Source organism: Chlamydotis macqueenii, chromosome 1 (genome assembly GCF_036417535.1).
Source record: "Chlamydotis macqueenii isolate bChlMac1 chromosome 1, bChlMac1.mat, whole genome shotgun sequence".
In the NCBI taxonomy this organism is placed as follows: Eukaryota; Metazoa; Chordata; class Aves; order Otidiformes; family Otididae; genus Chlamydotis; species Chlamydotis macqueenii.
In genome coordinates, this window is record NC_141556.1 from 122,635,812 (window position 1) to 122,779,990 (window position 144,179).

General features: G+C 42.9%; 2 protein-coding genes across 3 annotated transcripts; one reads left to right on the forward strand and one right to left on the reverse strand.

Moving 5' to 3' along the window:
* Nucleotides 1-28,431: 28,431 nt before the first annotated feature.
* MAOB (monoamine oxidase B) lies at nt 28,432-87,336 on the forward strand. Of its 2 annotated transcripts, XR_015261058.1 has the most exons (17): nt 28,432-28,505; nt 48,125-48,219; nt 49,150-49,287; nt 65,546-65,650; nt 66,387-66,478; nt 69,168-69,309; nt 70,615-70,764; nt 71,426-71,585; nt 73,014-73,110; nt 73,894-73,947; nt 78,364-78,421; nt 79,418-79,515; nt 80,612-80,723; nt 82,383-82,445; nt 82,862-83,022; nt 85,814-86,005; nt 86,518-87,336. XR_015261058.1 is itself a non-coding variant. In XM_086766330.1 (16 exons), exons 1-15 carry the CDS (start codon nt 28,460-28,462, stop codon nt 83,015-83,017), a joined length of 1,566 nt encoding a protein of 521 aa, XP_086622456.1. In that variant the 5' UTR covers nt 28,432-28,459; the 3' UTR covers nt 83,018-83,022; nt 85,814-87,336. The 2 variants fall into 2 exon arrangements, 1 of the variants encoding a protein (XP_086622456.1); XM_086766330.1 differs by having other exon boundaries at nt 85,814-87,336.
* A 9,407-nt stretch (nt 87,337-96,743) lies between these two features.
* Nucleotides 96,744-137,892, reverse strand: LOC104483270 (amine oxidase [flavin-containing] A). The gene is made up of 15 exons (XM_086766345.1): nt 137,765-137,892; nt 125,205-125,299; nt 122,504-122,641; nt 115,083-115,187; nt 113,698-113,789; nt 110,524-110,665; nt 107,539-107,688; nt 106,069-106,228; nt 104,765-104,861; nt 103,143-103,196; nt 102,162-102,219; nt 101,632-101,729; nt 100,036-100,147; nt 98,571-98,633; nt 96,744-98,102 (listed from the first exon to the last, which is right to left on the reverse strand). The coding sequence occupies exons 1-15, from the start codon at nt 137,808-137,810 to the stop codon at nt 97,947-97,949; spliced, it is 1,566 nt and encodes a 521-aa protein (XP_086622471.1). The 5' UTR covers nt 137,811-137,892; the 3' UTR covers nt 96,744-97,946.
* Nucleotides 137,893-144,179: the final 6,287 nt, after the last annotated feature.

The following is a 144,179-nucleotide window of genomic DNA, read 5'->3' on the forward strand; positions in this document are numbered from 1 at the left end:
TATATCCAGTCAGGCAGCAATATGTCTGTAATGTTCACACAAACCTGTGTAAAACATTTTTTTGATAGAAGTCATGAAGGTGTCAGGAGTATCGTTGCAGTGTAAGGATTCAGAGACTGGGCAGTTTCTACCCCTCGGCAGCACCCACATGTGTGGTCCCGCAGTTATTCTCTAGGACAGGCTGGAGAGCCTTCCCTGCACAGCAATGTCTGGTGGGGCCCCGTGGTACAGAGGTGAAGTCCTATCCAAGCCCAGCGTTCGGTCCCTGTGTGCAGCACCATTCAGTCTGCAGTAAATGCCACACGCAGCAGCTCAGGGGACGCACACTGGCATTGCAGGGGCTCCCGGAGGTCTGCCAAGGAGGGCAGCCATCCTGTGGTCTACACAGGAGTTACTGTGGCTGCTCGGGCAAAGCCAGATTCATTTGCCACCACCTCCTTATGGCGAGTATGTATGGGAGGTGAAGGCAGGCAGCTGACAGACTCTGGCCTTGTAAGCCAAATCCTGGAGCTGGATGGCTGTCAGTCAGAAGTGGAGGACAACAGGGGACAAGTACACCTGCAGACACTGGTTAGAGAGATTTGTTGTACATGGGAATGACTGTCTCTGTCTTCCAGAGATGACTTGGGCATGGCCAGTTTTCAACAACACATTGCTGTGGGCAAACAAGAGGGTGGATCGAACTGTTAGAAGCTGATGGGCTCAGATTGAAATGTCAAAACCGGGACTGACGAGCCCAAGTGAGCTCATTAGACACCACTCATTGTTTCAGCGCTGTCAGTCATTCTTTTCACATCTGATGCATGGTCTGAACATCAAAGGGCGAGTGATGGGAGTGTGAGCCGGGCATTATCACCAGACTACTTTATATGAAAGATCATATGTGCGTCCCTTTTCCAGCCTCTTTCAACCTCCAGAGTCTAAAAATCCCATTATCTAAAACAGCATCACCCCCTACTGTTAATTATATATAGAAAATTCCAGTCCTTATCCGAAACATCAGCAATACCTTTGATAACCAAATAGCTATACAGCAAAATATGCGTGACCTCTAAGCGTCAGTATAGAGACTGCTACACACAAGCAATGCTATGCACTTATCTAAGGAATGGGGAATGTTTTAAGGGTAACTACTATATCCAGCGTCACCCCCTGCCCCGGGTTGCGCTGCCACTGGCCTCCTCTGTCAGTGCAAAACGGGATGCTGAGGGGGCCATGACACAAAATTTGGGTGACGATTTGCAGTGCTCCTACACAGCTGCAAGCAGCTCTGCTGGCTGGATGGGATGTGGCAGAGCAGCATAGACCCCCATCGCAGTCCTCTGGTAAGGAGGGAGGAGGGGTTTGAACAGAGACCATGTCTGAGCCAATTTAGAAAAAAAAAGATAATATTTATAGTGAGAGAAGACCTTGGAGGGTATTTATTTCCACATCCCCTCGCTATCACACTGCCAGAGATATAATTGCTCAAATCGATCTCACAGAAGATGTTCGTGTTTCAACAAAAGCTTTTTTCCCCCCTCTCACACCCCACATTCCTTCCACTTTTGCTCGGTTTCTCTAATGAAATAATCGCCTTGAGATCACAAAGGCCATTGTCAGCCATAAATGTTGAGGTGAATTCAACATTATCTAATTTAACTGTTGAGTCGAATAAACGCATGGAAGGAATGTAACAGTAATTATGAATGACAAGACAAAACATACTTGTAAATAGCTAGAACTGGATATTAAACAATGAATCAAACTTTAAAATTCTCCTTTTGGCTTTGTCAGGCAATCTTCATGTTAACATTTTAGAAAAGGAGGAGCTATTCTTCAAAACCAAATGCCCTGAATTTGGTTATAAATCCACATTTTGATTCTTTTTTATCAGTATTTTAGTCAACTAAATGCTGAACGAAGCACACAAATGTGTTAAAATTCAGGAGGTGTACTGAAGCAAAAGAAAATGAGACTTCAGGTAAAAACTACAGGATGAGAAAGAGTCTAAATGGAGCTTGGAGATTAAATGGCTTCCTGATTTCTTAGCCTGATACCACTGTGGATACTTAGGCTCTGTTTTTCAAGTCAGACTACCTTGTAAGTGCTTCTTAAATTGAACAACAGGGAGGGCAATGTCTAGTAGTCCAGATAATGTTGTGGGGCTTTTTATCTGCTAAAGCATCCTCTTGCTGAGACTCCAATGAGAAAGCTTTCTCCTTTTTTCCCCTCACTGCACCTCACCTTTCCGGCACCGCCTTCCCTCACAGAAAGGCTGGTTCAGCTGTGGCCATCCTGTGGCTTGCTTAAGATGAGATGTGACACAGACTTTTGACTGTCACCACCCTATGCCCTCTTTTCTCTTGATTAAGTTTGAGTCCAGCTTGGCTGACTTTGTAAAGCCACCCATCCCAGCAGTGGTGGTGTTACATTTCAGCTGGAGGTGTTGCACTTGTGGAGACAAGAGGGAAACACTAGACCTTTGCTAGTGCCCTTTGCTTGTAAGAAAAACCACTGCATTTTGTGCCTACCAAAAATAATTGTGATTTGCCAGAGTAAAAGAGCTCATGACCTAGCAAATTTTAATTATTCTGCACCCAGCTACAGTGGGTCTGTTAAGTGCTTAAAGCTGTGTAGATACAAAAATGGTTTGCTGGTTCAAGCCTTATATGAACCATTAAACCGTAGAACTCACTGCTTTCTTGGAGACATCTCCACTGACTTCTGACTTCTTTTACACCTCACCTTGCCCTCTGAGCTTGGAGAACTTCTACCAGACAATTGATCCTGAGCCTGGCTCTCTCCCTGTAGCCTTTATCAGAGCTTTTGTAAGCCACTGTCACAGTGCTCATGGCAATAATGGAGAGGTGAATTCCAGTGACATCCATGGTGCACCACAGCCTGTGCTGGGCCTCCACATAAGCCTTAGCTGAGACCTGTTCATCAAGTCCTTGGAGATCTACCATGAAGCCCTGAAAATCAAACAGGAATGTGTAGATTGCAGATAGAATATTTTTGTGAAAGAGGAGAAAAATAAAAAATGAGCGGTTACTGTCTTATAGGAATAGTCCGATGCTCTGTGGCTTTGTGTGTCTCGCCTCAGTTCATAGGATCTGGTATGAGAAAAGAGGTGCTCCTGAGCTCCCTTCTGTTGGTGAGTGGTTTTTCAGTGCCTAGTCCTACATCTTTAAAGACAGTGGTTTCTTACTGAATTTGTCTGAAATGGGATAAAACCCTCTAGGAAACACAGTTCTACTTAGCAAGGAATTTTTCCTCTAACTTGGGCAATAAGTCTTTTTGAAAAATCCAAATGCCATTAGAAAGGTCAGGGAGGGTGTGTCTTACTTTCTTTGACTCTGTAGTTATTTAAAATACAAGGGCTGTGGAGAAAGAAAAGAAGATGATACGCAGGGTAAAAGTGACTGACAACCTTCTAAGGCAGATTACGTTATAGCTGCCAGGTATTGAGATAGATACTTTTCCAAAGTGCAGCAGGCTGTGTTGGAAAGTCGCAGCCCAATAAGTTTGCTGTGTTGCACACGTACAAATAAGCTGGTTGAAAATTCAAATAATAAGTCTATCCTTTTTATTTTGCAAGCAAGGGGTCACAATCTTTGTTTGCAGTTCAAAAGAGAGAAGACAGGTAAACACTTATCTGAAAACTATGTTAGCAGGCAGGCTAACGCACTGAAAATGATCCTTGGTGGTTCTATGATATGAAGAAGACTCTTTTGGTACATCAAGATACAAATCATAGAATCATAGAATAGTTTGGCCTGGAAGGGACCTTAAAGATTGTCTAGTTCCAACTTCCCTGTCATGGGCAGGGACACCTTCCGCTAGACCAGGTTGCTCAAAGACCCATCCAATCTGACCTTGAACACTTCCAGGGATGGGGCATCCACAGCTTCTCTGGACAAACTGTGCCAGTGCCTCACCACCCTCACAGGAAAGAATTTCTTTCTTATGTCTACTCTAAAGCTACTCTCTTTTAGTTTAAAACCATTATCCCTTGTCCTTTCACAACAGGCCCTGCTAAAAAGCCTGTCCTTATCTTTCTTACAAGCCCCCTTTAAGTATTTAAAGGCCACAGTAAGGTCTCCCCAGAGCCTTCTCTTCTCCTGGCTGAACAGCCCCAATTCTCTCAGCCTGTCTTCGTAGAAGAGGTGCTCCAGCCCTCTGATCTTCTTCATGGCCTCCTCTGAACTCGCTCCAACAGGTCCATGTCCTTATGCTGGGGGCTCCAGAGCTGGATGCAGTACTCCAGGTGGGGTCTCACCAGAGTGGAGTAGAGGGGCAGAATCACCTCCCTCGACCTGCTGGCCATGCTGCTTTTGATGCAGCCCAGGATGCAGTTGGCTTTTTGGGCTTCAGGTGCACATTGCTGGCTCACGTTGAGTTTCTCATCAACCAACACCACCAAGTCCTTCTCCTCAGGGCTCCTCTTGATTCCACTGATTGCCCTGATCCATGTGCAGGACCTTGAACTTGGCCTGGCTGAATTTCATGAGGTCCTCACAGGCCCACTTTTTCAACCTGTCGATTCACTGCGATGGACTGAGGTTTCCCTTCCCCAGTAATGTAACTTTAAAACCCACTTCACCAGCCTGGCAAGCCTATGATCAGAGATTATAGATCGGACTTCACTATCAGAGTGATCAGAGTTCACTAATATGAACAGGTAATCTTGTTTGGCCTGCACCAAGAATGCATATTTCAAAATGTTTTGTTTTGCCATTTTTTTTTAATCGATCATTTGGGAAAAATCTAGGAGTCAAAAATATATATGAAAAGACAAAAGGACATCTATCATTTGTCCAAGTCAGAATTAATACTTCCTTTAGATGCTGACCAATAGTACAGCCCATTAAAACACAATTTTAAACACAGTTAATCACATTCCCAATCAATCTACATATATTTATTTCATCTTTTTCTAGGAAGAATTAAAGAGCTAATCCTGAGTCAGAGCTGTTTTCATTCGGATGCACAATTGCTATTCCAAGCTCTACGCAGATCTCAAGGCTTCATAACGTGGAAACTAATGGAGGTTAGCAATGATGTTGTGCAGTGTAGACAATCACTGTATGATGTAGACAACCACTGTAGAAAAAAGTGATTTTGCTGCTCCCCAGTGATTAATATGGGGAGCAGCAGTAAGTGATGTGCCAGGATTCATCTCCCCCAGCTCCCTACCCTAAGCACTAGAGACTTTGTTTTGCTGGGTCAGCTTCTCACTCCAAAGTGATTGATGCTCAGGAGGAGGGGTGGAAAGGCCTCTCCCCTGACAGCATCAGTCCCCAGCTCTGTAACAGTCAGAAGTCAAATCCCCCGTTTGAGTGGAGGAAGGTCCGGAATCAGTCTCCACTGTCTCAGGTGAGCATGCAGCCGTGCGGGATCTGTGCAAAAGGGAGGTGGTGCAGCCATGGAGGTGGCTGCCACTAAATGCAATGCAGTCTGAGGGAGCTAAGCATGCTCTGATCATTGTCAGAAAAAATTAGGCTGTTTGTTGGATTTGAGTTTTCTCTATGCCAAATGACTACGCGGATGCAAGTTCCCAGGTAGTGTCTGTAAGAAAGGCAGGAATAATCTCTGCTGGTCACAGAGGCTTCTGCCTGAAACTCTGAGGCTGAAAATGTCCCAGGCAGGTGTCTGAGTGTATGAGAAATTAGATTTGCAGAATTCACGCAAATAGTATTGAAAAGTCATCAAATCGATTTCAAGTATCGAAATGACATGATGACTGCCTGCTTTGCTCTTTGACGATGAAACAAATGTGCTTTTGCAGAAGTCAAACATTCACAAGGGCAATCAGCCCCACACCTTTTTTAAGGAGCAGTTTGGTACTATTAGAAGTAAGAACTTCTGATCTTTTTGTTATATTCCTGTGTATATGTATAGGTACATACATGCACAAACCAAGGTTTTATTTCACAGACATCTCCCTTCAGCCTCACAGCCTTCCACCACTCCCTGAGAGCCTGGTAGCTGGAGAGGAGCAAAGACCTCTCCTAGACCCTTTCCACTGCCCTTGGAAAGCAGCTATGTTCCACTACCGGTTGCAAGATGGACAAAATTTAGCAAGCAGATGGTCTGAATCACTCATCATTCTTCTGAAGTGAGACATCACAGCAGGCGTCTAAATCCACCGAAGTCCCTGAGCTGACTGCTGAAATACAGCCCTCTGTGGTCACATCAGGGGTTACTTGCTGGAGCCAAATAAGTATTCCAGACATAACGTTCTGCTGCTCCTTGTATAAAAGGGATCAAGCTGGTCCCACATGAAGCTACATGTCTACATTTAGTCTTTTCATCTGTACTTTTCAAGGGTGTCTTATTTTCTAAATTGCAGATCTTCATAACTCTTGTTTTGATCCCTTTAGGGTGTTGACAAAGAGAATTATGGGCACTTCAACAAAATTGTTGTATGGTGTTTAGAAATTGTGCCATTTCTCATCCCTGGAATTACATTTTAAAATGTAGTTCTTTTCTACAGGCTGTAACTGCGGGAAAAATACATCAGAAGATGAAATTCAGCAGCGGGGAACTAAGACACCGTATTCTATACTTTGATGACATGACAGTAAGGGATTTTCTTCAGCTAAAGAGATCCCGTAATTAATACTTAATTGAATAAATGCGAAATGAATTCTGAGTGGGATTTTTCAAAGGTGCTCAGCATTGACTTAACTCAACTTTTATTCACACCAAAGGAGAGCAATCAGTAACTTCAGTGAGAACAAACCCCGGCCAGCACCGGGAAGTCTCCTGCCTGAGGGTGATGGAGGAGGCAAGGAGGGAAGAGAGGGGAAGGATCCAGTCCAGCGGTGCACCTGCTCAGAATATTGGCAGTCCTCAGCAGCAGAGGTTCACATGTCAGCTGCCCGTAACTGAGGAAAAGTCAGAGTTATGCTAATTATCTTCATCCTTTTTGCCTGCCCTGCTCCTCCTCACCCAGCCGGCACCTCTAACACATTGTGCAAACAACTGTGCTGCTGGGATCCCACTGCTCCTGTCAGACTCATCTCCACGTTGTCACATACAGAGCTTGTCCAAACATTCCCAGTAACTGGGAATGAGATGCTGGAAGAAGAAACCTGTGACCTGCTACAGCAAGACTGTGCAGGCTTAAAACCTATTCTAACTTTTTACGTGCTATTTACGCTCAAATATTGCCACTCCAGGGACTAAAGTTACTGCTGCCTCATATATTTCATTCCCTTTGATGTGCAAGAGAGTCCCTACACTGGGAGAACCCATCCCTGTGCTTCCTAATTTCTCCCATGTTGTTTCTTTGTTTATGTTTGCTGCTCCCTTTAAGGCCTTCAGTAACAAGGAGCCAGCAGTCCACCTCTCTTCTGCTGTACTCTCCAGTGTGGAGACAGTCTCAGGGGGAAATACAGGCATCAGCCTCCTCTGTATTGAAGACTTCTTTTCTCTTTTGCATCTTGTTTCAAAGATTGAATGATGTGTTAATTCTGGCTTTTCATCTGGAGTCCGGGACACCGGGACTATCCAGTTGGTGACTCGGTGTTGGAAACTCTCTAATTACTGCTTTGTGATTTTTTTTCCCTTAAACTGAAAGGATAGATGCAGGTGCATGTGTATGTATATGTGCACACATACATACATGCACGCACAGAGACAGAGACAGGGAGGCTGAGACTGTTTACTCCAGGCTGGGAAAAGCTGTGCTTTCTAGCCTCGACTCTCATAATCACAGCTTTGTGGGAAATGATTTATGTTACAGTCTTTCAATGAGATATAAAAAAAGAGAAACATATAGAGACACATACAAATCTATTTTTATATGTTCATAAATACATTTTTATGCATTTAAACCTAACCATACCACTGCTGTCAGACAAAATAACTGCACAAATGACCTTGAACTCAATAAAATAAGAAGTTACAGACACAGAATGATGCTAGGTCAGCCGCACACCTGACTGCCGTGGAGGCAAAGGGGGTTACTGGTTGCTCCCACGTTTTGCTGAGTAACCTACGCTTTTCCCGGGAGGGGGAGCACAGCGTGAGGCTCTGGCGCGATGAAATCCCGGCGCATCCCTCCTCCTCCTCCTCCCTTCCTGGGAGAGAGCTGGGGCCGGGGCTGAGCCTTTAGGTGGAGCTCACGCAGCGCTGCTGGATGCTGCCGACCTGGCCCGGCCCTGCCAGGAGAGAGCCGGGGAAAAAAAAAAAAAAAAAAAAAAAAAAAAAAAGAGGAAAAAACAGAGGAAAAGGAAAAAGAGGAAAGCAGAGCTGGCACTCCTGATTTTCACGGCTTGGGTTCACAGGAAGGTTCCTCACAAGCTGAAAAAACTGTAGAGGACGTAAGGCTGCTAGCATATCCACCTTGGCTAGGCTATGTTACCGGGGATGGAGGTGTTTGTGTGCACCTGGCTACCATTGCAGGATGAGTATGGCATGAGAGACTCTTCGTGTAGGTCCCTACGGCCAGGGAAGCTCCATCTGGGTCTACCTCGCATCCCAGTCTAAAAGGATCCCATGGACCTTTGGCTCCAGAGTGAGATGTAGCGTGGCCCAGGAGCACAGGACAGCAGATGCATCTGGCACATTTTGCTGCATGGCAGCAGAAGGCTGTGTTGGGTTATGGGACGGGGAGAGCAGCGCGGAGGCTCTGTGATTGGGAGGAGGGCCATCGCACAAGCAAAGGGCAGTGGAAAGCATGAAGAAGCAAGTTTCTGCGCAACTTTTGTGCTCTGCAAGGGGAATTTGGCAGGCTTGCATCTACTGAAAAGTATGTGATTCCCAGTTCCTCCCATCCCTGCTGTGAGATCTGACAGGCTGGAAAGCAGGCAGAAGTAAGTGGAAGAAAGCTTTCTGCTAGCAGCAAACCCCAAATTAGTGGGCTGCAATTAGGTCACATGTGAGGGCTTGCAATTTTGTCTAACAAAGCCAGACTTATAAAAGCTTTATTTCACACTGTGTGATACCAGGCATCAAAAGCAGGGCCTGTGTCAGATCAAGAGGATGAAGAATGTAAATGTCCTGGATAGCATCAAGGGATAGCTCTGGATAGCATCAAGGGATAACTCTAGACAGCAGAAGGGGACAGGAAGGGTCCTTAAACCTGCACAACATGAAAAGGCAAAATCACTGCACTCTACTTTTCTTACTACACCTGAAGCTGCCAGTAATATCACACTATGCTCATGGAAAAGCCTGACATAACCCTAAATCTTTCCCACCATGTTTTTATACTCCCAAGCCTCTGGGGTTGCGCAGGTGTTTGGGACAGCAAAATTTTACAAAAGCAACTTTACACTGAGGGTGTCCTGCTGCCTGCTGTGGGGTGGGGAGGATCTTGCATGGGTATCAAAGAGACATCAGGAGGTGCCAAATGCCCTGTTGAAGCCCTGGCAGTGAATGGAAAAGTTAGATTTATAACATCTGCTCCTAGCTTGCTGCCCCAGGGCTGAACTAAAAGTTTGGTGGTTAGAGTGAGCCTGGGCTGTGGGGTCAGCGTGCAGGCGACCTCTCCAGAGACTGCAGCTGGAGTGGTGACGTGTTTTAGCAACAGAGTTGCTCCAACACTCTTGTTATTTCATGACATTTCATGAAATACCATGACTATGAGCTCTTGCCCCTTCTTGCACTCAACATAAGTGGACATGAGGTCTGCTCAGAGACAAACAAGGTTGACATTGTCAGTCTACAACAACTTCATCCCGGAGTCTGTCTTACAGCATCCATGTTTATGCAGCTGGGGCAACTAAAGAGGAGGTGAAGTTCAGCTATTCAGTTAGCAGCCAAGGCTTCTGAAAAGCAGATTTTGTCATTCACCTTCAGCTTCATACTTAGATGATATTTAAGTCTTTACAGCTGAGAGTCAGTGACAGGTAGAAGAGGAGATGTAAAGAGAAGCCTCCAAGGAAGAACTGTCTGCAACCATGCTATAGACAAACGGGAGTTCAGAAGCCCAAAAGGTATTTTGAAAAAAAAACCAAACCAAGAAACAAAGTATAAATCCAAACCAGATAGGCTTTGTAATTTTGCAGCCCACAGGGCCACTCTTCTTTCTTACTTTAGTGCCCGCTTATTTCAGTTGGATTCTCACAAATTCCTGGTATTTTTGTCTACTCGTGCAAGAAAAAAAACCCCGATGGTGATGAATATCTGTCAAATAGCAAATTGTTCAGAGGGCTGTCTTCCAAACAAAACTTCATCAGTTGAAACTAGATCTATACCAAAAAATCTTCCCCATTTTGTGATCTCTCATACCAATATCCAAACCTCCCTCTCATGTATGTGATAAGGATTTCTGAAGGAAATAAAGTAATAAGGGAAACAAATTTTAACAGTGTTGCTGGTGTATGCTTCTCTTTCTGTTATTACTTTATTTTCCTCCCCAGTCCCCTGTTCTTTTCCACAGGATAAAGCCCAATTACTATAAATGTAAGTCACATTAGTAATTTAGGATGATCTCATAGGTCAGGGTTAGGAAGACTCGGTATCACTTTCACATGACAGATCACTGCCTACTACTGTAAGTAGTTACTCACATCAGCAATAACAAATTCCAGTGTTGCAGCATTAGTCCTGTTTGCACTGTAAGTATTACCTTTTGTGCTGGTTCTCTTCTGCACTCTAAAAATGTGCACTAAAACATGACTAGAATATACTGAATACAGCATTTTATCCTCTGTGTTAGACAGAACTTAGCAGGCAGGATGCGGCTCACTGATCAAGGCACCCAGAATCAGGCCCACGTCTAACTTCCCGCTGCAGTCGGTGGAGATCCAGTTGAGACAACTGAGTCTGACGTGAACTCGCCTGAGCAGACATTAGCGTATACCTCTGGGTGAGCTGAGTAGTCTTCTAGACTGAATGGACTGTCCTGACTAGAAGCCCATGGATTGTAACAGGAGGTTAGATACCTATTGCATAGGTAGACATGTCCTCTCCAGTCTCAATCAGCAAGCTGAATCAACCTGCTGTTTCTTTTCTCAAAAAAAGAGAGCAGTTCCTTACTATTATTTAGTACCTTTACTATCATTTGTATTGCAGAAAGTCACAGGTACAGATCATATACTGTGCACACAAAAAAAGAAAGACAATCTTAACTCGAAGAACCCAGATCTAGATCTTCACATACAGCAGATGTGGACATCAATAGGAGTCACTCTGGTGCTCTTAAAATAGTTTCTCTAGTGATATTCTCATAAATAAAATGAGGAAATGTGGTATGGATGGAACTAATGGGAGATAACATCGGTTTGGGCCCTTCATATTCTCACTGATGACCGAGATGATGGAATAGGGAGGATGCTCACTGTGAAGAGGAGGATCTCACGACATTAAGCAGGAGGGACTGCAAATACCAATTAGTACTCAAAGCAATCCTGACAAATTGAAGGTACTACCTAAAGTAAACAGAAGGGACACCTGAAAGATGCAGCAGATAGGAAAGAATAATCAACTGTACAAATACAGACCTTCACTAGGAGGAAATATGGGGGTTATGGTGGGTCACAGCAGAGCATAAGTTAATAACATCATGTTGCTATAAGAAAGCTAAATGCGATACCGGGCAGCGTTATGAGGTACCCGAAGCAATCCTTCCATGTTATTGAGGGTTAGCAAAGTACAACTGGAATAGTGTGGTCCGTTTTGAGCTCAAGAAAAGTGTTCACTAACTGAAGAAAGTATAGAGGAAAGAAATTTGAATTATCAGAGGGCATGAAAACATAGCCTGTAAGAAAGAATAGAAGGAAGAGGGTTCTGTAACCTAGAGAAGAGAAGAGAAGAGAAGAGAAGAGAAGAGAAGAGAAGAGAAGAGAAGAGAAGAGAAGAGAAGAGAAGAGAAGGCAAGGCTGAGGGAAAATCTGCTGAAAATATTAAAATATGCAAAAAGCAGCTACAGCGATTAAATTCCTAATATCCATGATGAAAAAACATTCTTACACCAAAGACAATGAAGAACTGGAAAAAATTGCAGTAGGTGACTGTTAAGACATATTCTTATGCGCCTTTAAGAACAGTTTAGGTAAATGTTTAGGTATAGTCAAACCTACCTCTGGCTAGTGCGGCGACTTAGACAATCTCCTCAAGTCTCTTTCCATACCTCTGTGTGTTAACAGTGCATCACAGTCACTTTGCTACAATATCTTTCTCTTGGGTAAGTTCATGATGCATGACCCCTGAGGAGAGGATTAAAAAAATTGTGCCAGTAAACTAAGCAGAGAAGGTCAAGGCGTGTGTCCTCATTGCAGCGGCTGCTGCAGAAAAATTATGTCAAAGCGATTCTCTGATCAGGAAGCAGAAAAGGAGAGTCACTTACCAGCTGCCATCCAAACTGAGCTAACAAGGCAGCAGAACTGCACCATGTAGAAAAAGTAAATACACCGTGAATTTGTTTCACATAACAGGGCAGCCTGCAGAGGCCTGGCAACACTTGTCTTGTTAGAGTGTGGGCAAAGGTGGCCTATTTGTTCTGACTGCTCTTTGGCAAGAGGAAATACAGGTTTAGCTTGCAGCTGTGAGCATGAGCGCTCAGTGCCTGCTGCAGATCCCTGAATAGCTGAGGTAGACTTAACCCAAAGTCTTAAACATACCTCTCCACATCTGCTTTTACCCTTTTTCCCCCATTTTCTCTCTCCAAGAGTGAGTTTATTCTGTTCCTCCTGGTTTATATTTTCTACTCCTGTTCTTGTTTATACTCTGCACCTTCCAAAGACCTTAAAACGCTTGCCACATAGCCAAGAGTCTCAGAAATCTCTTGAGGCTTGAAGTCAGGTCCTTGATACAGCCAGTATCACCGCTAATCCTTCCTTACTATAATGCTCCAGCAACAAACAGATATGCTACTGGTCTAAAGTACAGGGTCAAGACCGTAAGAAAAAAGATACCTTGGTTTTGAATAAAGGAACAGAGGCTTAGACTTTGTAGTCGTGAAGGTATATAGAAAAGGGGATAGGCAAAAGGCAGGGAAAAACGTGTTTCGAAACCTCAGAAGAGAGCCCAAGAGAAAATATTTTGAGGGGAGAAGGTAGTGGTGAGGCATAGGGATATGACTTGTAACTACAGTGCAAAAAAAGATGTAAATGCTGGTTTCACAGACAACAGAGCTACAATATCAGGGCAGTCATCTGGGAGCCTCGGCTAACGGCAAAGAGCAGAGGTTAAGTGCAGATGTGTGAGGAACCTCAGCCTTTCCCTGAGGGAGCTTTGCTGTGTGTACACCTCTGCTAAAGCACTACAGCTCTGAGATCCCAGTTCAGGAGGCTCCTGGGCAGCTTCACAGACTTCTTGCAGCACAGTATCACCTTTTACTAGCCCTGTTTTTTTTCACTAGAACTAATCAAAGCAAGTACTTCCACTTTGAAAAAGAGCTGATTACACTTTCCACCTATTCTACACCCCGCAACCCTCTCAATCCCAGCTGAAGAGAGAGTTATGTTTGTGTTCTCCCTGCTTTCCTACCTACTTATCTGTGCTCCTGGAACAGCTGACTTTCCATTGAAGCAACATTAAAATGCCCTGTCCTGAATTCAAAGACAAGCTAGTGGAGGGAAAAAAGAAACAACCTCAAAACCAGACAAGTAGTGAGGCTCAATTTCTCATCCTCTGGATTCAGCAGAGTATCTCATCATGCAATATAAAGATGTGCCACACCATGCTTTTTCTGGTTTTAAGGTTTGTGATGTTTCTTTCCCATGTGTGCACTGACAGCAGCAAGAGCCTGCTGGACATCATCTTCTCTGCTACCTTTCAGCATCTGAGGCAACGAGCAGCTCCATATGGCCTGGTGTTTAGCACCATCAGCTGTATTTTACAGGCTGATTGGAGTGTGAGAGGTAGCACGGAAACAAGGCTTGTGAGGAGTTCTTCTCTTTTTTGTACTAAGTGTAAACCCTTCAGTCACAAAGAGACCACAGTTTCACAGTCTGCTGGGGAACACAAATGCTCCTCACAGCTCATGAACATGTATGACCTATGGACCATTTTGGACAGGAACTGTGATCTGGAATATGACCAATGTCAACAAGGAGATAAGGTGACATTATCATAGTTTATTTGAAGATTACTTCATCTGTAATCTGTCTTGAAATCACTAAGTGTATGAACCTTCTGGAGAAGTATACACCAGCCAGTAGAACGCTTTGCCTCGATCTCATTTAATTGCCATGGCCTTTTCAAATGCCAGCACTGACAATTTTTCTGTACTGAGATCTAAGTACAAGACGTGTTCAGGCTCTGAGGCTTCATAGGACTACAGCAATAACCAGAACGTGATTTTTAATTGTATTCTGAGGCGTCGGTCCGATTTTGCTGGATTATGAACCATCAGAGTATCAGAAAAATCTACCAAACATGTAGAGGAAAAAACAACTTCATTGCTGATAAAACTTGAGGTTTTCCATTTTGCTGCTTCATACATTTAAACCAGGTTTTTTTCTATCACTTTCATTATAGATAATAACAGCTTCTCTGTCTCCTGGCAGGCAACATATGTGCTTCTCCCCTCGTTCCCTCTCCCTCAGGGACTGATACTGTGATGGGAGCATGATTAGATATTGGAAAAAGAGGAATTGCTAGAACAGAACCAATGTCAAGAGAATGTAATAAAAGACCACACTGTTCACATGAAAGAGAACAAACAGATATTTCATAACGTAGCTGAGATATATCACCTTTTTGCTTGCCTGTTCAAAACCGAATAGTGACAATACAATTTGTCTTACACTGAACACAGATCAAAATGCTAACAAGATGAAATAACTGTGATACAAATTGTTAATCTTAAGATATTCCTCTTCAGTACTTATTTCTGTTACAAACATTTACAACGAATTCCTGTTGTAGAGCACAAGTAATGTTGAAATAAAACTAAAATTGCTACAGTCTATGAATAATATTAGTGCACGATAGGATGGGACTAAAGCTAATTGCAGAATACATGCAGTGACAGCTCTCCTTTGAAATAAACTATATGATGCTGTGTGTGGCATGTATGAATTTTAAGCTGTAGCTTGCATCTAGAAGTGCTGGAAGTATTTCTTCATAGCAAGGCATTCAAGTCCTATACTATTTCTGGTGGATAAAACTGAGATATGCACTTCACATCAGCCAAAGAAAGACAGACATTTATGAACAGAAAAGCCTTCTTTTTTTTTAAACATCTCTAATCATAATCAAAACAATTCCTCTCAGAAAGAATGTTGTTCCATACTTAGGAATTAACAACATGATTTAAATTTTATGCTGCATCATTAAGCTGTCCCTAGACATTAAAATTCATTTATATTTTATCTCTGCTCCTCCATGACACCCAGAGGTTACAGAGTCTGATGTTCTCTGCTTGGTGATTTCCAGATTTTTTATCCCTCAGGCTCATGTCACCTCTCAGAATTTCTGTAGGCATTCATGCATCTTCAGCACAGTTTTAATTGGAAATACTTATGAAGGTGATGTTAGCTCCATAATCATCTGGCAGATCACTTGCCACAGTCTCGCAGAACACTATGCTTTGAAGACAAACAGTTCCTCGGGATTCATTTACAGGGCATGAAGAATAATTTCCTTTAAAATTCAGAATGACATTATTTGGTGGCTAATAAGGAACACCATTATCTCTGGAACAGGACCTTATTCAGGACATGTTTTACAGTCAGTGGAATGATGAAGACCAGCAAGCTATGAATGTTGGAAACTGTTTTAAAGAAATTACATAGTTACTGCCCATGACATTATATTATCTAACCTTGGTCATTTGAGGAAAGATTATTCTCAATGCACAGTTCCATCTTAAGATACAAACCTCAGAGCCAGGTTCCAATATCCTCAAGTTTAAAAATGTCCACAAATCCAACAGTGATCACCTTGGCCACGTAAGACTTACTGTATGCCTGCAAGATTATCCACAGAGTAACTATGCTCTGGCTCTGCAGAATGCCGGTGCTTACCGTTATTAGAGCGTGTGCTATTCACAGGTGCCATACCCGTTTCTGTGGTTACTGGTCAACACTCGTCTGGAGCTCAGGACACCTTGCATAGGCTGTTATCATGAATAGTTTTCAGAGGGGAATGAAAACAAATTACAGCTATGCCTAATGAAGAAATCAATCAACATCAAACAGCTGCCATGAAAATATTCCGTGTCTGGATGAATTAAATGTTACCACATGCACTCCTCTACAATACCTGTGCCAATATTTGTCACCATAATGCCCTTCATCTAAGCTTTACCCGCACTTCCCTGTATACTGTTCATTGCCAAAGTCTTGTACATCTGCAACCTCTTTTTCAGGCATAGCAAGCCACTGTGAAAGCAGGTACAGCAACACTGCCCTATCGCAACAAGAAGAGAACTAGACACCACATTTCACAACACGGTTTAGACAGCAGGAGTACTGTTTACTTTACAAAGGCTTATGCAAAGGAAAACATGACATGAGAAATTCCAGGCATGATCTTATGAGAGATAAATCAAACTTTTAGACAGAGCAGAGTTCCCTAGGAGTCTGTTGTGGTTTAAGGCATGACTGCCATCTCCCTTCCCATTCAGAGCGGCTGGAAAGACTGTTCAAGTGAACAGCAGCACTGCTTATTTTGCTGGGTTCACCTACACTTTCTCAAACTGAAGTCTCACTATCTCCTCACATGGATTACCAATGCATTCAGTATCAGCACTGCCTGAAACAACGTGAACGCAGCTGCCATACTGGCTTCAGGAGATCTCTCTGGTTCTCCATCAGCATGGAGCTCACGTGAAACTTGTGAGTTTATCTCTGACCTTTTGGTCAACCTGAATAAATACAGACACTACCGGCCAGCCCAGCTCTGTGACACAGTATGCAGTAGCACTGAACCTAGAAGACAGTTTTTCGCATAGTGATCTCCTAGGGGCGAAAAAGGTTCTGGCCTTCCCCAGGAGGCAGCTCAGGGACAAAACAAAGGGTTTTAAGAGTTTGACTTCTGGGTATAGAATTCAGTGGCTACCAGCTACCTTCTGCAAGATCTCTCACCACTCACCATGGGCCCAAGTCTACGGAGCCCAGAGCCCAGCAGCTGTGCAACGGAGTGCTAATCACAGAATCATAGAATGGTTTGGGTTGGAAGGGACCTTTAAAGGTCATCTAGTCCAACCCCCCTGCAAGAAGCAGGGACATCTTAAACCAGATCAGGTTGCTCAGAGCCTCATCCAACCTGGCTGTGAATGCTTGCAGGGGTGGGGTATCAATCCATGTTGTGCAACAGCTTCTTCAGAGGAAAACCTATACCTCTTTCTCAAGGGAATGATATTTTATAGTGCTGTAAAAGCCAGTGTTCATGGGGATATGGCTACCGAGTGCCAGTTTAAAAGATAACGGGTGCATCAAAGAATCTCACTTCAGAATCCATTCCCTCATTAAGCAAGCCCCACGGTTATATAATGTTTACAATCCCACAGTCTCCTATGAAAATGTCAGGATTTTTTTTCAGAAATACCACACACATTTGCTAATTAATTATAGTGTGTTTACTTTACATATCTCTACTATTTTTATTGGTCAGTCAATCCCAGACAAAATGCTAACTATTCTAATGAACTCAGGGTATTTGAAATCACTAACCAATATTCAAAAGGCCATTTCTTTCCTCTATTGTCTATATATATTCTCCAAGTATGAAAGTATGCAAATATACTTGGTTTATTAAAATCTTACATCAGTGCTAAGGTATTTAAAACTGTGAATTCATAAGACCTGACTGACAGAATTGCTTCAATTTCTTCACTTGACTGACATAACTTAAAAGTCACATTTATTTGCCAGAAGAATTGCCAGATGAGGTATTTCTTGTACCTTTGTCCAGGTTGTTTCTGGACAGGTACCAGAAACCTGTGTGGCTTAGACAAAAGTCTGTCTAACTTCAGTGAACTGCTTGCACACCTTAATGTTCTTTTAATCTAAAACCATGAATGAAAAGTGAACCAGTTGCAGATGGCGATAAACTAGCCCTCCACACCACAGTCTGCAACACTAAAAAAATCCAAATAATGAAACTTATTTTGTGACCGATCTCCAAACTGGCAGGGAGACATAGTGGATGAACCAGCCTACAGCCGAACTAGCCATATGCACAATGTAAACAAGAGCAGTAAGTAGTGCTACTGTATTTAGAAAGATGTCATAGCAGTTTCCCTGACCACTGTGCTTATATTGCATATACACGCAGGAAACGGGGATAGAGACTGAGGAAGTTCAGGCAACTGCATATGGAAAGGAGGCAATCAGTCAAATGCATGTGACGGCTCAGGACCAAGATTTTAATCCCAACAGAGAAAATGCAGAAGGCTCACCTTGATTTTTTTCTGCCATCTGCTGTGAAATAATAATTGCCAGAAGATGAAGCATCACTGCAGTTCTCCCAAGCATGCAGACAGTAGGGTCAGATATTTGAACATGACAAGCCTCTGTTTTCACACTGCAACCTAGATGGTTGATGATATTCCAGATTCTAGATTATATTCTGATTCAAGAATTGAGTTCATGAAGATAGAGCCAGGATCAGGTGAGATCTTTAGGTAAAATAGTTAAAGTTGCTCTCAGCCCTGACAACTCAATTCAGTACAGTCACCAGCAACAAGAAACTAGATCTCCTTGAGCTGAGGAATGGAACAGAGGCAAAGTGCCCCGGTGCTGTCCAGCTGGTTGCTCATCTCTGAAAAGCAACAGCATTTTAAAATATCCTGTCTAGTACTGACCTCCTAAAATGTACCTTTGTGAAACACAACCCACAGTAACACCAACTACTTGCTGGCTACCTCATGAAACCAAAATACTGACAATGAGAAATGTGAGAGGAGATCAAATAATATTTTTATCTGAAAATTATTGTTCATTGTATGTGAGAGCAGTTAAAATTCTGATGTACCTAAACTCAAAATATTTTTATTTCATTGAAACTAGAAGATTGGCTTCCGTAGGAAATCTGTAAACATGAAGTGAATGCAGTAGGCTCATTTTGAAAGAGACTTATTACTTGCACTGTAGAGAAGTGCTAATATAAACAAAAAACATTTGCAAGTTAGGCTTATTAAAATAACCAAGCATTTCAAAAGAAGCATTTTATACCAGGCTATAAAATGGAAGACAATAAGCGAAGACATAAATACTTAGAGAGACAAAAAATAGCATGAAGACAATATGATAAGCCCTGCTTATTTTTAGATGCAGATTCTATGGATTTAAAACTATTGTACATTTAGTAAGTGGATACATATGTATTTTTTAATTCTCTGGAGGAAGTTAGTCTTTTACAGAAATGAGTTAAAGGAAGCATACAAGGAAAAGTTGATGAGAAGCCAGACTTGGGGGAATTTATAGGGTAAATAAAGATTCTGGAGAAAGCTTAGGCCTAAAAAGAATGAAAACTATGTATACAATAGAAAGAAAAAATAACGCGAGTATGGAAAATCTACCCCAAGCCTCAGAGAACAGAATCAAATCCTGACCCCAGAGGATTTAGCATAGAAAGATTTGGACTAAACTCAGCATTTTGCAATGCTGGGATTTTGAATGTTTAGAAAACACAGAGTGCAAAGGGAAATTATAGAAAAAAAATCTTGATTCTAGTCCAGGATACAGCTAACACTGTTTGCATCTGTGGGTGCTTAAAATCTGTGCTATGAAACTAATAATTAGCAAGGCCCCAGTCTTCCTTTGCAAAGGGGTTCTCCATGCCCATTCAGAAAGCTGTATCAGCTTTGCTTCAGGGCACTGAGGGACACTATTGAAAGGCACAGAGGATGAGCAGGACAACATAGGCCTTTGCAGAGGAAACCCTAGCCTTCATGGAAGAGCAAGGAGCCAATTCATCTTGAAGTCACAACGTCTTGCTGCTTCTCAGGAGCAAAGACAAGATCCTATGGTCTCTACAAAATAACCTGAGTGGTAAGTTTCCACAAAAGATTTGTATTGTTTTCTCATTTTCTTCTAGGTTAGAAGTATTAGGTAGCACTTCTGTCACCTTCACTGAAGAACTCGGTGAGTAGCTCTTTGCTCCCTACGTATACATGTGGAGTGGGACTAGTTCTAAAATCTGAAAGTTTACCTAGTCTAAGTAAATTAGTTCAGTGTTCTTGGAGAGAGCCAGGCATCTCAGGAGGAAACTTGTCCCACCTCTCTGGATTAACTATCCTAGTACAGTATCAGTCTCTAGACCTACCTGTTTCTTCCATTGCCAAGAGAAGGGAGCCTGTTGGCCAGTGCAGATGGTCAACATAAGATGAAATTAATCCCACCTGCAAAAGCTATAATCTCATATCCTTCTCCTCTTTAAATTTAGATTCTTCACTAGCAAGCATATTTCCTAATCTGTTATTTATTTTCAGGGCTCTTCACTGAAGCGACTCCAATTTATACAGGGCTGTCTCAGACCACACAAGTGTAAAAAACATCCCCTTAGTAATCCCAGCAGCATTACCATATACCTGCATAGTAATACTTAATACACACATAATAGCCTCTTTGGTGATAATAACTTCCATATCAATACATGATAGCCTATTGTTCATTATTTCAATTCTGTCCTAAGTTTGCAGTGTAGGAGCTTCCAGAGTATCTTCCTGTATGCTTTTTCCTGCAGAAGAACATGAGTTTTGCTACTGACGCTGCTCTATTTCACCACAGCTAACAATTAGGGAATAAGGCATTAGAAGAAACACAGGGGAAAAGACATAATTAGAGAATGAGGAACCAGAGAAATGCAAACCTAGGAACTCCTTTTGACTCCAGTTCAGGTGAAATAGGTTAGCAGTGAATTAACGAAGGCTGGCAGTGGCCAGACTGAAAGGGAGTTATCTTTCAAGTGACAGATGGAAATAGTGTGCTTTGACTTCGATAGACGCAAAGCAGCAGGACCAGCATGATTAAGAAAAAATAAAAGGTCACCAGCCACTATTTACTAGGAAAACATCTGACATGCATGAGAGGCATAACCTGTCTGTTCAGGAATTCTTCAGATTAGGTTATCAGCAGAGGACATGGCAGTCATTTTTGTTAAAAGGATGAAAGTGTTTTGTTTCCTCATATGTTCTGAAGTATGCCAATGCATATTACACGGGGCACTGTCTGTTTTGAGGTATGAGAAGGAATTTCACTGCTATAATCTGCTTTGCATCTTTAGCCTAGCTCATCCAGTTCAAGAAAAAAAAAACAAACCTCAAACAGACTCTAAACAAGGGTCAGAGAAAAACCCCCAGGCTTTACATAGCAAAGACTATTGATTTTCAGTTCAGAACACAGGTCTTCTTGTCACTGCTTACAAAACACTGATTATTTTGGAACAATATCCTTCAATTGCAAATTTAAGTCTGGCTCTGTCTGAAGCAGGGAGATACTCATTTGAACCGCTCTCTGCCATTCCAGATCACACATCTTTTGTGGAATTTAGGCTATAGGTGTACTGGAGGGCTTGGGAGCACCTCATTCAGACTAGTTCTCCGATACGGACTGGGGGAACCAGTGCTCCACCTTGCCGTGATGCACAAATGGAGTTCAGTTTAGCTGCTGCTGTTGAGAGTTTTTTTTTCTTCTCCACTTTTGTTACGTTCTAATAGACTTTATTACTAACCCCTTTACACCTACTTAAAATGTTGCTTTCCATTCTGTCATTATCCTTGCCTGTATGGGTCACCTGTGGACCTGTCTGCTAGAATTCTGCATGGTGGGAACTGGCACTGCCTGTGAATGAATGCAAAGTGTCTTTTGAAATTGGTAGAAATTCATGTCCCAGATGCCACGACAGTACCAGGCACCTCTGCCAGATATATATGCTAATACCAACAGTGAACATCACTGCAAACCTGACAGTGGATTTCTTCCTGGGGAAAATGTTGCAAAAGAGAAAAGTAATAGGAAATTGGACCAGCCTGAACTGTAACCAATGGTCAGGAAGAGATTAGCATACTGCAGGGATGAGCTTGATGTTAGGAAAATAATTTATGCTAGTTTAAGGTTTTTTCCCTGCTTTTTCTTTGTTGGCTATATGACTAAATATGCATATAGGCATGTAATTACCATAATTATGATTAATCCTTGAATCTGAATGGTTGTTACACCAGTCATAGATTTGTAAAAGCAGGCTCATTAGGACAAAGAATGGGAAAGGAAACTAGAGGCTATGAAGTATGACTAGCTGGAATGGTTTGAGACATCACATCAATTTTCCTCCACTCCTTCTCGGAGTTTCATTACACAAGCAGTCTTGATGGATGGGTTCTCCGTGAGATGTAGTAAGGGGACATGTGATGGACTCCTTGTTGTGTTAGAGCCTACACGGCCTCCCTCAACTGAACGGCAGGCTGCCTCGATATCCATTACAGATGTTTTTGGCCAGGAGGATAGTTAAGTCTAAATAGACAAACAGCTAATACGAAGAAAGTAAAAACTATTTGGTGTTACAATGCTGTGGTCTGGAAACTTATGTGCTTTTATTTTGTCATTATGGTATCAGTAGGGACATAATTTTGCTGGTCTTTCTGACTAACCAAAAAATACACAAACCAGTTTCACTCAGCTTCAGGGCCCTGAAGGCACCACCAGCCCTGTCTGGCCCTCGGCAGCCAGCCAGGGCTGCCCCCACCTGCCTACAGCCCAGGACCCCATGTCAGCCCCCCGGGCCATCAGCCCCTGCCCCAGTGATGCCACAGCAGGGCCAGTCTCCAGCTCCCTGCAGCCCTGCCCTGCCTGGCCACGGGCCCCACCAAGCTGGGCTCACTCGCCTGGCCTCAGCCTGGCCCTGTCCTCAGGGAGGTGCCTGATACCTGGGCTGGGGCTGCCCCAGTGTCCCTGGCTGGGAATGTGATGGGCCCGGAATGCTAGACCCTGTCCTACTGCCCCCTCCCTAGGGAGCCCCCGCAGCCTCAGCCCCCAGCCCCAGGGCAGCTGCCAGCCTGGCTGTGCCATGGCACCCAGACCCTTGTTCTGTTCTTGCGCTATGGCTCTGCGTGCTCAAGAGTAATGTGTTTACATTCACTCATTGCTTTTGCTAATGGGCTTTATCTTGTAGGTATTACATTTAATGATCAGTCCTACTTTGAATGGAATCTGACTGACAAAATATTCAATTTTTGCTTATTAGCTCTATATTAATGTCAGACTGTTGTATGTTGGCTTGAAAATCTTGGCTATTAACATCTAGCCTCCTCAGTTAACATTCACTGCTAATCAAGATACATTTTGTTCATGGCTGATGCTGCCACAGGGCAAAGGGACAGACTAGACAACCTACTGAGACTCCCTCCAGCAGTTTTCTTTTATTGGAAAGTCAGGCATCGAGCTTATGCTGATTTAATTGTACAGTATTTAAAAAACACTGACATGTACTTTCATAATTTCTGCACTGATTGCTTTAGAAAAATCTGAAATTATGTAAAATGTATGTTTAAAAATGTATTTAAACCTGCCTGTCTTTTGTAACACCAGTATTCAGCAGACACAAAGGCGCTAACCAGAAGAACAGCATGACCTGGTTGCAGATTAGAGAGGCAGCAAGCCATGTTCACTCTACCTTCAAGGAATTCTCCATCACAAACCAGTAACGAAGTACAAGCACTAAATTCACTGGGTGCCTGAAAGCACCAAGTCTCAGTGTATGCTAATGGCTGATGGAAGATGTAATCTCGTTCTTTACAACCAAGTTCTTTGGTATCTTTCCTTCACACAGTCTCTCTGCTTGTGACTGTGATGGCCTAAGGATGTGTCTAGACTTACCTGTGCTCTTGAGCCTGAACCTCTGGCCATCAAACAGCCTAAAACCTGTCTGGTCCTTTTGCCCTGACCCCAGTTATGAAGGTCTGGGACCCACGGTGGTGTGCCATGGTGGTCACATATCCTATGTGCCCAGGCTTCCTCCCTGTGCAGTAGGAGAGGGTGGCAGTGGTAGGGAAGGGTGGGAGGCAGAATGAACGCCCAGGGCTCGCTGACATGGACCTAGCGCAGTGAGAGTTTGCATCCAGACCCAGGAATTTAGAAGAATTCCTGGCTCTGATCGTAACACTGTTGCTGAAGCACCCTAGTGATGCAGGTGCTAATACAGCTTGCAGGTAACGGAGGAATCCATTCTGCCACCTTGATTAAAGGTGATGTCAGCATATATTATCTGCCAAAGGGAAACTTCAGCAGTGAAAACTGGCTTGTCCTGAAGCAGAGACTTTCCCACTGAATACGATGAAGAGAGACTGTAACACTAAACAAACAACGGCAAGTTGGCTTGTTAAATGCACTGTGATTTAAGGAGCAGAAGCTGAGAGGATGTGTAATTTAAAATGCTGCACTGTTTTCTTACCAGCCACTGACCAGACAGTCATGAAACATGTGCCTAAATTCTGCCTCTTATTCTGTAGATTTGGAGATTTTTGGATTTGACCCCTACTCCATCAACTTCCCACTCATTTCTCAAAATTTAATCCAGGGCTGTCAGTCCATTTTCTACGAGATAGTATATCTATTTATGCCTTCTCATTGCCACAGTGTGTAAGTCCCTAACAAAATTTATGAAAACAATATACTTTGTCTCAGATGAGTTCTCTTCCATGCTGAGAAAATGTGGAGGCTCTGCTTTCTTAAAAAGTTTACTTTGATTTTAACATTACACATTCAAAGGATAATGCACCAAAATCCATGCAGAAGACTTTATCTGTTTAATTAGTTAGAACCACATGGGATGAGAGAAGTAATGGGGCCATAAAAACCAGAAACAGAATGCTAATATGATTAGAAGTTTCCAGATTGAAGAAAAAAAAAAGTCTCTATGCCATCAAAAGAGGCTTTGTTAGGATTACACATAGTGTTCTGGTCATACCTGTGGAAGGCAGACGCTTTTGAACTAAGAAAGATTTAGAAAAGAGCTATTAGGATTCAGCAAATGTGTATCCCAGTATGTAAGGCTAATAAAGTGCTTGACAAGCATCAACCTTGCAAACAGAAAAGCAGGAAGGGGAATATAATACCTGTTAAATGCACTGTGGTGTAAACACTTCGGAAACCGAAGCGACTGAGATGAAAAAAATGAACCTTTGAAACGGACCTATTGTGGGAGAAAGGAGGGAAAAACTCCCAACCTGGTAGTTTTGGGTAGTTTGGGAGAAATTTGGCCTGCTCTAGACAGAGCTAGATTTATTAATTAGAAAGCCTATATAACGTGTCTATGTTGATAGAAAACCAGACTTAATGACCCAGATGTTTGCTCTGTTGTATCTCAACAGCTCTTTGAGCCCTCAAACTCCCCCCCATCGACCTTCATGAGATTTTAGGGCAATGCACCACATACCCCCAGCTGCAGGCAATACAGCCCTCTCTGTTTCAAACACTCATATTAAAAAAATAAAAACATTATTGTTCCTTAGAGCCACAGGAGGAAGGTAAAGTCCAGAGGGATCCTAGGACTAAATGTTATGTATTGTGGACATTGTGAATCTTTGGCACTTGGCATTAAGTATATAGACGTAACCATAGCTACCCTCACAAACAGTCCAAATAAAACTACTCCCTTCTGCTTTTGGAATAGCCTCTTTAACTTTCAATGTTTCACATGGGGTTTAAAATAATCTCTACAACTATTATTTCTGACTGCCATTTGATAATTGTGTGTCTCTGAGTATGAAGAGATCTTGGAGTTCTATTTAACTCTCCACAGATCAGACAGATTCTTTTAATCAGAGAAAGAATATGTATTTCTGATCAGAAACTAGAAATCTTGTTTTAATTCATCTTCTATTAATTCAGCTTCATCAGTCTCCCAGTAATTTTTTGTTCAGGTTGTTTGGAGAGACCTCTTTCTCTCTCCTTTGTTAACCACTTCTCTCAAAAATAAGGAATTTCTCTCTGTAAATGACTAATCCTGTAGCACTGTGCCAGACAGGGCAAATATCACTCAGAAGAACTGTTTTCAGAGGGAGATATTTATCATACTTTCAATGAGGCACCCTGACATCGCTTGCCCCTCTAGGTATGCCTTCTCCCAGTCAAACCAGAAAATACTCCTGATCATGGAGGAATCGCATTCACATGAAAGAGAGAAGTGCTGCACGTGTTTTCTGGGTATCACCACTGCAATTATTAATCTAATAGTCACAAAGTAATAAAGATATCAGGTAAATCAAATGAAAATTTCATACTTCTGATATTGAGAACTGTGATAAACTAGTTTCAGCTAGATATTGCTCTTTCTCTATGTTTCGGGGGTTTTAAAGATTTAATCTTTCCTTTAACCCAAATTTCCCCTTATGTTCAAATCATGGTGTTTAGTTCACTAATTCTTCAGGTTTTAGGGAGCTTTCATCCTAAAGGTTGGACTTCATCTGTCAACTGGCACACAGCTTGGAGAAATAGTGGGTAAGATACAAGGAGAGGAGGTATCCAGGTGAAGAAGGCTGGAAAAGGGATTAAAAAAAAAAGGGCAGGAGAAGTATGGAGAGCACATCTTTAGGGAATGAGAGATGCAGAGATGGGGAGGAAAGTGAGGTGGAAGCATACAGAAATTTTTTTTTATGGAAGAATTTTTTTATGATGAGGGTGGTGAGGCACTGGAACATGTTGCCCAGAGAAGCTGTTGGTGCCCCATCACAGAAGTGTTCAAGGCCAGGTTGGATGGGGCTTTGAGTGACCTGGCTTAGTGGAAGGTGCCCCTGCCCAGGGCAGGGGGGTTGAACTAGATGATCCTCAAAGGTCCCTTCCAACCCAAACCATTCTATGATTCTATGAAAAATATAAGGGAACAGAGAATGCTTGTTGGAGTATACTTGTAAGATGAAGGGTATTTCATCCTAGAGTGTCATGAAGATGCCTTAGCACTGGACATTAAACTTAGTGCCCACGAACAAAGTGTCATCCACCGTGCACAAGATATAACTGATATAGGTCTCCCAGCAAACAAAGCATGTCCAGGACACATGCTCAGGCAGTACCGTGTGGTTATCTTACTGCCTAAATGTTAGCACACCTCCTGGCGCTGTTTGGCCCATGCCAACTAGCACAGTGCCACACAATGCCTGGGCAGGACACAGGGAACGGCATGGAGCAGGAACTGTTCCCTGCAGTGAAAGAGGAGATAGCTCCATGAATGACTGTTAGCTTTGTAGACAGTTGGGTGCTGGTTGACAGCCAGCTGAACATGAGCCAGCAGTGTGCCCAGGTGGCCAAGAAGGCCAACAGCATTCTGGCCAGTATCAGAAATAGCGTGGCCAGCAGTAGGAGGCAAGTAATCGTGCCCCTATACTTGGCACTGGTGAGGCTGCACCTTGAATACTGTGTGCAGTTTTGGGCTCCTCAGTACAAGAAGGACATTGAGTTGCTGGAGTGCATCCAGAAAAGGGCAACAAAGATGTTGAGAGGTCTGGAGAATGAGTCTTATGAGGAGCAGCTGAGTGAACTGGGATTGTTTAATCTGGAGAAAAGGAGGCTGAGCGGAGACCTCATTGCTCTCTACAACTACCTGAAAGGAGGTTGTGGTGAGGTGGGTGTCAGTCTCTTCTCCCAAATAACTAGTGATAGGATGAGAGGAAATGGCCTCAAGCTGTGGTGGGAAGGTTTAGGTTGGATATTAGGAAACATCTCTTTACTCAGAGTGGTCAGGCACTGGAACAGGCTGCCCAGGGAAGTGGTGGAGTTACCATCCCTGGAGGTGTTCAAAGAGCACGTAGATGTGGCACCTCAGGACATGGTTTAGTGGATATGGTGGTGTTAGAGTGATGGTTGGGCTTGATAATCTTAGAGGTCTTTTCCAACCTTAAAGATTCTATGATTCTATGTTTTTTCTCCCTCCCATTCTCCCTAAAAAGGCAGGACTACACCTTCTGTGGTCAATACCTGTGACTCACATCACAGGTGCCCCTATCTCTGTACACCATAAATGATCCTGTGAGGTACTATGGAAGAGGGACAGGGAATCCTGTCCAGCCTCTCATGGCCTGTTTCTTCTAATGTACAGCTCTAGGAAACAGAATGACGCAGACTGAGTACATTTTTTTTTGGCTCAGACGAGTCTTGGAGCTGGGACCCTTCTGCCATGACACCTGTGCCGGGCGCTCCCGGTGGATTTGATGACACTTGTTTATGGATGAGCCAGTCCTCATCCTTGGTGGGGGTGTCTCTCAGGGGTCTCGGCAGACCACTCTCAGTGCGAAGGCCGATCTGGAGGAGCATGGATGCATGCCTCGGTGCTGCTCATTTTGAGGAGCTCTCAAGGAAAGCTCTCACCAGAGTCTATACCACCAGCCTTGACGGCCGCAGATCCCCTCGGGCGGGCCTGCGGCGGGGTGGGACCCCCTCCCCGGCGAGCCCCGCCCGAGCCCTCACAGCCCCGGGAGCGCGCCGGAGCGCGGCGCCGCCAGCCCGCGGCCTGACACGGGGGGGGCGGGAGGCGGTGCCCATCGGCCGGGCGGAGCGGGGCGAGGCGGGGTCCGCCCGGGGAACGGCAGAGCCGGGCCGGAGCAGCCGCGGGAGGGAGCGGCAGGTGCGGGGTCAGCGCCATGGCCGAGCGATACGACGTGGTCGTGGTCGGGGGCGGCATCTCAGGTGGGTCCGGCGGGGCCGGGGCGGGAGGCTGGCGGGGGATCCTGTCAGCCCCTGAGGCGCCGAGCCTGAGCGACCGGGCGGTACCGGTGGTGGCGGAGCATCGCGGCGGCGGCGGCAGCAGGGGTGGGGCGGGGGGAGAGGCTGCGCTGGAGCTCGCCCCCGCCTTGGCCTGAGCCGGGTCCCCGGGGAGCCCGAGGTGCCGGCGCACCCCCACCGGCTCAGTAAGACTGAGGGGTAGAGTCCCCGGGATTCAGGCTTAGTGACACATGGTGCCGGCAGAATTTCATTATTTTGTATCTTATAATTTTTATTTCATTGGGTTTTTTTATTTTCGCATTTTTATTTCAATATTTTTAAATTTATAAGTTTTAGTTAAATATTTTTATTTTATCTTTTAATTTTTAATTTTTATTTTAAATAAATTAATTTATTTTTTTTTTACTCTTTTGCTATCTTTAAATTTTTATTGACATTTTATTTTATTATTTTTATTTTTCTGGTTCTTCCCCTGGCCAGCCCCAGCATCCCGTGAACCTGTGTGATTCCTGGTGCAGCTCCAGGAAGTTTTGGGCGGGCAAGGCTGTATGCCCTCTGCACCGAGTCCAGGGGTGCGATGCAGAGGCCTTCGGTCACACATGACTGATTCAAATCTTGGGGTGCCTTCTGTTTAGTGCAGGTCGAAGCATAAAGGTGAAATGGCTGCAATCTGCTGGGTTGCTCAGTAAGTTTCTAGTTCCTCCTTCAGCCCAGGTCCCGACTGAAAACAGCCAGCGGGGCTGGGAAGCCTTCTTGCCCTGAGTGGCAATCCGCTGGTTTTAACCTAGTCCTGGCTGGAAGACCTCTGTGCCTGCCTGGAGTGAATTTCACTCTTGTGTGTTTTGTTCTAAGAGACACGTGCCCAAATAAATTGTGTATGTGCAGCCAATTTTTTTCTTCTTCCTATGCCTTTGACATACCAAACAGTTGGGTTTTGGAGGTATGCAGTGTGATAGCTCCTGTGCTGTGTATTAATCTCCTCTGTGCATAGTGAGTACGTGTATGTCCACGGATCCAAGTAGTTGTCTCTTGCCAAACTGCAAACAAATGACTCAAGATGTGTTACAGAACACGAGTTTACTAATCCTTTTTTTACATGGCTTTTGATTTCCACTAAATATGTAATTCTAGATGTCTGTTTAACCATTATATTAAGGTGCGCAGCGTGCAATTTGAGTGATATCCCAAGTGCCATGAACAAAATCGTTGGCATTTTGTCCTAAGGATGATTCTCTGATAACCAGCTGCTGAATGATTACCGAACATTTCAAGTATGTTTATGCGATTAGTGAAAATTAACCACCCCTTTTCTAGAAAGCACAGTTGATTCTGAACACAGCACTGCGGCTTAATTTTTAACTCATGCCGTGTTTCACGGTGAAAGTTGATGGCAGGAAATTAACCAGCGGTCACTATCTATTCATGCCTTCCAAACGAGAACACTTCCCGTGGCGCGTTGTTGTACAGCGGCAGTGCTACAGGTTCCCTCTGTTCAGTGAGTCGGTGTAACAGCTTTTCCTATGCCCTTGTTTTTCGTGGTTGCCATGGGAATATTTTCTTGGCAGGCCTGCACAGCCCACCTCTGTTGTTCTGAAGGAGCACTCGGAAGAGAGCAGCAGTGCTATGCCGTGTTAAATTAAATTGTCTGCTTGGCTCTTTGCTACCTGTAGGCAGCAGCAGGTGCCGAGGCGGGGTGGGGCAGAGGGTCATGTGCAAGGAACCAGTTTTCTATTTACTCCCTTTCCCACCAAATCTTCACCAAAGCACTCTGGTTTCGTGCTGTAGCACCTTTTCTCCTGCCCTCATACAGAGGCTGGAAAAATATACACGCACAAAAACAATTGATGACTGAGCACCTCTCCGTGAGCTGTTGTGTGCTGCTCGTGGTTCACCTCTGTCTTTTGCTCGCACAGCTCTCTGTAGATCATTGATCTCACAGCCAGGTGATGGGACTGTGGTGGTGTATCCCCGTGCTCTGATTGAAAACACCTGCTGATGCACCGGACTGCTGCAGAGAGCTCTCCTCCTGTCCACTGGAGAAGGAAGTCTCTGATTTTTAAACTGCTCCTTGGAGGTTGGGTTTGTTATTGCTCCAGACTTGATGTGCGTTCCTTCAGAGAGTCTCTGGTTTTGAGCCATCTGATGCACAGCCACCTGAGACTTTACTGTTATTGCCTTTAGGTGAGGACGGCATCGGTCGGTGAGCAGCTGTAAGTAAAAGAGCGGAAAGCCTTTGTAACCTTCAGAGTAGGTGAGCTTGAGTTAGCCGCCACAGCCATAGGCAAAGCATGTAATCGCAGAAGAATCAAAGAGTCGCTGTGCTGATGCGAGGATGCGAGCAAACATGTTGCTCACTGACAGGCTGAGAGAGCTGGGGATGTTCAGCCTGGAGAAGAGGAGGCTCCAGGGAGACCTTCTAGCAGCCTTCCAGTGCCTAAAGGGGACCTACAGGAAAGATGTGGGAAAAACTCTTCAGTAGGACCTGTTGCAATAGGAGGGGTAATGGTTTTAAAATAGAGGGAGGTAGATTCAGATTAGATATTAGGAAAAAATTTTTTACTATGAGGGTGGTGGAACCCTGTGACAGGTTGCCCAGAGAGGTGGTGGATGCCCCATCCCTGGAGACATTCAAGGCCAGGTTGGATGCAGCTCTGAGAAACCTGATCTGTTTGGAGATGTCCCTGCTCCTTGCAAGGCGGGGGTGGACTAGATGGACTAGACTTTGAAGGTCCCTTCCAACCCAAACTGTTCTATGATTCTATGATTCTCATAGAGCTGAAAGTTGTGTTGTGACAGGTTCTTCTGTTTGCTCAGAGCTATCTCTTTTTCTGGAAAAGTCCTTAGGCACGAGGAAGGAAACAACTATGAGAAAACTATGAGGTTCTGTCATGAAACTTGCTTATCTTCTTAATTAATTGAGACACTGATGACAGAAATTTTCTTAATATCAAAAGTTGGAATCTGTTCAGAGGTTTCATTTAAAAACTTCCTCTGTATGTTTTCAAAACTGCCTTCCTCTCCCTGCTTTTGCCATGGAGACCTCTTTCTTTTTTTGTTTTAAAAGAAGTTATGAGATTTTAACTTAATATTATGCCAGTCCTATTTAAGAAAATGCTTATCTTAAATAACTGCTGCACAGATTTTACAATTGAGGTTAATTGATTTATTCATTTTTTTTTCTCTGAAAGTTGAAGGCTTTTAATGAATTATGGTGAATGTTATTTGAAGTATGCTTAGTGTTTTCCTGTTCACAAGCAACTTTTCATGTTCCTGTGCATTTAGAATCAAAACCTACTGTAAGATAAGATATTTCTATTGGAATGTTAGGGTTTTAAAATATTTACATACCTATTCACACAGAATCACAGAATTATCAAGATTGGAAAAGACCTAAAAGATCATCCAGTCCAACCATCACCAATACTTCTCAGCTAAATCATATCCCTCAACACAACATCCAAACATTTCTTGAACACCCCCATGGTCGGTGACTCCACCACCTTCCTGGGCAGTGCATTCCAGTGTCTGACTACCCTTTCTGAGAAGTAATATTTCCTAATGTCCAGCCTGAATCTCCCCTGGTGCAGCTTGAAACCATTGCCTCTAGTTCTATCACTGTCTACACGAGAGAAAAGGCCGACCCCTAGCTCACTACAACCTCCCTTCAGGAAGTTATAGAGAGCTATAAGGTCTCCCCTGAGCCTCCTCTTCTCCAGACTGAACAATCCCAGCTCCCTCAGCCGCTCCTCATAAGGCCTGTGCTCCAGACCCCTCACCAGCTTCGTAGCCCTCCTCTGAACGCGTTCCAGGGCCTCAATGTCTTTCTTGCAGTGAGGGGCCCAAAACTGAACACAGTACTTGAGGTGCGGCCTCACCAGTGCCGAGTACAGGGGGACAATTACCTCCCTGTTCCTGCTGGTAACACTGTTTTTGATGCAAGCCAGGATGCCGTTGGCCTTCTTGGCCACCCGGGCACACTGTCGGCTCACGCTCAGCCGAGCATCAATCAGTAGCCCCAGGTCCGTTTCCTCCACACAGTCCTCCAGCCACTCTGCCCCAAGCCTATAGCGCTGCCTGGGGTTGTTGTGGCCGAAGTGCAGGACTCGGCATTTGGTCTTGTTGAACCTCATCCCATTGGCTTCAGCCCAGCTCTCCAGCCTGTCCAGATCCCTCTGTAGGGCCTCGCTACCCCCAGGCAGATCCACACTCACAGCCAATTTGGTGTCATCTGCGAACTTACTGAGGGTGCACTCAATCCCCTCATCCAGATCATCAATAAAGATATTGAAGAGGACAGGCCCCAGCACCGACCCCTGGGGAACACCACTTGTGACCGGTAGCCAGCTGGATTTAACGCCATTCACCACCACTCTCTGAGCCCGGCCCTCCAGCCAGCTCCTATTCTTGTGTTGTTGAGATACCACTGTGCTCTTGTGCTCTATACTCCTCTTCTTAAGTCTTGCTCTGTATTTGTATGAAGATCTAATATGCTGTGTAATTACAGTAACTCCCACTGCACCTGTGAGCCAGTTTCAAATTACTTTAAAAAAAAAACCAAACAGGTCGGGTGTTTTGGGGGCAATTATCTGAAGATGTTCAGTCCATTTTAACGTAGACTGAAGCAGAGGGCATAATTGTTTTTCAAATCAAATCTGGCACGTGTTATAAGAGAAGTATACAAGAGATGCATGAACTCCACTACTTATCAGTGTTTTCTTTTTGCTCCCTGGTAGAAATGTACAGTGTGGTAATATACTTTGAGAAGACAGTTGGTCAAATGAGACACTGTGTTTGAAGAACATGCCCAATCTAGCAGTCCTATGCTAGATGCCTATTTGGAGAGGGGAAAAAAAAAAAAACCAACCGAAAACCCAAACCAAAACAAAACGTGGGAATAGCTGTGCATGATGAAATGGAACAGACCCATCCATGGGAGGATTGTCACCCTCTCTGAGGGATGCTGCCCTCTCCAGGACGTGCTAAGGCAAAGGAAATCCAGGACATTTCCCTGTCAGTTGACACGATGAAGCTCTTTGTTCATATTTTCAGTCATCTGTCTCTGTATCTGCCATCAGGGGGTTCTTCATTTTGTATTCAGCTACTCTCACAGATACTGCAAAGGAATATGAGGCCCTTAGGTGGAGCCTGCCATTCGACTCCCAGATTCTTCACAAAAACCTTGGCAGTACACAGTAAACAGAACAGAGAGCAGCTGCATTGTGTTCTGAGACAGTTTGGTAGCCTGCGCAGCAGGGACAGTATTGTAAGTCACTGGATGATACGTCCTAGTTAGTCTGAAAGTTGATTTGATAAGCAGCTTTCCATTTGACCTGCAGGAGCCATCTCGTCTCTCAAGGCTCAGAGGGATGCATCATTAAGGAAATCTTTTTCATTAGCTTACTTAACTATTATGGAAGGGTGATATTGGGGAAAGTTCATTCTGTCTGTTTGGTAAAATGTGAAAACCACCCTGGAAGGGGCGAAAAAGGTCAATTAGGATGGCAAAGCTTTGGGCAAGGGATTCCTGAGTAGCTATTGTGGAAATAACTGGTGGAGAACCCAAGTTTGTGTGTAGCAGTTGATGTTAGGGTTGCAAACTGCAAAGTTCACAGGAAGTTCTTATCTGTACTGATGAATTGCATAATTTTTTGCAAACAAGATTAGCACAGGAGAGGCTGAAGGTTCTTTGTGAGAAGGTTCAGTGCATTGTTTACTTTGACAACATCTTGCAGTGGTGCTTTTAGTTCAGTTGATTTGTCAGTCTAGCCTAGCACTTGACTAGAACCTGATCACGCTACAGCTGGTGGTAAGTATTCACCTGCATTATTGTGTTGGTTCGGATCAAGTGTGTACCTTGAGCGAATCTCCTGATTGACTCTACTTATTGCTCCACAGAGCAGGCTCAGAGCACGCACATTGGGTTCCTTTTTGCACGATACCAAATGGGAAGACATGCTCCAGGGGCTCACCTTTTGAGCTCCAACCCCTAATGGGATGTTCAGCCTGTAGGACCTAGTCTGAAATAAAATCCATTTCGTGCATATAGTATGGATACTGAGTATTCAGGCTGCAACTGTTTTACTCTGCAGAGCTGCTGTTCTGCACTACTTGCTAACACAGATACTGCAAACTTGCTTTCTTGGGATAGCTTTAGTTTTGCAGATGAAAGGTAGTAACATGGAAAGAATAAACATTTCAGTTCTGTGCTCTTCTTCCATGAAGGCACAGTCAAAAATTATTTGCTCGTTCATCCTCACCACGGATGTGCACCTGCATCCTCAGTCTCCATCCTCTGTCTTCTCCTTGCCTACTTTTTTCTGTCATTTTCTTGTAGCATCAAGAGCTTGCCAAAAGATCACCTTTTGTGTACTTGTGAATTCTGATTTGCCCTTTTATTCCTTGGCTCCATCAAGGATGAGAATAATTTTAAAGACATGTGATTCGACATGCTTCCCCCTGGAATGAGTGACCATAGCGTCAGTCTTCCGCAAACAGCAAGACGTCCATCACCACAGTGATATGAGTCCAGGTCAGACTCTGGTGCCTGCAGTCCCAGAAGCTGTGAGGAGCAGCCTGCTGCTCTGGCTCCATCCTGAGTGCCTTCAGGCTGTCTTACGTGATGGCAGGAGTACGCAAGGACTTAAGGACAGCTAGTGAGTGAGTGGAGGTGGTCTTATCAAAAGACAGAGGGCTGTGGCAAAAGCTAAGTAGGCATGTTTGTACTGCCTCAGTAGGCAGCCTGGGCAACGCGGGCTTACACAGCCCTGACGGTCCCAGACATGAACCTCCAGTGCTGCTTGTAGTATCATAAACCATCAGAGACTTTGCTTTATGTTGACATATCTTACACAGCAGCTAATGACAATGGATTAGGTCTTATGCATAATTTAGTCAACTGAGAAGGGTTTTCTACTTCAGAAGTTACTATTCTGTGTACAAACAATCTGGGTGATTTTGGCACGCTTCCCACTGGCACAGTTTCCTTCTCTATAGCACAACTGACAGCTGTAGTTAAGTAGTTCTGTTACTTAAAGATAAAAAGCCGTATTGTCTCACTGCCCCTTCCCAGAACGGGAGTAGCTTGCCTTTGTGTTTTGTCTCAGTTCTGTAGCAGCTGCTTCACAAAGTGCACTCATACAATGGTAAGGTTTACCATGGTTCTAAAAGTTTGCTGAGCAATGCCATGGTGGATTGAAGACCTTCCTTTGGTTTTCCTTTACAGAGAAGGCATCTTGATTCACTTGCAAAGCTCTCAGTTCTATTTCTGAAATCAGTCATTGTTCAGTTGCCCTTCAATTCCTTGAGGAAATGCATTCATCTCGTCACAGTCTCAATAGTTTGATTTTTTTGGTAACCATTTGCCTTCTGGGCTGATAACCTATTTCATCCTTGTAAATGTACATCAGATATTAAGGTTTTTGCTGCTTTGTGAGGTGGGTTGTCAAAATGTGGTCATTCTTCTAATTGACTACCTTTGTTTCCTTAAAAAATTATTTGTGTCTAAGGTTTATAATTTTGTAATGTTGTATGATCCTTGTTTACGGATATTTTTTGCTGATTTTGGTGATCAATGAGAGTGCACTGCAGTACGCTGATATTAAACCGTGAATGTCTAGTATTTTTTAAAATAACCCATCCATGCATTTGTAGTTTGCACAGCCTTTTCTGTCCTGTCAGTTTTCTGTTCAAACAGCTTGCTGAAAAGTAATGTCAGCATAAAGTCCCTTAAAGACTGTCTTTGCTCCACAAACCATTATTGTGACAAGTATTTGGGGCTGGAGTGCTGTAAGGGAACAGGAGGAGGAATGGGCATCAGCATTTCAGTTGTAGAGATCCTGAGTTCTGGATGCGTTAGCCAAAAAAGAGATGCTGGGAGGTGCCTGTCAAGCCACAGAGGAGTTGCACTGACTTAATCAAGAAACAGTGATAGTTTTATTTATGGGAAGCGCAGGCTATTTTGGGGGACAAAGCTGCCCAAGGGAATTCAACCTATCTTTTTCCTGTCCCCCATCTATTCTTCGCTCCCCTGTCCTTCTCTGTCCTGCCCCATTGCCAGACAGATGTTCCCACCTCCCTAACAGATATTTGGGGTCCCCACCCAAAGCCCCACGGGACTCATCTGCATGGACTTTGCGTAAGGAGGGATGGGCTTTTGATGGTATCAGGAGTGTTAGCAGCTGTGGATAGAGAGCTGAGAACTGCTCAAGGAAATGATGGGCATCAGGATTTTGTAGGGGGTCTGTGTGTGTTTGTGTAGAAGGAGGGGAGGGCAGGGGACAGAATAGGGAAAGACAGTCCCTGGAATAAAGGGTAGTCCAGTCTAGAAAGTTTGAGACCTTGTGATCTACATGTGGTAGCTGATATATGTGGCAAAATATGTTGTAGACACACTATTTTTTAAACTGGCGTAATGCTGAACAATCTGGCTGTGGTTCATTAGAGCCTCTGGCACCTTGCAGTTACAAGGAGTAGGTTATGATGGTGACCACTGTTTGGCCCTTCATGTTTCAGGTGGTTAAAGAGTTCCGTGAAGATTTAAATCCTTTGAAACCTGTCCATCTTACAAATACTGCTTTGGACTACTCAACTTCTTCATGTTTTTCAGTTTCCACCATATAACTCAGCTGGGAGTGACTGGGGTGGGGAGAAAAGATGACTTAGAGCCTCCTGCCTCCCAGCCACCTGATCCTTAACTTGATGGTATAATTCGTATATAAAACATTGAATACTGTCTTTTTGGTTGACTGCACATGGCAGCAGCTGATCAAACAGCCGGTTCATACTATGCATTGTGCCTACCAGGATAGCTTGCATATAAACTTGCATCCTGTTTGCTTGAGTGATAGATCTGTGTTTAAATGCATTAAATATCAGAGCAGGACACCTTTTTTTTTTTTCCAATATGAGTTAATTTTTTTTATGAGCCTATCTTGGCCAGAGGCTGAATCAGTGGGTTATGCGAAATAGTGAGCACAAATAAGGAAAGGAAAGAGTGTAAACGCTTTTATTTTACACCTTAGATGCTTCTCTTTTTCTCTATGCTTCCTTCACCTTTTTTTCCATGCGTTGTATCAGAATGGTACAAATCTAATGGTAGCATTTTTTCTTTCTTAACACTGAAGTTTTTGTGAGCTGTTTGATTTAAACTTTCTGCTGCCTGTGCTTACAGATGGAGGGAAGACAGTCCCTTGAAAATCTTCTTAGTCAGTAGTTCCTTTATGACATCTGTGTTCCCAGCCTTTGGTGTCTCAGCCAGGGAATGGTTGATCCTGAGCTGGTCGTCAAGAAATGAAATTATCTTTTCGGGATATCGGCAAAGATCTGGCTGCCATGTGAAGTGGCTACACAGGATGCTTGGAAGTGGTGGGGTTCATCTTCATTTTTCGGTTGTTCAAATAGATAAAAGGTTCAGAAGTCCTTGTAAGCTTTACAAGCTGGTACTATCTAGCCTGTGTGTGCATGTATGTATATACTTACCTACATACTTGTGTATGTGTGCTATGATGATGATAGGCATTTCCAGAGAGTCACTGTGGTATGGCTTGTTGGGTATTTGGAAGTGACAGTGAGATATGCTCAGTATAAGTCTGTGATTCTGAGGTGCCTCTGGGTGAAAATAGTTAGCTGAACATCAAGGAAAACATGAAGCGAAATGTATCGCCATGGAATGAGGGCATGGTGGCTCTACTGGGGGCTTTGCTAGTTGCCATGAGAGGTGACCTTCTCTAGATGGATGCCTGTGAGTCACCAGATACTGAGAAATCTGGGAAATGACATGTTACTCTTTAATGTCATGAGATACGAGAATGATAGTCTGTTTATTTTTTAAGTCCACATCTTCTGTTTGATCCTGTATTTAGAGCATTTCCTTTTCTCAGGGGACTAAAAAAATTAATTCTTTGCTTGAGAACATGCAAGACTTAGCAAAACAGATGAGCATTTCTCTTCTGAGACAACTTCTGCATAATTTTGCCAAATTTTCCAGATGTAGCTTAGTTTTTGTCCACATTGCTCTGTGTGTGGAAGGGAAAACTCTTCTTCAGAGTAGATCTGGCTGGCATTTTGTTTGCTTGTATATCTCTTTGTAATAGTAATGCCTAAAAAGATGCTTTTAGGAAACTCCCCATATAGTGCCTCAGCCAATTCACTGTGCTAAGCTCTGTTTGTTCCCATGCTACGGTATGTTTGTTGTGCTAGCTTGTCTTTCAGTTCTCTTTATCTCCTTAGTTTCTTCTCTCTGTCTGTTGTGTTTTGAGGCAGCCTAGGTTGTAAACTAGCAGAAAGGGATGACCTAAGTCAAAGGAGGCTGTGAGATTGAAAGGGTGAGATAATGCTGTGGTACAGATGATGATGATGATAATAATAATAATAATGCAATTAACTTTAACTCTTCAGTGTGTCCTGAGGCCATAATAAAGGACGTGCTGAATGTGTTTGGAGGTTTTTTTAACCTGATTGGAGCCTAGAAACAGACTTCTGAGTCTTCTTTTCAAAGTGTGAAGTAGGCAGTGAATGAGTGCACTGCTCTGTGTGCAAAATATGACAATGGAATGAACAGAATACTGAGTAAATAATTGATACTAGAAATACTCATCCTTTGAAATGCTGGAGTTTTGCCAGTCTAAGGTTTCATGAAACTTCCAATGTAAAAATGCAATGGAAACTAAAGGGAAGCCCTGGGCAAGGGCAGAACAGCTGTGGCTTCAGCCCTTGAATCTGGGCACCACCTCACTGAAGGCGTTGCGTTTCCACCCAAGCGCAACAAACTGTCTTCGTGCCATGCTTGGCAAGGCCTTGAGCTGAAGGCACCACCACTTTGCTCATCCCGCTCGTAACTGGCCGAGCTCTGTGTCACTTAACTGGGTGCAATGCCTGGGACAAATATTGACTGAATGTTTTTAATGTTGGTTTTAAGAACTCTGCTGAATAAATACTGCTCTCTGCACCATTGGTGAATCATCTAGGAGCACTGCCAGGCAGAAGAGATCACAGAAAGTTGGGACCAGAGTTTATGGTCACATAAAGTTCATAGGGACACTCATGCTGACCTCAGTGACAAGGTTACAGACCCAGCAGTTGGACAGAAAAACTCATTGCCTCGGCTGGACAATGAAATGCTAACAGAAATAAATTATATTTGCTCATAGAGTGCTGTATCCTAGGCAGAAATGTTATGTTCTTTTGTACAATTATTTTAAGTAAATGTAGGTTTTAAGCAGATAGATTGATTGATAATGTCTTTTTTTTTTTGCTCCTTGGGGTTTGTGAAACAGTTATTTTATTATTTTATTATCTTTTAAGTTCTCTAATGTTGTAGGTGAGTGACATTAATTTTAATGGCATTCATTGCTGCCCAGTGATACAGCTGAGGAAGAGAGAGTATCTCATGGTCAAAATACTTGCGTCAAAAAAGAGTTGCTTTGATACCTTTCACCGTGCTGGTCAGCATGTGAAGATAAGGCATTGAGAAGAGCGACAGTTTAGAGAGACCCAGCTCTACCGTGTTTTTAGGTTCTGAACTATAAATTTTGTATCTTTCTTCCACAAGACTGAGTTAGATATCTAAAGTACCTTTGTAAAGGTGGCCTAAATTAGAGAAGTTAAAAGGTAACCTTCGCCCTGGAAAGCATATGGCTGTAAGTGAAGGGCTGAGTTAATAAAAGATATTGTCGGGCTGCGATATCTCATCCTCCTTGTAGCCCCTTGCTTTTCATACGTATTGTCACCCAGACAACTCTTGGAGCAGTCTGGATGCTGTGTGCCTTGTCTTGCAGAGGACTAAAAAAGCAAAGAAGCAGGAAAATTGACTTATTTCTGGTCACCATTTTTTATAGCACTGTGCCAGCCTGATGTGAACTGAGTTTCAGGCAGTGTGCTGTTGTAGTTACAATTCTGAGCATGCCCCTTGAGTTTATAAAGGGATCGTGTTCTTCACAAGAGCAAAATCCCTTGAAGTTTCCATAATGTGGGAAAAGTTACAAAAAATGCCTGTACCACCTTCACTCACCCAGACCCTGGGCCAATGTTGGTTTTGCTTTTTTTTGTTGTTTTGTTTTGTTTTTTATTTTGCTTACAATCCTTATCTATAATGCCTTACAGGCTTTATTGTCTCAAGCCATTATTTCAATTAAAACGTTTTAGCTGGCTAATGATGAGTGACAGAGGTAGAGGTGACCAGCGCCAGGTTCAGTCTCTCAGTGGCAGAGCGGTAATCAGATTGTATCCCTTAGAGCAGTCAACACAAACAACAACAATGCTATTAAATTGCCTTTTCTAACACAGTAATGCAATAAGAAACTGTGGAAGACTTGAAGGAGAAAACCCAAAATGGCTGATTAGCTGCGGGTAAGAACATGCCTTTTCTCTGATTCTGCTCTCCATCTCTTCAGTATTGCACCGATATCCAAACTGTGTTACACTAATGGCACTGAACTAACAAGATGTTTTTGGGACATCACTTAAAAGCAGGTCAGAGAACCCTGAGTATAAACAAGGAGGGGTTTTATTTTAATTTTAGAGTAATTAGATCTAAGCAACAGCAGACGGGATCTTTCCATTAACTGATCTGATTTTTAGATGCTAGGAACTTACCCGGAGGGTATTCCTGGTCGAAGCAGTGTTTTTCTGCTTCCTCCGCAATTTACCTCAACTGCTTGGGGCATAATTTCTTCCTGTTGCCCTAGGTCCAACACTGCAACTGTGCTGACCATTAACAAAGGGGTTCTCCTCAAAAGTTCTTTCTTCAGTGTTAAGACAGATGGATTTTGTTTCACTGGGTACAGTGCAGCGGTTTTGGCCAAACTCATATATTTGCTGTATGCATTTTGTACGTATTTCTGAGCATCAGAGATGGTAGGTGTTACTGTATGAAGACATCTACTAGTGAGAGAAGTTGTGTTTCCCATGTGCTCCCACAGCAATACCAGCTCCTATAACTTATTGTAGGTTTTGACGGATTTGCTGGTTTTTTTTTCTTAACACTTTAGCTACTTCAGATTTCGTGATTTTTGTGCAACTCATAATTTTCATTAAGAAAAGAAATTAAATTCGTGGCCTCTCTGGTCAAAATGAGACTTAGTCTCAAGATCAAGGAGAAGAATACAAATCTTGAGATTTCTAAAATAACAACTTCTGCATGTTAAATGTCCATGGACAAAGGTGGTCCGACTAATATTTTTGAATACTTATGTTCAGAAATACTTGAGTTCATTGACCTTAGTGATCCTGAACTCAACTCTTATTTGTTTATATATAATAAATTATGGTACATTTCCTTTTCTTACTATCACTCTTGTGAAACTTTTTTACATCCCACAATTTCTCCTTTAACCCCAGGGCAGAGGACTGTGCTTGTTCTGCAGGCTAAGTATTATGCAAAGGTGCATTTTGTTACCGATCCTCATGTCAAGCCTCGTGCTGTGCTTGTTGAGTACCCTGGACCTCATCAGGTATGTCGGACTGCGGTGCTGCGGGCAGTTCTGCCCCGCGGCTTAGGTAAAGGAGCATCTGTTACCTGACATCTCTGCAGACACTGATTCAGATGTGGCTGAACAGGTTGAGAGGAAGGAAAAAGTCCTCAAGAAACTCATCGATTTTGCCTTTATTTACAAGGTATGTCACAGCAGCCACTTCTCATGCAGACATACCTGAGCTTTCAGCTGGCTACCTGGAGAATGATTTGCCGTGCAGCTGCTGCACCTCCAAATACAGTGGGAAAACCAGATGTTCACCCCTGCTCGAACATATGATGTCAAGGGGGATGCTGTTAGCAGTTAACTGAGCCAGTGTAGAGCTTGTCCACACCTGTATATCCAAGTTGTGGAGGCGCTACAAAGGTTAAAAAGCAGCTCCTTGCCTCTTTTAAGTGTTGAATGTTTCTAATGTACATGTACAGCCAATGTTTGTATGCAGACCCCAAGTGTCTGGCATATGTTACAAGTGTACTCCCCAGGGCAGTACTTCCTAAACATATCTTTGGTGTCAAAATAAATAAATCAAGAGGAGAAGAGGGGAATATCAGCAAATTTCATGAATCTGAAGAAATCCACATATGAGACATGGAAGTTCTGCAGTAAGAACTGCAAGTGAGTACAGTACAAGTATGACAGCAGCCTTTCTTTCTGCTCAACTTAGAATTTTAGTTGGAGAGATAAATTTTTAAGGTTATAAAGTAAACAATTTTTAACAGCCGTCTTAGAAGCTATTAAATGCATGCCAGTGGCTAAAAGGCTCTTTTTTTTGCTCTCTACATTAATCAAAATTTAGAATTTATAGATGATTTTTATAATTACATATATGAGAGAAGAAATATTTTCTTATTCTTAGAAGGGACGTAAAAAATATGATAGACCATGATGAAGTACTGAATAACACAGAGAAAGTACATTAGGAACTGCAGGAATGTCTTTAGAAATAAACTTTATTTGCACTTTATATGTTACTTGCCGTGTCCATCGTACACTGCAAGGGAATTGAGCGTAGCCCAAGGGAGAAATAAAATCTTGCAGATGGACTTGCTGTTGTGTATTGGTTGTCTAGCCATCCAGAGAATGACAGAAGTATCCTATGAAAAAAATAAAAACCAAACAAACCACCTTAAATGGAAGAAGACAGAAGTATCATTTAGAGACATATCAGAGATGCAACTTGCAATCATGTCCTTTCTAGTGAAATTTTAGTGGAAATGCTAATGTTAAAGGAGTGTTTCAGTAAACTTGCTAATTCCAGGCAGAATCAGATGGGTATGAAAAAATTTCAATCAGTTTTTAAAAAAAAATACTTTAAAATGTTTTTTTAGATAAGATGAAAAATGTGACTCTTGTCACAATGTCCAATCCAAATGTGAGTTTGGATTCTGTCCTAGCACAGAAACTTAAGATTTTCCCTTTAAAAAAAAAAAACAAAAACCCCAAATCCCACCTAAATTAGTTGTTCTCTTAATATAAGAAAGCTGTTAATGTTAGGAATTGAGGTTATAACGAAGCTGTTTAATCAATGGGTGCAATTTAAGATGTTTAGCAAGTACAGAAATATCAAACAGGAAAGAAACAAGTTGGAACTGAAGATGAAATAATTATTGTGATTATTACATTTGAGTAAGATCCGTGTGAACACAGAGTGCTGCGCGATGGAGAAATAATTTTCATGGCTTGGACTTGTGTTATAAAATTCTGGGGGAGGCAATCTCTCACCAGTATCTCTGAGTGGCTGAGGCTGGGTACTGGGTGGGTTGCTATGGTAACGGAAGAAGGCTTGCCTGGTTAAACATCCTCTAAGCACAATGGTATTTTCAGTCTGGGGCTTCAACTAAGACCTATTATCTTTGCTTCTTTGTTGTTTGCTTTAATTGTGTGCTTATCAATTCTCTGAGGAGAACTGCAGGTGAGGCTGCTTAACCACATGTTTTCTGCCATCTGCATATGGCGCTCTGTTGCCCCTTACAGAAAGGTGACCTGCAATGGAAACTGGACCCAAGTACTGTCTGCTGCGACGTGGTGGCAGAAGTGGTTGAGCCCTTATGTTGCAATTCAGATCTGATTCTGTTGAAATGTGCCTGGGAAGGAGGGAAAGGTGCCACTGGGTGACAAAACATTGTGCACGAAATGGGAACAATAACAACATTGGTCATGTTTTTGGATGAACTCTACATTTCATTGTGCCTGTTCGCCTCACGTGTGAGGGGCAGTACTCAAGATTACGTGCAAGAGAGTGAGGGGTAAGCCAGAGGCACTGCTGAAATGTGAAACTCATGAAGGGTTAAACTTCCCAAGAGGAGATCTTACATCATGTATGACAGATTTTTCCAGACTTTCCTTCGCAGGCTTCGTGCAATTGGAGTGTTATTTGTGGCAATTGGAGTATTAAGCACAGAGAGGCCACTCTGACTCTTGCCCAGAAAAGAGCTTGCAGTTCATAGGAGTTTCCTGCAGCAGTTTTTAGTTTCTGAAAAGCAAACCTCAACCCTGTGCCTCAATTTTCATGTGCTACTATTCATTTCCATTTTAATATTGTTTAATTTGTTTTTGTTGCTGTTCCTGGTGCCTTATCTGTCCTTGTATCACTTTGGCTCAGAGCTGTCCCTCTGCCGCATCTGGTCCTCTTGCTGTTATTGTAGTAACAGTCCAAGAGCCCATTTGGGTTCTTGGGTCCAGCTTCAGGGCACAGGTACGGGGTGATGTGGCAGTACCAAGGTGTGTGAGGTACCAAGAACAGCAACATTCTCGCCTGTCAATATTGCACTGTAATATGGTATCTGTGACAGCAGTCTTGCCTTATCCTGTACTGTGCGTGCTGTGAGACTTAACCTGGTCCTTTGCTGTGCCATCTGACCCTCCTGAGCTGCTGCTTCCACCTTTGTTTCCCATTTACACATTTGTGATGAGGGAGAGGAGGAGCTAGAGGTTGGCTGTGTTCCCTGCCTTTGTCAGCAATTATCTGCATAATTTCTCCAGCAAACTTTGGACCAAAACAAGAGCTGTTACGTAGGTGGGAGAAGGGGGTGCGCCACCAGCGCAAGAAGTAAGTGGTCAGGTCCTGCTTAGTTTGAGAACCCTGTAGACTGCAACTCCCACTTAGAGTCAAGCCCCAAGGACACATCCCTCCCCCTACAGAGATCTGATCTGCTGGAGGATGGGCATGGTTCAGCAAGATGTTGATGAGCCTGATCCTCCCCTCGGCAGTGGTTTGGGTTTTCATTGTATTTGCCTCAGGAAAGAGTAAACTGTTATCCTTCTCTGACAGGTACATCTGTGAATGCATGGTGGAAGGAAAAAAGTTGTACCTACCCCAAAATAAACTGTAGGGAGCAAATAGTAGGCAGGTGCAATAAGGTGGATGAAAGGTGCATAAGGGAGTAAGGAGGTGGCATCTGGGCTGACCACCACAAACCATCTGCGTATCAGTTGAGTCTAGAGAGCTGTCCTTTCACAAGCTTCTCTGTCTATTCAGCTCTTGGGAATAAACTGCTTTTGTTCCCAGCTGTACTGAAATGTTTATTCATTAGATTTTAATAAAGAAAGTTAAATCTTGTATTCCTTAATCAGTGTTAGTAACTGAATATTATTAATTGATTAGTCAATACCTGTTAGGATGATAAGCCAACAGAAGCCTGCAGTGACAACAGCCTTCAGATTATGTATTCATTCTGTAAATTATTAATAACTACTATTGATCTTCTCCAAACTGATGAAATACTTGACTTTTTGGAAAAGCTTTTTTTTCCTTCTTTAACTGGTAAGCTATATTTATTTAGGAGTTTTGTTGTCTATTTTTCCCTCAGGAGCCAGTGTCTTTTTGCAAGTTGTATGAAGGGGTGGTTCATGTTTGCATACCCTGACTGTTTTCTGTATTCTGTTCTTCCTCAGTATCTTCAAATATTTGTAGATGTAGTCAAGGCCACTGATCCAGCCAGATGTTTTTGCAATAGAATTTCCTCAATAAGGATATTGGTGTCATTACTGGTTTTCTCAGTAACACTTATGTGAAAACGCAAGATAAATAAGCCCATGAAGCTAGAAATAAAAGCAAGACAGTATGATCTTTTAATGGAAATATCTGCTGCTTTTCTTCAGAAAATGTCAAATCTTTTAGATAGATAGGTCTACACCATTGTCTCTTTTTTTACAGATGGGGAAACAAAGAGCTTAAGTGATTTAACTAGCACAGCGCCGCAGGTTCACTGCAGGACGTGATTCTCCTACTCCCAAGCCTCTAGTTGACCAACCAGGATGTTCTGTAGCACCTTTAGTAGCTCTCATTAATGTTCCTTCTCTGTCCAGGGCTGCTGTGTTTTCTTCATTATGGTCTCATTCAGTCCTGCCATGCTAGCTTTGGCCCTCTGTTTTTCCTCCCAGCGCTTTTGCCGTTTCTTCCATGGCTGCCTTATGCTTGGAACAATCTGCTTGGATGACTCCTTCTCAAAAACTACACGTACTTGGACACAGAAAGGAAACTGACTGCCTTCTGATGTTGACAAGGCAGACAGCTGGTGTTGTGGTTTAACTACAGGCAGCAATTGAGTACCCCACAGCTGCTTAATCACCCTCCCCCTCCCCAAGGGATGGGGGAGAGAATCGGGAAGAAAAGAAAACTTGCGGGTTGAGATAAAGACAGTTTACTAGGACAGCAAAGAAAAAGATTATATATATTTATATATATATAAAATAATGGTAGTAATAATAATAATAGGAAAATCAGTAGGAATAATAATAATCATAAAAACCCCAAAATGAATCATGCACAATTTCTCACCACTGGACAACCTGATGACTGATACAGCCTGTCCCAAGCAGCCATCACAGAACAACAAAAAAACTGTAAATGATCCCAGGTACATTAGTTTCACATTAGTGAAACCTGGGAAGTCAGACAGTGACCTTGGTCTCTTTAGCAACAACTCATAACATCAGTGTGTTTATCAACATTCTTCCCATAAGAAATCCAAAACACTTTGGCTACTGAGAGCAAAATTCACTCCATCCCTGCCAAACTGGAAAGGATAGCTAAATTATGATATAAGACTGTGGCTTCTAGCCTGGCCTGTGCTGAACTTTATTCAACACATTCTATCAGTTCAAGAGGGTGATGCAACCCTCCAGAATGTAACTCTTGTCGTCCCACTAGAAATTCACTCACACGTGGCCAAAGTAAGAACCTCAGTTTATACAAATCTCAGTTTGTGTGCTGAAGTAAAAGGCAGAAATTGTCATAATAAGTTGAGAGGTTGTGGGCTGTATTCCCTCCATGTTGTCCATCCTTTCTAGTTTCTTTCATTCCCATAGCAACTCAACAGATTTGCTGCAGGGCCCGATGCTAGTATTTTCCTCTGCAGTGACGAGGATTTATGGCCTCAGGAGTAAAAGGAGATGTTCCCTTCTGTATTCCCATTGATCCCTCTCATGGTGTTTCAGCTTCAAGAATTGCAAGATGGAAATAAAAGTGTATGAAGAAAATGGATGAGGAATGAAACAGGTTTTTTTTGTGTAGACTCACCCATATTTTTTCTTCTTGTTGTCGCACACAAACATACGTTCTGTCTCTTCTGAGTCAGACCGTGTGTTCTTCAGGAGAAGAAACCTGTGACCTGGCTATGTGGAAACTTTGCTAATCTACTTTAAAATACTCGGAGCTGGAAAGCAGACATGTACAACAGGCTTCAGGAAAACTTCTGAAATTTGAGACAGTCCTAATAAAATTTCACTTAATCCTTTTTTTTTTTTTATTGAGGTTATAAAAGCTGACATGCTGATGTTAGAAAACAGAAAGCTGTCCTTTCCAAGTTCTCTATCTGACTGGATGACTATCGTAACAAATGCTGGCTTATGCATCAGAAGAGCTGAGCATATGGTGTGAAAGGTGCTCAGCACATGTAAAATTTGACCACAGACTGGTTTCATATGTGACTTCAGTTCCATTTCATGATTATTGGGTATTTTGAATTCCACCTCACCTCCCTGGCAAAGTGGTTGAATGAAAAATTCAGGATTTGGATGGATAGCTGTGTGAGTGTTTATGTGTCAAGTCACAAAAGCAATGGGGTGCCTATACAGAAGTATTCTTTAATTGTTTTTCTTTTTATCTTTTAGGTCTCTCGGCAGCCAAACTGCTGACTGAGTCAGGCTTGAATGTGGTATTGCTGGAAGCCAATGACAGGGTCGGTGGAAGAACTTTCACTGTAAGGGTAATTATCTCCAAACCCATTTATACTACATATACATACATATAGTATATACTATGCATATGTGCAATTATAGACATGTATGGTGTATGTAGATATATGTACAGTATACATATACTATATGAATACCTGCTAGAGGACTTACTTGAGGGAAAATTTCTAGAGCACTAGCAGGTAGGAAATTTCATGATATTGTACCAGCAAGAGTAGAGAAAGACTGGCATGATGGTGGGGACAACATATTGCCGTGTGATCTGCAGGCTCTGGAGTCGTCAGTCTTTTCCTCTGGGAAGGAGAACGTGATAAGCTAAGTTTCAAAAGCGTTTCCCAGGGAAAGATACTGGAGAAATCTCTATGAAAAAACACCCATAAGACCAACCATGCCATGAGGAGCCTTGAGTTGAACCGTAACAAGCCCCACGAGGAATGATGCAGGCTAGAGGAGTGGCAGGGTTGGCTGGGAAGTCGAACCAGCATGTCTCTCCTCACTCCTTTACCTTCTGCCCTGCCTTGACCTGGGAGACTCCCTCCCACTCTGTTTGTTAGAAAATCTTACCTGTGCTACTTCCTAGTCTAGTCTGTTTTGAACTAGTTGTTGGCAAGATGCCTGACTGAGGAGGAACCACACAGATGTTTCTGACTGTCCTTCCCTCTCTGCCTGTCAGGCTCTTTCCTCTTGTGTTTGTTAAGGCTGTAAAGTAACAACAGGCCAGCTAAGCTGGTTATGAACTCCTTATGTGAGATTCTTGGTAACTGCCATACCAGAACTCTACCAAAAAATGGACGTTTTCCATGGGGAGAGGAATCATAGCCAAAATGCTCTGAAAGTGTTTCATTTAAAGAATTCCTCTGGATTGCTCTTTTAACTTGTGTGCCATTTTTACCTTTTTTAATCTTTTTTTCCCCTTTTATGTGTTATGTGTGATAAACTAGAATAAGCAAGTTAAATATGTGGACCTTGGAGGAGCTTACGTGGGGCCAACACAAAATCGTCTCCTGCGGTTATCTAAAGAGTTAGGAATAGAGACGTATAAAGTGAATGAAGTTGAGCACCTGATACACCATGTCAAGGTAAGATGCTCTCAAGCATGCTGCTGTGGACAGGCAAGTTGTAGTGATCTCCTTTCTCATTGTTTTCCATCCATGCTACAGTGGAGTGTACCTGTTGAAGTATGCATTCTCAGTGTTTCTTGGAGAAAAATAAGTGTGCTGGTAATGAAGAACTCATACAAATTACTGTATGCATGCACATCTACGTGTGTACCCTGTAGATACATCCTGTTAGCTGATGCCTTGGTTCAGGTCTGAGCTCTTAGCTAAAAGCTCTCAAAAAGCTTCATTGTTTATGAACAGTGCAAGTGTGATGCTTCCATACAAGTCAGCTCTCATATACACTGCCCAAAGTGTCTGAAAGTCCCGTTCAGAAGTCCTAGAGGTATCTTCAATCAGGCTGAAAGTTCCTCACGTTGGGCTTCTAAACCAGTGGCAATTATTATCCTGACTGAAAGAAATGTGAGAGGTGAAGTCTGGTTTTGCTAATGGGGGAGCTAACATGTAGAGTCGCAGAAGGCATTGTAATAGTAATAGCAAAAGGCTCTGGGAGTCAAATGTTCTTGTGGAGGCAGATCTAAATGATCTGTTCACAATCTGAAGCAGGACAGCTATGGCAAAGCTGTTAAAAAGCCCACATATTTTCAGTATGTGTACTATGTTTTCTCCAAAAGACCATCCTTCCTCCTTTCCTGATACAGAGCAGTGTTGCACTCCCACAGAAGGGAAACTTTCTATGCTAGTCCTGAGGTAATTAACATTGAATTTCATATGCTTATGAAAAGCCATTGTGCAATGACTGGCAAAATATTTGTCAGATATTAGTTGGCGTTTGATCAAAAGTTAAAGAAAACATTGACAGATTTAAAAACAGCAATAGAGAAAAGGTGTTTTGTCATATGTTTTCCAATATTTTTTTTTGCACTCAATTGTTAGAAATGTATTCTCAAAGTGATTTGCTATGATGACTGTCCACAATTACTTCTACTATGGTAGAACTGATGGTTACATTCACACTGTTCTGTCTCGTGTGACACTGGCATCATCCTCAAAGCCAAATTTTCTGCTTGTTCACACTATTTAGCCTTCAGAATCTCCTCAATAGCAATGGGAGGTCATGCCATGAGGGGAGGCTTTGGTGGTAGAAGACAATTGACATTACCAGTCAGGATGACCAGCTCTTAGGACAAACTTGCTGCCCTAGCATGGGGACATTCCAAAATGCTGTCGGAAGTCACTGAAGCCAAAGCTGAAGCTGACACGTGGGCTTCATTTACTGTCAGCAGCCAGTCAAGCCTGGCTGCTTGTTTCGTAAGCCAGACCCCATTTTCTTTTCTGATCTCTAGGAACCATCTTGTGGGGGGGTATTGCTATTGCTATGCTGGTGGAAATAGCCTTTTGTTTTCCAACAGGCTTTTAGAGTGAGGTAAAGCAGAGAATGACATGAAAGTAGAAGTTTGGGCACTTGCCAAGAACAGTGTGTCTTTCCCTTGACCACAAAGTGTCTTATCGCATGAGTGGCCAGAGGTTGCACAGAGCCTTTTACTGTCATCTATGGACACCTTTTAGCCCAGGGTGGTGAGTGCTGGTGTGAGTCAAGGCTCTCAGCTTTCCTCCCTACCTAGCACTGGTAGGACTTGCTGGCATTCAGAGATGTATCCCAGGCTGGCAGAGAGGGGCACGCCTTAGCTTTGTCTGTATGTTGAAAATGACCTTGAATTGAGACACTAAGGCATCAGGACACAAGTCTAGGGAATCTATATAGTAGTATGACTTCTATCCAGAAATCCTTAGGTGGGAGAAGCCACTCTGTTCCTGGAGGCATGAAGCCATCCAAGCCTGGAGATATGGGGTGCTTGCTACTTTGGTTAATGCCTGCTTCTTTGCAAACGGATCCTGGAGGAGCTATGAGGAAGGCTGAGGGCCTGGGCTTGCTCTGGCACTCATGTGCCTTTGTTAAGACCTACTGAGAGATGCTCATAGATGACAGGTTGTGCCCTTACATATGCCAGGGAGATGGAGTATCCCTGAACAATTTGATGCAGGCCAGCGGCTCGGTCTGAGAGCTGGCAGGCATGTGTGAGATTGGCACTAGGCCTTACGCAGAGCCATGGAAAAAGCTGCCCTGGAAGGGGCCCTTGGAGGTTCCTACTCCATCCTGGGCCAGGAGCAGTGTCTACCTCATAGTTAGGTTGGGTTGCTTGGGGCCATTCCCAGCCAAGAGTTGAAAGCCTCCAAGGAGAGAGGTTCCACCTGCTGGCTGAGGTGCTCCCCAGGCATGCCAAGGTCCTGCAGGTTGGATTCAGACAGAGCTTGTAGGCTCAATCTCCCAGTGTGGCTGCCTGTAGGAAAACTCCTGAAGAGAAGAGAGAGAGAAGTGTGTGTCAGGACTCCATGGCAGCCAAGCAGGAGGTAAAGAGAGGAGATATTCCACAGTCAGTGGCACCTCCTTTGAATCTCCTAATTTAATTAGTTTAAAATCTTTTATTCTCTTTTTCTTTCTGTGCTTATACAACTATGGAAAACTGTTAATGTACTTGAAGAATTAGTTGCAGTTAAATAATTGGAACATGAGTGCTATATAGTAGACATATGCATGTTTTGTAGCCAAACTAGTGTAATAGAATCATAGAATGGTTAGAGTTGGAAGGGACCTTCAAAGGTCATCTAGTCCAACCCCCCTGCAAGGAGCAGGGACATCCCCAACTAGATCAGGTTGATCAGAGCCTCATCCAGCCTGGCCTTGAACATTTCCAGGGATGGGGCATCCACCACCTCTCTAGGCAACCTGTTCCAGTGTTCTATAACTCGTATTGTAAAATTTTTTTTCCTAGTATCCAATCTAAATCTACCCCCCTCTGTTTTAAAACCATTACCCCTCGTCCTATCACAACAGGCCCTACTGAACAGCCTCTCCCCATCTTTCTTGTAGGCCCCCTTGAGGTACTGGAAGACAGCTATCAGGTCTACCCGGAGCCTCCTCTTCTCCAGGCTGAACAGCCCCAACTCTCTCAGCCTGTCCTCATAGGAAAGGTGCTCCAGCCCTCTTATCATCTTTGTGGCCCTCCTCTGGACCTTCTCCAGCTGGTCCATGTCCTTCTTGTGTTGGGGGCTCCAGAACTGGACACAGTACTCCAGGTGGGGTCTTACGAGGGCAGAGTAGAGGGGCAGAATCACCTCCCTCAACCTGCTGGCCATGCTTCTCTTGATGCAGCCCAGGATGCGGTTGGCCTTCTGGGCCACAAGAGTGCATTGCCGGCTTGTGTTGAGCTTCTCATCCACCAGCACTCCCAAGTCCTTCTCCTCAGGGCTTCTCTCAATCCATTCCCCACCCAGCCTGTATTTGTGCCTGGGATTGCCATGACCCAGATGCAGGACCTTACACTTGGCCAGGTTGAACTTCATGAGGTTGGCACAGGCCCACCTCTCCAGCCTGTCAGGGTCCCTCTGGATGGCATCCTTTCCCTTCTAGTGTGTCGACAGCACCGCACAGCTTGGTGTCATCAGCAAACTTGCTGAGGGTGCACTCTATCCCACTGTCCATGTCGCCAACAAAGATGTTGAACAGGGCTGGGCCTAACATGGACCCCTGAGGGACAGAACTCGTGAGCTGTCTCCACTTGGACATCGAGCCGTTGACCACCACTCTCTGAGTGCGGCCATCCAGCCAATTCCTTATCCACCGAGTGGTCCGTCCATCAAACCCATGTCTCCCTAGTTTAGAGAGAAGGATGTCGTGCAGGACAGTGTCAAAAGCTTTGCACAAGTCCAGGTAGATGATATCCGTTGCTCGTCCCTTGTCCACCGATGCTGTCACCCCGTCATAGAAGGCCACCACATTGGTCAGGCACGATCTGCCCTTGGTGAAGCCGTGTTGGCTGTCACCAACCACCTCCTTGCTCTCCATGTGCCTTAGCATGGTTTCCAGGAGAATCTGCTCCATGACCTTGCCAGGCACAGAGGTGAGGCTGACCGGCCTGTAGTTGCCCGGGTCCTCCTTGTTCCCCTTTTTGAAAATTGGGGTTATGTTCCCTCTCTTCCAGTCATCGGGGACGTCACCAGACCGCCACGATTTCTCAAATATGATGGCCAGTGGCTTGGCAACTTCATCCACCAGTTCCCTCAGGACCCGCTGATGGATCTCATCAGGTCCCATGGACTTGTGCACCTTTAAGTTCCTCAGATGATCCCGAACCTGCTCTTTGAGTACAGTGGGCGGTTCTTCATCCTCGCAGTCCCTGCTTGCACCTTCTACAGCTTGGGTGGTGGGACAAGAACTCTTATCGGTGAAGACTGAGGCAAAAAAGTCACTGAGTGCCTCAGCCTTCTCCATATCCCGGGTAACCAGGACACCGGTTTCCTTCTGGAGGGGGCCTACATTCTCCTTGGACTTTCTTTTGTCCCCTACATACCTATAGAAGCTCTTCTTGTTGCATTTTATATCCCTGGCCAGATTCAGTTCTGTCAGGGCTTTAGCCTTCCTCACCCGATCCCTGGCCACTCGCACAGCCTCTTTGTAGTCCTCCCAGGCTACTTGTCTCCGTTTCCACCCTCTATAGGCTTTCCTCTTCACTTTCAGTTGGTCCAGGAGCTCCTTGCTCATCCACGCCGGCCTCCTGGCCTTTTTGCCCGACTTGTTCTTCATTGGGATGCACCTCTGCTGAGCTTGGAGGAGGTGCTCCTTGAATGTGGACCAACTTTCCTGGGTCCCTCTTCCCTCCAGGGCCGCCTCCCATGGCATTTTGCCCATCAGGTCCCTGAAGAGGCTGAAGTCCGCCTTCTTGCCAGGGCTGAGAGCTTGCCATGTAGTTTCCTCGCTGCCCCGTGGATCTTGAACTCCACTGTGTCATGGTCGCTGCAGCCAAGGCTGTCCTTTAATTTCACATCCCCCACCAGTCCCTCCCTGTTGGTGAGCACAAGGTCGAGCATGGCACCCCTCCTTGTCGGCTCCTCTGTCGCCTGCACGAGGAAGTTATAGTCCATGCATTCCAGGAACCTCCTGGACTGCCTGTGCCCTGCCGTGTTGTCTCTCTAACAGATGTCAAGGTAGTTGAAGTCCCCCATGAGGACCAGGGCTTGTGACCGTGAGGCTGCTCCTATCTGGCTATAGAGTGCCTCATCTGCTCTGTCCTGCTGGCCAGGCAGCTTGTAACAGATCCCCACCATAATGTCCCCTGTCCATCCCCGTCCTCTAATCTTGACCCATAAGCTCTGTCAGCTCCTTCTCCATCCCCAGGTAGAGCTCCACGCACTCCAGCCGGTTGCTGACATAGAGAGCGACACCCCCTCCTCGTCTCCCCTTCCTGTCCTTTCTAAAAAGCCTGTACCCCTCCATATTGACGCTCCAGTCGTACGAGTCATCCGGAGCGACGATAATCTTCATTCTTTTGCATTTCATGTATCTGTAATGCGTTCCTTACAGGTCTCTCACTTTCAGCCATGTGACTTGCCCATGCTTTCCCTGGAAATGGATACAATGCTCTTGCATGCTCCCTGAAATCTCAGCAGTACCCTCAAGTCATAGCTTGCAAACCAGATTCCAAAATATGCAAAGGTCTATCGCTCCTGTGTGAGTTTGGATTCACATACTGACCCAAGCTTTGTGATTGTGGCCAAATATAATTAAATTCTGGACCACAGAATTCTCTGAACCCAGAAAGCCAATGAAACCTAAAGGTTTTAATTCTTCTCTCGCTACACAATGAGGCATCACAGTGCATCTTGTAAAATCAGCTGCTGTTTTTACATATACCCAAAGGCAAAATCAAGCCTTTCATACTTAATTAAATTCATTTTAGAGGCTTTTTAATACAAGTAATATATGCAGCTTCTTTGTACTACAAAATAAAAAAAATGCATTTTGTTGATCTCTGGGTGGGTCTCTGCTAATTCGGCTTTACTGACTTGATTGGGTTTTGTGGTTTTTTTCCTCTTTAATCTTTTTTAATGTCAGGTTCTAATGTGAGATTATTTTTGGTCTCGCTTATATTGTCTGTGATGTCTTCACAGAAACTCAAAATTATATTTCTTGCCCTACATTTTTTTTCTTTTCCTCCACTTGTTAAGCAACCTTTTTCATGGTCTTTGAAAGGAGATTAGTATGTTCTTTTCCTTTGTCTTAATACTGGTTCATCAGCCTTAGTGAGAAAATTAGTGTAGCTCTACAAGTAGTATTTGGTAGGCAAATTGCTGCCTGAACACTGTTGCTTTTCAATAGCGTAACTGAAGTTAGGCTCATAAATCCGGATTTAAAAAGCAAAAGCAGAGCTATCTGAGAAGTCATCGTCTCCTAACAGTCCTCCCTCCTGGACTGGTAGGCAGATGTAAAACACTTCTTAAAATAAGATAGCTTTTCCTTAGCTGCCCAAGAGAGGATTCAGGGCCCTACCTTGGATAGGTAGATTTGCAGCTTTTGACTGGTGGCATTTATTTTCCTCACCAAAATGTTAGCTTTTGCCTTAGAAAAACAAACCAAAGTACATATAGTCCAGGTAATTTTTACCTTTGCCATGTAACAGTCCGTAGAAAAAAAGTCTTGAAATATGAAAACATGTCAATTATTGTGAGGGTTTAATTAGCAACATATTTTTTTTTGCTAATTCAAATTGCGCTTCACCTTTGTGCAGTCCCAATAGCCATGCAAACTTCCTGCATTTTAAAACACAGATGTACTAATGTTACTAAATGTAAGCCTCGTTTCTTTGCTAAGTAAGATAACTGTATAACTGGTTTACTCTGCTGCCTTAAATCTGTGTAAAGAAACATTTTTTTTCTATGACTGGTTTGCTAAATTAATTTTTTTAGAACTTGAATCCTCCATATCCAGTAAGGGTGATCTACTTTTTGTCCTGCTGTTGTGCCAGCTGAACATCGCTGATGGAGAGCTTGCATGAAAACCCGGCAACATAGACCGACAACAGGGCTCCTTACTGGCTACATTAGACCAACAAAGCTCATTTCTCAAAATATGGTCATTAGTCTGTGGTAGATCCCCCCACTGCCATTGATGCTCCTTGTGATTTTTTTTTTCAGGTGTTTTTTTCCACAAGGAATTTATATGAGATAATGCCGTGATCCTTCCTGGAGTTTCCCCAGATTATAGCGTCTGGGGAGTCTGTGGTAGTAACGCTTACTCCTTCTAATCTCTGTGTTGTCTTGGTGCAGACTGTGGATAGTGCTAATAGCTGGCTTAGGTAGCTGGCTATTTTGACCGTGTGTTGCACCAGAAATATTCCTCATGTGGTTATAATTAAGTCCTTTTAGTTCCTTCCTTAGCACCGAAAGGCACGCTTGGCATTGTGCACATCCAGGGTGGGTCTTTCAGGTTAAAATGCTGGGTGAAACATGAGGCATCCCCTCCCTAGTTACTAGACAGGTTCTTGACAGTGACTTGTCAATACCTCATTACCTCAGTTAAGTTCCCCGTAAGAGAATGGAGTTTCCTCATGCTCATTCATCTGCCAGCAGCACTGGCTAGAGGTATCTGAAGGCATGCCATGCTCTTTTTAAATTTAGCACCACTTTCATACAAGTGCATACAATCAGCGTCTCTGGGGAGGATGCTAACGTGAACCCTGTCTGCAGCACATCACTGCAGGTGAATTTTTACTCTTATACAGGCAGTACTTCTAACTAGGACCACGAATCTGCACTGATGCTACCGCGTTCCTTACCGATCTACGATAGATCTGCAGAAAAAAAAATTTTACAGCCCTCTTGGGTGTCATTCATTTTCAGCACTATTGTGCTTATTAAAATGCAGTTTGCTGTGATCTTTTTAATGAATTAAAAAATGTGATGGTCGTGTTGTATTGGGATTTAATTAGCAGCTGGATAAGTCACTACTGTATCTAAAGGTGTGGAATTTAGTGGTGTTTCTTCTGTGATATCAGGGATATATGCACTGAAGCTAAGTAATATGATTTATTTAAGCTTTTGACCTGCTTCTCTGCAAATCTGAGGGCAGTATCTCCTGGCATAGTCTGTAATATAAGCATAACAGCTTAAATGGATTTTTGAATGACTAGATAAAAGTGCTTCCATTTTTCTTTGTATATCTTAATTAGAGTGCAGAGAATGAAAAGCCTGTGAGATTCTCAGTTGCCCTCAATTTAAACAGCATCACATCTTTTGTCTTTTCTCCTATTTGCTGACAATTTGTAAGCAAGAACTTGGGGAACTGAGAAGAATACATCTGCATCTTTAAGAAGTTGGACATCTGGTGTCTTCAAAAGGAAGCCAAGTAAATTCAAAGACGCTTAAATTACTACAGAGCCTTGGTCATTTCACATGTTACTACTGGAACACAGATCTATGTTATTTTAACTCTTTACTAGTTACAGGGATGCAGGCATGCCTGTCACAAGACACCATGTTGTTAATCACACTCGCTGGTAGCCTCAAAAGCGAGTCTGAGGATTGAATAAGCTGAGGTTGGTGAAAGCATCTTCCAGACACCCACAAGGGATATCCTCCATATTGGGAACAAGGAGCAGTCATTGGCAGGGGTATGGGAAAGGTTGGTGTTCTTTCAGTCTCGTTGGACCTGCCCTGTAAGTAAAGGAGCATCTTCCTTTTTTTTTTTGTGCCAGCCACCTGGCAGTAATTGCAAGAAGGAAGTTCATAATTAGGCCTTTTTAATTAAAAGATGGATAATATTTGTATTACAGCAGCCTAAAAGAAGCAAGATTATGTCCAGCAAATCTGCAAAGTGATCTCTCTCCAAGGGGACTGTAAGGCAAGGTCTTCAAGGGATGTTTATTGATCAAGAACATTGACTGGAAGCTGTGACCTAATGTGGCATGAGGATGAAAGCAGTAAGAAAAATGAACTGGAAATAAAATATGCATTTCATCATTAAATCCAAACGGAAAAAAAACCTCCTCAGTCTCAGCCCTCCCAGACTCCAGGGCCTGTTCCCTACGAGATAAGGAAAAGGAGCTGTGCTCCCACCTAACTTACTTAATTCAGACTGCTGGGAGAAAAGCTTCAATTGCATCTGATTGTAAGAACTGATTTTTGTTGCCCTTGAGAAGTTGATTGAGGTCTACAGAAAAACAAAATTAGAGAAATGTGTATTTCATACAGGAACAGCTGGCTGAGCATACTGAGCTTCACACATTTAAAATTTTCTGTAAAGTTTCTTTTTTTTAAGTAAGAAATTTAATAAGCTGGAGTATCTCAGAAACAAAACTAGTGAGCCCAATGTTATTTTCTACGTTAAAGACTGGTTTAGTTGTGAAAGAGTGTATGTGCCCTGTGTGCTCAGTTATGTTATCTGTGGGAAGGGCTCGTTTGATGGCTTTCTCCCAAATGAAACTCCTCTCTTCTATCCAGTTGAAGATGTCCCTGCTCCTTGCAGGGAAGTTGGACTAGATGACCTTTAAAGGTCCCTTCCAGACCAAATAATTCTATGATTCTGTGATTTTCATTTATTTTTGCCCATTTATCTGCTTTTGAGAGGGGAAGGAGGTATTTTTTAAGAGTAATTCCAGAAATACTAAAAGTTTTCTATTGATTTTGTCCACTTTGTTTGCAGTTTTAACTCAGGTGTTGAAAGGCACATGCAGGCCTAGTTTCAAAGACTGTTTAGAACTACAGTCTCTCTAAATCTGTGCTTCATAAGACATCTGCATGCTTTTTGTAAAGCTGTTTTTTAGTGTTTGAAAACAAAAAATCCAGTTCTAGTAGGAAGGAGACTTAGTCAACTCTTTTCTCAGCTGATTGGAACAAATAGTCGTATTCGTATTTACATTCAGAGCAGAACCTCTATTTCACTTTCTAAATCACTTCAGTGTTGCTGTTTTTCTCATTCTGTCTTTTTGCAGATAAGACAAGTATTCCAGCGATTGTATGACTGATGTTGAAGAGTGACAATGGATTTTACTTCTATAATATGTCAGAAACAAATTGTTCCAAATTAGCTCCTTTCCTTTTCAGGATGCATGTTTGAAGCCAATGTGTCTGGTTATGCTGCACTTAAAATGGAATTACTTTTGCTGACCAAATTTCACACAACAGTCTGGCATCCATAGCTGATGATCTGAAATTAGATATTGAAAGATATTTGGAGGATATTCTGGCATGTCTTAATATTGTAGCTTTGCACCATTATTTATCCAGATTTTCTTGTGCTGCATTTATATTTTCTAACCTATATATCTTTTTACCTTTAGGATATCTGTCAGTATGGTAACCAGCTGAGCGTATGAGCTCCTGAACAGTTTCTCAAAGAAGGGAACTTCAGTGAATCTCAAGACTGTTACAGTTTTCTAAGTAGGCTTCTATACCTCTCTCAGCTTGGTCCAGCTAGTTGCCATGTTTTATTGAGAATTATGATTACACGAGAGGCTTAATCCCAAAGATACATATTGTCAGATGCTATGGATTTTAAAAAATCCCTCCAAACACCCCCCACAAACCAAACCAAAAAGATAGTTTTCCACAAGGCAGCAGATGAGAAACTGAGTATCTGAGACAGGTACACATTTACAGCCTGAAGTGATGCTTCTTTGTTTCTCGTTTTCCTTCTCACAACTTTACATTTTACCGTTTCTGTGCTTTATATGAATGATGTTACTAGGATTTTAAGTTTAAGTGTTTAGGAACAAGATGTGTGAGATGTACCAGTGCTGTGAATCAGCAGAGGGCACTATGTGCCTATAAAGCTATGCAACTGTGAATTAACATGCAGAGCGACATCTCCGTGAAGTTAGTATCAGTTACTCCAAGGTTCAGATGCTTTAGCTGAGGGAATATCTGTGCTCATTCAGTGATGCAGAGAATGCACCACACCATCTCATTTCTTCCAGTGAAAGCTGACTGTTTTTATAAGATGTTTATACCGTGCTATAAAAAAATGCATGGATCATTGGCACCAGGGGCTTCAGTTGACAATACTGCATCCCACTTGGGCACTACCTGGGTACGTGATGTTTCGGGGAGCATGAAGTAGTCTTATGCCTGCAAAAGCAGATTTTCTCCTGAGACCACACTCTTCATTGAGATACAGATGATATTTCCTGGCAGAGCGTGTCATTTCTCAGCTAACCATTCACTCACTCTCACCATTTGTCGTAGTTCAGCCCCGATCGGGACCAGACTACGCAGTCTCTCTCTCGCTCCCCCCACCCTCTGAGAGAATAGGAGGAGATGATATAAGGAAAACGGCTCGAGGTTTGAGATAAGGACGGGGAAAAATTCTTAAAGTTACCATTACGGGCAAAACAGACTCGACTTGGGGAAAAACACTCATTTATTTCTAAAACTAGCAGGAGAATGAGACAGGGAACAAGATAACCTCCCCCCACTCCTCCCTCTTCCCGGGCTTAACATTATCTCTACTACCTCCCCTACCGAGTGGCACGGGGTGGGGAAAAGGGAATGGGGGTCGCGGTCAGTTCATCACATGTTGTTTTACGCTGCTGTGTCATCGTCGGGGGAAGAACTCCTCACATTCCTCCTCTGCTCCAGAGTGGGGTCCCTCCCACGGGCCACAGTCCTCCGTGAAACTGCTCCGGCGTGGGTCATCTCTTCCATGGGGTTCAGTCCCTCTAGAATAGCTGCCCCAGCGGGCCCTCCACGGGCCACAGCCTCCTTCAGGCCTCCACCTGCTCCAAAGTGGGGTCCTCCACGGGCTGCAGGTGGATCTCTGCCCCTCCGTGGACCTCCATGGGCTGCAGGGGGACAACCTGCTCCACAATGGTCTTCACCACGAGTTGCAGAAGAATCTTGGCCAGGAGCCGCGTTACTCCTCCCCCTCCCTCTTCACTGACCTTGGTGTCTGCAGCCGTTCCTCACAACAGGCTGGCAGATGCCTCTCAGGATCCTTTTTACATCTTATTCACTTCAGCTTCTCATCTCCTCTCCACTTTTTGCAGCCAGGCCAGGCTGAGTTGGGCCCAATCTGTTGCCCGGCGGGAGGCCAGAGGGTGAGGCCTGCAAGGCCCACAAGGCTCGCGTCTCCACCTCTTTGCCCCCCGCTCAGCTGCTTCACATCTTCTCCTCCTCCTTTTTCTGTTTTCCCCTTCTTAAATACATTATCGCAGAGGCGTTATCACGGGACATTCTGCTACCAATCGCCTCGGCCTTGGCCAGCAGCAGGTCCGCCCTAGGCCTGGCCGAGTCCACTGAACAAAGGGGAGCGACTTCTAGCAGTTTCCTAGAGAAGCTACCACCTTAGGCCCCCCGCTTACTAACAAAACCAGAACACCATTGCAGGAGAAAATGTGTGGGATGCCCTCCCAAGTGCTGGGCCTGATATTAAAGGGGCTACTGATATTCAGGTGCCGTGCTGTGTTTTTTCCTCTGTAATAACCCACTTCTTATGTCAACTATTTGACCTGAAACAGAGCTGATGTATGCAGAAAGTTTGTTTCTGTACTACTTATGAAAACTCCTTGTGAAACAGATGGATGAGAAAATCTATTGGGAATTGTAATATTTGTGACAAACACTGGATTTCTCCTTTCCCTGTTTGTTTATTCCCGAGACAGCTGGGTTGCATGAGTTTCCTCCCTATAGTTTCAACTTCTGCGGTATGCTTTAGCCCAGACTGCAGCAACAGCCTTTGTAAGCAGCCAGTGACCCATATAGTAGAAGATAGGCGTCCAACTGCTAACGCTGGCGTTCTGCTTTTGGAAGCATTGTGAGTGGCATCATAAAACAATTTCTAGAAAAATATATATGCCTGTATTAAATGCCACTAAGCTCTAAAAAAAAAAAGTAATAATTTTTTAAAAAGGTAAGAAATACTTCTGAGCATTGGTGTTGAAATATCATGTCAAATGATCAGAAGGGGTTGTTATTATTGTTGTTTTTATACTACTCTGATTTAGGTATAAAAATATTTGAAAAGGAAATGTTTTGTGCATCTTGGTGCATATTGTTTTTCTTTAGACATTATACAGCATCAGGAGGTATGGAGAATGCTATTACCAGCAATATGACAGAAATAGGCAAAGTTTGCCTAAATATCAAAAAGGTTGTTGTATTTGCAAAAGTGCAAATTCATCAGAAGTAGAGCTGAAATGTTTCAGTTTGTTGGAAACTACTCAGAGCTATGTGTACTCTTTATTTGGTGCTGCTATTTTTGTTTCTGTGTAGCGCTTAGTCTTGCAGTCTCTTCTCAAAGAAAATTCCGATTGACAGCTCATGGAGTTTTGTCTGTGTAGGAAATAAGGATCAGGCCTTAGGTAATGTCTTAGGAGCTCTTGGAAGTAGTTTTCACAGGAGACTCCCTAACTTTGATGATGATTTTTATTTTTCCAGGTTGAAGTTTGTTCTTGTGCTTTGTGAGACTTCTCACCCTAGATTTCTGCACAAGAGACATACTCAAGATTTCCTTTTCAGCAGCTCAAATGCAGTGTAATAGAAGAATACTAAAACAAAGATATGTTTTGTGTGTCTCTTAGCTGAGCGCTCATGAGGAAGCACCACAGGGAATTCATAAGACTTGAGTTAACTCGGAGGGGATAACTCTGCTAGGATTGCCTCTGGCACAGCAGGAAGCTCAGAACAAAATCAATAATTGGAATAACTCATTCTGATGCTGTCCTGGTTTTCTTGAGCACAGCACTATACATGTTTCATAAATCTAAATCTGGGAAATGCTTAAATGCTTAAAACCAAACTGATATGCTCTGTCTTTGGAACACCTACACGGTGTTTACATGAGTGAAGAGTGGCTCCAGTGTTCAGAGGAAGGCAGGTTAAAACTAACTTCTTCCTGCTATAGGAGCTAGATATGGAATTTTAATGTGCCCAAAAACACTAAAAGGTAATGACCAACGTGGTTCAGATGTTACTAGCTGGAACAGGAAGGTACTTCATCTGAGAGATTTTGCTCTTCTTCTGTAGTCCTTTGGCAGCTCAGTATGAAGGTGTGTCCCAGTTCAAATTAATTTTGTGTTAAGAGATTCCATGAGAGTACCCAAATGTCAATGTTGGGACCAAATACTTCTGATGAAACAAACTCATTGAGTTAATCTCCATCGACAGGGGTATGTTTTCATTATTCCAATTTAATGTATTTTCATATGGTTGAGCACAAGAGCTATAGAAATGTGCTTTTGTTCCATACTGAATGAAAAAAAAAACCCCCAAAAAACCCAAACAAAACACACCCTCCATTTTCTGGAGTATTTGTGAACATTTACTGTAATCTCCATTCTTAAATTGCAAATGCTAGGTTTTCAACCTTGGTGCCTCTGGCTGATTAAGTGACTGGAGATCTACTCTGGCTGTGACAAAACTTCCGATTGAAAACTTCTAAAATCTGGTGGTTTATCATTTTATAAACCATAATCCCTCCTCAAAAGCATGGCAAAATAAAATTGTTGTTTTGCAGTTACTTCTTCAAATGTCTGTATACCAAAGAATTAAATAATTTCCTCCCACACTTTTTGCTTTCTTCCTCACTTTGATTACCTTGGTGTTTCTGACAAGGACTCCATTAGAGTCCTGCATCCATACAAATACTAGGTGAAAAAACAGTTTATTCTTCACTTTCTCTAACCTGTTGGGGTTTTTGTAAACTAATTTACTCTTATTCTTATCCGTAGATTTGATTTTTGGCCTTACTGCTTCCTAAGTGTCTCTGTCTTTGAATTAGAAGTCCTCCAAGTTATTAGCCAGGATTTTTCAAGGTTATATCTCATTTTGTTATTTCCAGACCAAATTTTGAATCTTTCAGGATCCCTTTGTGCCCCTTTAGTGTCTCTTCTCGTGCTTGCAAACACCTGCAGATCTGAATAATGTGCTGTCTGTCCGTTCTTTCATGTTATTAATAAAGAGGTTAAATCAATTCAAGCCTGACACTTCTTTGTGTAAGTGGTCTTCAGATACTTCTCCTCAACAAGACACAGTGTTGTTGTTGTTACGTGGTTCTAAATATTAAATCTTGATGCAGTATTTCTTTTGAAGCCCATGTAAATATTTTTTTAGTGATGGATTGGTGTGACACTGCATCAAATATCTATTAAAAGTTAGTACTTCTGCCAATTGACATTCATGCTGATGCATTGCCCACTTAAATACATAATTTAATACAAGTTTTGAAAAATCAGCTCTGGCACACAATATGGCCTTTATTGTTTATCTATTTTATGGAGTCCAGAATGCATTGTGAAAAAATGAGTAAACACATAATGCTAATGAGCATTTCTTTATGAATTTTAAAAGCTATTGTGTTGCCATCTGTATAGTCAGGCGGGGAAATCCCACATAAATAAAATAGCTCTACAAATTACCATCATCTTCTACTCTTAATTAAGCTAGACTTTCTGAATATCTAGTAGTCGATATATAGATATATAAAATCTAACTATTAAATATACAATGATGTAATTAAGGGCATTCATATTGGCCACACTATCACTCTCTGGAATTTATGGCCAGAGGTGCTGGATTGGAAGAATGAATTATTATTAGTAAATGCTACATTTTCTGTAGGCTTGGGACTTTTTAGGTTAGCTGAAACCATTTTTTTTTCCCAGAAGGTCTCTGAGCTATGATTTTAGTAGTGATTTTTAGCTCATCACAGGTGCTTTTGTCTGATTTTGAAAGAAAAAAACCTCCATTAAATACAATTAACAGTTCAGTCTTTTCATGAACATTTAGGAGAAAAAAATGTAACGTATGTTTCTCTTTTTCAGTAACAAATAGCCAATTTTTCATCTCAGTTGAGTAACCCTGTTCCATCTTGGTGTTTTGGTCTGATCTTAGTGATTCAATTGCAGGGTATTCGTTTTGTTGCCTGGAGGTGCCCAGTACAAAGCTTTGAAGATACAAGGCAGTGTCAGTTCTGCACACAACAGACTTAATTGAGCTGTCTATCACACTTAAGTTGCATTTGCAGAATAACAGGATCACAGAATTGTTGAGGTTGGACAGGGCTTCCAGAGATCGTCTTGTTCAACACCCTTGCTCAAGCACGGCCACATAGTTCCAGTTGCCCAGGACCATGTCCAGGTGGCTTTTGAATATCTTCAAGACTGGAGAAGAAGCCTCTCTAGGCAGCCTGTGCCAGTGCTTGATAACCCTCACACTGAAAAAGTGTTTCCTTACGTTCAGATGGAAGCTTCTGTGTTTCATTTTGTGCCTGTTGCCTCTTGTACGTGCAGACACAGACATGATCTGTTGGAGCTGTTACATGATTGATTAAATTTGTACTTTCTTACAGTGAACACTTAACCATTTGGTGCAGCTTCCCACACATAGAAGCCATTATTATGGTTGCATTTAGTTTTTATGATATTTTTGTTTGTTTTTAATCTTGTAGGGTAAGTCTTACCCCTTTAAAGGTCCATTCCCTCCTATGTGGAATCCATTAGCCTATCTGGACTACAACAACCTGTGGAGGACCATGGATGAAATGGGAAAGGAGGTAAGACCTGAGGAATTGCAGCTGACTGTCTAGCTCAGCTTTGTCTCCATGAGAGGTGGAGTGAAGATGGGACTAGGATGCAGATAGGCAAAGCTGCTCTAGCTTGAACAAACCTGGTGCTGGCAAGTGCGTGGTACACGCTGATGGACAGAGTACAAGTGTAAGGGGCATCCTGGCAAGGTCTTCTGAAAGCCATGCTGCTAGGCTGTCTGGAGTCATACCTTAATTTTTCTGGATATATAACCATTAAGGTTCATGCATGTGATTTTTAGCACTTCGCTTGACGACTGGCTAAGTAACATTTTAAGAGGCTTGTAGACTTCAAACGTATGCCCTTCTCCACCTTCAAATTCAACTTGTCTGTTTTAGTTCATTACCAGTAGCATGTTTTCCATTGACTGAGCTAGAAGACTGAGAAGAGGTTGCTGCTACTTGCAAAATTAAATGGGAGAGATATGGAATAACTCAGAGACATTCCCCAGCATTGTACTTTGCCTTTCTAGGCAAAGGTCTTAACTCTAAAATCATTCTCTTGTCTTCAATCTAAAAAAAATATATCTTAAAACAAGCAAACAAACAACAAAAAAAACTAAAAGCATCCTCTGTTAAGTTCACTGTATTACCTGCCAGGAATTTGCAGGCTGAATTACCATTTAAAGATGAAAATGACTGTTTGTTGTCTCTTTCTTATACCACTCGTTCATTTGCTGATAAATGTTCTTTTATGTCTCCTTAGATTCCCAGTGAAGCCCCATGGAAGGCTCCACGTGCAGAAGAATGGGACAAAATGACTATGCAAGATTTCATAGATAAAACTTGCTGGACAAAGTAAGAAACTCTTTATTATGAAATAGAATAGCTTATGTTTATATACCTTAGAGCTCTGAATAAGCATTACTGCTTTGCAAACTGATATAACTACCACTACAATACAGCCTTTTTAAAGAAAGGAGTCCAGAAAACCTTGTAATAATGGACCATAACATCTGTCAGCATACACAGTATATTCTGTTATATTTCCGTAACATTTTAGACTAAAATAAAGATAAAAGGAAAATGGATTTGGGGAAGGCTACTTCTGAAGTGATGGGTAGTACCTTCAGCTGCTATGTGCACTTTCCCTCTCTTTACCATGAGTTTAACCTTTAAGAGAAAAATGCTCTGGCTACAGCAGGTTTTTGCATCAAGCTTTTGATGGAACAACACACATTTATTCTGTGCTGGATCAACTGATTTTACCAAAGTGCTATAAAAATAATATTTGTCTTGAAATAGCACTAAATCACTTTAACACCCATCATTCTGTTGTTTAACTGCTGTACTATATACCACCCAGGGAAACTGAAAATGCTTCCTGTTTTTATGTATACATCAAAGCAATTTTTCTTTTCTTGCCATTGAACAACAGTTTGATTGGTTTTCCTTGCACTGAAAAAAAACCAAAAACAAAGCAGTTAATTCTGCCTTGCTGTAAAGCAGATTGATTTCTGCAGCAGCCTCTTCAGAATTGCTAAGCAGCCGACACACGACTGCCGACAGCCTTCATGAGCTTGGTGCAGAAGCCTGCTAGCACCCACTCACGCTGACACTGTCGTCAACAGGGGCATTTTTACGGCTTCAGCCAGCTTCTAGAGAGCAATGTACTCATTATTAATGGACAGTAGGCTCTTGTCCAAAAACTTTTAATCTTCTGACTGTTTTGTTTTAACAAGAGTGACAATTGCGCGAAAGCATATGGGAAGCTGTTCTCCTTTGTATGACCATAAAACCAAATAGAAATGCATGCCGGTGGTCCTCCTGGCCATCTGAAGCTCTTGGTAAGGAACTAGACAAGTTAGCAAAACACTGTGCATCAGTAGTCGCTCAATGTCCAATAGCTCACATGACTACAGTCGTATTTTTTCAAACTCTGATGGAATAAGACTTGACATTTTACCTGAATATTGGCATAACTGTCAGCCTCCCTTAATTCCATGATGCTTTTCAGATTTTATATGTGCATCTCAGCTTGATTTGCTCAGTTTGTTCAAGATTTAGGTAACATGCTGTAGAAACTTCCCACCCTGGAAGGTAATGATCCAGAAGGATAGTCTTCTACTATTTCCTCTCATGTAACAGACTGTACAGATTTGCTTTTGGCTAGAATTGCATGCTGGAAGTACCCCGAGTGCTCTGGGTTGAAATCATACTGCCTGTCCTAGGTAAAACACCAGGAGAAACTGGGGAACTGAAATGCTGAAAAGCAATGAGAGAAGGCGGCAGAAACTAGGAGAATTTAGCCACCATCTAATACCTTCTGGTTATGAAATATTAATAAATACATATACTAATTCTCCCGTTAGACAAAATATCTTTCAGAGTTGATCATATGTGTTTATAGAAACAAAATTTGTTAAGTATTTTCTGTATTGTTTTTGGCTGTCAAGAATGAAGCCGGAATGCACCTGTATTTTATAAAGTGGATCAGCTTTTTACTTCAGCAGGACTTTGCATTTTTACAAAAGACAGAAGCAGCCTTTTTTTCTGTATAGATCTACATCTGAGTTTGAAATAGTATGTTTGAGTTATGCTTTTCATTTTTTGTCTTTCTTTTTTTTTAAGTTCAAACATTGTAGAAAGGAAGAAGCAACTAAAAGTGGATTTGGTACTGGCTTTGGGAGTAATTGATTGCCTGATGCCTGCCGTATGAAATACCTATAGAAACTCAGTCCCTGTCATTCACAATGCAGTTAAGCTGAGTGTCTCCTGATCCTATTTGTGAACCTTTAAACTCCTCCTTCGAGGGAGGGCAGAGAAAGTGTTTACTTCTAACAGGAGAAACCTTTATCTGAGACTTAACCCTGTCTTAGTGCACCCCAAAATCAGGTTTATACAGTAATTTCCAGTAGAGCTGTTATGAAATCACCAACTGGAGGGCGTAAAGCAGTGATCCTCCTTCAGAAATAGGCCACTTTTCCACTTTTGTATTCATTGCTGCTGGCTACTGTTTAAAATACTGAGTTGAGCAACCAAAAGTATCCTTTCTCTTTTCTTGCCAGATTTTTGCATTAATCTGTATATGCTGTCTCTTCACTTACGGCTCCCTACTTACATTTCTTCTTCGTGGTGTTCCAGCTGCAGCACCTCAATTGTATGTAACCCAGGAGCCACGGGAGGGCATGGTGGTTTTGGAGTCCAGTGAAGCCAGGAGGGCTTGCTTCCCTGAATCCTTAGTCTAGGGTGGCAAGCTAACTTTGTATTAGTAGCATAAAGTGCCATAAGCTTTCATGGGCTCTTGTGCCTCCTGGAGCCCTAATTTTCCTGGAATACAGTAGTGCTTGATTAACATTTTTTGCAGGGTTACTTGAAAAGTGTTGCTTAAAAGGAATTGATATTGTTTCCTATTTCAACTGAAATTAAGGAATCCTTTGCCCTCAGTGAAAAGAGGTTGCCACAGACAGTCTCTCCTCTACTAAAGGACAAGGTTGTCACCCTTCTTCAGTTTTTTAATTCACTCACTTTCTTGTCTTTGCTGCAGAGCTGCCAAGAGTTTTGCAACTCTGTTTGTGAATGTGGATGTCACTTCTGAACCCCATGAGGTCTCTGCCCTTTGGTTCTTGTGGTACGTGAAGCAGTGTGGGGGGACAATGAGGATATTCTCAACAACCAACGGAGGGCAGGTACTGTCAGCTGTCACCTGCTGCGGCTCGTGACAGGCTTTGTTTTAACTTCATTCTTTTGCGTGTTTATTTTAGTGTAGAGGGACAACTGAGACATTCATGATTTTGAGCTGGTAGCACATTGATAATTAGTTCTATTCATTTACATGTTAATCTGGATCTTGCCACACTAATGTTGAAGGCTATTCCTGCGCTGAAGGATTTAGCCCAGGGCTTAGTACATTTGTATCAGTTCCTGACTCTGGCTTCCTTCTGGGCTCTGGTTAGAACACATCCTTTGCTTTTCCACTTTAAAAGAAGAAAATATTACTTATGCTTATTTCTGTCATGAGGCTGAAGCAAGCTTTACCACTTCAGAAGCACATAATGGGGATGGCAATACTAGCTGCACAAGTGTGTAGAGTGCTCCAAATGTATATTGAAAATGTAGCCCAGAGCTGGGTTCCTGAAGACACTAGCTCCCAGGATTAAAACTGTTAAGATTTTAAAATCGGTCTGAAGAAAATTAATGTCCCTGCTTAAATATGGTATTGCTCTGAAATGTTTGACATCTGGTATATTAGCACTGCTTCTGTATTTCAAGAAAGTAAAGACTCTGTTAATGGTCTTCCACTTGAGAAATGCAAATTTTGCTCATTATATTAGAAATAATTATATTTTTAAAATGCAAATTATTTAATCATAAATAAATAACTAAAAAGACAAAGATACATTAAAACATGTTAAAATGCATAAATATGCATAGATAAACGATATTTATAGATAATTTAACTGTATATACATTGCATAAAATATTATTTGAATTCTCTCTAATGTCAGAGGTGATTTGAGTTTAAGGTAGGGTAGATTACATACTGCAGGATATGTTTTTGGTGTGAGCTATGTTGCTTCTTACACCTTATTGTTTATTATGACGATCAGGTTTCCTACTTCTGACGCACAGGGATAAGAGTGAATTCAGAAAAAGGTTTAAAAGTTTAAGCTCTTTTCAGAAGTCTTACTGATTCACACAGGTCTCTGGAATCCATTTGGAGACCACATGAGAAGGGATTTTCTCGTGAGGTTACTGATACTTCTAGTTTTGGCTGGTGGTCAAATACAGGAAGTATTTGAGGAGTTTACTGAAAGAGAAAGGAACGTGAATACGTTTTCCAAATGAGACTGCTGAACTTTCCTAGAAAGGTTTCATAACAACAGAAGAATGGGATTTGTTTTGAATACCAGGCAAAACGTTTGCCATGATACGTGCTTCATGTGTATCACTACTGGTTCTGCTTTGCTGAGTTGTTGTTTTCTTTGTCTCAGGAGAGGAAGTTTGTTGGGGGCTCTGGCCAGATCAGTGAGAAAATAATGGAGCGCCTGGGAAGCCGGGTGAAGCTGAGGAAGCCAGTTGTTCGCATCGACCAGTCGGGTGAAAGTGTCGTAGTGGAAACCTTAGATCATGAATTATATGAGGTAATGTAACCCCTAACATTTAAACAACTGTTTGTGGTGGGATGGCTAGAAAACCCTTAGGTTTTCCTTTTTACTTCTCCAAAATTCTATACAAAAAGTAGCAGATATTAAAGTAACTATGACAGAAAGTCACACTTTCTAATTGTCCCTGAGTAATAGCAATAATAGAAGTTTACAGTGATGCCTGAAAAGCAAAGTATATATTCAGACTCTTCCTTCACTAGCATCTCTTTGAGTATTCAGTTACCTTCCAAATTAAAGGATAGTTGTAAGGTGAACACAAAAATGTAGCTTAGGGATAAACTTTCTGTGAAAAACATTTCAGGCTTTGCTTCCAAGTTGCAACAGAGGAGTCCAGATGGAAAGGAGATCGATGGACTCTTGTAACACAGAAAATCTTTCCACTGGCTTTTTTTCGAGTGCTAGGGAAAGAGCAGCTGCCCATCATTGGAACAGATGGCTGTTTATATAATGTGTGTTTGTTGTTTAACAACCAGGATTTTGTGAGGGTTCAGTTTTGCAATTCTTATGCTAAATGCCAAAATTGCTTCAGAAGATACACCCTGCAGCCTCTCCAGATGTCTGCCAAGATCTTTAGAGCAATATGCTTAGGATGCAGTAGTGGAGAATGTATTTGGCTTATGTATAATTTCTTTTGCAGGGGAAATATGTGATCAGTGCCATTCCCCCAGCTCTTGGTGTGAAGATTAATTTCAACCCACCTTTGCCCCCAATGAGAAACCAGCTCATCAACCGAATCCCCATGGGCTCAGTCATCAAGTGCATTGTGTACTATAAGGAAACTTTCTGGAGGAAGAAGGGTATCGCCTTTTAATTGAAGGGAATAGCAGTGACAGAGAGAGGGAAGAGGGTACATGCTAATAGAGTAAACATTGTGATTAGAGGATGCTGGACCTTAGAAGGAGACTTCATACACTTCTATGCTATTTTTGCCTTTCCCTGTGTGCCAAACTTGAGAGATCGGTTGGAAAGAGAGGGTGGATGGGAGAATAAAAAGGAGGAGGTAGGCGTGAAGGGAGAGCTCATGCCTGTTGCTTCTTGCCTTGGTTGTTCTTTATTGTCCTCTGCTTTTCCTTCTGTGACACCTGGGTGTGAGATGAGCCTCTCCCACTTGTACATTAATCTAAAGATACAAGTGATATGTGATGGAGAGAGGTTTTATCCTATCAACTGTCAGCTTGTAAAAACTCTGCCTTCTGGATGTGCTGGGCAGAATTAATTTAAGGTGTCTTCACACAGACGTCCCCATCTGGGCTAGCCAACCTGCACTCCCTTTAAGTGCCGAATACTTCCATCATGATTCTTCAGATGTCTTTTAGAACTTACTCAATCCAAGGCAATCTGCAATGTAATAGCACCTGTTTCTCTTCACTGGTTATAAAGAGTCCACATCTGTGTTTACCTACAAATGTAATCCACCCTTCATCTCTGTGAATGATTTTAATAGTTCTGGATCTTGACATATTCTGGCTATTAGATTTGGGATGGACTGGCAAGAAGTGACTCCTATTTCCTGGTAGAACCCATAGTTTGTGTACTGTGCTTTGCTAACATCGTTGTTCTTCTTTTAAGAACAATTTATTTTCTTCAAACTCTTCTTTTAAGAACAATTGTATTTTCAAAGCAAAGTACTAACATCTCCTGTGTCTGACATAAATATCATATACAGAAACAATTGTGCTGAAGGCACTTGAACGTCTTCAGTATCTGAGAGCAATCTGTTTCTGTGCAATTAATAATTACCTTGCTAATTGGGTTGCAGAATAATTTATTTTTCTATTGTGAGTTCAACAGTAGGAGATTCCTTTATTGACTTCCTGTTTTAAATGCCTGAAAAGGATCGTTAATTGTTAGCACATCTCAGATCTGAATTTTCTCTTCTAGAAATGATCTAGCACTTCTCTGAGCCAAAGGAACACTACACTGCAAGGGAGCTGTGCGCCAATCTTTGTCACTTGATGAGGATCACTTTACTTGGTTTTTTAGTTCTCCTTTCCTGTGTTTTCATATCTCCTTATATTAAAATCATAGAATTGGAGAATGATAGAGATTGAGAGGGACCTCTGGGTGTCATTTAGTCCAATGCCTTGCTCAAAGCAGGGTAAATTTAGATCAGATTGTTTAGGGCTTTTTCAAGTCAAGTTCTGAGTATTTCACAACTTCTTGGAAGCTCATTCCTATGTTTGGATACATGGACTCTAACTTCTTTTCCACCTTTTGCTTAACAGGATATTGTGGTACCATGATCATTGAAGATGAGGATGCTGCAATTGGTTTAACACTTGATGATACTAAACCTGATGGCAGCTTTCCTGCCATAATAGGGTAAGAGACAAAGAAAGTGTCTAATAAATGCCTTTTTATTTTGTCTTAGAGGCAACCATTGAAACAGAAACCCTGCTACTTTTGAAGGGAAATATTTTAAAATACTTAAAGGGTTAAGTTTCTCAGTGTGTGGTGAATAAATTCTGTTAACTTTTCTTTCAAAAAAAATTCTCTCTATGATTTAACTGCTATTTTTTTAAAAATGAGAATTAACTTTTCTTTTTTTATCACTTTCATCTTTTGCCTTTTTGTGTGGCAAAGTGTAAAATTGAAGAAGAGGAAAGGAAAGAGAAGAAAAAAGGGAGTGATTGCAGAAATGTAGTCTTCTCCAAATATTTTGCCTCCCCTAAATATTCCAGTTCTTTAAATGATAATTTGTTTTCTAGAATTATATTTTGTTTTGTTCTGTTTTTTTTTTTTTTTTAAACAGCCAGAGAGTATGATCAGTCTTAGTTTATTTAACAATAATATCCAGTTAAATCTCAGGCTTCACCTCTTGTTACATGCCTGCACACGCTGCTGTATAAAATTAAGGTCATCAGGAAACAGCCCATACAGGTATTCTAACCTGCATCTCAGAGTGGTTCCTTCCACAGCGAGTCCTGCAAGCAGCAGGCAAAGCATATAGCATTATGCAGAGAGGTGACATGGATATTTTGGATATAGACCCAAAAGCTAGTACTGTGAATAACTGCATCTCTTTATAAGATATTGGCATTTAAAATAATAAAGGAAATGTAGTAACATAATGGAAGTAAATTGTTTGTGGTCTTTTTTTAACAGCTTCATTCTTGCTCGGAAGTGTAGAAGACTGGCGGGTCTCACAAAAGAAGAAAGGTAAGTACGAACATGACAGATCTGCATAGAATCTGAGTCAAACTTCTGTTATAAATGACCAGAGCAGGAAAAAATTCCACAATTTGAAGGAATTTGTCTGTAACCTTGCAACAGTAGACAGACATGTCACTTCAAGGAAGAAGATCACTTGTTTTTGCATTAAGGGCCCACAGAATTCCCACAAACCAGCACCAGATATGGTAGCTAGTCCCAGCCCTTTGGACACACTCTGGTCCTGGTTCTCATTTTCAAGCAGGGCTGCTCTGCTTATTTGACTATTGCAAAAAGAGCTGCTCTAAGCTGCTGACTAGGAAAGCAAGCATAGAATAGTTTGGGTTGGAAGGGACCTTTAAAGGTCACCTAGTCCAACCCCCCTGCAAGGAGCAGGGACATCTCCAACCAGATCAGGTTGCTCAGAGCCCCATCCAACCTGACCTCGAACATTTCCAGGGATGAAACATCTACCCCCTCTCGGGGCAACCTGTGCCAGTGCTCTACAACCCTCATTGTAATTTTTTTTTTTTTCCTTATATCAAGTCTGAATTTAATGTAGGTATTCTGGTACCCTCACTGGAAAGGAGCCAGAGCCAAACTCACCCCCTCCACTGCTACCTCTCTGGCTTCCTGCAAGTGCCCTGAGCTCTTTGAAAGCTTGTCAGAAGAGACAGGTTTGGCCACTGTGCTTGATTTTTTTCTGATCACCCTGAAGGGTCCTTTCAGTGTTTGTAACTTAGTGCAACCTTGAGGCTACTGTAAATGTCATGAACGAGACCTTGGCATCATGAATGGGTTAAAGCTGCCTCTCCACCTTCAGTTATGGGAAAAAAAATACCCTTCAGGCACAGATGAAGGGTTTTTTTACTGTCTTCTTGAAACAAATCTCTGTATACAGTAGTGCTCTTTTGTTTATTGCTATAATAAAATTTACAAAGTACTGAGTATTTTTCCATCACACTGATTCACAGTATCTGATGAAATTAAAGCTACAAGTAGAGAGTGGGGATATAAGGAGAGCCTTATTTTGACATGGAGAAAATACATTTGTTTATAGAGCATGCCACAGGGAATACTCTGTCCAAGTAAACAATTTTATGGTAATAACTAGTCCCACTAGAGAAGATGTAGTCATCTCAGATTAGCTTTGCAGGTAGTCTAGCAGTCTGTGGATAATGGGTCTAAATGAGGCTGTTCATGTCCCCGTCTTTTCAAACAACAGCCTGGTACCACACAGCACTTTTAATTTTGGCAGGAATGGACAAGGCAGCCTTTTCCTTAGAGTTTAAGATAGATCCCCAGCAGGTGGCTGATAGTAAAAGTAGCATAGGTATTCTGAAATCCAGCGTGCCCAGCATTTTAAGCCATCATAAACACCAAATGGTGTCTTATGCTGTGTGTCAATACACTAGGTACAACTGAGCATTTGCAGTATTTGAGAACAGCTTCTCTTTCTGCAAAAAGAAGGGCTGTCCTGGCTGTTTGCAAGCCACGAGGAAGGAAAGGTTGCTTTATCCTGGATATTAAAAGCATTGGCACAATTAATCTGACTCTGCTGTTGCCTGTGGCCAAGTTTTAAACAAAAGGATTTTGAACTCTTGTCTGTTGAGGAATAAACTTTAGACTAGGAAGAACTTTGCTTTAGTAAAGAATGGTTATTAAATATGCTTGGGTTGCTACTGATAGATGTACCCTGTTGCAGGGCTTCCTCTCTGGCTCCTGCAGTCCTGGCCACCGCCAGCCAAGGCTGGAACATGATGGGCTGCACTGCAGCTCCTTTCCTGCACATGAGCACAAGTCTCCTTCCAGTGGAAATCAAGGTCCACAAGAAGGCAGAGCACAAACTCGGACCTTCTCCCACTGTACACTCAGGGTGCAACAAGCTTGTGTTGTTTAGATGGGGGCTATGGTGTTTGCAGGGAGGGATCTCTTCTGAGCACTGGCTTCTTGTGGCACCTTACAGAGGATGCATCTTGCTGAGATGCTGTGCTCATCTATCAACACAAGCTAGGCTCTCCCTTTATCACATTGATGACAGCGTAAGGTTTTCTGTAATTGTTGGATATAAATAGTAGGATCTGGAGTCCGTGGCAGCTCCCGTAAATCACGGCTGGAGACAGTGGTTCTTGGAGGGATGGGAACTGTTTTACAGCCTAAGCCGGACTGAAGGGAGTAAAACTCACTGCTGCCTTCCAGCTGGTCTTCCCAGGCCAGGTGCCACTGAGTAATTACAGTGGTTAGATTGTGCCCTACCTTTCAAGGCTGTGCAATGAAGGTGATGGCATCACACACTGCTGTGGAATAAGAGACCAGGGAAAAGAGCTGACTGTGTGCATGTGCACTTCTTCCACACTGGGCACAGTGTAACTCTCAACAGGACCTAGGTAGCTCCAGGCATAGCACTCCTCTTATTTATTGCTGGTGGCGATTTCACAGCTGACTCCAAATCCAAGAAATAAGGATTTTACTCACTGCATATTCCATATGTTTCATGCTAGCATGAACCATAAATCCATAAATAAGTATTTAAACTGTTCTAGGACAAAAAGTGCAGATGTTGCAGAGAGACCAGCACATCTGCAAGGATTGCTCTTATTAGGGGGAAGATTACTGTTGGTACAATTCAGTCATTTAGGAACTGCTTTTCTACCTTTTTTCTCCCCTGTCAAATAATACCTTACTATTGATGAATAATTCCTTCTGAGGTCGAAATTTCTTAGGAGTCTGAAGGTGCCCTTGACCTGAAGCTTATTATTTTCTTTTGCACAGCTATCTTTAACTAACTGTATCTGTATTTGCAATGTAGTTAGCAAACAGCAGTGAACTTGCACCTTCTTGGAGCCCTGCAGTTGGCCGTACATGAGAATCCCTACCAACCTCTGGTGGTATGCCATTTCCAGGCTCCCTGGAGGGTCTGTGAGTCACATGTGGAAAAAGGGCAGGGCACAGGCAGATCTAGAGGGGTCCTTCTCGTCCCTGTCCTGGTGCTGGGAGGAGCAGAAGCAGATGGGTCCAAGATGGTAACTTGCTTTCCTGTGAAGCCCCATGGTGTTCCTAGCCTGCCCTGAAAGCAGGAGCCAGTGGGCATTTGTGAGAAGTAGTGGGCAGACCTCAGCAGAGGCTTTGCTGGATCGTGCTGTTAAAATGGCTGTATTCTGTTCAGACACGAGGTAGGTGCTGATGGTCTGCAGGGTACAGTGGTCACCTCACTGAGGGAGAGAGAGCTGGAGGAAATTATTCCTTTTGTTATGGCTGTTGCTGAATTCCTGTCACCCCCCTGACTGCAGAGGGATGTTCATATTTAGATCCTGCAGCTCTCTGAGCCCTCCTGACCAGTCACCATGTCACCATGCATTTCTGCATCTGGAGCAGGCTGACACTTGTCCTCCACCCTGGGGCACAAGGAAGGGGCTGCTTCCTTCCCCTTTGCTGCTTCTGGGCTTGACACCTGCCAGCAGCAAAGTCACGCCAGGGCCACGGCTCTTTCTGAACTGTAGCAGCCTTCACTTTCCTGCTCAAGCCCCAACCTGCACAGGAGGACACCTTCAAGGACCTTCAGATCTTCCTGGTTTTTTTTTCTCCTCATCTCTTTTCTATAGCATTCTTTGAGTTCAGCTGCCCGTGGGTATAGCTGGGCTCCTGTATAGCTGGGTTGTTTCATACAGCAATATAGATACGATTTCCTCGTACGCTTATATAGCTGCAAGCGTAGCACATACAGTTACAGAGCTGGAACTGCTGCATTTCTGTACCCAGCGTGCCTTTCTGTGGAGCACAGGATTTGCTTCCAGAAGTAAAGGTCTTTCCAGTGTTGTGTTTGCATGTTTGTTTTTCATAATTGTTAACTGTTATTTCATGTTGAACTTCTTGTGCTTGGGAATTGGTGCAGTGCGGCTAAATAGTAAACAGAAACATCCAAAAGCTTGTAGGAACAAACCTAATTCCACTTGGGATTTGCTGCAGGATGAAGTATATTCATGGATTTATAGACTCATAAACTAAAACAGGAGGAAATTTTATAGATACAGAAATAAAGTACTGATTCCCTGAATGCCTCAGGCTATCAATACCTGCATCTTCTTAGGAACAAGCCGTAAGTTAAACTATGTGCCAAGACCAAAAAGTGCAATGCCTTACAACTTCATTTTCCTGACAGCCTAGAGAACCTTTGGATAATATATGGATTTGGGCTGCTAGAGGTATCTTTAGGGAACAGCTTACATAACTGCTGGTAAAACTGGCAGTTATGCAGCACAGGAGTTTATTTCTAGTGATCCAGAGGCTGAGCAATTAGGATAGATCCCAAAAATCTGGAACTTCAGGTTCAAGCAGATATTAATACTTGCTGTCTTGAAACTAGGGCATATTAGAGGTGGCTTGTTTTCTCTTATACAGAAGTCTTCTGTTGCTTTTCTCTTGCAGGAAGATGAGGCTGTGTGAGCTCTATGCAAAAGTTCTGGGATCAGAGGACGCTTTACATGTAAGCACACAATCTAAACCATGGCATCTCTTGTCAGACTTCGTGAGCTGGGGAGGGGCAGAATGAAACCTGGGATGGAGCAGTACTCCAGCACAGCACTGCCTAAGTGTTTTGGAAAAGGTACCTGCTATGGGAGCACTTGCGGCCCTCTGTAGAGGAGTGGAGAGATGGTTTTTTTAAGTCCTGGATTATGTTTGACAGTGAGGATAAGAATGAGCTCATGAAACAGTTAAAAGGCAGATGCGGTCTTGTCCAGCTTCCTGGGTGGCATTCACAGTGCTTACTACCATACATCTAAACTGTTTTCAAATGTGACAGACTTGCCTTTCCCTCTCAGTCTGTGTTGAGCATAATGTTTCTTCTCTCTTACTAGTTGCTAAGATCCATTGCTTTGTGTGGGTTTTTTTTTGTTTTGCATTTCCCTTGCCTTCTCTTCACTGTAATGGTAAATAATTCATAGGACTTGTGTGATCTCACGCTTAGTTTATGTGATCAATGCCATTTATCACTTAAGGACAATTTTACATGAGTTAAATGTTGTAGACACCAGTCTCACAATTGCATCATTTTGAACACAACGATATTGTGCAGAGAACCATGTAAGTGCCATACTTGGCATTTTTAAGAGTATATGTTTGTATCCAGTGTACATATTACAAGTATTATACCTGTGTACACCAGAGGTTAAGTTTGCTTTACATGGCTCAAAGCATAAATTTGTGGTCAAAGCATAAATTTACATTGACAGATTAAGAGGATTATGTTCTACAGTGCCCAGATTAGTGACTTCTTAAAAAAATAGCTAGCAGTGTCTAAAATTAAGGCTTATTGTGTCAGGTCCGTGTTGCATTAAGAGACTTGTGAAATGTACTCTTCTTGTCAGACATTGACATGCAACGAATCATAAGCTATTCTTCTCTGCTGTCTCCTCAGTCCTCTCATGAGCTTCCTCGGGACCTTGTCCTTTCCTTGAGTGAATTAATCCCTGTTTTACAGCCAGTGCATTATGAAGAGAAGAACTGGTGTGAAGAGCAGTATTCTGGGGGCTGCTACACTGCCTACTTCCCGCCAGGCGTAATGACTCAGTATGGAAGGTATAGTATTTATGTATAGTGGGCTTTGGAGTAGTAAGATAACACCAAGTTAATAAATATCCTCAGAAAGGGTCATAAATCCTCTGTCATCGTTCGCTTTATACCTTTAAGATCACTGGGGAATATTTTAAATAGACATTATAAACTTCCACTTGTCTCAGTTGGGCTCTATGATGGATGAGTCTTTATCATTAAAGGTCTTTATTCACTTTTGTTATTCAGTGAATACATCTGAGTAGCTTCTTGGAAGGGAGTTGGGAAACCTTCACAATCTGTTTAGAAAACTGGCTTTGGGTATTTGAGATCGGGGTTACCGTTTCCGGCACGTCTTTAGCTGGTACTTTGTAAAAGCTGGCAGAATTAATTCTTGCCAACATTGACAGTAATGAGAGATTTCTTTGAACTGTTCCTTTCCTTTTAGCAGTCATAGCTTAATATAATAATCAGTGTGCCATTGTATACAGTCCTTTCTTATACAAGTTTTTGCATGAAAATAAGATTTATCAAAAAAAAAAGGCTTAATGGTCAGACTGGTCATTTGATTCAGATAGTTTTTAATGTGATGGTATAGCCCTACATTTGAAGTGTAAGTTTTCACAATTTAAAAAGAACTTAGAGCAATAAAGCAGTTGTAATGAAGAGCACATGGAGGCCTTAGTATTTAAAGTAATTTTAATAATAAATATTGCAAACTCTGACAAAAACAGAGTAAAAAAAAAATCCTTTTATATTTTTTTTATTTGCTTGTTACTTTAGGTATCATAGGCACGTACTTCAGAATGCTACATTGTGCCAGTAATACCTAGCGTTGGTATTTATGACACTGGCTAAAATAATGAGATAGAGTAAGTCTCATTTCCAGCTAATTGTCCTTTACACCTACGAGCAGTGTAACCATTTAGAAAATATGAACATTGATGTGTTTACTGTAAGAAATGAAATGCAGTGCAGACTCCCCCTCCAGCTTAACTCACCCAAAGTTACTACCTTTAAGTGCTCGCTGTTACTTAGAATGCTTTTATTCTAATATTAACCCAAGGGTTTCAGTTATCTTTCCTGATGTGGCTGATGTGACTTACTGCTTGTCCTCCCCCAGGATTATTCGGCAGCCTGTTGGCAGGATCTATTTTGCTGGCACAGAGACAGCCACAGAGTGGAGCGGATACATGGAGGGGGCCATACAGGCTGGGGAAAGAGCAGCCAGAGAGGTACAGACGCAAGCCCAAAAGAGGGGGCACTGTCAAATATCCTATGGAAAATGAAAGATCTTTTGGTTGGAGGTAAAATGAGAACTGAGCGTTGACAGCTTCAGACGTTTTGAAATCTTGATGTAAATCCCTGAGAAGGGGATAGACTTCAAAAAGGATGAAGGTTTTGCACTTAGATTTGGAATGCTTAGGACAGACTCTGGCTGTTTCATCAAACTCTTCTCTGTTGCCAGGAACTAAATCCTTTCTTCTTTAACAGAAATCCCAAATTCTCATCGAGTCATTTTTTTCCCGCAAATGGGCACTTTGTTAGTCATGGTACTGAGATATCGTGACTGTTAGCCTCACTAGGAACAGCTCAGCTCCGCAGCTGTCTAGACCAAGCCAGTCCCTTCCTCAAGTGTTTCCAATAATACCATCGACAGAGTGATATACCGTTGAGACAGCCTTACTTAAAGTCATTAAACAAGGACCTAAGTATTTTGCTTCTAAGGAAGTGACAGTTCCTCAAATGTTTTCATTAATATTACAGTTTATGGAGCAGCAAAAGAAATTTCATCTTTGTTTTATGAGGTGAAGGAAGCCTTGTGACTGAAAACTACAGTCATAGAACAGAAATTGGCCTGGAAGGGATCTGGAGAGTTCATCTAGCCCATGCCCCTCCCCAAAGACAGGGATCAACTGTCCCTAAACTGTCCTATTTGTGAAGGTTATACCAAACCTGTTCCTGAAAACCTCCAGAGGTAGTGTGTCATGACATGTCGTGAGTCTAATGTCAGGACATTACAGCAGAACCTCCATAGGCCTCAGCAGAGAAGTTGGAAGTTAGCTTGACTGGTAAAAATTTTGATATTTTCCTTTCCACACTTACTGTGAAAGGAAAATATATTTAAAATCCCATGCAAGGGTGTTTCTCACTCTCCTGTATTGAAAAGTTGACAAAGTCCATGAATCTTATCTAGAATAAAAGCCCATTGTAAAAGACAGAAAATCTTGTTAAATCTGCCAGTACCTGGACCAGGAAAAACATTAATATCACCACCTCAATTTTATTTTACTGTACAAGAAGTTAATCTTGCTCTCTTTCATGACTATCATTTCAGATAATCTTTTCTATCCTACTCGTATCTGGTATCTTTGCTGCTTTGAATGGTTACTTTTCCATTGTGAAGGTTTTCTTTTTAATCTTGCTTGTCTCTGGCTGAAAGTGGTAGTCTGTCATCCCTCGCCAGATTATGTTCCTCCTCCTACATGATGGTAAAATTTGCCAAGCAAACCACTCCTGGCTATGTAGCTTGCCCATGCAGTGGCTGGTTTATGCAGGCCTCACTTTGCCACGAGTCTATGCTTAACTCTTAGTTATATTCATATTACCCTGTTCCCATGGGACTGGTCAAGTTCTGATACCTCACATGGACTAACTAAGAATAGAGAAATTTTTTTCTGTTACTGTTTCTATTTTCCACTAGGAGTAGTGTTTTAGTAAGTATCAGGCCTCCCCAGAAATGAGTTGTAAAAAGGTCAAGTTTTCTTCTAAAATTTGAATACACAGCTATTTATGTGCTGAATTGTTGTTATCTTCATTGTGTCATTTTAAAACAAAAATTGAAGCCTTTCAAAAATGAATGGTGCTTACTAGAGAATGTTCTTTATTTTCAGATATTGTTTGCTATGAGGAAAATCCCAGACAGTGAAATTTGGAAGCCAGAACCTGAATCAATTGTAAGTCTTTCTGTAGATTAAATAGATTTTTTTTTTTCCTGCTGTTTTCCTGATGAGATAGAATTTTGTTGGCTGTTTTTATTTAAATTCAGTAAACCAAAGCCACAATAAACTTTCCCTTACTCACCAAAACTGCCCTTCCCTAAACAGGAATGTGATAGAAATTCAGAAAAGGCACACATCTGACAACTCTGTAACACGGGATTGGAATGAACTGCATTTTTTATCTGGGCTATGAATCCTTTCTGTGTGTGTCTTCCTCTTCCCTTTAAATGAGCAGAGGTTTTGATACACTGTACTATTTCACAACGTGAACTGCTTCAACCCAGTTCCATTTCTGCTGCAAAAATCTCTTGATTTACATCCTGCCTCTCACAGTGGAGATGTTATGTTGACAATGAATGCCTTCCCCACAGGATGTTCCGGCTTTGCCCATCACTACAACCTTCTGGGAGAGGAACTTGCCATCTGTGCCGGGACTGCTAAAGCTGATTGGATTTTCCACCTTCTTCACTTCTGTTGCTGTGGCAGGATTACTTGCCTACAAAAAGGGACTTCTGGTTCGAAACTGAAAAAGGTGCCAACGCAAAGCCTCGCACTTGAGCTTTTCTTTTTTTTGTCAGAGGCTTTCTTGGCATGTACTTTCTTGTCTCCAAAATCAGATCAGGACTGGGGAAGAGGAGAAAACAATAGAGAGAAGAGGCTGGATGGGAGGGATAAAGGAAAGGGATCCATATTGAAAAAGAACTCCTTGAATCCAGGCCTGCTTCTAGCAGTAACTTTTTTGTTGAATTTCTGAGATACCTTGCCAAGCATTGTCACCTTGAGGTTTTTATCCAGATCCTAGAACAAAAGTGACAAAATACCTCTATGAAGCCTGTTCTGATGAGATTTACAGTTGTTTTTCCAGTTATGTCTGAACCAGACCCTGAACTCCAAGTCTTCACAGGCACTTCCATCTCTAGTAAAGAAAGTATTTCTGCCTTCCTGGGTGGTAGACTGAGAAAAGAAATCCGTAGCTTAAAGAATAATTAACTAGCTCATGCGACTTGCTGGTGAGGATCTTTTTAGTGTTTTTATGTTTCACCTGGATGTCCAGAGCCCAGGCAGCACCTAAGGGACAAGTCAGGCAACCATTTAAAGTGGGGGTCTTTTATTTTTATTTATCCATCTGAACTGTGCAAGTGTGGTCGTAGGTTATTGGCATTTCCATTGGCGTCTTTGTCCTGCAGTGAGTTAAAGGGCAATGTTTTTACTGCCTTTGGTAATGCCATTGAATTTCAGGCTCCCCAGCTGCATTCACACTGCGTGGAACAGCAGAGCTCGTCTGTCCCAACTGAGTCCATCCCTGTGTGGGGTCAGATCTCCTCTGCCTAGAAAACTGGGAGGCTCCGGACGGTAACTGATGTGTGCAGCAGTATGGCTGATCAGGCTGTCGGACCTGAGTGTGAATGGGGAACCTTGTGCTAATGCACAGATACAGCCTCTCAAACCTTTTTCACCCTATCCGACATGTCTTTGCCTACAAGGTCCTCTTTTAGCTCCCTAAGTTGCTGCAAGACAGCAAGAGAACAAATTAACCTTTGCCTATGCCAGGAAGGTGTAAAGCCCTTCATAAAAAAGTCTTTCACATTTTTTTTTTTTCATATCTCCTTCCTTTCTTTCATATACTTAAATTTATACTTTGAATACCTTGAGGCTGCCTCTTGCCTGGTAGGGCATAATCCCTGGTAGGGATTAGCACTTCCATTTCTGACTGCTGTGCTGTCGTGTACTGACTGTGCACTTTTGGTAACTAATCAAGGATGTAAATGATAGAGAGATCAAAGGGAACCACGAATCAGAGAGTCACATGCAAGTGCTTCTGCCCTCCCTAGCTTGGTACCTTTCAAACAATATTAAAAAAAAAAAGAAACAAATAAACCCCAGCCACCAAAATCTTAGGTGCCTACCTATCAATATCATGGTGCCTTGTTTTAAGTATTTCTGCTGTTTTACATCTGCCGGACACAAACCAGTCAGTCAGGTATAACTGAGAACAGAATTTGGTGCACATGAAGCTTGAGAAATGTTGTATGTCTGCAATTTTTCTGAGCCCATTTGCTGCACTTCTCCCTTCACCCTGTGATGATTTATATGTAAAAAATTACATTGCAGTAACAAAACATGGAAGGAAGTATAGTCAGAATATATTCAGCAACTGGTGTGAGCAGACGGTAGAAGAAACGTATCACCAGTCTCAGGCAGACTTTTTGGACTAGCATCTGATCTTGCTTGTGCAGAGTAGCACTTCATTCTCCAAGTAGTCCCATGGAAATCCACTGAACTGCTCTTAAAGCTGTGACATTTGTGAGCAGCACATACGTTTCTGGCCCTTAGGTTTCATTCTTTTTGACTTGATGTGCCAGTTAAAAGTCTTCCTGTAGCAGCAGCTTGGATTTTATCACAAATGAATATCCTCATAACAGCCTTTTAAAATGCATAGGGGAACTTTTCAGACATAAAGATCTTGAAGTCAGAAGAACAGTGCAGCAGCGTGCATATGGCATTTCTCATTGTATCACATAGAGCACTAATTGGCTGGGACATTTGCCTACCACAGAGTGCTTCTAGGTGGCTTTCTCCTTGTGTGATTTATTTACTATAATGAATTAGGAACCGAAAGCTCAATGGGAACTGTGTAAGTTCAGAGCTTTTGCAACTCAGACAATTCATAGGCCAGAAATAAACATAGGAACCTAAATTTGGGAAGACATTTCAAAAGTCTTGGCCCAATATTTGTAAGTACTAGATGGTGAATACATACTTAACTGCTGCATTTGTAGATTTGTAGATCTGCCAAAAGTGTTTGAAATTCAAGTCCTGCTTCTGCCCTAGAAATACTCTGCAGGTCTCTAAAGGGGAGCAGATCCATGAGACTAATGAGGATAAATTGGTTTTATTCATATCTAAAATATATCTCTCTCTTCTTTGCTCCCAAACCTGGCAGAGGTTTTTCCCAGTGTAACAAGAAAATGTTGTGTGTGCCACAGGGGCAGAAAATCCAAGGAAAAACAGAGGTTAGGTATAGCTAGAACTGAACTGAGTCATAACCAATGCTTTTAATGAGATTGGTCAATTTAAAAAAAAAAAAAAAGTCCATACAGTTATAAACCTTTCTTATTCTTAGTTTCAAAGTGAAACAAAGATGGAAACAATGCCACAAATAATTTCTTGTGTTATTCTACCACAACTAAAATTAGGTGTGACTTGAAATCTCAAACTAAATTTAGATCCCCTGAGATTTCTAGCTAAATCTGATGGAGCTGGGAAAGCTGAATTGCAACATCTGTATTAGCACTCGAAATTCTGTGTCTTCTTCCTTCCAGACTGCCGAAGCATTAGAAGTGCTCTCTTGGTCTTTACAGCCACGTCTTTCTACATTATGCTGTGGAGTTTATCACCACTATGGGATTAAAAAGAAGAATTTGCTGCTGTTTTCTGGACATCTTCCACACAAAAGGAATATGTGGCACTTTGTGTATGTGGATGCCAGTGTGATGATAAAATTGACAAATTAGGTAGAGAATCAAGTTGCTTCTCCCATGGGTAGAGGGAACTGTTAGCACTAGCTTACTCTTTTAAAATTCCTTTGTGCCAGCCCTTCAAAGAGAGGAGTGAAGTCTGGTTTAACGGGTAACCAGTCATGCTATATTCTTAATTTATTAACATGTTTGGTGAGAAATCTGCTATCATTAAAGTTCCGGCAGTTTACCAGCTTCGTAAAATGTATTATAGGAACAACTATGGAAATAATTGTATTTGTCTCTTATGAACTGATTCGTCTCACCATGCATATTTTGTAAGGCTCTTAAGAGTTTGCAAAAAAAAAAAAAAAGAGGTTTACTTGCTTGTACGCTGTTCTGATAGCAACTGTATATTGCAAAGGATGTTGGGTCATGTTGTGAAAATCTGTGTTACCCAAAGTACTTGAAAGCTGATTGTATAAACTACTCAACAATAACAAGGAAGTGAGCAATCTGAGGCAGCCCCTTGTCTTTCCTTTAACGAGTGCATTTTTTTCTCTGTGCAGATCTTGATTCCAAAGAGCACATCTGCTGTCAATACAACAAAGACATTAATCACAATTAAGTATATGCCTGAGCATTGTCGATGCCTGGAACCCAAGGCCTGGAGGAGAAGCTAGGGACTTCTGTTAAAATAATCTTCCTGTGTCCTTAGTGGGACTATTGTTTCACTGAGGTAGACTTTACAGAAATGCAGAAATTTTAAGATTTTTTTTTTTTGAGACGTGAATTAAAAATATTTTTGAGGAAGAAGGAATTGGATGTCCTCCAAAAGTACTTGAATGCAAAAGGGAGCCAGGGTTAAATGACAACAGATCTGCCACTGCTTTCAGGCAAGAAGCAAACCCACTTAAGTCACAGATTACAAATGCTCACAAATAAACCTGACCTGTGTTTAAATGGACTAACATTCCCTCGCCAATCTTCACCACCTTAAGATCACCTTGATCTTATAATCTGTTCTTCAGTAGAGATAAAAACGAGATGGCCAAAGCAGTCTCTACAGTCAAGTCATTTAGGCGTTGTCATAGACTGCCGCTTATAGCGTGTCTCCCGTGGTCACGTACGGGTCAGTGTTCAGTGGTGCCTGCCTCTGTGTTTTGGAAAAAAAAGAGTGACTTCACTTTGCAGGAATATATATGCTCTGTGTGTGATGAATTTGTGCCTTTTATAACTGTAGCATTTTCTCAAGTGCCTCTGTGGTGACTGTCTCCCTTGGTTTCCTTTTTAAGTTCCCTTTTCAATAGGCTCTGCAGATATTTTTATCTGACAGCTGTGAACTTTTTTTAACCTTAATTGAAATCAATAAATATTGTCATGCCACACTTACTGTTTGAGGCTTTTCTTTTGTGGAAGCCCCTTTTGACTTGGTTGTGATGGTGTGTGAATAACACAACATTTTGTAGTTCATACTGAAGCCACTGAGGTATCTTCAGCTGTTCTCCGTAAAGAAAGCTCTGTAAAGAAGAAGGAGAGAAGGATACAAAAAGCAAACAAACCCCAAAAAAAGAAATGCCAAAAAAATCAAACCACATTTGGTAATAATTCTTCCTAATGTATAGGTAGCCAACTGTCTTACAATTAAGAATTAATTTTTATTGCTGTAGGTGGATTTGGAGTGTCCCCATCATGAACATACCTCTTGCAGCACCTTCTTTACCAGAACACATATGGGCAGGGACATGTTTTATAGCTGCTCATGAGAGTCAAGGGCGGGTGGTATGCGGCTGTAACTGAATATGTAAGAAATAGACCTTGTCCCAAATACTGTGTGGTGTAAACATTACAAACCTGGAAGAAAAGAGACAAAAAATCACTAGCTTAATTTGATCCAGCAGCTCAGTGTTAGTGCTAGAGAGGTAACGTAACTTAAGAAAAAAACATTGGCCTTGGGAAGGGACCTGTGTTTCACAAAAACGTAGTCTCTGAATACTGGAAAAAGCAGAACCACCCATGTGAAAAAAGCCTCAAAAGCATGCAGTGCTCTTTGTATAGGCTTAACTTTCAGTATTACTTACAAGTTATAAAGGAACACAAATACCATGAACGCAAATATCCTCAACTAATCCTTTGCCTGCTCTATAAAGCATCCCTCCCTTAAGAAAGGCATCAGAACCAGCAGTGCGTTTCACAGGCCCTCAAAGCAGCTCACAAGTGGCTATGACTCTTGAACAGTGCTGCCTTGGGTCAGATTTGAGCTACCTCTTTAACCCTTTGTTCAGACATATCTTGTGGCATCCCAGAGGAGGTACTGAATTATTATTGTTATTTATTACTATTTATTCATTTCTTTACAAAGCTTTCAGTATCCATGTCAAAGATACTATGTCAGCCAGGGGAACACTTCATTATATCCAGCAATCCAGTGTACAGAAAATTAATTTGGACAGATTAATAAAGGATAAATGCATTTTGTATGACATCTATAGAATATATTAATATGACTTCCTGAGAAACCACTTAAAAATCCCGCTTGTTGTTTAGGAGAGGATAGAACAGCTATATGTTTGCAAATTATTTGGCTAAATCATACAAAACTCACTTCTAGTATGAGAACTGAGGATCATTTTTTCTTCTCACCTTGTGTAATTATACCAATCTACTCATCTGAAGCAAATCCTGAAACTTTTGAGGTGAGTTTTGCCTTCTGGCTGAAGGCAGGATGAACTCTCCTTGGGCATGTAGAGTTGCCTCAGAAAAAAAGCAACCAAGAAAGGAATGCAAAACTGGCCTCAAGTTTTAAAAAATTAAGATAAGGTTTGGTGTCTACTGGAAACAAGGGGAGGCTTTCTGTTTAATGCAGACCAATGCATTAAGGCCCAAGTTTTTTCTACCTTGTTTGTGGTGCTTCCATCAGTGGGACTCGTGGGACACAGTTCTTCTCCGGCTGGTCCTTCTCTGGGTGGTGAGTGGGGAGGGGGGGGGCTCCTCGCCTGGCAGTTCAGCCCATGCAAGACCTGAGGAGTCCTACAGACACATCCTTCCCCCTCACTCTCAGTGTAGGAGGATGCCTGAATTGATTTGGTTTCTAACTTAGGTGTCTCAAGTTATGTGAGGGATGAACATACATGGGATGAACTCAGGTTAGGGGGAGAGATTTTATATCTAATGCATGTTCTTCACTTGTTCTGCAAAAGCTTTAATTACAAGGTTAGAGGTTTTCAAAGAACACATGGTATTCACTCAGAAAGCAATTCTGGAGCCGAAACACAGTTGCCTTCTGCCTTTCAGCCATCTGAGATCACCTTGTCCGGCCTCCAGCTGCTGCTCCGAAAGGCAGCAGCTTTTCCAGAGACCGTGCATCCTAAACCAGCCCTGTGCAGGTGGCACAGACGTGCTTTAGATACCAAACCACCTCCCACCAACTGCTTATGGCAATTAGGCACTTAAATGCTTCGTTGGGATATTTAGCTTTGCAGAAATGCAAACAGGGATAATGTAGGCCCTGTGAATCTTAAAGTGATGCACGTTAATAAATTGCATGTTAATAGGGAGCTGCACAGGTAATATGTTAATATGTAGCTGTCCGTTACGCAGGCAGGCTATATCATGGTTTTGTTGGTCACTGGAGAGAAAAACAAAGGCATGATATTCCAGTCAGTTGGAATATTAGCAGTGTTTGCTAGAAAACCTTTCAGGTAGCAGCTGAGTGCCAAGTTAAGCTGTAAAAAAAAAAAAAATACACCTGAGGAACAAGGTTTGTAAAGTGATTCTGATTTGCATGATGTGTACAGTCAGTAGCAATGAGCTATTCTGAAGCCAGGCTAGGAGAAGCTCGGAAATGAATTTCAAATAGCTGTGATGAGCTGTGAAACAACTCTTAGTGTGAAACACACACGAAGGGCCTTGTCCACTGGGTCTTTACCCAGTGCCGTGCTGCCTCATCTCAATTTTCCATTCTTCCCGGCCCCATTGAAAGAGGCAAACAAAGTTGTTTTGAGTTTTTACGTCCATTGTAGGTCAAAGACAACCTCTCTCTGTGTCATGACAGAATGTGAGAGGTACTTTTCTAATTCAGAAGTAAAGGCTTATTAGATTTCACCTAGGGTTGTTTTTTGCTACATGCACAGGGAATTTTCTGTTAACAATTTTTACAATCCCTTCTTATCAGAATGGCCCTAACAAAATAGTCAATATCCACCAGCTCCATTTACTCTAGCATATACAGCCCTGTAGACTTCCTCTCCACATCCCCATAACTTTGAGGCGGGGAAAAAAGCCTCATCCAAATCTACACGATCTGTTCATCTGACCTACGGCAGAAAGGGTCTGAGCAAGTACAGACCAGCCTCACTAGCCCAAGGATATAAATTCACCAAACACCAGCAGTAACCTTGGGGGAGGTCTCATCTGGTGCCATTTCCCTGCGGCGGCAGAGATTTGCAGAAGTGCTCAAGGAAGCGGTGCCCAGCAGGAATACCAGCCTTTGACTCACTGGGTTTGTCAAACGGCCCAGTCTGCTCCTGCACCATCGTCTAACAGGATTCAGCACCGCGCTTGAATATGCTCCAATGCTTGGATGGGAAAGAGGGGAGAAAATGAAGGGTATTAATAACGCACTGAGGCATCCTCATCAGCTCTCAGGCTGTTCACTCCCAATTTGCATACACTCCAAGTTGTAAGGAAATACTTTGCACAGCAGTGTTGCATTTAGCAGAAATTACATTATAATTTTAGATGTGGAAACTTCTATCCCAGGTCGGAGGCAGCGAGGTGTCCCATCGGGCTGTGTACTCATTATCTTAAACAATTGAAATGCATGCTTGCACTTAATCAAAATCAAGTGGAGATGTTACTCCTTGCCTCCGCTTACTGATTCAGCCGAAAGCAGAGGAAGAATATTAAACTAAATTAGAAACTGTGTTATTTCCCAATCATTCTTTTTATGAGCTGGAGTTTGCCCAGAGTGCTTTCTCAGAAGTTGCATATTTGAGCCAACACCTCTATCTACATCCATAAAGCAAACTGTCCCCAAAGATATCCCCCTTCTCCGTGGAGGGGAGTGTTCAGGTGCATTCAGGATCTGTGCTCACACTTTTTTCCCAGCTCCTTCATGCTGCCAAGCAGCAGAAAAGACTTAGGCTTAGGACTTAAGGAAAGGCTTAAGACTTCACAGGAAGTCTTGCAGTGCTGGCCGAGGGATGACACAGCAGCCGTTTCATTGCCCTGATTTCTGCCAGGGGCTGGCTAGTTCTGAGAAGCAGAGGCTGCAGGGATGGAGCCTGACTTTCTCTGCTTCCTCCGATGTGGCATATCAGAGCTTGGAGATGGGTGAGAACTGAGGCTTGAAGCTGCGACTTGCATCCCTTTCCTTTCATGTGTTTCCATTCCAGAGTTCGGTATTTTGGGCACCCAACAGGGATGGTAACAACCAATGCAGAAATACCCACTGTCGTAGTTCAGCCCCGATCGGGACCAGACTAGCAGTCTCTCTCTCACTCCCCCACCCTCCAAGAGAATAGGGAGAGATGATATAAGAAAAACAGCTCGAGGCTTGAGATAAGGACAGGGGGAAAATCCTTAAAGCTACCGTTACAGGCAAAACAGACTCGACTTGGGGAAAACCATTTATTTCTAAAACTAGCAGGATAATGAGACAGAGAACAAGATAACCTCCCCTAACCCCTCCCTCTTCCTGAGCTTAACATTATCTCTACTACCTTCCCCCCCTGAGCGGCACAGGGGGGAAGAGGGAATGGGGGTTGCGGTCAGTTCATCATATGATGTTTTACACTGCTGCTTCATAGTCAGGGGAAGAACTCCTCACATTCCTCCCCTGCTCCATTGTGGGGTCCCACCCATATGCCACAGTCCTTCGTGGAACTGCTCCGGCGTGGGTCATCTCTTCCACGGGGTGCAGTCTCTCCAGAACGGCTACCCCAGCGGGCCCTCCATGGGCCACAGCCACCTTCAGGCATCCACCTGCTCCGGTGTGGGGTCCTTGACGGGCTCCAAGTGGATCTTTTCTCCTCCGTGGACCTCCATGGGCTGCAGGGGGACAACCTGCTCCACCATGGTCGTCACCACAGGCTGCAGGGGAATCTTGGCCAGGAGCTGCAATACTCCTCCCCCTCCCTCTTCACTGACCTTGGCGTCTGCAGCCGTTCCTCTCACAAGAAAAGTTCTTCACAACAGGCTGGGAGACGCCTCTCAGAATCTCTTCACATCATCCAGCTCATCTCCTCTCCACTTCTTGCAGCCAGGCCAGGCTGAGTCGGGCCCAGTCAGCAGCCTGGCGAGAGGCCAGATGGTGAGGCCTGCAAGGCCCATGAGGCCTGCACCTCCCCCTCTGCGCCTCTGCCCCCGCTCAGCTTCTTCATATCTTTTTTTTTTTTTTTTTCCTGTTTTCCCCTTCTTGAATACGTTATCGCAGAGGCGTTATCATGGAACATTCTGCTCCCAGTCGGCTCGGCCTTGGCCAGCAGCGGGTCCACCCTAGGCCCGGCCGAGTCCCCTGAACAAAGAGGAGCGACTTCTAGCAGTTTCCTACAGAAGCTGCCACCTTAAGCCCCCCCTCACTAAACAAAACCACAACACCCACTGAGACCTTTCTGCAAATCAAAGCGTTAAGCTTTCGCCACATTTTTGTTTGTGAGGTGACAAAATACTGCTATTATGTAGCCAGAAGATGGCAGCCTTTGTTTCAGCCTTGAGCCCCGCTGCACCATGCTGCTGTGCAGTAGACGGGCAGCCGGCCATGCTGTGTTACAGCTGTCTGCAGCTGGTGTCTGCTAATGGTGGTCTCCTCCCAAATGCTAGGCTTTGTGTTTTGTAACTTGGCTGGACATCCTGTATTTAACCAATGTTTCAATGAAAATAATGGTGCTCAGGCTAATCTAAGTTTTCAAGCGAAGGGTCTGGCCATGGAAGTCCAAATCCCAACACAAGTGGTAATTGCGACCTTTGCTTCATTTTCAAACCCATCTCGAGTGGAAGCTGACTTAGAACCATAGAATGGTTTGGGTGGGAAGGGACCTTTAAAAGTCATCTAGTCCAATCCCCCAGCAAAGAATAGGGACATCCCCGAGTAGATCAGGTTGCATAGTGAGTGGCAGTGGAGCTTACAGTTATATTCCATAGAAAAAAAAGTTGGAAGATAGAGATGGCAAAGGATGTCTGTCTTATATTGTCTTGTGCTTGGTACAGTCACCCCTGTCCGATCTGTTCATGGTTGTAGGCTGGGGTACACCACATTCCCTAGGACCCCTGGAAGAGGAGATGGGGGCACTGCTGGCCTCCTCTGGCACTCAGCAAGCTGCCAGTACGGCTCTGCTGAAGCTTCCCTTCCCTCTCATAAGTACCGCACTCTCGATTGGGAAACTTTTTCTCCCTGACCCTCCTTTGTGTCCTGGGTTATTCTGGCTCTGCTACGTAAGCTGAGTCAAAAAAACAACAAAAAACCAACCAATACCAAAGAGTGCTAGAAAGAGAGAACAGAAACTGGGAAGCGAAGCACTACAAATAGAGAGCAGAACAGGAACTGGAGCCAAGTGCAGGAGCTGAGTGGGAAAAGAAAAACTTACAGTTCACTAACAAAGAGCACATTTAATTTCCCCTTCTGGATTTTCACCAGCATGAAATTTGCTTTCTCTCTGCGTGTGTGGAAAGTAACTGTTGCAGGGAACATTTACAAAGCAAAATTGTTTGTTTCCAACTGCTGCGTGGAAGAGAAACAGCTAAAAGGAGAAGAAGAGAAACAGCTAAAATCATGTTTCCATAGAAGAGGACTGTACGGATTTGTTCATTTTTCTATTTCATGATGCTGCTGTCAGGAACCGGGAGCTGAGCTCTGTGCAGAGAACACAGGACCAGCCTCCAGCTTGTGCCATGCGTGGTTTCTGGCCAGGGAAAGCCCTTGCTGCCAGGCAGCAGAACCTGGTCAATGGGACGTGAGAACCAACTGGTGGGAAACCTGCACGTTACGACCCATCAGACTGCACAGTGTTGGCACATCCCCCTGGGCGGTATTTTTATTCAAATACATAATGCTAATTTGTGCCAGTGGTTGGGACTATGCTTCATCCTGAGAAAAGAGATCAAATGTGAAATCGGTGGCTGGATCAAATGTGGACTGGAACATATTGCTGGTTAACGACTGTTGAAGAGATCAAGCACAGGCTGCAATCGCTTGCCCAGAGTGGATTTGGAGGATGGATGTACCTTTAGCACCCTGAGTGAATGCGGTCAGACCTCCTCCTTGCTCTGCATGAAGAGCACTACTGGAGGGGTGCTGCTGGACCTGGAGGGGAGGTTCATGTCCACTGTGTCAAAGCAGGCAGCCTCTGCAACCCGACGCTTCATCCTCATGATGGTGACCCTTTCCCGGACCTCTCACATGGTGGGTTCCAACCAGAGGGGTTTGGCTTGTCAGGTCCCATACCTGACATTTTGGAGGTTGCGTGACGGGCAGGTGATGAGGGAAGTAAGAACTCGCTGGGCTGGCAACTGAAAAAAGCCAACCAGTGGCTTGCCTCCTGATAGCCCAGCAGCCCGTGCCAGTTCAAGGTCCCCATCCCCACTGGGCTGGCTGATGGCAGAGAGGGAGGGTGCAGCCATGCTGCCCTGCATGGGTGGGAGCTGCAGCTGAGAGGAGCGGGGCAGAAAGACGGTGGGAAGCACAAGTCTCACAGGAGTGTTTTTCCCATGGCCGGTGACGATTTCTGTGGCTTTCAAAGGTGTTGAAAGGCTAATTATGTGACATGCTGTGAGGGGCTGGGGCACAGCTGCAGTGCTATCTGTAAGTAAAAGCAGCCGTTTAATTAAAAAAGAGGCATCATTTCCATTTGCTTATTTTGGACTGCCTATCTGCTCTGTGGTGCCTCTTATTTCACTGCTAGTGTGGAGGATGAGTTTTTTTTTCCTCTCTTTCCCCTCTGCTGCTCATTCTACCACTGTTTGCTGTGGTCTTTGCTTTACTTCCAAGCATCAAACAGCAGCATTTTCACCTCAGGCTTTCCCATTTCCAGGCATATCAATGCCATTCAGTTCCCACCCTGGTGCTGATGCACTTGGTGTGGACCTTGGCCTCTCCCAACTCAGCCTTTAGCCAGAGAGGACTGAGCGTCTCCCACCTCTTCCATGGCGGTGCCAGGCTCTTCTTCCACCAACTGGGCCACAAAGAACCTCTGGTTAGGGAAGGTCACCAAAGGTTTTCCCACCCCACAGACCGGATGAGGGCTCTGCTCGCCCCCAGCAGAAAGAAGTGTTTCCATGGTGCCTCAGCTTCATGAATTTAGTAACGGCAGCAGCTCGCTTGGAGAGTTGTCAGTGGTGATAAACTCAGTCCCATTCTGTTTCAAAACTGGTTTAAGAAAGATGCCTGGCTGTTTAATATTTAAGCTAAATGTTTAATGTTTAAACAGGGAAATTGTTCTGATTGTCAGAAAGGGCATTAAAGCAGGATGGAAACTGGTCTACAGTCTCTGACAAACACTGCCCTTTCGCTGCAGCAGCATGGTGCCTGGGAGCTTCAGAAATGCCAATTTTAATCAACCTCTTTCATTTCTTTCGCCGCTTACCGCTCCCACAGCAGTGAGACATGCTTTTACCCTGCAAAGTGTGGAACATTGCACCTGGTTCTGTCTAACAGTTTGCGAGTAATTCAGCCAAATTGAACTTGCACTTCAAAACCCAAACAAATTGCAATAGAAGTATGCGTGGATAAGGTGAAAAGTGAAGCCGGACGGTGTTGGCTCACAGGTGCATTCCAGATGATTTGAGGTCCCTTTCGCACGTGCACACAAAAGCTGTGAAATTCAGATGTCAAGTTTTAAGTCAGCACAAAAATGAATGGCTCTAACTGCCACAAATAAATGTATGGATGGATATCTTTGAACAGCTATGGGCAGCGTGGAAATATTCCCCTGGGGGAAGTGTGTAAAGGTGCAGAAGCATTTCACACCACAAAAGACTTGTCAGGAGTGAGCCTGTGCTCATCCCGGAGCCTTCGCGTGGGCACTGTGGCTGCTCCAGTAATGGCTGGAGCTGGGGAGAAAATATTCTGCAGGAAGCCCTTGAGTCAAACAACAATCCATGTTAGTCACTTCACTCACCTTAAAACATTCCTAAGGTGGATGCTAACCAACCTGTCGAACAACCTGTCAAAAATCCTTCAAAAAAGCATTTAATACTACAGTTCAGTGTGTTCCAAATCTAACATTGCTGCTTCCTACTGAGACTCTTCTCTCCTTTCCAGTGTGGGTAATTTGAAGTGCATATGTAGATGGGAAAGTTGAAGGTGAAAATCAAGATAGTCTTATAAATAATCTGTTCGGGGTTTTTTCCCCCCAGAGAAACTGGTAGTGGGTGGCTGATTCTCACATAGAATGATTATGGACAATGAAAAAAGAAGGTCAGGAGACATGTACTGTCTGTACAACCTTTTCTGTGCAGTGCTTAATGCTGGCACCATGAACATCTGCTCACATCTGATGACAAGGGGCTGCCTTCCTTCTGGAAAGGGCTTCTGGTTTGGACCTCACTGGCACCTAGGCTGAGACTGGTCTGCACTTATGTTGTCTACAAGGCTGTTGTACAAAAAAGTGAGAGGACATATGAACGTGGTTGAAGCAGAGCCCAGGAACAAAGTCATCCGGGGTAGGTAGGTATTTCTGTAGGTGCACACATACGGATCATATAGAGCAGAGCAAGGGTTTGGTGGTTGCTACATGTGATGTGATTAACATATTAAAGAAAAACCACCTTCCATAAAATGACAAAAAACAACACGAGAAAGAATCTGAAGAAAAGTTTATAGAAGAGCTCCTCTTATCAAGGTTTCAGGACTATGGAAAGGCACATTTCACCTATGTTGATGACAGTTGAGTTCATGGACACATACAATGCTCACATCTCATGGCAAAAAGACTGCATAATGATGGTACATTGTGAAACATATATTCCAGACTTCAGTTAAACACTAAAGTGATTCTAAGTGTGTTGCGTACATAATAAGAGCAGAACAGGCAGATGCATCCAATTACTGTAATTTACAAGGCAGTAATTCAAGCCCCAAATATATTTCTCCTTATTGGAGGAAGGCAATACAGATTACAAGCAAAATGAGGGGCAGCAAACTGACAAGGACCCTAAGCTGCTACCATTCAGAAAAAAAACAGCTAGCACCTGCTGCAAGTCAGAGGGGCTCCGACTTTGCTAACTCATTTCACTCCACTTTAACAGCGAACGGCAGGGCTAGATCGGATGCTCGTGGGCCAGGAAGCAACCGAAAGCCATGCCCTAGCCACGCCGCAGCGACGCAGGCGCCCTGCAGAACAGATAAGCGCGGATGTTTGCTCGGTGGCAGGCAGAATAAAGTCCACTCGTGCTACCTCTCGTCGTTCAGCGAGCTGCTTTGTGCTAATTACCTCTTCTCAATCAGCTTGTAGTTAAGTTTCACGTTGTGATGATTAATTATTAATCAAATGCATTTGAAAATTAATTTGGCAATTCTATGTCTGATTGGCATGTTAATCTCTTCTGTGCAGCAGGGATATTACAGGAATAGCTTCAGATATTCTGAGCTGCTAACTGAGGTGAATACATAAGGGTACTCATTATCTCCTGTGGTAAAAATAAAGCAGCGAGTGGAAACGAATGCATTCCCCAAGGCCTCTTTGCCTTTCGGGAAAAGGGTGATCTGCATTTGCCTTCCCTGAATTAGGAATATACCATCGATATTACCATGTCCAATCAAAACAAATGGACAAGGAAAAGGCAAACTTGAAAAACGTCCCCACAGTTGATTTATTTCTGCTTCGCTGGTAGCAACTGCAGTAGATTCGATGCATTAATTATGGTACTAAAAAGAAAAATCAGAAGGAGAACAACTTTTGCCCTTTCCAGCTGTCCGTGTCACTTCTCTCCAAAAATAACACTCATCTGGTAAAAGGGAAGAAGAAGAAGTATGCAGCTTCCATTGGATGTGTGGTCCCCACTAGTTTCGAATTAGTAGTCCCTTTTTACAGGCAAACAGCCCCGCAGCAGCAATAGAGGTGAAACAAATGGTAGAGCTAAGCAGGCACAGCAGTCCTGGCACGGATGGCAGGTTCCTCTCCCAGAAGCTGGTGGTGAATGGCCGGGCTGGGACATCCTGGGGGAGAGAGGAGATGGTGCCACCACAGAGTCTCCCTCATCGCATGAGCAGGGACGTGGCAAACGTCCCCTGCTGGACTGAGGAGATCTCGGGTTTCTCCCAAAGACCAGATCGGGGAGGGGAAGGAGAGTCAGTATGTGAAATACGTATTTTCTGTTGTCCACGGGACAGTGAAGGTGGAGTTACTTGTGACTGGAAGGATGTCATATTTGGCTTAAAACCATGGCCTGGGACTGGGCAGAATTAGGGTGATTTCCTGCATTTTGCAGTCCCCCAGGCTCCGAGATCCTTTTCCCTGGGTCTTGGCCATCCACCCCTCAGACAAGGGTAGCAATATTCCTCGAATGAGTCAAAAAAATGAATACCATCAGCACGTGAGGTAACCAAAACCTTGCTGAAGCACGGACCGCAGCCTGACTGAAGGGTGCGCGCCTGACCAGGTGACAGTGAGAAAGTCTGGCTTACCTTTGACTCTGGCTCTGGCATCCAAATTTCATGCTTTGAGATCCTCCCCATACTGTGCAACACCTAGAAGAAAAAATTACTTGTACCACGTGAGAAAAAAATTAAAACCCACACTACTTTTTGTTTTGGAAAAGCAGAGCAAGTAAGAATAAGATGGCATTGATAAAAGGCGTAAGTACGACTAGCTGAAAGTCTGTTTAACCAGAAAATGTATAGTGATTTTTCTGTTTATATCAGGAAAGAGAGAAGAAGGGGGCAGTTTTGGTAGTCAGTGTAAATACATAACAGCTGGTCATCAAATGGTCACGTGCCTAACCAGTGTTTTAAGGATAAAAGGACAGTTTCATAGAGTCATTTGTAAAAACTAGGACTTCATTCAGAAATCCACATGAACTACAGCTTCTCCAGATATTTGTTTTGAATTTTTACCTGAGTTTAAGTAAAAATGCTTTTTCACATGACTGTTCGAGAAATAGTAAGGTGAGCTTAACACCACACACTTGGGACACAAAGCTTGCTAGGATCACAAAATAGAGAGGAAAGAGACAACTCTAGGGCTTTCAAAGCATACAATTACAAAGTTCTCTCTTGGCTATTCAGGCAGTACAAAGCTCACCAAGGATTTTTCTTGAGAATAAAGTGATTGTAAAAATCACAGAGGTTCTTGGAGGCAAATCAATGTCTCCAGAAGAGACAGCTAACCATCTTGTATGACAGTGTCAGGCATGGAGAAAATAAATGAGAAATCAGGTGACTTGACACAGAGCAAGTAATGAGGATTAAGGCAAATATGACGTTCTGTCAAATGGAAGCAAAGGGCTGATTTTCCCTTAAATAACAGCTCTGTGGCTCTGCCATACAGCAGTTATAACTGTAACGTACACCCTTTAATGTTTTTTTTTTTTCCCTTCCTCCAGACTGTTGTAAAGGGATTTCATTGTGACTGGGAACCCAGCTCAATGCATGTCACTCTAAGGAGATTTAGACATTATCAGAGCTGCCCATTACAAATTCATAAAGCTGAGCTAATGGTACTCTCTTGTAAAAGGAGAAGCAGAAGGGATAGATCAAAAACGAGAACAATGCTCAGATTTCCAGATTGCTGCACAGGAAATAGCTGCGAGCATTTGTAATGACTTAAATTACTTTTAAAACATACAGTGATTAATTTGTTAGAAACTGAGGTAGTATATCTGAGGGCAGCATCAGGTCAGAGGGTTTTTCCCTCTAGACATGAGGTATATGGCATGAGCTTTGTTTTAAGTCTCCAGTGCAGCAACACACTATGTAATGTTCTAACTCAGGCAAGATTCTTGGGTTCATCCTTTTCTGAGATTCTTCCCCATCAATTCTAGAAGCTGTGCAGAACTACACATCGTGATGCACAAAATCAGACCCTCCAAGCTGTACTTAATCCTTTTTAACCTTTTAATAGAGATGTTGAAAGGAAACCAACGGTCTGTACCTCTCTGGCTGCCCTCTCTCCTGCCTGTACGGCCCCCTCCATGTATCCACTCCATTGGGTAGCTGTCTCCGTGCCAGCAAAGTAGATTCTGTCAACGGGCTGGCGAATGATCCTTCAAAACAAATGGAGAATGTCAGATGACAAGTAACAGGAAGGAGATGATCCTTCTAAAAGCAATTTATGGGCTTTGGTGGAGTGCTCAACTTCAGTTCTCCAGAATTCTTGCAGATCTGGGCTGGGGAGCATGGTGCAATAAGCTGTCCCCACAGGACCACCTGCTTGCTTCTGTACACAAGATCTGAGAGAGAAAAAAATCTAAGGCATAAATCACTGTGCTCAGTTTCTGTGCAAAATAATATGAGCCTTATTTTAGTGCTGGGATAAGGAACAATCCTAACAGCCTCTAGAAATGCAGTGCAGCTGACAGATTTATGTCTTCTGCATGGCAGCTTTGTTGTTATCCTGCCATTACAATGGGATGTGAATGATGTTTTTGCAGTGATGGGTCACTAATATCAGCTTCTATTTGGAGGCTGGACTTGCCTGGCTGCAAGTCCTGCCAAAAGGAGATGGCAGCTGAAAGCCTCAGCATTCAGGGAGTTGCATTCGCCCCATAAGGTCATATAAACAAGCCCTGCATCCGTGCAAAGCTGCACAAGTATTCTGGTTAATGCAGCCATAGGTAACAAGCTCCCTTTCCCACAGAGAGATGTGCTTGCTCTAAGGGCTCCCACCTAACGCCCAGTCAGGTTTTCCCTGTCTGCCTGACACCAGCTTCAAGGTGTCAAGGTGTCAAGGGCCTCACCCTTCAGGGTGTCAAGGGCCTCACCCATCACTACGCAAGCATTAAGATAAATTACAACAGCAGAGGCTGTGCATGGGGTGACTTCCTCCCACTCATATCTTGGCACAGAGATGGGGTGTAACTCTGTGATGGACATGCTAAGACACTCACACTGTCATGTGCTACATGGTTTGTCTGCTCTTTGGCTATGGATACAAGATTTGTCCGGTTGTTCCTATTATGTGCTGAACCGTGCCTTCCACGTGCTTTTCAGTGATACACCTGGTACTAATCACTATTATCTAACATGTTCCTTTAGGAATACAGCAATTCTGCATGGGGAGGGCAGGGGAGGCTTTGCTGGGTGGGAGGAAAGAATAAGTTTTCACGTAAGGGTTTTGTGTCTTCCCCTTGTGATGCCACTCAATGGGCTTCACCAGAACCTGGTGCTTCACCTACAGTCAGTGGAGACTCTGTCCAAGTTGTGTGCCCTCAAGGTCTTGGAAAGCATTAAAGGGCTCCATTGCAAATAGGGTGTAGCAGCAAATACTGTAAGTAACCTAGTGGGGAAAGGTTTCCTGGCTTTAGCACATCCTTTTGTGACTGCACTTTGTTTCCTTGAAAGTCACAAGAGAAACTCCGCTCTTACTAAACTCAAGAGGAAGATCCTTGCCAGCTGGGGAGCAGGGGAGTGGGAAGAGGATTAGATTTCCCCCAATATGCTACATATGTCATAAGTTTGATGCATAAGATATGTCACTGTACATGAGCTAAGCAATGTAAATTAGAAAGCAAAGCATTATCTGGTTTACCTTCCATAAGAATACATTATGCCTGGTGGGAAGTAGGCTGTGTAACAACCCCCTGAATATTGCTCCGTGCTCCAGTTCTTTTCTTCATAATGCACAGGCTGTAAGTATTAGCAAACATTAGAGGGTGAAACAGTGGCAGAAAAATTAGAAATAAAAAACCAAATTTCCTTTGAAGAAGGGAAAAAACAGGCTAAGAATACCTGTCAAAGGAGTGCCATGTCATCTGGCAAATGCTATCCATCTGCACAAAACAAATCCCTGCACTTTTACAGCAGCACTAGCCTCCCATGGGGAAGTGACAGGACAAATAAAACCATGCACTGCCTTCTCTTTTCTTGTAAAGAATGAGACTGGCAGCTCTTTTATTCCTGTACTAGATGCTGCTGCCCTCCCCTTGGGAGAACAGATTGTATGGCACAACATGCAATTTTAAGTACACATTTTAGGTACCAAGAAATTTGGCTTCATTCTCCAGAACAAAGAAGCAACATACTGTACAACAAAGGTGAAAATAGTCATTCATTTCTTACATGTAAAGCCTCTTCCATCCCCAGTGCCTTGGCATATGCCTTACAGATCTTCTTCTTCCTGTATGAAAATAAAATCAGAGTCATAAAAAGGTGGAAAAAAACCTCTGAGCTATTGCTCTTCTTATTAAAAAAGTCACATTTATTGCAGTACATTGGAAAGAAAGTTGGGTTTAGTTTTGTTGCTAAGTCTGATTTCAAGTTCTTATCTTAACATACATATTTCAAATGCTGAAGCCTAAATGTGACATCCAAAATGGACCCAGGGAATGGGAAATGAAGGTTGATTTTGGCAATGAGCTCTGAAAAAATAAATCTTTGTACAGTTATTTTAGGATGCAGAGCCAATTCATTCTCATGTTCACTGGTGTAAGACCAGAAGAGAAGCAATATAAATCAATGAAATCTCTACAGATTTACCATAGCTGAGAAGAAAATATGAGCTGGAAAATACTATTCACATTCCTAAGCAGAACTCCTCTTTCACTTGCATGTGGACCAAAAACCACATTTAGAAAGTACTGTCTGTTCATTTCATAGACTAATGGAAAAACCATACTGTTGTAAAGATGGAGCTTTAAAAAATTTATCATCCAATCTGAATGTGAAGGACACCTAAAACTATGCATGTCAGTGTTCCCTATATCCCTAGGTTGAAACATCATTCCGTGGGGATGCAGTCTGGGAACATCTTCGGAAAAATCTTCTCAGTCCACATAGAGACAGAGCTGATAAGCCATAACATGCAGGAGTGGGCAGGACTTGGAAACTCAGAAATATCCATAACTGGATGGATATTAGCATTAGTATCTTGGCCTGTTTATGCTAAAAGCTCAATTTTTGGCCCAATTTCCAGTATTGGTAGCTGCACAGAGCACATGTATATGTGCACACGCACACACATATCCACATACACACTCCTGTGGGGAAGCATCCTAAAGAACTGACTTATTTCTGAAATATTTACAGTTTCTGAACTCTTACCTATCTTCTTTACTGAGATGGGCCAGTTTAACAGCCTTTCTTGTAAGGATGAAACTGAAAAGAAAAATATGGCACATAAATATCATGCAGTGTCAGCACCCTGGCTGATTTGCAAGCTCTTGCTTGAAATGACACTAAAAAGGATGGGCAAAACATTTTACTGGTACGTAAAGGGCTTGGCATTTTTTCATCATATCTCATCACTTAATAATTACAGGTCACACGGGTGAAAAGGCCTGTGCTGGGTACCCTGGGAGTTAATTGAAAGGGAGAGCATGCGTCCCCAGGGGGCAGGTGCAGAGGACTGTCTGGCAGCTACCAGATGACAAAGTTATGTATTGCAAGTGTGTTTTCAAAGCTGTCAGCACCAGCCTAATTTTGCTCTGCGGGAATGAACGCTCCATCCCCACTGACTCAGAAGAGCAAAGTTATACTCAGAGTGGGCAGAGAGACAACTGTGTCAGGCAAACTAGCCTGCACCGCCTACCCTCTTATACCTAGGTCTTATCCAAAAGGACTGAGACCCTGAGTTTTCTTGAGCTTTTTGAAGTCTTGCAGACAGTTGCCCATACCACTGCCCATGTCATCTGGTGTTAATAAGTGACAAGAGTCTGCTGCTCTGACAAGCACTGCACAGTGTCATAGACTCGTCCTGTAAGAACTGGCGTTAATATTTATTCAGCTTGAAGGAAGCAGACTTGGTGATTAGTTCATCTGACCTTAGTGGAGATACTCAGGGGATGAAGTATGTTCCTGCACTCTTTTATAAAGTTGCATAAAGCCACAAGGAGAAAGCAGGAAACTTTGCCATATGGGGTTTGGAGGAGGCTTATTGCTCTCAGCTCATGGAATTTTTTAAGCCTTGAACATGCCCATAAACATGTACAGTTCAGCAGAAGTGGCGAGCTTTCCTTTCCCGATACATGAGGAGTAGTTCCCTGACAATTGTATTGGCCTTTTTTTGGCAGTCTCACCTCAGACTACAGTGGAAACATTTGTAAAGATTGTTTGTTCATGTTGGCTTAACCTATTTTAAAAGCCAGTCCATGCCATTACATATTTTCCCATCTGTTTGTCCAAACTACAACTTTTTAACTTGGCAGTTTCTTCAGAATCCCCATTTCTTCACTGCACAGCTCCTGCCCCGCTCATCCACCAGCTGATGTTCATTGTCAGCTCAATGGGGAGAGGAGGCAAATGAGGATTTCTTGGACAACTGCATTTTCATTTCAGTCCAGGCACTAAATACAAGGCCTAACATAAGCTGAATATAGGTTCACAAAGCTAGGTAAGAAAGGAGTTCATTTCTAAATCTACTCCACAGTAAAAAAAAAAAAAAAAACATTAACTGAATGCTTAAGATGAACTACAGCTGAATTCAGCAACTCCTTCTCAACCATCTCCTTTGTATTACGCTATTTGTAGCTGCAGCTTCCCCTAAAAGCTTATATGGTCTAGAGAGGTACAAGACTCTTATCAGAAGTGCTCTCTTCCATCTATGAAGATTGTGGGAGCGGGCATCACTGATGTAACCTGGCCATTTCCCCTTTTCCTCCTCCTCCCACTCCTTCATACAAAAAGAAATACACATATGTAAGTAGTATGGGCTAAAAACTCTTAACCCCATAATGGCAGGGAAAGTTCCATCAGGTTTCGTGTCATCTATGGTTATTCCAATTGGAGACTCTTCATCCTCAATGATGAAGGAACCGCAATAACCTGAGGAGGGAAAAGAAAACAAAATAATTGCCAGAGAAACTTGTTGATGATCATTGTTTCTGATAGGAATGAGCAAGGAGAATTATCCAGAAAGGGAATTGTACAGTAATTTCTTTGTCACCAATAACATCTACGTTTCTGAAGTGTTTTTTGTAACAGGTTCTCTCCTCTCTTCCCTCTAACTGAGAAATTTTGTACACAGACCATTAGTACTTAGCAAGGAATTTCTGTGGATTGTTGCAAGTCCCTTTGGCTTTCCATATTGGGAGCAATAAGCATTAAAATCAACAGATCAAGAACTATAATGGTTCATTTCATGAGTAACTTTGGCCAAAACAACAACAGCAGCAACAAAATCCAAGGTAATTACATTTAGTGACTGTAGGCTCAAATTCATGCCAGCAGAAACATGAGCTGTCTAATCTAGTATCACATCAGTGACACATCAGATGAACATGCAAAAAATCCCATATAGCTAACAATACATAAACCTGCCTATATTTCTTTCTAATCCCAACGGCGGGTTTATGCCCTGAAATGTGCAAAATGATATTCTTTTGATTAAGAAATATCCTCACCCAGTACAAGTCTCTGTATCATTACATAGGAAATGGAAACTAATCTGTTCATACAAATAGTTCCGGAAATGGTATCAGTCAAAGCTGAGAAACACATGATGTTGCAGCACACGGAAAAATATGTTGAGTTAAACAAAAAGCTGACCCACATTTTCCAGTCCTCTGAGATACCAAGTCTGTAAAACAGAGGATTAGAAGCAGGGAAAGGTCTGTCTTACACCTTAAGCTCTTCTTGTCATCTGCTGTAAATTCTCTTTGGCTGCCCTGTCTCTGTCCCTGGCAGGGAGAAGCAGGGATCTGCTGCTGCAGGGTCAGTGCTTCTGTGCATTGCAGGTTTCAGTAATGCTTCCCAGGGAAACCTTGCTTGTTCTCTCAGTCATCCCTCCTCAGCTAGCAACGATGAGATTTGGGATCCTATTTGGGTCTGGACTCATCTTCAGGACAAGGTGTGCACTCAAGCTCGGAGGAAGAGCTCTCCTTTCTAAGGAGCTTTACCTTTCACTTTTCTGTGTGTTTAGTTTTAGGGTTTTGCACATTTAACTCCGCCTTGGATTTACTCCCTGATAGACAGCAGAGCTTCAAAATTTGCATAGTATGGGACTCCCAAGTCCTTCACTTCCCCCACATACCTTTCCTCTCCCAGAAGGCTTCCCTGTAGTACATCATGCATTTTATGACACATCCCATAGGCAAACGCTGAATTAACTGGTTTCTCTTTGGTGGCAGTTCTGGTCTGTAATGAATCTTCGTTGTCAAGATTGGGGGGATAGCACTGATCACATATTGGCCCTGAAAAGTCAAGCACAGTCAGTACAGACAAGGCGCTGCCTCCCACTGAGCTTGCCTCGCAGGACATGTTTGAAAGATGCTCTTATTATTTGTTAACAGCTTTCCCACACCTGACTTTGCTACTTGGCTTTCCCACACAGATCTTTCCAGGTGACCAAAATAATTCTGCCATTTCAGAAAAAGGAGATGGGAAAAAACATGTTGTTTTGTGGTTAGATGATTCTTGACAGCTTTCTGGACACTATAGGACCAGAGTTGAAACTTGGCTGGAGACAGGTGGGGAAATGGGACAAGATAGCGCTTATGGCATAGGTAAAACTGCCTTTTATCATCCCCAGGAAAATGTGACCCACATTTGCCCAAATTATAAGCTGTTAAAAAAAACCAAAACACAATTTTGTGCATGTTCACAGGGTACTGCTTCAGGACAAGCAACACTGATGGAGATTTCAGCTTGCCTGAACATGCTCCATCCCTCTGGGAGGTCCTGTGTCTGACTGGAGCGATGAAGGATGCTTTGCTTTGGAGCTCAGGGTGACACTGTATCACAACAGATGCTGCTGCTTTCAGGTGCTCTTGCGCTGGTGGAGCTGCTGAGTGCAGGAAGCCTGTCTCCTCTGACTTGGCTGTCACCCAGCCAGCATGGAGGGAGAAGCCAGTGGTTTAACTCTGAGGTTTAAAGATGCCCGGGGGAGGGAGACAGTCTCTGCTCCAGGACATCCTTAGACTGGCTTCTCTGCCAAACAGCCTCTTCCCTTTCTGCTAGCTTTCCCTAAATATTCTCCAAACACTGCCACCAGTGAGAGGGGGGTCTTGCAGACCATGACAGTCCTGCACAAACCCCTGTAGCAGACTGGGCTCTGTGTGCAGAAGGGAGCTGCTGTCTCGTGGGTGCCACCGCAAGTAATCATGTGCTGATGGAGCATTTCAAAACACCATTACACAGAGGCAAAATCTTATTAAAGGCATTTGAAATGTCTTTTTTTTTTCGTTCTGCAAACCACAAACTTAGACCTGAATAGGAACATTATTTTTCCTTTTTTTCTAAATGGTCTCAGTTCAGAAATAAAATGTAAAAATTTATAATCACAGAAAAAATAAAGGCAGAGTAATTACAGAAACTAACTAGCAGAACATCAAGAAGAAACTCAGTCATAAATAAACCTGTAAAGCAGGTTTCACAGAGTGTCAGCATAGTCTGAGAAATAAACACACACAAATGGGTACTTCCTGATTACATCTGGCTAAGAGCTACAGCAGATGTATTCCCCCACTAAATGCATACTCTACTTTTATTCTGATCAAATTACCTCATATATCTCACGGTTTAGAGTCTCCACAATGACATTATCACCTGTCTGATCAATACGGACCACAGGTCTCTCCAGCTTAACTCTGTCTTTGAGGCGTTCCATTATTTTCTCTGATATCTGACCAGAACCCCCTTTAAACTTCCTCTCCTAAAAAACAAAGAGAAACGAAACACAAACAAAAAATCACCAGCATTAATCACAATTACATTGAATATGACTTCTGCTCATAATAAAGAAACTCCAGCCAAACTGGCAAGTCCTAAGGGTGCATAAAGAGGCCTAGACTTTCAGAAGAGCAAAGGCATAAACATAAATCCTCAGTGGGGATTGCTGCCTAAACCACTTTTGCAATGGCTTCCTCAATTAGCTGGCTTAAAGACTCTTGAAGGCTAGAGAACAAACACATATAATGCAGGTATTCTAGGTAGCATAAACACATCACTTCATTAAAAAGAGGTTTTGAGTATTTTACCCATCACTGTACTACTAAAACGCTCATGTGTGACAAAGACACCAACTTGCATCTGTACAGCAAAAGCCTGCACCAGCCCAGAAGCAAGACAGAGCTTTAACTGGGTCTGGCCTCGAGTGCAGCAGACAACGAGCTTTATCTGTCCCTGGGAAGACACAAAGACATTGTTGTCTGGAAAAAAAGCACAATCTGTGACACATATTTCCCTGCGATGTCTGTGCAGAGGCTGTGGGGAAGCACTAACCCTCTTTTATCTACCAGCCACCAGCATTACATGAAGCAGCTCACTTTTACATGTAAGATGCTGGTACTGGCAGGGAGGAAAGGATGCACAAAATCTTGTGCTGTGTCATAGTTCAGCCCTGATCAGGACCAGACTACGCAGTCTCTCTCTTGCTCCCCCCACCATCCGAGAGAATAGGAGGAGATGATATAAGGAAAAATGGCTTGAGGTATTTCTAAAACTAGCAGGAGAATGAGACAGGGAACAAGATTACCTCCCCCAACCCCTCCCTCTTCCCAGGCTTAACATTATCTCTACTAACTCCCCTACCGAGCTGCACAGGGGGGAAGAGGGAATGGGGGTTGCGTCAGTTCATCACACGTTGTTTCACGCCACTGCTTCATTGTCGAGGGAAGAACTCCTCACATTCCTCCCCTGCTCCATCATGGGGTCCCTCCCATGGGCCACAGTTCTTCGTGAAACTGCTCCAGCGTGGGTCATCTCTTCCACGGGGTGCAGTCCCTCCAGAACAGCTGCCCCAGCGGGCCCTCCACCTGCCTTCAGGGGTGGGGTCCTCCACGGGCTGCAGGGGGACAACCTGCTCCACCATGGTCGTCACCACAGGCTGCAGGGGAATCTTGGCCAGGAGCTGCATTACTCCTCCCCCTCCTTCTTCACTGACCTTGGTGTCTGCAGCCATTCCTCACAACAGGCTGGCAGATGCCTCTCAGGATCCTTTTGACATCTTATTCACTTCTCATCTCCTCTCCACTTCTTGCAGCCAGGCCAGGCCGAGTCGGGCCCAATCTGCTGCCCGGTGGGAGGCCAGAGGGTGAGGCCTGCAAGGCCGACAAGGCTTGCGCCTACCCCTCTCTGCTCCCGCTCAGCTGCTTCACATCTTCTCTCTTTTTTTTCTCTTTTCCCCTTCTTAAATATGTTATCGCAGAGGCATTATCACGGGGCATTCTGGTACCAGTTGGCTTGGCCTTGGCCAGCAGCGGGTCCGCCCTAGGCCCAGCCGAGTCCACTAAACAAAGGGGAGCGACTTCTAGCAGTTTCCTACAGAAGCTGCCACCTTAGGCCCCCTCCTCACTAAACAAAACCAGAACATGCTGAAAGACAAAATGGCTGCCTGAAGAAGCTTTATAAGACTTGTCAATACCATTGAGTCAGAAACTCTTAGTGGTTTTGCTCAATTGATTTTGGTTGGGGTGAGGGGAGAGGGAAGGATGGTAGAAACAAAGACAGCTTGTCCCATCCAGGCACAAAGGAAAGGAATTGCTCTTCCCAGGCTACCTTTCCTCTCTCCACATGTCTGGTTTAGCTACGAGTATCTCTGGATCAATTTTATTTTTAATTCTTGCTGCAACGTCTGGCAGTTGCTAACATGGGACAGCAAATGTGGCTGAGGGGCTCCTGAGGAGGAAGGCTCTTAGGTCTTGTTCCTATTCCAGGGCAGCATTAGCTCTACTGACATCCTTCCTGACACATGGCTGGTTGTTCTTACCCCAATGGACAGATGTTGACGCAGACTTTGCATCTCTCCAGGTAACTTTTCTTAACGGCTCCCTATCCCAGCACACTTGGAAGGCTGTGGTACTGTTTCCACTTTTGCTGTTGGTAGCTTAAGTCTGAAATGCTGCAGCTGCTTTCTGAGACTGCATTAACTGAGGTAGGAGGCTAGTAAAGGGTGCCGTCATACCACATCCAAATTACTTTGACAGTCCCCTCTCCGCTTTTCTGAAACGTCATCCAGCACAATCACATGAAAACCATGATGTTCTGCAGGCAATCAGGCACCCGTCATGACCAAGGTGAGAAAGTCTGAAGTAGCTCATAAAACATGCTGCCATGTGACCTGTCCCAAGAGGAAGGGCCTTTTGCTATCTACTTCCAACTCTTGTCATTAGAGGCTTCAATGCCAAAAAAAAAGTAGTTCACTCTGAAGTATACTTGCTTTGAACTCTTGAAAACATTCAAATGTGCCAAGTAACCCATAGAAAACAAATTGGCAAAAAAGCAACAAAACAGCAACAAAAGGATTGTGCTGAAGTGAATGCAGGAAAAAAACCAATTGGTTAGTTCCAAAGCCTAGCTAATAAAATTCCTCCTTGCGCAGAGTTAGCCAAGAGGGCTGTTCCTTCTCATGAGAACACAATTGTCTCCACTACCACATGCATTTGGTGTTTCGTCCTCTTTTCATTAATTGCAGCGCTTTGATGGGTACAACACTCCACTTGCTCTTTATGGTTTCAAGAGAGGAGGAAGAATACGAGACATTTTGTACCTGGCCTCCATTGGTGATAGAGAAAATCCTGGCTGTGCCCCCACACTGCCTCACGTACCACAGGAACCAGAGAGCAGAGACTTCATGAGGCTCAGATGTGACGTTGACGTTCACAAAAAAGGTGGCAAATTCTTTAGCAGTTCTGCATGAGGCACAGAGCAGAAACAGGCAGTGAGTAAATGTGACTTCCTGACTGCTTTCAGAATTTTCTTTGTTATTCTCGATAAGGGCTGCTTTCCCAAAGTTAGAAAAGCCAAGATCATTTATATCTGACTCCTTTTTTAGTCTGCAGCAAGACTGTTTCAATGGGTTTATATCAGCACCTCCCTCTCTCCCCTCCCTGCCCCAGTGTTTACCCATTCAGTTTGAAACCCCACTGATTTCACCTTAATTATTTCTTTAAATAGTTTCCCAGCTGCTACTATTTTCATCAGAATAAATATTTTTCTCAACAGGAGAATGCATTTGGTAACCAGTTAGTGAAACTCTTCTGCATTTCTCCTCCACGGGGAGCTCATCGGGCACATCATTTCCAAGATCTGATGGGTCCTGAGGGACCCAACTAGCCACACAGCTAAGACATTCCCCATCTCCCATGTAACATTGCTGCACAGACCTTCTGTGAAACCAAGTATCAGATATGGCAGATAACCCAGAGAAACCAAATTGGCAATCATTTCCATAAATATAAGGAGGTCATAAAAATAAGAAGGTCAGCTGTCTACCACAGCAAGTCCTCTGAATGCAAACAGAGTTACAGCAGCTGGAAATGAGGACCTGGCTGTTCACATTTCTTTCATTTGTGGCTACAGACTGCTAAGAGAATTGAGATCATTTTGCAAAGAAGGTGAAAGGTATTTGACTTGGATGAAGTTTCACAAAACAACATTAATTTATAATCATCTGCTAAAGGAAGGAACTTTGCAAGTTATCTCAGCTAAAATATGTAACTTACAAACTTCCATAACCTCATTTCCCTGGGTATGAAGCCCAGTCACCTCTACTTCATTAGCCAGGATATGAAAACATCCGGCATGCAAGAATTCTCTGCCACAATCCTGAAAGCACCAAGACACTAAAGAGCTGTAGCAGGTTCAAGCCTGAGAAACGTGAAGAGTCTCTCCAGGATCAGTAGATGCTCATCTGTGACACGTGACAAACAACTATTTTATAATCTTGACCCAAGTAATACAGAAAATGCTGCACAAGAACTTTTCTGTTTAGGGTACTACAGTTTTTGACTATGTGTAGAAAAATCTGGCTTGGCTTGAAGATCTAAAACGGCTTTTTACTGAGCTTTTGAATGTGTTTCAGCTGAGCACATCCATTAAAACTGGAGTGCCACAAAACCATTGGCAGTAGAAGCAGTCTTGCAGAGAAGCATGTTACAGGAGAGATCACTATAACCCAGTTCTGCTTATACTCCACTGGCTCCCTGACCAAGGGAGGAAGAGCCAGTGCACTTGCAACAAAAAGCGTAGTTCAAAGTAACCAAGTTTGTAGGCAAATGGCTCATAAAACTAATTGTAAAGAAAATTACAATGCCACAGAGAGCAAGAGAAAGTTCAAACAGCTGTACCTTGTATCACATGGAGCTGGAGCAAGATTTAAGCCAGCAAACCAAATTTCAAACTGAAAGCTCTGGTCAGGAAGCTGCAAGCACAGACCTAAACCACAGCCAGAATTAAAGCCCAAACAGAGCAGAGCTGCACAAATAAAAGACACCGAATACAAGGGAGGGGTGCGTTACGAAATAGCACAGGGGCCAGCACTGCAAGTGGGGACACAAGTGCTCATATAAGCACACTTCCCTTTGCCTTATAAAGAGAATTAATTGAAAAAAGAAAGGGAAGAAAAGAGTATTTCCAGTTGTCGCCACCTCATATTAAACATTGCTCCTTTTTTTATTCGTACAGTGACATATAAAACACACTGGCCATTTTCTAGGTGATACAACACCCTGGGCCCTCTTTCTACCAACTAGGGTTGATGCTCTGTTGGACCTGCTACTCACAAACAAGGAAGACCTGTTGGACGATGCAAAAGTGAAGGGCAGCTTTGGCTACAGGGCCATAAGACTGTGGAGTTTAAGATCCTGAGAGCAGTAAGATAAACAGTAGAATTGCAACCCTGGATTTTGGAAGAGCAAATTTTATCCTCCTCAAGGATCTGCTTGGCAGCATCTCATGGAAAACTACCCTGTAGGGCAAAGAGGCCAAAGAGAGCTGGCTGGCATTCAAAGACAGCATCCCAGGAGCAGAGGAAGGGTGCACTGCAATGGGCAGAGCTCAGCAAATGCAGCAACAGGCTTGCTGGGATGAACACAGAGCTCCCGACCAGGCTCAGGCACAAACCAGCCAGGGAGGTGAAAGGCAACAAGAAAAGTTGCCTCAGCTGCCTTGTTTTTCTCCAACGGTTTCAGAGGCCCAGCACTGCTGAAACAAGGAGCAGCATCTGAACTTCTCCAGAGTTTCCAGAGCCAACAGCTGCTCTCTCACCCCTCCTTGGGTCTCGTGCTGCCCCATCCATTGAGTGACCATTAGAAAGCAGCTGCCCTCTGGCACAGCGTGCTGCTCTCTGATGTGCCAATGACACCTGCCTGCTCTGTGGTACACGTGATGGAGCTCACGCAGTAAAAGCAGACACATATGCTAACTATGCAGGAGAGGGCTCAGACAGGAGAGGGCTCAGACAGGAGTCAGAGGACAACACTCCTCAGGTCCTAGCCCACCGAGGGGCTGGGGAAGCTCCCTCATCTCCTTCTGCCTCCATTTCTCTTCCTGCAAGTGACCTTTATTCATGCCTACAAAGCAGAACTTTATTTACATGTTGTTTTTCCTAAAGACAGTGGCACACACTCTCCAATTGAGGGAAGTAAAAGCATGCTGGGAAGAGCCCACGCTGTCACTCCTGTGTACGTGGGCCTGCTGAGGCAAATCCCAGGTTTCCCTGGCACTTTTAATCTCACCTGCCAGCCAACCCAAGCTCTGCTGTACCACCTTATCCTCCACAGACCCGCAGCCACTGCCTGACAAGAGCCCACCACCAGCCTCAGCTCAAACATCTGCTCTCTCACTGCCTATAGCCCAGCTGTACTCAGCTGTACCCCAGAATTCGCCAGGGAGCCACTATCATTCCACAGCTGGATTTCAAAGCGAATAAAGAGGTATGTACTTAGTCCAGCAGGTCTTATCTATCAGCTCTTTCATGGTCATTTTGTCCCATTCTTCAGCACGTGGAGCGTCCCATGGTGCTTCAGGAGGAATCTGGAAACAGAGGCAAAATATTCAAGAAATTATTCAGTACAATATCATTGCCTGGTCATAGCTAGTTAGTAGCACAGAGTTGATTGATATGTTGGCGAAGAGTTGCTTTTATCCCCTGCACATGGCTGAAAATGTGGAATAAATTCACTAAATTGAATAGTCTCCATTCATACCTTTGGACATGCATTGTACCATGACCACCAAATCTGGCCTTGTCTGACCAATGAACTATATTGTTATGTTGGGACTCATCTGGCCTTTAGTTGTCCAGAAGTGAGGCGTCTATTCTAATTTATTTGTCTTGGTGTCCTCTAATAGCTGACATAAAAATTCTTTCTCCAGTCAGAGACCCAATCGGTTCCAAGATGGGCATCTGAAGGCCCCTATGTCTCTCTGTTAACTACAGAGGGAGCAAAAATATCTAGATACTATAAAATTATTTTTGGACAGTTAAATTCTTAATAATAACCCATTGCATGGAAGTTCTGTGACATGTGAGGACACTACCGTATATTTGAGTCTTTAAAAAAATACGTATTATTTGACAAAAAAAATGTGTGGTATCATGCACAAATTTGATTCTGTAAAATCAGATAAACCCAATGAACTTTGCAGGAATACAGTTAGTTATGCTTCAAGGTTATCATAGGATAAGGCCTCTGGTTTTTAGCAAGATTATAAGGCAAATGATAAATATTTGAAAGATAACTTGATGCTCCAGGCACTACTATTTGCACTACTTTTTGCACACAGGAAGATCTGCAGTTGTACTGCTTGAATTTTGAAGGCATTTGCTGTTTAAGAATTTTAGAAATAAAATTTTAGAAATAAAGTTACTATGAAGCCAAACTGGAGCCAAGCTTCAGCAGCTACACAAAAGAATCATCCTTACTTGAAAAGGGGGAAGGGAAAAATCCTTCTCATCTCCCAGCTCATGGAATGTTTTTTTCTTATTCCATGAGAAAGTAAACACACTGAGGTACAATCTCTTTTTTTCAGGTATCTTAGACACCTCCAGATCTTTTTGTATTCTCTCACAGAATGGTTTGGTTTGGAAGGGATCTTTAATGGTCATCTAGTCCAACTCCCTCTCAGTGAGGAAGTCTTGTTATTACAAGTTCCTGGGCAACATAGATATCTTTCCTGAGGGAAGTTTTTTGTTTTTTGTTTCTTGGTTGTTTTTTTTTTTTCTATACTAAAGAAGCAATAAAAAAGCCTCCCAGAAACCAAACAAATCAAAATCAGATTTACTCATGAGCATTGTAGGAAACAGATGCAATTTACACAGCCTACCTCTTTTCCCAGCTTATCCATGGTCCTCCAGAAATTATTGTAATCCAGATAAACCAAGGGATTCCATGTTGAAGGGGAAATGCCCGTGAAACAGCGTGACTTTCCCTAAAATACACATAAGAACATAAGCAACTGAAACACAACAGAGCACACCTGCGTTATTCAAGAACACAAAATTCTCAAAGTCATCACATGGTTGACCTTTTGCCCCCAAAAATTTAGGGTTTTTTTTTAAATTTTTTATTATTTCTGCATATGCTCGTAAGCAATGGCATGTATGAAGCTAAGTATGAGGGGAAAAACCAGTTGGGTTGACATTAAAAAGCACAATAACACTTCTTTTTTTAATCAGAGGTGATGAGGAGGGGTACATCTGTTCCGAGCAGGTGGTCAAATTCTGGGCTAAGGAGACTCAAGCAATAGCCGAGGAGCTAATACTCCTTGTTCCTAAGCATTCTTCATTATTATAGATGAATGAATCTAATGTTTGCCTGCCTGCTGAAATGTGCCTCCTAAAATTGGCATGGGTCTAAAATTGCACGCATTTTAAACTTTTAAACTATCTAAGCACCTTTATGGTACATCTCATGTATAAAAAGTAAACATACCTCTTTACCATGCCAAGTGCCTTGCGAGAAACTTAGCCTCAAAAAAAAAAAAAAAGGAAAACAGAATTGCCAAAAAGAAAAATGTTGGCTGCAGGAAGAAAAATTCTGTACACTTGCAAAAATAGTATTAGTACTTACAATGTGTATGACACATAGATAGCTGCAACAGGAATACGGACTGTTTCAGATAATCCTGTGATACAATGATAAGCGAAACAATCTAGCAGCAGCTGGTTCTTTGTGATAACTTTAATCTGAAGGAGGACTGGATGAGCAGGCAACATTTTCTCTTATTAAATTGCTTTGAACCTTCTCCCCTGTAAACCAATGGTAAATTTCACATCAGACCTCTTAAATGTTTGCTCTTCCAGGTGTGTCAAAAGTTTGCATGAGGTCATGTGGCAGGATGCAGTGAACACGTTGGACCACGGCAGGTAGGAGCTGTGGCGCTAAACTGTGTGCAACGTGCTTTTCGGTGCAACGTATGCCACGCCAGCCCATTGCACCTGGCAGCTGGGAGTCACAGACCAAGTGAGAGGCTGCAGCGCTGCAAATGCATGAGATGGTGACCCAGGGACAGAGGGACACGAAGCAGGAGCCAAATGCGCCTTCCCCACGCTGGGCAAGAGACAATTTATTGGTCTTCCCCACTGATATAGTTGTGTATGTGTGTGTAAATACACATGGATTTCTGATATTCTTCAGAACATTGTTCTGCAAAGATCATAACAAAGATAAAAGCTACAAGATGAAACTCAGAGACCATAATGAGGTTTCAGGCTTGGAAAAGCTGTAAAAAAGACAAATTCCCACATTTTGGTCAACTTTTGTCAGCCCAAGGCAGGTACAATGGAGGAGACAAGGGTATATGGGTAAGGGACAGAAGTCTTGCTACGGCCAACGCCACTTTGGCCCTCTCTCCCCAGAGGACAGCTGTGGTGGGGCCCCAGCTCCGGCGTCCATCTGGGCCCACGGCTCACTGTGCTGCTCCTCTTCCCCATTTTCAGTGAGGGCAGAACCAAACACACTCTCCTGCTCAGTTTAGACACAGTAACTTCTGCTCTGGGGCAAGCAAAGCACAAGGCTGCAATCTCAGCACTTAGTTCAGCTTGAGACCCAAGTGCTTAAAGGTTTTTTTTCAAATTTTCAACAAACGTTGAGTCACCAGGGTGACTCTGGAGGCAGCTGCTTACCACTGGATTTCTGGGTATGTAATCTTAATCTTGTGTATCACATACTTTTTTTCCCCTCTCTTTTATCCCCATTTCTTTCTGGTTTAGAAAGTTATGTTGGAGGAAGGTGGACAGGGGACGCTACTCCAGCCTTCTCCAGATGCACGTGTGTATGCCAAACACACTTCTGCCATGGCAAGAGCAAAGAAAATGCTCCTGTGAACTACCAGCAAGGGAACGCTCCACACAACACTGCTTCTTCCTTTTCCTTGAGCACAATTTCTCACTGCCAGTCTGGAGCACTGTGTGCCCAACCACAGAAAAGAGGACCAAAAAATGCATGCAAAGGGATATAACTGCACGCTGCAGCTTTCACTGTCATAAACTGATGCTGTATCAAACAAGGAAATCCTGATACAAAGCAGTAATATATTGCTGATAATCTTATTCTTATTGCACAACATTTTGTTTTTCAAAAAGATCACAAAATACTGCTCTTTCAAAGTTCGTTTATTGCTAGTCTTTTTTATTCTGGTTGGGAACGCACGTGCCGTCAATGTGTCTTCCTTGACATGCTTTTACACCAGTAATCCTGCCGTTAGGCAGAGATGAGGTGCAATGCTGTCAGGTCACCCAACAACAAGTGTGGTTCTGTCATGTCAATACCGCATGGGGACAAAGGGAAAAGATAAGCCTGCTGTTCAGAAGTATCAGTGAAAACTTGCCAGAGTTTTTCACTGCTCAGTGAGACCTCTTTTCACAGAGCTTTTGGTAAGTGACTGTGCTTGTACTGAGTAGTGTAACTTCCAAACACCTTTCCTACCCTCAGCTTACCTAAAGAAAGAAGCACTTCTTTAAAAAAAAGTTTAAAAAGTAGCTTCTTCTAAGGCTCCTCCTCTTGTTTTCAGCCAAACCTATTCCTTATATTGCTGGAAATAACAGCCCAAGAAAAATCTCTCTCAGTAATTCTATGACGAGGTTTGCACCAAAACAGCTTTTCCAGCTCCCAGTATTAACTCCTCTGTGCTCAGCAGCTACAGGTTCAGGAACCCCCAAACTATCCTGATTGCTGCAGATGGGGCAATTGGTCAGAAAACCTGCCCCCTGACTGGCTACCTAATATTTTCCTCCAAATTCTCCACCTTTATAACTAGCTTTAGACCACCATGACCATAAACTGCTGAGGACTGATCCAGAAACCTTACGACCTCAGCTACTAGTACGACGTGCATCACACCGCATATTCACATCTGCTATTTGAAAAAGAACTAACCTTTCACTACTGATCTGAATGTTATTAGCCCTACATCTTTGGTCAATGGCATAGCCCGGGAAGATCAATGGGAAAATACATTTTATCCCCTGAGAAATAGGAAATCCCAACTGATAATTAATAGAGCCTAAGTTGCATTACTTGCTGCTCTCTTTTGCATCCAAAAAACCCATAATTTCAGTAAGATTGGAGAGAGACTAAAGGCAGGAAAGCTGCAAAAATACAACAGTGCTAAAAGACCTGTAAGAAGCTGAGACTGAATTCAGGAGCCTGAAATAGTCTGCAGGCACACTGCAACTCCTTGTGCAGGACAGCTGGACCTATATGACATGGGAGCTGATCAGAGAAAAGCCCAATTCTGACAAATTCTTGGAGAGAAATTCCCACTGCTCATCAGAGAGAGAGCACCACGCCGCCTCACCCACATCAGCTTTTCAACCCTCTCTCTTGCACAAGCACCTTCGCAGCAGGCACTAAATCTAGCCAAAATGACCTGGGGCTGAAAAGTTATTCATGTGTTTTTAATATTGTTTCCCTACTAGGCAGAGGAGTCCTGGCTGCGTATTTCACAGAGGAGCTCTCTGCAAGCAGGCAAAGTCTTGCAATATTACATTTTTAAACAATTTTATAGTGTTCTGGGTGTATTATTTTGAGAACTACTGTTTTCTCAGCTGAAAGGCAAACAACCTATTGGCTTTGTTCCCATGCTAACACAAGACTGCTTGGCTGACCCACAGAGTTTATCTAACTTTTTTTTTTTCATTTCCTGGTGTGTTGAACGCTTTCCTGCAGACCTCAGATTTGAGTCCTGCTGCGTGCCTGGATTAGTTACCCCACGCCACTCCAAAGGAAACAAAATCCTCAAGCACCATAGTTCAGTGGTTAGAAAGAACGCCGCAGAGAGATGTGCTCTGCAAGGTCTGTCTTTTCCCTGCCCAGGGCTACGCTGTGGCTTGTAGCCGAAACTACAGGAATTAAGCCCAAGCCATGCCAGCTGTGACACTACTGCAAGTTTCAATTCGTGTAAGAGGAACAGACAACATTGCCAATCTTAAGAAAGGCAAGTCTGGCTCCTGCCCTCTGTGCTGAGGACAAGCTACGTGTCAGGAAGCACAGGAGGAGCATCCTTGCACCCCAGGGCAGGGATTGCTATTGCCCTCGGGCCGTGCACAGCACACACAGCTAGAGGAGCAGCTCCCTGCCGTGTGAGCTCTCAGGTGGGCATCCTTCCCTGCTCAGTACCCCTCCAGCAGGTCTAGCCTTGAGGGCATCGCAGAGCCTTGGACTGTCTGAGATTCCTGTGTCTGAGCTGCAGGTTTACGGCGATCTGCACAGCCTCAGCCACAGACTAAGCTGCTGCACCCTGATGTCTAAATCTCAAAGCTAGACAGAGAAAGGAAAGACTACATGGACAATGTGAAGCACTGCATACAAATGCTCATCTTTTGTCAAGTGTTACCTTGCTCTGAAAATCATAAGCAAACAAATAAGCAAAACCAATCCTTATTTACTAATGTTACATATACTGGAGCTGGGTGCTGCAGCCAGATATTACAGGACTACAGCTATATGAGAAGGTTAATACCACACCAAGGTGCTAACACCTTTACTGTCTAGGGTCTTCTACTAAAGAGAAGGTGAAAATGGAGCACAGCGTGACCTTCAAGGACCTCTGTAGGAAGAAAAAGCTCTATGCCCCTTCTGGGAAGGGAGAACTCCAGCACCTCTGCTTTTTCTCAGTCCTAAAGCATTCTTGATGAATTACAGGACAGTAGCCAGAGAGCAATTTGGCTGGAAAGAAAATCTAGGGCCTGTAACAAAATCTACAGTTTGAAGTTATGGATTTATGATGACAGGATACAAACAAATTCCTGATTGATATTAAAGCAGTCCACTTTACCACACTAACTGATAGGAAAGAATGAACAAAGAAAAAAGATAAACAATAGTTACGTATTTGGATTTTTCAAATAAACTGTAACTACAAAGGAAACCTGCCCACACGAAGTAATGTGATTTTTAAAGCTTGCAGTACATGGAACTTTTCTGCACACATATGGGAAAAATTCCTTTCAGAGCAAAGAAGCTAATGAAATCCCTCCAGGGATTTTCACTTTCCCTTGGCTGCTTCCGCTGCTAGGATAAACCATTTCCCCACTTTCCCCTAACTCAGTCCAAGCAATATCCTTCAGAAAGACTCAAACTTAACTGATTAGTAAGGCAAACAAAAGAGCAAAAATCTCTTAATTTGAAGATGCTGGGGGTTATATATGGTTGAATGACTGTCAGAACAAAATCTAAAGCCACATTTAGTCATTCCTCAAAACACTCTCTGTCTCGCCTCTGATGAAACTGCACAGCATTGCAGACTTTGGAGAAATGCCCGTGGGAAGAGACCTTCCTGTCTGGCCCTGGCTACATGCTCCCTAACAGCCATCAGCTGACAGAAATAGCAGATGAGATGCAAGGAGAAAAGCTTTAGTCATATTTTTCAAACCTGAAAGGCAGCAGCTGGCCCATGGCTGACAGCATATAAGCCCAAGAAGCTGAACACACCCATCTTTCAGATTAATATTTAATTTCTGGGGCAATGATCCTTTAACATCAAATCATCTCTTTGCTAACACATTTTCTATCATCTAGGAAATACCACAGGTGCTTGAAAAACAGAAAACCGAAGGCCTGCAATCGTGGGAAGGGAACATAGGAGGAATGAGACCTACTGGAGGTAAAGCATCATTATTATTTACCCAGTGCTTAGGTCTGTCCACACTGGGAGGCCTTAAAGCCCCTCCGCTCCCACCGTGTTCCAACAACTACACCTTCCCTGGGAACCCTGGTTAGCTCGGCAGGACCACAATGCCAAATCTAGAATTGATCCACAGCCTGTGATCCAGCTTAATAGCTCGCAATGCTGCCTCTTGCTTAGGAACATGCTTCCACTTCAAAGAAAACTTACAGAATTACATGGTCATTAGTGAGGATGTGCATAATGTAATGTGGGATTAAAAAAAAGCTGCAGCTTCAGTGACAAAATGGATTAAGGGCTCAAATTCATGTAACCCATTAGAGTCTTTCATTTAACATACAGAAGATAAGTGCCTTTCAAGATGCCAAGAGATTCGTGTCCGAGCTTAAATTAGAGCGCTCCAAACATTCAGCTGGTACAAATCAGCCCAGCCCACTTATTTTTTTTAGTGTTATGGAGCATCTCTGCAAATATTTAAGATGTGACTATTTTATGGGCATGGCATGAATCTGCCCAATAAGGAGAGGCTACAGAACCAGATGATAAAACTTTGCAGCATGAACACGTTGCTCTAATTGTCAGAAGAAAAACTGGGAAGATAATAAAAATGAAACTAGTTAAGGATCCATCACACAGCCTTGCCTCTATCAAGTATCTCAACTCTGACTCGTGTAGGCTTTAGGCCTTGTTCTGTCAGAGTCTGGGAAGTACTGAAACTAAAGGATATAAAAAAAAAACTAAAGAGTGATGGTCTTTGGAAAGTAAAGTAGCTTGCAAGTTATGCAAATAGACACTAATGCCTCATACCTATGGATCTTAGGCCTCTCTGTTCCTCTTCCTGCTGCTCTCCCTCTGCATTAGTTTGGGCAGTAGGACCTTACTAAGACCTGAACAAAAATTTGGTGGGCTAAAGATCTAAGGTAAGGGCAGCTCTGAAGATAGGTTTCATTCCAGTTCACTTTACCCACATCACTACCTACTCAAGAGTCGCCATCTGGACTCCTGCTGCCCCACGTCTCAGACATGAAGCCTATAGAGAGCTTTGGGAGGTGCCTGTTTCTCACCATTAGCTAGAGAGAGAATCAAGATGAGTCTCAAATTAGATGCCCAGCTTCCAGACATCCATTCGTAAGTAAGATGAATCCCACACTATGGGACTGGGAGAGATCTCATTTGAATCTAGTTACGTAAGTGGGGCAAATACGTTATACTACTCCCAGACTAGTCCCATAATACTGTTGTCTAATATTGTCATTCAATAGTATCCAACAGTATTGTATTTTTTTTTCCATATATAAATTTGGCTTTTATTTCAGAACAAGTATTTTCTGAATTTCAGGCAAAAATTCTTTACAGGATATGTTCAAAGATAATCAGGTGCCAAATGTATTCCAAATTTTTTAACTGCTCTCAGTCTCATTTTCTGAACACTTTTCAAAACAAAACAAGAACCATTGTTCTCACACCCAATCAATCAAAATAGAATAACAACACTTGAAACAGCTGATTACTGAATTACTAAAAGTCAGTTTTAAATGAAACCTCCTTAATGAACGCCAGTAATTTCCAAAGCTCAATGATATCTTTAGGTATCTCAACATGAAAGACGTAATACTTACCCCCTTATAATGGATCATATGGCCCTCAACATTCACTTTATAGTTCTCAACACCCAACTCTTTTGCCAGTCGGAGAATCCGGTTTTGAGTAGGTCCCACATACGATCCACCAACATCCACATAATTAACTTGCTTGTTCTGTCAAAAGAATACAGGAATCAGAAGCTATGCAGGAAGCTCCTCAATACAAACATCTAGAAGTAGAAAGAATTATTTCATACTGACTAGCACTGCAACTGCATATGTACAGGAGAAAATATGTACTGACTGACTTAGAAGTAGGCAATATTGAGCAGGCATCTCTGTAATGACAGACACACACACACACACAGAGATCACAATGTCTTCACTTTGTCGTGCACATGTGTGCAACTGGGTTTAGCTCTTGTTTAAATTTCGCTATATTTTTCAGTATGGGCTTTTTAGTCTCACAAAAGATATGAGAATATGAAGAAATATCCAACCAAATCAATACTTTGGTTAAGTCTAACCCCACTTTTTCAGAATTCATGTTACCTTTCCTGTCATTACAAAACATTTCTCAAGTTGAAACCATCTCCAGCATCAAAGCCTGTTTTCTCTCTGTAGATACCTGCTTAGACTTAATGCTGTAGATGCTGAGCACCGCACTGCAGTATTCAAGGACAGTAATCTCCTTTCCAGCATAGTACACCTTGGCTCTGGCCCGGTGAGCTCTGGCTAGCAGCTCCCAGCCATGTCTGCCACCAAAGGTGCTCCACACACCCCTCAGACCAGCAGTGTGCTCACTTGGGAAGAAAGAAGAAAGCACTAAGTTTCAGGGATGCACAGTATTACAAGCAGGCTGATTCCCCAAGACAGTAACTCTTTTTAACACCGTTTACAGTGAGCATTTTAAGCTAGGCATTCTCAGTGCCACAGAAGGATGGTGTTTATGCTTCATGTTTCATGTACAATGATTTCTGCTGAAACACCACTGTTTATCTCTGGTTCCCCAGCAACAGCATCTGACATAACTTAAACATCCCTTACTTCCAGAATGGGAAGCAGAGGTAATGTCTGTATTACCTTACCCTGCGCCACAGGTGACTTGTCATTTCTCTCATTTCCTTTTTAATGGCAATCAAGATGCGGTCCATTTTTAGAAGCAGTAGTGTTATTTCAGATAATTTTAAGCCATGTTAAAATGTACGTCTGAGCTGTAGTGATGTCTGGCCCTGCTCAGGCTGCTTCTTATATGACTCTTAGTTATTATGCTTGTTACAGTATGCAAAGTGAGATGGGAATGAGAGGAGAAATGCTTTGACACTCACGGTCTCAGATGATACTTCCCCTCTGTAATGTTAAAGGTAGAGCAGATCCTGCCATGGAAAAGGGTATGGACTATGTGGGTGGAATTCAATTACCTTAATACAGATGTTTAACACCATTTTAGGCAGCCCAAGGTATCCAAGACTTCTGTGCAAAATCGACAAATTTGACTCACGACCCAAGGAAGACCTGCAGCTGGAGGCCAAGTAAAGTATCCTAGCGCAGCTAAAATGTCAGTACACACTTCTGGCAGGGCACCCAAATCCCATTTGATGGCTTCCAGACCAATTTTTGAGCATCTCCTGTCAAGAGAAACCCACTGGCATATATGGCAACACAACCTGTCCAAATAGAGCACTTGACAAAAGTGACGGCAACTTGAGACACCTGTCTTCTTTGGGAACTCTACTCCCTGCCTTCCCCCTGGTTAATGATGTCAAACCCAACAGAATCACAGAACGATTGAGCTGGGAAGGGACCTCCAGAGGTCACCTAGTGCAACGCCTCCTGCTCAAGTAAGGTCCCCTAGAGTTGGCTGCCCAGGACCACGTCCAGACAGCTTTTGAATATCTCCAAGGAGGGAGAAGTCACAACCTCCCTGGGCCACCTGTGCCAGTGCTCAGTCATCCTCACAGTAAAAAAAGTGTTTCCTAGTGTTCAGATAATTTGAACGTCCTGTGTTATCAGTTTGTGCCCATTTCCTCTGGTCCTGCCACTAGGCACCACTGAAAAGAGCCTGCCTCCATCCTCTTTGCATTCTTCCTTCCCTCCCTTCTACACATTGATGAGATCTTCCCTCAGCCTTCATTTCTCCAGGCTAAACAGTCCCAGTTCTCTCAGTCTGTCCTCACAGGAGAGATGCTCCAGTCCCTTCATCATCCAGATCATTAATGAAGATGTTGAACAGGATCAGACCCAATATTGACCCCTGGGGGACACTACAAGTCACTGGCCTCCAACTAGACTTCGTGCCACTGATCACCATCTGGCTGTTCAGCCAGTTTTCAGTCCATCTCACCATCTGCTCACCCAGCCCACACTTCATCAGCTTCTCTGTGACGATCTTACGGGAGACAAACTTGAATTACTGAAGTCTAGGTAGACAATATCCACTGTTCATCCCTCATCTACCAAGTCAGCCATTTCATCATGGAAGGTTATCAGGTTGGTCAAGTATAACTTCCTCTTGATGAATTCATGCTGACTGATGACATTCTTGTTCTTCATGTGCCTGGAAATGGTGTCCAGGATCAGCTGCTCTATCACCTTCCCAGTAACTGAGTTGAGGCTAACTGGCCTGTAGTTCCCTGAGTCCTCCTTCTTGCCCTTCTTGAAGATAGCAGTGACATTTGTCACATCATAGACCAGCACAAGTGAGAGTCCAGCATCTCTGGATGCACAATTCACTTACCCTGATAGTGAATGTCCTTCCTCCAACTCTGTCCCGGGCCTCAAGAACCACCACGTTGACTCCAGACTCAGACAGCAATTTGGCGGCTGACAAACCTACCAGAAAAAGAGAAAGTGCTTTAAAGCAAGTGGCAGCAATCAGCCACATTAATGGTCAAAAACTGAACCAAAGCTTCAAGGTCAGAGATTTCAATATTATTTTCAACAATTCATCAGAGAAGTCAGAAACTTTTCATGGTGTCTTACCACAGAAATCATGTGGTTGCTGCTTAGTTGCATGTTATAACCATCTCCATACATAGCATTCACAGACTGAAGTTTCCTCCTTCAGGTTTTTGACCATTGTTAAAAAGTCCATTTTGACATTTTAAAACCAGTAAAATCTCAAGTATTAAGAGACACACATCTTACTCTTCATTTGTACAGTGCATAGAAAGGCAGAATCTAGCTTGCGGGGCTTGCGGTGCTAAAGTGATAGAAATAATAATATACTACATAAGTGTGTTCCAGCAAGGTAGGCTTCCACCCTCTCTCACCTATCAACTCTCCATTCTGTGACTATCCATTGTCCTTATTTACATGCAGAAAGAAAGTCTGCTTCACCGTCAAGATTAATTTTAAGCAACCGAGTTTGACCATGGCAATCAAACAGGCTGTATGTAGATACTTTAAAAAAAGGAATCATGGTCTCAGCAAAAATCATCCAATTATGGGACTTTGTGATGGAGGCACTAGAGACAACTGAAAATTCAATAAGACAGGAGTCCTCTTTGCTTTTGACAAATGCGAGTTGAAATTGTAAAAAGCAATCATGAGTTTGTGAAATCAAATTATCCCATTGCCCTGCAGGCCAATTCAGCACTGAAACATTGTTTCTTTGGAGTTGTTTCCCCTCCTTAAGCATACGAAAGCCAGCCTTATTGATCAGAACTTCCAAGATACCCTGCAGTAAGGAATAATAGTATTATATTCATGTTTATTACACTACCTCGAAATGTGATTAAAAGCCTACATGAGCCTACAAAGAATGCACGTCTGAAAAGACCAGAGGAGAGCAATAGTTTCGGGTAGCATAAAGTGTACTCATTTATTCCAAGGATAATACAGAACAGCCCATAAACCTCTGTGCACACAGTCTTTTAATGGGGAAGTGGAACATCATTCACTGGAAACCAGAACTGAGGAAGTTCAAATGTCTTACATTGACAAAAATTATACATGTGATTTCCATACTCATCTAAAAATAACTTTACATCCTTGTACCATATTCTTTAGATTGCTTCTGGAGCAAGTATACTTAATTCTTCCATCTATTTAGTATCATGATTTTTAAAAATGCAAGCCATTTGTCAGTGAAGCGAACATCTTATAAATTGATCTAATTTATCTGAGTAGTTTTCAATTATTTTTTCCTGCATTCAAGTCTATGAAGAACATTTTACAATTTTTTTACAGTTAATTCTTTAAACCTTTCAGTGATGGTGTTCTCTTCTTCCTCAACACAAACATAGAAGGCACAAGTCTACAATGTTGGAAACACAAACTGCAGTATTTTCTTACAAATATTTATATTTTTATAAAGGGAAAAATGATTTTTCAAAATATACAGTGGTTTTTATCACAAAAAAAAGTGGATTTCCCACATATATAAAATAAAAAGTTGAATTTCTCTATTCTGCTTAAATACCACTAGACACACAGGTATGAGTAGGTAATTCTTTTGTAAGAAAGTGTAGTGTAGCTACATAAGTCTTGAAAAAATGCACAGGGCATACATGTGTTACCCTATTGTCGTGGTTTTGTTTAGTGAGGAGGGGCCTAAGGTGGTAACTTCTGTAGGAACATGAAGCAGCAAAAAATCTGGCCTGGGTATAAAAAAAAATTGTACATCAATCCTCAGTGCGTAAGACCATAATTTCATGCCATATATGACAGCTATATTCACATCACAGCTGTTTAGAAAGAATAACAGTTGCACTGGACTGGGTTGGAAGTTAAGCTTGCTACTAGCTTAATTATATGATACCTCCAAATAAAGAAGGACTGCTAAAGGACAAAGAACAACCTGTTTGCTTGTTAAATTGCACTTCTTGCACTCCAGCCTTACAAGTTTTTAGTTTCATTATTATTATTAAGTCAAGTGTCACTGTAGACACCGATCCAAAAGAAAAACGGCCTCAGAGCCACATAGACTGGGAAAGGGGAAGAGATACATCGGGACAGCAATGGCTTACTGACAACTGGGACAGGGCCCGACTTGGAAACAAAAACAATGCAAAATATGTTGATTAAAGATTGTTACTACACATTTATTTGTTTAAAGCATGGAAACGATTTTCTTTCAAAATGGAGGACTAGCAACAACACCCACACACGGGGTAGCTCTGTTTAGCTGTCTACTGAACCCAAGTCTTCAGCGGCCTGTGTGGCTGAAGACACAGGTGCTTCCACAGGCGTGTCTTAAGCACCCCACCAGTCACAACGCCTACATGCTTTAGATACACAATTAACCTCCAAATAGATAGCATATTTTCCCTTTATCTTCTTCATAACTTGAATTTTCCAGACTTCCGTTGCTGTTCCAGTACCCTCTATAGGACTGGACAGCAGAGAGCAACCATTTAATTCTCTTTGATTGATGGGGTGAGAATGAGAGAGAGGAAGGAAGGAGACCTGCTCCTTTCATAGAATCATAGAATGGTTTGGGTTGGAAGGGACTTTCAAAGGTCATCTAGTCCAACCCCCCTGCAAGGAGCAGGGACATCTCCAACCACATTAGGTTTCTCAGAGCCCCGTTCAACCTGGCCTTGAATGTCTCCAGGGATGGGGCATCCACCACCTCTCTGGGCAACCTGTGCCAGTGTTCTACCACCCTCAGTGTAAAAAATTTTTTCCTTATATCTAATCTAATCTAAATCTACCTCCCTCTATTTTGAAACCGTTACCCCTAGTCCTGTCACAACAGGCCCTACTGAAGAGTTCCTCCCCATCTTTCCTGTAGGCCCCCTTTAGGTACTAGAAGGCTGCTATAAGGTTTCCCTGGAGCCTCCTCTTCTCTAGGCTGAACAGCCCCAGCTCTCTCAGCCTGTCCTCATAGGAGAGGTGCTCCAGTCCTCTGATCATCTTCGTGGCCTCCTCTGGACCCTTTCCAGCTCCTTGCCCCATCTCTGCCTGCCCAGTACCCCTCAGGCTGCACAGAGCTCGCCTCACCACCTCCTCCCCCACATCCCCACTGCTTCCCCGGGGGACACTGCACAAAGACCTCCTGCCACGCGAGCATGGCTTCGCAGCCATGGCCCTCCACCACGCGCGGGCTCTGGCACCAGCCACAAAGTCCTGTGGTTTTGTGGATATCCGCAGTGTCCTGCCAGGCCAAACCCACCACGAGGCTGTCACCTCTCGGGCCACAGCCCAGACTTGCACAATGTATTTTAAAACACAGCTGCGTACGCTGCTATGACCGCCGCACAGACATGCCTGTCACAGGCCAGCCTGCTGGCGTGCCCCATCGCCTCCTCCACCACCTCCAAGTGCAGCCTAGAGATAAAGCTGCAAACCACCCCAAATCACTGGCTGTGCTCCTTCTGGATATCACGCTAATTCTATGAATTTGAAATACGCTGCTTGCCTCAGAAAGACGAAAGGAGCGTGCCAAAACCATGCCTCGTTTGAAGAATCTGGCTGTAGAAATTCACTTGTTATTAGATGAGAATACACAAGGCGAGATGACTTATACATCCTTCGCAAGGGTTTCTATGGCAATCTCACACCGGGCTCACCCCCTCTGAAGATGCCGTGCAGGAAAGCTCTGCGCCTATTGATTTTGCAGTGCTATTAAGGACTCAGAATTGCCACTGGTACAGATCATACTACCCCTGTTTTCATTTCAGAAAATTCTCATCATCTTATCAAGCAAAATAGTTTCAAGTGCATCAAAACCCTGGGTATATAGTTAAAAAAAAAAAAAAGAAACTAAGATGAATTTATGGCAATCTGCAGACTACCAGATATACACCATGGCTGAAACATAGACAGGCTGAACCATACTGAATTTTGTATGCAGCCTGATGGAAAATACAACAAAGCGTGTCTCTACCTCACAGGAGAGAAAGGTTCAACTCTACAGGTAGTGCACGAGGCTGGGACTTACAAGATCTGACCTTGATTCCCAATTGAGTCTCCTAATGAGGGAAATGTTTCCCTATTGCATACAGAAGCATTTATAAGGCTAGCACTGGAATTACTCAAGTTGCCTCAATACTGGGGTTGATACAGGGCGTATGAGCAGATACGAGTTCTGCAGCACAAAAAATAGTTTTTAAAAAAGTTATTTTATTGGAAATGTGATAGTAATTCTATACTAATAGAACAGTGATTAATAGTACAGTGATTCTACTTTTCAAAATCTAGGTTCTGTAAATCCAGTACATCAAAAACATTCACTGATACATCATGATTGGAAGCAAAAATCACCAGCATCTTTCTAAGAGACAGCACTTCTTATGTAATGTATGCTGAGCATCTCTAAAACATCCAAGGGCAGTACCCATACAGGGGAACAAAGAGCAGTGAAGGGGAGTGAGGACAGTCTGATGCCCTTAACCTTTTAACCGTTTAAACTGAGACCACCATGTATGTGCCATATTGAGCACACCAAAAAAGAGCAGAAAAAATTACCTGTTACTATTGAAGAGGTAACTGCTGGTTTTCTACGTGTTGTTTGCTTACTTGCTAGTTTATTTGGCAAAGTGTATTTGTCTTTTATGTACCCACTACTGGTCTGAAAGTTTACCAAAACTAACCTAACATTCCTCTGTAAAATCCTTGTTAATCCACCCCACTGTACATGGATTGGGATAATTACATTGTGTGAAAGACTACTAACCCATTATTGCAGTATTCTAGCAGGCTTTAAATGAATAACATAAGGAACAAAAAAATCTTTCTGGAAAATCTCTACATTCTTCCGATTTTAGGAGGGGAATATTTTTTTTTCTCATAATACATCAGTAAAGTGAGAAAATTGTCGATATAGCCTCAATAAGTTTCCATTGTAACAGCATGCTAACACTGTGATTATTTTTACTGTTTCCCTGATTGCAAAACCTAACTTTTTCCAAACACAATTGAGTAACTAAATCTAGCAATGGTCGCCGTAGAATCAGCTCTCGTTATTCAACTAGAAGTCTCTTTGCCAAGTAAACATTAACCTGTCAATAAGAGACAAAAAACTTTTCTACCATAACTGTAGCATAAAATCTCCCTCCCTCACTTCTTTCTCCTCCTCCCTCCTACCCGATTTTCTTTTCATTGGAATTTTTGTGCACATCATGGTATTTAAATAAGTTTTAAAATATAGTTAAAATGTACTCAGTTACATCAGACTAACCAGAGAAATCACTAATGGGCAATAACATACAGAAGGCTGAGAATTAAAGAACCGCTTTCCTTCACAGACTAAGTATCTGAAGTTTTTAAATTGCCACTGAAAATGAAAAAGCACTCAATAATTAAACTACATTCCCCTAAAAATTTGCACAAAACAGCAAGAACACACAGTGAGGATCATCAGTCTACATTCATTTCTTCTTTAGTGTTACCTAATACCACAGTATTAGGTATTAAGACCGGCACCGGTACTGGGTTTAACATCTTGGTCAGCAACATGGACAGTGGGACAGAGTGCACCCTCAGCAAGTTCACTGACAACACCAAGCTGTGTGGTGTGGTTGATACGCTGGAGGGGAGGGATGCCATCCAGAGGGACCTTGACAGGCTGGAGGGGGGGGCCTGTGCAAACCTCATGAAGTTCAACCAGGCCAAGTACAAGGTCCTGCACGTGGGTCAGGGCAATCCCAGGTACAAATACAGGCTGGGCAGAGAATGGATTGAGAGCAGCCCTGAGGAGAAGGACTTGGGAGTGCTGGTGGACGAGAAGCTTAACATGAGCAGGCAATGGGCCCTTGCGGTCCAGAAGGCCAACCGCATCCTGGGCTGCATCAAGAGAAGCGTGGCCAGCAGGTGGAGGGAGGTGATTCTCCCCCTCTACTCTGCCCTGGTGAGACCCCACCTGGAGTACTGTGTCCAGCTTTGGAGCCCCCAACACAAGAAGGACATGGACCAGTTGGAGAAGGTCCAGAGGAGGGCCACGAAGATGATAAAAGGGCTGGAGCACCTCTCCTATGAGGACAGGCTGAGAGAGTTGGGGCTGTTCAGCCTGGAGAAGAGAAGGTTCCGGGGAGACCTCATAGCAGCCTTCCAGTACCTCAAGGGGGCTTATAAGAAAGATGGGGAGAAACTCTTCAGTAGGGCCTGTTGTAATAGGAAGAGGGGTAGTGGTTTTAAACCAGAAAGACATAGATTTAGACTAGATATAAGGAAGAAATTTTTTACACTGAAGGTGGTGGAACACAGGGTCAGGTTGCCCAGAGAGGTGGTGGATGCCCCATCGCTGGAAACATTCAAGGCTAGGTTGAATGAGGCTTTGAGCAACCTGATCTAGTGGAAGATGTCCCTGCTCCTTGCAGGGGGGTTGGACTAGATTACTTTCCAACCCAAGCTATTCTATGATTGTATAACACCACTAACTTCCTGTTTGTCAGAAACTGCATTTTATCTTTCCATATGTTCTTTTATAATCCTTGTTGTAGAAGACTTGATACTGGGGATGAGGTTGCCTTCATTTATTTTGTCATTCTCAGGTAAATGTTTTTGATATATTTTTCATACATTCTTTTTTTCCCCCTCTAGTAAAAACAATCCAGTTGATTCAGCAAAGATTTCAACCAAAATAGAATGAATATTTTCTATCACAGAGTACATTGTTCAATTGCAACCAAGCCACTCTAACTGGTTTCAATGGCGCTACTGTCTAAACACTTTCAACAGATGCAAGTCTTGTTCTGAAGGGTACAAAGATAATTTCTCATGGACAATGTTAACCGAAACACAGTGGGCAGGAAGAGGGAATGGTATCCCAAGGATGAATCCACTCCTCCATACACACTCCTTGTTATTTTCAAGCCCAAGGCCCATTGCAGTAAAGAGCTCCTCCCCAGAATAAGTTTCTCCTCCTCCCCTCAAAACAAAGGCAGAAAAGAGTTAACTAGTACAAAGCAATGGGTTGGCAATAGAGCACCCTCTTTCCCTTTACATATTAAAATCAGTAGCAGCAGTTAAAATGATGATAGTTGGATTCTGTCTAGTTTATGGAAGCATCTGCGGTAATTATGCACATTTTCTAACTATTGACAATTGTTTTGGTCAGTAGCAGAACAAATTCCTGTCAGGTAATGGGTGATCTTCAGTCAAATGCATATGTGAAAAAATGTTGCTGCAAAACTATGACCAACATCATTACTGCAAATATCAAGAACATTAGCATTGTTTTTCCTGGGAAAGCCATAATGCCTGTCCCATGCAGGATATTTAGAGATCTGTCCTAATTACTTGGCTATTTCTTTTGCTCGCTGGAGTAAGTAACACTCTTAAGACTTCAGACCTACCTACCTACCAGGAAAACCCTTTCCTACCTTTCAACACCTTTCACCTAAGCCTGAGGCATGGTGCAAAATCTGCTCCACAAGGACAAACCATAAGTTTACACCACTCTCTTCAGAGCTCTGAATTTGCTAACCTATGAATCACACTGGTGTACATTTTGTTTTTGCCAGAAACAAATCTGACACACTCTTCATTCAGAAGCAGAACCAGCTGTGACTATTCAGGTCACCCCCTGAGTTAGACAATGTTTATAAATGATGCATTTACCATAGAAAATCACATGAAGAACATGATAAAAGATGAAGAAAAGAATACTATTTCCACATCTGGCTGTATAAAGAACACATCACAACCATATTTTGGCCAAAACTAAACATTAGCACTGAGCATAACACAGAGGAGTGTCTTAACCAGAACCCATGCTCTGCGTCATAAGGTTTTGCATCTTCAGTAGCAAAACAATAGAACACATTATGAAGAAGGTAGCAAATAGAAATTGGTATTTCTGCTTATTTGTGAGTATGCTACACAACATCCGTTACACTCTATATGTGAGTGTGATTGTTTTGTTCGTACTGTAATTTATTCTCATAATGGCAGCCAGCCTGCTAGCAGTACATGGGGAACTGAGAGCTCTGTAAAACATTGCTATTTATTTCTGCATCCCAACAAATGGCTTACAGGAATTCCTGGTACCAACTGACAATATTATCCCTGATTATTAACCTTCATGTTGGATCCAGAGGGAAAGCTGGAAGGAATGAGGCAGCTGGAGCCCAGCACAGGGCAGATGTAAAGAGATAGACACAGGATACATTTTAGGAATCAGCTATTGCATTCCCACAGGTCAAATTGTGGGTAAAGTTAGAAGTAATAGTAGAAAAAAAACCTACTGAAAACTACTCCAGATTTATACAGGTGGGCCTGCTTATATCTTCTATGAGTAACTGTGTATTTGACAGTTTATCTGACACTACCACCCACCAGCCAGCTTGGCACGCTGTCAAAACAAACAGAGCAGTATACAACATAAGTTGTGCTGCCATTCTAGCAAGCAAGGGAAACCCACATTTCCTTATTACTCAGTCAGAGACCACAGCCAATGCGTAGGCAGCTCAAGTGTTGAGGTTGTCAATCACACACTGTGGAGCAGGAGATACCAACACATAGCACTCTTCCATGGAGAAAGGAAAAAAAAAAAAAAGCTTTAATAGTGTATCATATGTTTTATTTCATTATAAAGACTAAATGCTACTATTTTTACAACCCAACTTCTCCTACAATTTGTGGCCGTTGGCCTCCTGCATAAGCGCAACAGAAATCAGTGCTGTTTCCTGCACGCGGCTGGCAAATCTAAGCATCTGTTCTATTTAGCCATCTCCTTGTTTCTAGTGAAGAATAAATGTGTTTTTATTTGGAAGTAAGAACTATATGTGTGAAAGAATGACAATCTTCAGTGCAAGTTTCAATTACGGCTGTGTTCCCCTTGTGCCTTGTCCTTGTAACACGATGTGCTGAAATTTCTTCCAAAAGATATTTGCATACAAGTTCTTTTGGACTTGCCTGCTTCTGGACGTACTTCTCTCTGACGCATCTCTGGTTTATTATGTGACAAACACACTAAATTCTCCATGTCTTTTTTTGATAAACTGAGCTTCCAGTGTTCAAAATCCACATGTAAGGTGAGGCTGGTACACAAATGTATGCAAGCTTCCCACTGAAAAAGTTGGGACATTTTGCTCACATTCTTTTTTTTTTTGCCAATTTTTGAACTACTTAAGCTTGAATTTTCAGGGTGTGTTTTTCAGGCTGATTTATTTTGTTGGAAAATCTTGGTCAAGATTGGCTGGCTATTTCTAAATATCCAGGAAACAAATATTCTTCTCTGATTTCGTAAACTGCTGGCTTTTTTTCTTTCTTTCTTTTTTTTTTTTCTTCCCTCGTTTGGAAGTTCTAGCAGCAAATTGAAGTTTAGCAAGGAGGCAGCCTTTGAGTCAACACAGCACATTTTGTTACCCATGTGAAACTACACCCCAATAAGGTCAGTTAGAAAGTTTTGAGGAATGGCAGGTCACACGTAGGCAGCAGCCATTTTCTAGATCTCAAAAGCTGAAATAGCTACGGTTTCTTAACAGAACTCTCCAAGCACTTAATGCTGTCCAGTTGTTAATGAGCAGCTCTCAAGGAGCGACTGAGCATCCCAGACCTCCTTACAACCCATCTTGTATCTCAGAGCAAGCGGTTATACTCCATCCTAGGCCTATGAAGCCAAAATCTGAATTTCCCTCAAAGGATGGCCTTAGCTTGGGGAGCACAAAATGGAGCTGGGATGGGGATGATGTTTATTTAATATGCTTGAGTACAAAATATTATAATTAATATTAACTCTATTATTGGGGACAGTATCCATTAAGATACAAACATGTGCCTGGGGGCTTTCCTGGCCACCATCCATGTCTTTAACATGCACATCCATCTAAAAAGAGGAATCTAGCCCAAGCTCTGCAGCTCCCTCTCTGAAGGGGCCCAAACATACTTGTTGATGCAGTTTGGACAGTTTGAATATGATTCCATGGGGTACACGAGGAAAATGTCAGTGGTAGAGACCACTGGAGCCAAGCTCATCTCCCAAGAGCTTCTCCACTGTGAAGCACTCTTTGCAGAAGCTCCCTCCATCCCTGGATCACAGCTTCCTACAGCCAGGGTGGATTCTGTGTCCCTGTGAATGACGATGCCCAGACGTGTGTACACAGAGGGCAGGAGCGTGGACAAGAGGTGTGTCTTAGGTTGTACAGAAACTGGCTCTCAAGACCATGCTTCACATTGAGGAATAAATACCTCCAGAGATGTCAGTCAGGATTTGAGCTTCATTTTGCTACTATTGCACAAACATTTTTAAAAGCCACAATCTCACCACTTGGAAGCTCACACTCAAAGAAGCAGTTTGCTTATATCTGATACACATTTAATGTATTTCTAGTAAAGAACTAGTTTATTCCAAAGTTTCCTATCCTTTCTTGCAAGCATCAGGTAATAAGTTTTTTAAAAGATAGTAGGAGGGAAGTCATCTTATCAGACCAGGCAATTGCAAATATATCTTCAGAGAAATAAGCAGCAGCAAGTCAAGACTAAGTCAGAGAGATGCAAAGGGCAAAAACCATACCGGAGCATGTTTTACTATTTGTTTCACCAGAACCAAAATTCAGATGCAGATTGCTTTTTTTAAGACCAGAAAGCAGCACTGTCTAAGCCTTTACAGAACTGAGGTGTAGGTATATTGGTACAGGAACAGTAGTGACAGAGAAGCTGTGTGAAAGGCAAAACAAAACAAGAGCGGACAGGAATTACAAAGATGGATTAACTGTGAAATAAAGCATTTATTGTTCATTTTTCTAAGGCTGCTTTCTTAAAGTTATGCCTGTTCTAATTCATAACAGGCAAACACCAATTTCTGTGCCACTGGTGTGACACAGGGGTTTCCATTGGCAAGAAAAATGTTCCTGTACCCCAACAGTGCTGTAACATGTTTATTTGTCTTCCTAATGCCACTGACAAATTTTCAGTGACTGTAACGCCTTGAAATTTCCTGCCTGGCTCCATTTCAGACTCCACACCAGGCTTTAGGCCAAGGCATAAGTCTTCTGAACTAACTTACTGATTCCTGTACTAGTGAGGCAAGACACCACTTAGAAATGCCTGATGCATTTTCCAAAACACTGTTACAGCTTGGAAAGCCAGAGGAGCAAGGTACCCTCAAGGGAAGAAGAGCTTCTCAGAGCCCTAAAAAACATATTAAGATCATGTTGCCATCAGCTGCATCAGCCGCCACCACACAGTATGGGTGGTAATTCCCTACCTCCTAATTCTCTGTGCATAACAGGAACCTTAAGGATGAAGACCAAATAACTCATGCTAGCAGGAAAATACCAGGCGTCTGGTGAAACTAGAAAGCAAGCAAAACTAGATCTAAATTCTTTCTTTCCGTTCAGCTATACTACAAATTATTTTCAGAAATAATTATTTAAACAATTACTGTTGTTTTAGCAAATGAAATAATGTAATTAAGTAAACAATTTGCTGTTCTGTGCATTCATTCACTGCAGATTAAAGAAAGGAAAACCTCTGACTCCTTCTCAGTTCTAATAAAAACTAGTTTTCCCTATAGCAATAACGGTTGCAGTATCACGAAAGTCACTCAGTCATGTAACTCACCTTTTCTGAATCACTAGTGAAGTAAAGACTGCCTGAAAACTGAAACCTGGCCAAAGCTGCTAGCACAGTATTTATCTGATGGACAAACCAAATACAGACTTTCTCCAACATAGCAACATTCTCATCTTAGGTACCAACAGGTGCCATAAGAAAAAAGTGTCTTTTTTTTTTTTTTTTTTAAGCACGAGGATCAGGGGCCACAATACACTTGCTAGTGTTAAAGCAGATCTGAATCCAAATGGCATTTTTGGAAGCACTTTTCCACGTCCACCTCATCAGGAGAACTTGGCTTTCTACAGAGTACAGCTCTTCTCACATTTAACGAAACCAAATCTGTTTTTACAGATATTCCCAGATGTCTTTCTGCAGCATTTTTCAAAAGAACACAACTGCCATCACCGCAAGAGCCGCCTAAAACCCCACAACTTCAAAATGTCATCTTTCTTGGGATGCAAAAATCCCAGTCTGTGTCCATGAAAGGTCTCCTGCACCTGTGGACATTACAAAGTCAGCTTTTCTACAGACCCTCTTCTGACCAGCACAAAGTACAAACCAACGCAAGAAGCGGCGAACACCTAAAATACCAACTTGGATATTTTTTCCCTTTTTTTTTCCCCCCACCAAGTGTATCTGAAGGCCCCGAAGACCTGAGCCCTCTCTGACCGTCGCCCAAGCCTGAAAGCCACCCGCGGGGACGAGCCACCCTCGGACCCGCCGCGCCCAGCCCCCGCGCTGCCCAGCCGGCAGCACCCCGGCCCCGAGCACCGGTGCCCCTCGCCGTCCCTGGCGCAGGACGGACTCCGGCATCGCTCCCGGGAGGGGGATGCTCCCGGTCCCCGGACCCACCTGAGATGCCGGCCCCGATCACGATCACGTCGTATTTCTCGGCCATGTCGCTGCCCCCGTCCCGGTCGCTCGCTCCCTCCGGCCCTCACCCGGCAGCAGCCGCTCCAACCGGACTCCGGCGGGCGGACAGCACCGCGCCGTCCCGCCCGCCCTGGCCCCGCCCCTGGGCGGATCCCGCGCTGCCACTGCCAATGGGTGCTGCCAGGGGGCGGGGTCTATTCTAGACACGCCCCTCCCGTGCTCTCCGCTCCGGCCCGGCCCGACGGGGCGGTGCGAGGCCCCGGTGGAGCGGGAGGGCGGCGGGGGCTGCTGGGGGAAAACCGGCCGCAAACGAGTGCACATTTTGTCTGGGCCCGGCTCGGTGGCGGCTCGGTTTTGCACCAGCCTGTCACAGGAGGAGGCAGATAGGGGACAGCATGCTCTCTGCAGTGTGCAACAGCTCTGACAGCAGGCGCTCACTGAGCCCTTTTTATTTCCTAAAATTTGGAAAGCATGCTAGCAGTGAGTGTGGGAGAGGAGGACATCCATGGAGCTACAGTGTCACAGGTTACAGCAGTACACAAGTCTCGCTTTGTACTAGAATCATAGCACTCGGTCCATGAGCCAGGGAATGAAGGGTTAACCTTTGCATGACAGTAGCTTCCCAAAGACAATGCCTGAAATAATAACTGGTTGCCAAAATACCAATTTTGTTGGTTCTCCCACTATTACGGCTCTGAGATACATGATGGTTGTGATTTTTTTCCTGCATTTTACAGTTCATCCGATTTTTATTGCTGGAATGTAAATATCACCTCCGTGAAGCTAAGCAGAGCCTGTCCATCCCTTTCCAAGTAAGCACAGAAGACCTTTACAATTCACACAATTACAGAAAATCCCAATGCCACTTCATGTTAAATATTGATACAAGTTCTGAGATTTGCCCAATTCTGCAATTGCAATTCCGCAATTGTATGCTGTACCTGGGTATGACCAAAGAATTGAGTAAGAGTGCAGTACAACAGTCAGTGTCCTCAGAAGTGCCTTGGCTTTCTTACAATGTGAAAAATTAGGACTCTTGGGTTGTGCTAATTGTGCCAAGTGAGCTAGACATGGACCTGTTGGAACGAGTTCAGAGGAGGACCATGAAGATGATCAGAGGGCTGGAGCACCTCTCCTATGAGGACAGGCTGAGAGAGTTGGGGCTGTTCAGCCTGGAGAAGAGAAGGCTCCATGGAGACCTTATAGTTGCCTTTCAGTACCTCAAGGGGGCTTATAAGAAAGATGAGAGACTTTTTAACAAGGATTCTAGTGGTAGGACAGGGGTAGTGGTTTAAAACTAAAGGAGAGTAGATTCAGACTAGATATAAGGAAGAAATTTTTTTTACACTGAGAGTCGTGGAACACTGGCACAGGTTGCCAAAAGAGGTGGTGCATGCCCCATCCCTGGAAACATTCAAGATCAGGTTGGATGGGGCTCTGAGTAACCTGATCTGCTTGGAGATGTCTCTGCTCCTTGCAGGGGGGTTGGACTAGACAGCCTTTAAAGGTCCCTTCCAACCCAAACCATTCTATGATCCTGTGACAACAGTAACTGAAGGCAGAAGCATCTATGAAATTATCAAGCTCCACGTGGATCAGCAATATGAGAGACAGAATAGTGGATCTTCTTCCAAAATAAACAGGTACTTTAAAAAGTAAAGTAGGTGTGCAGTGCTAATTAACAGTGTTGCAGTAGCTGCAGACACGCATATGCCAAGTGTTACAGGAAATAAGAACACAAGAAGATCCCTCCTGCTCTGAGAGATCACCTATTGACCCAGAAGCTCTTTTTCACTGAGGTTGCTACTGTTTGCATGCCAGAGTAAAGTGAGCAAAAAGGGAACAGTCCAAGACTGTAAGAGTGATATATATTCTGAAACAGAAAAGGCAGTGTACCAACAACTGTTTGTGCTTATTGGGAAATGTCATAGTTTAGCCCCACTTGGGACTAAGCCCTACACAGTTGCTCAGTCGCCCTCCCCATTTTCTGAGAGAATGGAGGAGAGATTCAGTAACAAAAGGCTCAAGGTTTGAGATAAGGACAGGGCAAGATCATTGAAGTTACCGTTACAGACTTGACTTGGGGAAAACTAATTCAATTTATTAATTATATTAACAATAATACCAAAGTAGGATAATGAGAGGAAAAAAACCAAACTCCACATCTTAAGAACACCTTCCTCCCACCCCTACCCTTTTCCCTTAACTTTCCTCCCAACTATCTCCACCTCCTCCCACTGAGCAGCACAGCAGGAGAGTAGGGAATGGGTGTTGTGGTCAGTTCATCACACGTTGTTTTCCGCTGCTCCTTCCTCCTTGGTGGAAGAACTCCTCATGTTCCTCTCCTACTACAGTGTGGGGTCCCTCCCATGGACTACAGTCCTTCATGAACTGCTCCAGGATGGGGTCCTTTTCCTCATTTCCCCTTCCCCTACCCCTACCCCTTAGGAGGCCAGAGGGTGAGGCCCACAAGGCTCATACTTCTCCCTCTCTGCCCACACTTCTGTTTCACTTTCCCCTTCTTAAATATGTTATCACAGAGGCATTATCAGTGTCACCAATTAGCTCAACCTTGGCCAGCAGCAAGTCCACCCTGGCGCCAGCTGAGTCCGTTAGACAAAGGGGAAACTTCTAGCAGATTCTCCCAGAAGCTGCCCCTCCACCCCTGCTACGCAAACCCAACACAAGGAAAAAAGTCTTTGCTTCTTGAGGGTGATAAGGATACCTGCTCTCACAGCTCTGCTGACCCCATTGAGCAGGTCACAGGGAATCTGACGAATAGAAAGCTTCACCAAGCAGCACCTCCCTCATAATCCAGAAGCCAAGTTTGGAGGAAAACAACAAAAACATCCTCTGTGATGACGACAGGAAACTTTTGTGTATCTAGATAATTTGCTGGTAGATAAGCTTGCCAAAAATCCTCTAGTGCTAAAAGGAGCTGCAACAGGCTTGTTAAAGAGAAACAGAGATTGAAGTGGTTTTACCTGGAGTGGCTCTCGAGCTGCAGACCAAGCAGCAGAGAAGAGACGACATTGAAGTGTGAATTTTACACATTGTGGTTGCCTCAAACCTTGGAGTAAAGACTGAAAAAATATCTTAGGGGCTACCAAGGATTATCTTGGGTGTCAGCAGCCTCCACGGGTAGCAATGGCTGTCAGAACTGTGTGACTGCTAAGCCCTTAGCGTCTCTGTGATACAAATAAGAGACCTCGGAATAATTATACGTCAATTCATATAGATCTGCAGACATCTAGGATTCGTAAAAAAAAAAAAAAGAGCGGATACTGAAGTCTTGCTTGAGAACAATGGGATAAACCCAATGGGAGATAATCAAGGAGATCTTGTCAGCCTCACAGCTGGGTCCTCCAGGATTTACTGAGGACTTGCTAAAAATGCAAGAAGCAGGGAAGGAAGAGGGTGATGTGTCATATTGAGAGGGATCCTCCTTTCCTAAATGTTTTGACTGTATTTTCAAAGAGAAATTTGAAATGTGTTCAGAAATCAACAAAAAACAAAGGGATGGTAAACTTTACAGTAAAGGAAATTTTATTTCAAGCAGTTAAAATTTTATTTGGAAAGAAGTCAATTGTTGCTCAGAACAGAGAGTTGAATAATAAAGAAATGCTCACCAATGGGCCCTATTCCTTATGCACTGTAAAAAAAAAACAGGGAACAACTTTGAAGGGTGAGCATAGGAAGCTACGGTTGCTGAAACCATTTTCTAGCAATCCATCTGGTTAATTTATGTCTGCTTCAGTGAATGAGTTGTAGTAATAATTTTCTGAGCTTGCAGAATGTGCGTGATCATTAACGCGAAGGTATAAAGTCACAGGACTGACATAGACTGTTGCATTTACCAGGAAAAAAACACTGAAAGTTGCTGCAAAATACAGTAGAACACCCAGAGCAAGGCTTTCACTTGAGATCACAGCTGTGTCTGCAATGATAAAAATTGTCATGTAGCCCCAAGAATGGGCAAAAATGCATCAACTTCTTGATCAAAGGACTTAAAGGAAAATATCCAAACATAAGTATCATCACCAAGTTCTTTTTGTCCTACAAGTGTTTTGCTTTTGATACGAGGAAGTAAAACTTCTTGGGTCATGTCATCAGTAGTCACAGTTACATGTCATTTTGCACCTCCTCAGTAATCTAAACAATGAGTAAAATCGGTCATAATCTTTGTCAAAGTCACAGACGTTTTGCATTTCTTCCTGATTTCACTGTTACTTTATTTTGCCAATGTGTCTGAAAAGTGGGACACAAACATAGGGGAAATCCCTGGCATTAAATAACATGTTTTTGTCAAAATAAACAATATTATTCATATATACATTATATTTTTTTAGTTCTTTGTTTTATGAATATCTTTTGACAGGTAAATAGAAAGAAACTAAGTGCCATAGGGCAAGAATACATTAACTCTAGAAGACTGATTGTCGTTATTAAGATCATAATTACCACCACTTAGCCACCTCTAAAGACACATACATAATTCTTATATCTTAATGATATCAACAGTTTAACTGAAATATCCTAGAACACGCCATCTTAACTGTTACTGCCAGCTGAAATTTTTGCCATTAACTCATCATCTGTGTTGATTAGCACTTTACTCTGCAGGCACAAAGATGAGCTTTCCAGAGAGTATCAGAGCCTTTTGCGAAGCTTGATTCACATCAATTTACATTCACAAACATTTTAATTCTAGTAATTACATGGTTAGTACTCTGGATTATATCAGACTGAAATATGAAAAATGGTGAAAAATAAACCCGAACTCTTCCAAACATCAGACTCCGTAGTTCTGTTGAGAGTCCATTTGTTGGGCAACAGCTTGCCTTGTATGGAGCAACTTCAAGCCTCAGCTGTAGGTGATGCTGTATTTTCTAAGGACATTTTTCTATTTTGGAACAGTATCTTAGACTACGTTGTGCTAATTTTTGGGTCATCAATTAATTTGCAGTGCAAATGATGTTTGCAGAGTTGTTGATTTTTGTTTTTCCCAAGGACTGTATCAGTAACAAAAATTGTAAAAGGCAGTGTAGCACATGTGAATACACAATGTTGTACACCATGAGTAGAAAAAAAAAAGAAAATATCATTCCATTAGATGTTTCAATCTTTAGAGCACTTTCCTCTGAAACAAACAAAGTTCAAAAAAACAACCCCAGATCAAAGTCTCTCCAAGGGCTGGAGAAAGTGAAAAGAAAGAAAACACGTATTCCCAAGCAGCAAGGAAGGGGCAGTTCAGGCTTCTGCCTGAAGCAGATCCATTCTTGGGGATGTTCATACAATCCTTCTGCCTCTCTCTCTGGTCCGTCAAATAGGTAGTTATTTAGACCAACTGGAATGGCCCTAGTTAGGGAATTTGTAAAGATATTGAGTGATAGGGTGGTAAAAATTGGAAAGAATCAAACTGGTGAGATGTGAATGCTACTGTAGAGTATTAATGGACATTTTTATTGACTAGGATGCATATTCTTAGCTTTTCAAGTCCAGTTTTTTACTTAGGTGTGTATTCCAAACTATCAGAAAACAATCATCGGTCTGATATTATAAAACAGTCTTCACTGGTATGAAAAATGCTTTTGTACGCAAAGATGGCTGTGACATGTTTATTAATCACTGTTCATTTTTACTGGCATGTTTTCAGCAACTATAGTAACTTCACGCTGCCTGGCTAGCTCTGTTTCCGGCACCACACTAAACTCTAATCAATGAATAAGCACCTTGAAGAAAATTATCATTGCTCCTGGCTGTTAACATTTGATTAGTTCATTTTACCTCATAATCACAACCAGGAATCTACTGAAATATAAATAGAGGCAATAAAAATTCAGTGTTTGCCTTCTCCTTGATCCATGTTTCCCACTCCCTCCATTACTGAGCATCCAACAGACCTTCTGGTGTAGTGTCTGTCCTGAGTGCAAGACAGGGTGAGTAGGAAACGAAGGAGTGCGCAAGGAAGGGGTGCTCCGAGCCAGCCCACATCACTGGCAGGGTTTGCTCTTCAGTGACCAATCGGCACTAGACCTACTTATTTACTTTCCATCCCCTGCAGCCCAGGATGCAGTTGGTCTTCTGGGCTGCAAGCACACATTGCCGACTCATGTTCATCTTCTCGTCCACCAGCACTCCCAAGTCCTTCTCCTCAGGGCTGCTCTCAATCCATTCTTCACTCAGCCTGTACTTATGCTTGGGATTGCCCTGACCCCTGTGCAGGACCTTGCACTTGGCCTGGTTGAACTTCATGAGTTTTGCACCGGCCCACCTCTTCAGCCTGTCAAGGTCCCTCTGGATGGCATCCCTCCCCTCCAGCGTATCGACCACACCACACAGCTTGGTGTTGTTGGCGAACTTGCTGAGGGTGCATTCCATCCCACTGTCGATG

What these genes read in the sequence shown, in the direction of transcription:
- LOC104483270 (XM_086766345.1), bottom strand. Translation starts at nt 137,810, where the DNA reads ATGGCCGAGAAATACGACGTGATCGTGATCGGGGCCGGCATCTCAG. An exon ending in GATAAGACCTGCTGGACTAA is followed by an intron (nt 110,666 to 113,697) that starts GTACATACCTCT and finishes TGCCTCATGCAG; the next exon opens with AACTGCTAAAGAATTTGCCA. An exon ending in GGATGGAAGAGGCTTTACAT is followed by an intron (nt 101,730 to 102,161) that starts GTAAGAAATGAA and finishes TAATACTTACAG; the next exon opens with CCTGTGCATTATGAAGAAAA.
- MAOB (XM_086766330.1), top strand. Translation starts at nt 28,460, where the DNA reads ATGGCCGAGCGATACGACGTGGTCGTGGTCGGGGGCGGCATCTCAG. An exon ending in ACCTGATACACCATGTCAAG is followed by an intron (nt 49,288 to 65,545) that starts GTAAGATGCTCT and finishes TTAATCTTGTAG; the next exon opens with GGTAAGTCTTACCCCTTTAA. An exon ending in TAGATCATGAATTATATGAG is followed by an intron (nt 70,765 to 71,425) that starts GTAATGTAACCC and finishes TTTCTTTTGCAG; the next exon opens with GGGAAATATGTGATCAGTGC.